The 144,179-nt window shown below is 33.1% G+C and overlaps 3 protein-coding genes across 3 annotated transcripts; 1 reads left to right on the forward strand and 2 right to left on the reverse strand.

Moving 5' to 3' along the window:
- The first annotated feature begins 1,049 nt into the window (after positions 1–1,049).
- On the forward strand, positions 1,050–23,410 carry LOC133181941 (complement C1q-like protein 3). The gene is made up of 4 exons (XM_061316598.1): positions 1,050–1,191; positions 3,241–3,330; positions 22,683–22,811; positions 22,990–23,410. Exons 1-4 carry the CDS (start codon positions 1,050–1,052, stop codon positions 23,391–23,393), a joined length of 765 nt encoding a protein of 254 aa, XP_061172582.1. The 3' UTR covers positions 23,394–23,410.
- A 13,882-nt stretch (positions 23,411–37,292) lies between these two features.
- Positions 37,293–65,094, reverse strand: LOC133181950 (deleted in malignant brain tumors 1 protein-like). Its single transcript, XM_061316611.1, has 9 exons — positions 64,788–65,094; positions 63,770–63,911; positions 54,083–54,246; positions 51,741–51,882; positions 48,885–49,054; positions 48,629–48,770; positions 38,710–38,873; positions 37,562–37,703; positions 37,293–37,443 (listed from the first exon to the last, which is right to left on the reverse strand). Exons 1-9 carry the CDS (start codon positions 65,092–65,094, stop codon positions 37,293–37,295), a joined length of 1,524 nt encoding a protein of 507 aa, XP_061172595.1.
- A 54,478-nt stretch (positions 65,095–119,572) lies between these two features.
- LOC133181958 (deleted in malignant brain tumors 1 protein-like) lies at positions 119,573–131,404 on the reverse strand. The gene is made up of 6 exons (XM_061316623.1): positions 131,059–131,404; positions 130,051–130,192; positions 126,452–126,615; positions 121,811–121,952; positions 119,838–120,007; positions 119,573–119,718 (listed from the first exon to the last, which is right to left on the reverse strand). Exons 1-6 carry the CDS (start codon positions 131,402–131,404, stop codon positions 119,573–119,575), a joined length of 1,110 nt encoding a protein of 369 aa, XP_061172607.1.
- Positions 131,405–144,179: the final 12,775 nt, after the last annotated feature.

Below are 144,179 nucleotides of genomic sequence, written 5' to 3' on the forward strand. Positions count from 1 at the left end.
AAAACTTTATCTACAAACGATATTAATGAGAAAGAAAAATACTCAAATTATGTAGTTTTTCTCTTATAACCGGAAGTTGACGTTTTTGTTTCCGGTGGGACCAACATATTTCAAAACTACAAAAGAGATGCAATAATATGATGTAAGAATTGATTTAAAAAAGGAAAGTTGAAATTTAACGATTTCTTTGATCACTTCCGTAAGCGACCGGAAGTACTGACGACGCACGAAAAGGCAATTTTGCAAATCTAGAAGTCGTGTCCTATCATCTCTAACAAGTCTCCAGTTCATATCTTTAGCCGTTCCTTAGATCCTTCGAAGACAAAATTTCATTTCAGAATCAGGAAATTGTCCATAACTTGGCACTGGAACCGAATTTACCAAAAAACGGAATTTTATATAAAATTCATATAAAGACCTTTTATCCCTGAAAATTTCAAAGAAATTCACTGAATAGTTTTCGAGAAATCGCGTGCACAAAATTTTGTCTAAAAAAAAAAGAATAATAATAATAAGAAACAATAGAATCACTATAAGGTCTTCCGTGGAGACGGAAGACCTTAACAAGAAGGTCTTCCGCTGAAGACGGAAGACCTTAAAAATAGTGGAAAAGAAACCTAAGAATAACAAGAAGGTCTTCCGCTGAAGACGGAATAGACCTTAATAATAGTAAAATTGAAATAAGCAAACGAAGAGCTTGAAGAAAACCGGATTCAAGGATTGAGACAAAAGATAACAAATGGTTATGACTTAAAAACCTGTTAAATTAGCAGGTTCGTCAGCAGCGGTGAGCTGTGGATGAATATGTCAAAAACCCTATAGCTTCAGACTCGGAGGATGAGAAAAAAAATCATCAGCGCAAACGAGGGTGGAAAGGAAGCCAAGGACAAGCGTATCAAACGGCGAAGGGATATACGGGATATACATGTATGGAGGCCCTACACGTCTATAAAAACTGAAGAAGCAAATAGGTCGTCCATTTTAATGGTCGGTGTGTGGAGATGGGGCCAGTGCTACAGGTATCATAAGAAGGGTCACTGGGGGAAAGGATGTACAGAGAAAATAAACGAAATGCTAGCAAGTTCTGCATTGAGTGTTTTGACACAAAGCAGTCATCAGAGACGAATACAGGGAAATCACCTGGTGATAGACTGAGAAAAAAATGTAGTGGCGTTCGATTGAAGCGAGCAGGTATGTGTTGAATGTTATCGAGGGGGCACATGGCGGGTGTGACCTGTCAGGAGGGGATGCTTACTCCTTCATGGCACCTGATCCCATCTCTGATGTTTTTGCTCTGCTCCTGATTTGTATTTTTCTATGGTCTTAAGAGCTTGATTAGCGTTCCTTATCTCCATATTTGATTAAAAACTGCCTTTATTTGCAATTCTAAGTCCTAATAAGCTTAAGAAATAACACATCTGCATTTATCAATGTAGATTTTGTATCGAATGAAAAAGAAAAAGAGTTACCAAAAATATGAAGTAGTTAATCCTTTGACCGTAGCAGGTATTGAACCAAAAAATGGGTTGGTTTTAGATGCAAATCACGTTAATCCACATTTCTGTAGAGACAAACACAAGTAGGAAGACGCAGGTACATCGCATTAATTGTTTAAGAGGGTGATAACATTTTTCACCATATTATAATAAATAAGTTAGGTAAGGATTATTTGGGTTTGAATTGGAAAAACAAATTTTATGTATTTAACTTCTGCAATTTTGGTATTAGTACTGCTGAATATGTTTTCACACAAGTTTTACGTGAAGTAGTCAAATTTTGGAGATAATAGGCAGGAATGGGGTAATGGTAATTGACAGTAATTAATTACAAATTTTGATGTAATTGAAAGTAATGTGTAATTGGCCAAATTTTCAATTACAAGTAATTGTAATTTAATTAATTACTTTGGAGAAAATGCACGTAATTCACAATTACTTTTCAATTACATTCAATTACACTGATGTATAATGAATGAAAAATCAATACCCCCCCCCTTCCCCAACCCACTATACACTACATTAGAAAGCTTAACTTATCTTTTGGGAAAAAATATTTTGATGGTTAATATCTTACAGGAATATTCATATTTCCTCCTTAAAATAAATTGCTGTATTATCTCATGCATTTTTTAAAGGAACTTTCAAAATTCAATACCAATATTTTGAGATAGCTTATAAAGTTAAAAAGGAAACATCTTTTAAATATATATACATACCAGAAAGCTTAAAAATAACATCAAATTTTGTAACACATTTGAATTGTGGTAAAAAACATGGATAAACATGGTATTCTTGCTAGTCAATATCTACTGTATCTATTCCTGTCACACATGCCATAGTGGAAAGTATCTTCACTGTTGAGGAAAAACCTTTCAAGTCTGATAAATGTAGGATAACGGGGGATACTGTATTTGAGATAGTTATCTGGAGACACTTTATTTGAGAAAATTTCATGAATTCTAAAGAATATGTAAATATGTAAATGTAGAAAAAAAAATGTTGTAACTGAATCTGATATGACGATAAAGGAACGCTTATGATTATTTGTTATAAATTTATAAAATGTAATTTGTAATTTAATTAATTACATTTGCAAAGTAATTGTAATTTAATTAATTACATTTCAAAATCCTTGTAATGGTAATGGTAATTTAATTGAAGGTTTTGGGCAAGTAATTGTAATTTAATTAATTACTTTCCTATGTAATTGACCCCATCCCTGATCATAGGGTCACAAAGTCGGTGTGCATTTGGATCACAGCATTGTTGGCGCTAAAACTTTACAACAAATTAGTATAGTAAGTGCAGAAATTCAAGCTGATTAAATGCATTGGGTTTTCTTGAGGCTGATGAGAATTTCTTTGTCAATACACAAAATGTAATTAAAAAAAAAAAAAAAAAAAAAAAAAAAAAATTGATAAGATCAAAGATGAGTTGACTGGATGCGATATTCATTTAAATAATAATAATAATAAAAAAAACCCCAGAAAAGTCAGCGGTAACCAGTTCAGGAAATAATTTGGTTTAAATGTTTAAAAAGGTTTTAAAAGTTTAAATATACTTCGGTAATACCAGAGTGGACATCTGAACCCTTCTTGCCAATGTTGATCTGTAAGGATGGCAATTTCAGATGGTATGTACGTTAAAAATGCTCACGTTATGTGCAGATTAGTGGAAAAACGTGATATTTGGTCATTTCATTCACAATGATATTTTTAAGAATTGAATTTTGATTTTGCAGGAATAGGATTACAGGAAAGAGTACGAAAGGTAGTATTGGACAGTGAAGATAAACCTAGCAGTTATCGGGATGAACTTTGTCCCAACATGAGTATGTTGATATTATCAAGTAAAAGTGACCACACTAACAAAATGTATATCATCCTTTTCAAAAGATTGGAGAATTTCCCCAAGTGACAGGATACAGCTCTCTTCCGGCAAAGTCCAAACGATTACATTTGAATAACCTTTTAGAAAATGGCGCATTGCAACACCTAATTAATTCGCCTGTGTACCGGATCAAGTTGGCGCATTTCTGTGTTGGTTTTCACGGATCCAAGTAAAAAATCTTTTGCTTTATCAACACAGGAGACAGCGGAGGTAGCGGGGGAGAAAAGTGTCTAAAACCGTGAAGAGAAAAGAACCGATTTCTAAAGACGTATTGATAGAAATATGTGTTATGTTCAAGGGTTCAACAGAATTGTTAATTGTTACAAACTTTATGATGATCTTATGTTTTGTTTTGTCGTTTTTTTGCTATTCGATGAGTTAAGCCACCTCTGTTTCAATGATGTGTTAATTCGTTTATTTTTTTATTGGTTGTTTGATGTCTCTTTGAGAACTTTTTACTCATATTGAGACACAGCCACTTGCCGATGGAGGGCTGTAAATCTAGACCTGTTCTCGGCTCTTACTGTCTCTGAGTAATGAGGGATCTTTTTGTTGCCACTATCTAGTGCGACACGGGACCTCGATTTATATGGTCTCATCCGAAGGACCGATCTCCTCATTGCACAGTGGATACGAAGAAATATGAGGTACTTATATCAAAGCCTGTCCGGTTAGCATGTACAAGAGCTTATTGATGTCGGTCAAAAAAAAATTCGTATTCAGACCAGTTTTTAGAGCAATTAAAAATTGATTTATCAAAATAAAAAAAAATCGTCATTCTGCTTCAAGAATAACATAATACCACTTATTAAATCTGTTGCCGGGGATGTTGATTTTGGGCTTCATTCTTTAAGGTTGGGGTAGCGACTGTGGCTGCAAATGCTAGTGGTGACGTGAGTTGTCTGAAAAGCATGGTAGGTGAAAACTGATAGTTCTAAAGAGAATACATTGTAGACCCATTTTAGAAGCGTCTCCAAGTCTCAAAGTCTCTTTGCTTTGTAATTATAGTCGTTTTGCCTATACTTTGTATTTTCTAGCGTACTCATGCCTAACATCTTGTTGCAGTTTACTCCACTTTTGCTTGCCATATACACTGGATGATAAATTGATGTTTGTTCTCTCGGTTTTATTAAAAGCTTACTACATGTCTTTAAATTACGTATTTCTTTTTATTCAAATTGTATTCAGTTGGTTTATAAGACTTACTTTTGCCCTTGTATACTGTACATGTCTTAGGTTTCCAAGATACTTTTGCTATATGTCCTATATTTGCATATACATTTGTATGTTAATTTAAAATCATTGTAACTTTAAAAATGCTCTCTCTCTCTCTCTCTCTCTCTCTCTCTCTCTCTCTCTGTGTGTGTGTGTGTGTGTGTGTGGAAAATAAAAGGGGAAAATGCAAAAGCAAAAAATCTTCCTTGAAAAAATGATACATTTGTCAAAACAATGTGGAAGCATTTCCGCATAGTGTAGATTGAAGTCGATTAATAATGTCAATTTATCATAAATCTATATCATTTTATTCGACACAATACCCCGAAGGGTCATACAAATATTGAATAAGACCAACAATTCTCAATTGAGCTCAAGTGAGCATTTTGACCATGGCCAAATTAAAATCTTGGGGGATTTACACTAGACGGTATTCAGTTTTGTTATAAATAAATTAAACATTTTTTTTGTATTTCATTGAATTTAAAGCACCTTAAAACACTTTATTTAATTTATAAATTGTTTATTCCTTCTGGAAATGTAGCATTTCAATAGAAACAAAAATCTTCTTTTTTAGAATAATATACAAAATGAAGAGCCGGAAAAGAAAAAAAGCCGATGTACATGTCGTTTCTGTACTGTATTGATGATACTTGGATTTGCTTTGATATCCATCTTTATTGCGTATGTAGTAGGAATGAAACTTCTCCCTACCGACCTTCCGGAACTATCAGAGACTCTGCCAAAGAAAGAATACTTTACCCAACAAGATAAAGGTACATCTACTATAAATTGATTTTCTTTATTGCTAAGTAAGTAGGCGTGGACTTAATATATGGGGAAAAAGTTTGAATTAAACGAAATGTTTTACAGAAATAAAGGAAATTCTGGATGCTGTTAAAGAGATATCATCGATGGGATCTGAAGGTAAATTCATAAAGAAAGTAGGTTTTACCCTAAGGCTGATGCATGAAGTTACGAGGTTTGATAATTCCAAGGCTGTAGTCTTTTTACACTAATAAGCAATAACGGAGTATAATTTAACTCAGATTTTGCTTTACATGTATGCGATAAAAAGAACGAGGGCGCTTTTGATTGACATTCGGCAGGAATCTGGGCGCCCTTGAAAAATGAAAACTTTATTTAACTGTCAAATTAAAATTTAATATTCTTTTGATGGATCATGTTCCTGTGAAATAGGAAAGGAAAATATTTTCCCTATGGCGTGTTTTGATTTCCTTAAAAATAACTTTAAAAACATTGCTGGATGAGTCATCTAGTACAAAATTTTACATTTTTAAACACGTTTTTCTAAACATTTGCTATCTCTGGGTCATCTCTCCACGATTTTAAAAAGACATTTGTGCATTTGCATTAAAAAAAAAAAAACAAACAAACATTTGTAAAAAATGGAGAGAAGACCCAGAGAATATAAAAACTAAACTTTTTTCCAAAAAAATTCGAATGTGTAAATGCGTTGCTTCTTTGTCATTTTAAATTCCATAATGTTTGTATAGCGATGATAGCTCAGTAGTATGCGTTACCGGTCCAGCGCAGAAAGGTGTCGAGAAGTTTTTGGTTCCATCCTCGCATGGAGCATTTTCTTCTCTTTTTTTGTATTTTTTATACAAATAATTAAGTTGTTTATCAGTTGAATTTTATTAACTGATTTATAAAAGTTTTAAAAGAGATAAATTTTGGTTCTGTTGCACGGGGAGCAAAAGCAATTTTTCAAACCTATTGAAACTTCATTTCATATATAATACCTTATTATCTTGTTAGGTATTTATTATTTATGTGAAGTGTTACTGTGTTATCGTAACTATTAAGACTATTAAGACAGGTGGACTGAAATATTTCAAATATGCCAGCTACATGTGTATTTCTACGATGGCCGATATCAGCCTGTCTAAAATAAAATTACACGGCCTATAATTTTGTCTTTTGTACATGTACATTTCTTACATGTACAAAAATATAAAAAGTTATAATTTCGCGAAAAGACAAAATGTACATGTACATTTCTTTAAATTTGTACATGTACAGACCAAAAAAATCTGTAGCAGGTGCATTTAGGCAACATCCATCAGACACGCCATTCAAAATTTAGAGGACCCGACACAGTGCTGCGATTTTTTTATTTCCTTTTTTATATTGACTGTATTAATTGTTATGTGACAACAATGTGTTTCGGCGGTTTGATATCGTAATGGTGTATTAAAAATATATATCACGGTTCCGCCTTCATCAGGGATCAAACCGTAATTTCTATATGGCAAAATAGCTTTTGTCAGCAAATTACCAATACTTTTATGTATAGCATATGCAATCATTAGTTTTGTTTGAAAGATTTATTTGCATGTTTCATCTTTTAAAACTAATGACCAGTATTTTGATAATTTGGATTTCAGACCTTTGATTCTTGGGTCATACTTTGTTATTGGAACATTCGGTATTTCCTTTGTTTTCTTGGTTTTATGTAGCGTTATGACTCTGTTTAAAGCCAAGGATTCATTAATAATTGGGTCAGTCTCAGTTACCTCGTATTCTCTGTTTAGAAGGTGTGATCTGAACTCAAGAAGTTCTTTTATATACCGCTATAGATTTTTTTGTCTGTACATGTACAATTTTAAAGAATTGTACATGTACATTTTGTCTTTAAGCAAAATTGTAACTTTTTATATTTTTGTACATGTACAAATTTCAAGAAATGTACATGTACAAAAGACAAAATTATAGGCCGTGTAATTTTATTTCAGACAGGCTGATATCGGCCATCGTAGTATTTCAGTGTAAATGTAACCATTTTCCTATGTGCAAACCTTTATAAAGTCTGTCCACTTCTGGTCAGCCGACCAAATCGTGGACATTTAAACCATAAATGTTTCCTACACATGATTCCTGCAGATCGCACGCAAAGTACGCCCATCTTCTTCATTGCAGTACCCAATCTACAGAATGAAGTACATGTAATACGCTTTCATGTACTCTTGCATTAAAAAGGTTGTTTTGCTTTAGCTTAGAAATTATGCTTGTAATCCATTTTCCAAGAACTTAGAGTTTACTAGTTACTTTTCAATAGAAAATTATGTTTTAAAAACTATCAAATCGTTTTTTTTCATTTGTTTACAGTGTGTGTCAGCGATTGTCAGAACAAAACAGACGGGAATTATCAGTCCTGCCGGACTTGCTACGGATTTGTGAGCTGCTCCAACAATGTACTTCGGCATTTGCCTTGCTCCGATTTTATAACTTTGAAATGGGATGATAAGTCAAAAACTTGCAATTACACCAGTACAACGTGTTTCTTGAAAGGTTAAATACTAAAGCCGAAAAAAATTAAGGCAAAGATAATGCACGTTTTATTTTTTATATGCTAAAATTATCTGAAATTTTTTTATGCCCCCGGAATTACGTGGTCGGGGCGTATACATGTAGTTTATCCCTTCTGCCCGTCTTTCCATCATACTTGATCTTTATATCTGTTGATATTGATTTCATACAGTTTCATGTCGATTGACCCATTTTTACGAGAGATATTACCATTAGACTTTAATCTTTCTATGTTTTGCTGTGCTTGTAGGTTGTTAGTATATATATTTTAATATTGATGACCTAAATTTCAAGTTTGAGTTTCTTAAGGATTGGCTATTTTGTACCAAAGTCATTACCATTACACTTGATCAATTCATATTGATTGACCCTTTAACAGTTTTTTTCTCTATTTTTTGATTTATTATTCAGTATTTCTCTCATTTTTCCAGTTCACTCATCCCCCCCCCCCCATATTTGATTTCAAATTATTAAGGTCTTCCGTTTCCAACGGAAGACCTTCTACTGATTGTGATGATTAAGATTCTTCTTTTTTTTTTTTCCTAGACGCCAACTTTGACGCTTCATATCTTCCTCATTTTTAAACAGATTTTGTTCAAATTTTCAGAGCTTTTAGACTTTACAAAACACTGTCAGAATACCGTAATACAATTCGTAAATTACCTTCTGTTCACGAGTTATTCCCCTTGATTGAATTTTGCATGCCTCCGATTTCCAGACAAAGGCTCAGAAATGGTTATAATTGGAGCACAAAACCCTTTGAAATTGAAAAGAGGAAGCATTGAAGTTGTGCACATCGGTTTTTGTTTTTTGATTTTTGCATTAAAAATGGCGCTAGAGAGGGGTCAAAAGTTAGAACGCGGAAAACAGCAAAAAATTTGACATATTTTCCTTTATATCTTGAAAACTAGAAATATTTTGTTAAGACATGTAGAACAAAAGTTGTGCATAATTGCAAGGGCTTTCATATTATACTATTTAAAAGGGGCTGGCCCCTATGATTAGGGATCTTGGGCCCTTAAAAGTTTTTGCTTTATAACTCAAAAACAGTAAATATTTCGATCTGGATCTTGGGAACAAAATTGTTCTTTTACACCTTTTTGATCTAATGAAAATGTTGCTTTGTTCGAGTATACCATGGGTATTGCGTAATACGTATTAGAAAGCTGACTAGGTAAACAGGTAACATTTTTCATTCTGCAAGGAAATCAGACCTCTTCATGTGTATAACTTAAACAGACTTGCTATCAATAATATACCCTGCGGTATTTAATGTTAATTTTCTTTTTAATAAGGTTTAAAACATGGTTTATGGTTCACTATTAAATTATTTATTACAACTAGTCTTTCTTTTCTTCTTTTTTAAATTAGATTAATAGTGTTCAAAAGCGGAGAATATTAAATCTATCTTTCTACGTTTATTATTACAACAAACTTTGTAAGTGATTTTAAACTGTATGCATTGAATAATTCACGATCATTAGCTGTATGCATATTACGGTCTCCATGTTCAGCTCGATGTTTAGTTATGTAACCCAACGCGCGAATCCCACGCCTTTGATCGAGGTCACCAGTGTACTAGCCACCTGTGGCCATTAACAAAGCTAGTATTTGTGATCGCGTATAATGTCAATTTTGTACAAAGAGCTATTAATTAATGGAAAGTTATGTTTTTAATTATATCGAATCAGTAAGATTACTTTACCGATCTTTTATAATCTTAATTCCAAACACTGGTGCACAAAAATCATTTTGAATTTTAATCGCTGTTTTTGTCTGTTCACGCAACAATACATTTACATCGAAATATTTCGAAAAAGCTGCCGTAATTAAAGTTGTTAGTTAACATCTTACTGATCTCAAGAAAACGTTATTTTGTTTGAGTCTTGTGTTCTAAATGAGTTGGAAGCATACCACAAATACAGGTAAGCGTTTTCATTCAGCAAGTGAACAAGATCTCTTCATGCGTGTAAATAAAATAAACTTACTATAAATAATAAACCTAGCTACATTAGATGCTAATATTCTTTAGAATCGGGTTCTTGAAGTGTTCTGAGCTTTATTTCTAAATTATTTACTGACAACTTTCCCTTTTATTTTGTTTGTTTTCAAATTTGGATAAACCAATCTACTTAACAGGGAAAAAAGATAACCTTTTCTTCTTATCATATAAAAACAAACAATAAAGTTAGAAAATAAAACAAAACTTTAAACATAGACCATTCACAGCCATTAAGCCTTTTACATTCACCTTGTGTGTTTACAATTATGTAACCCCTCCCTCGATAGCGCGTGGCAATGGAGGTCACCGGGGATCAATCGGCATGTGATCCAGCGACCTAAGGTCATACACAAAACAAACCATAGAATGGCCTTTCCAAATACATTTTGTAAACTAAGTGATGAGTGGATAAATATGTTGAATCTTTCAGATTATTTTATAATATCTTTGATTAAGTCGCTAGTACATTTCAATTTATATTTTATTCGCTGAATTACAAGAAAGTTGCACATTAATTTTATTTTTATAAACATTGTATTTCTCGATATCGAGATAATTGCGCTTTGTGAAAAATTACTTTAAAATCATTCAGAATCTTTCATATTATTTCGTCTTACTGTTTATCACTCGCTCGTTTTAATCAACTAGTCTTAACCGACTTCAAATTCAATGCATTTCGAATGCCGAAAAGACCATTTTGTTTGCGTATTAAAGAAACAGTTTATTTATCTCTCTAATGTTATTATTTAACGAGTTGCTATTTCTTTCATGAACATTAAACAGCATGTATATAATTATCACGATAATTGTACGTAGAGGTCACATTTTTAATTGTCAGGAAAATCGAAAACAATATTAACTACTTTTGAGTTTGTATTATTTTCTTCCTAACTTACAATTTTATTGCATACAAAATACTAGGTCGGACGCAAGTAACCTAAATATTTCACTTGTATTTGAAAATTCTATCTAGTGTCGAATGAATTTTACCCGTTAAAAAGTGTACAAAAAACCCTTCCTATGCAGTTTTCTTTGGGAATCAATTGGCTTAGATAGTCTACTCCGACATGTGTTGACAAAACTCACGCAATGAGAAGCCATACATTTCAAACTTGTGACCTCTTGGTCAGTGCATGTGAAGATTACGCACAACCATTAGTGTCTGGAAAACGAAGTATGTTTTATAAATGATTTGACAGGTTAAGATTTGTTCTCATTCCAAATTAAATACAAGTTTACACAATCCCGTTATTTCTTTGTTATTTTATACCGTCAGTTACATTAGAGTTTGTTTTAAAAATGTGTTGTTTAGGAAGATTAACCTTATGCATTTGTTTTATTTCATCTAATAAACTGAATTTTCCCATGATACGAATTACTGGTACATGCATGCGGTCTTATTTGTTTATGTGGAAGAGCGCCCAAAATAAATACACTTCGAACTCTGGAATTTCCCTATTTGACTGTTTAAATCATAGGTCCGCTCAGCTGACGAGTTGTTTTAATAACGGTTATAAATTATATTCAAAAAAGTCCTGGCCAGCGATCGTTACGCTTGGTTACATTGCAATTAAACAGGTATATACTAATAAGATATTAAGATACTATCGGTATATATATTTTCACCTAATATGTTTTCATTGAGTGTTTTCATAAAAATAAATTGCTGGAGAATATCATGTTCTCCCTGATCATATCGATAGCGCCTAGAAACAGTGGTATATGAACACACGCTTTTGTGTACAAAGCAAACGTGTAAATCAAAAGGATGGGGAAAAACGATGAAATAAAAACATTTCTCTATCAACTGAAATTATTGTCTTTAGACAGATAAAAATAAATGAATATTCGCCTGAGAACATGTGAAAATTATACCCAAATACAATGTAACGAAGGATTTTCGGTTTAATCCGAGTACACAATAACAATGTTGTGTACATGTACATGCAGAATACCTCTTTTTTATCCTTCGCCCATGTGTTCCTCCTTAACGGAAAAAATTATCAGTAAATTATATTATACCGAACAAGGTTGAAAAATGACGAACTTTATTTCTTAAAATTAACAGCAATTATCAGACTTTTCTCATATCACTGTAAAAATGCCCTAAAAACTAAAACCGTCTGGTTTGACTTTGTCAACGCGTTTTAGATCGGGTTCGAGATTTTTATTAAATATCTGGAGTATTTCGCTTATTCTGCAAGTCTTTATAACAAGATTAGCTTTTTTAAAAAAAGCTGAGAGTCAGCCACTGGAATACAGAAAGTTTCTTTCTTGGTTTGTGATGGTATATGATTTGTTTTATCCATCATGTTGTGTTCATTAAATGTCATTGTCGTCTAAGTTAAAATTTGCCCAGTCGTTTTCTTATTTGTAACATAATTCTGTACATAATAAATAATAAAGCATAGAATAAATTTTAGTTAAACTACATCGTGATCATTATGATGACCTCCAATTAATTTCTCTTGGGCGCGGACATCAGATAAAGTTCGTCTCAGAAATGAACAAAGCCACTATGATCCCAATCATTGAACGTGTAAGAATGTATACATTTTCATTTTTACTGTTAAATTCTATAAATAATATAGATTATGATGCTGAAAAGGAAGGTAGACCTTGGGTTAGATTGTGTTAATTATTATTAGAAGTTTTTTAATCGTGCAGGTTCCAGGCAATGCATGATAGGGGAAGGGGGAGGGTGCATACTGTATGTATATTTAATTCAATTTCTAAATTTAAGCATCCATTTTAGTGTTATTAGGAAAGAAAAGAATTGCTTCCAAAATAAAGTAATAAACTGGAGATTCAAAATATTTTATACACACAGTACGTATACCCTAAAATGATACTGGATTCCATCTCGCTCACTCTCTCTAATTGGGGGGGGGGGGGGCTGTCTATAAATCCGCGCAGTTTCTCTCAACTATCGCAGTTCTACTGTGGTCAGTTTCTCACCTGTGGGCGCGTTCACGTGCACAAGCGGCACTTACATGTACATGTCTATCATCGTGTAAATTATAAGAATTTACGCATCTTAAGTGATATTCTGACGTTTTCATAACTTTCATCATTAAAGTAAAGAGATTCTTTTTTTTTCACTGTCTTGGGACCTTTGTGCAGGTGGATTATTGTGTGAATTCCGACCCGTACCTGTCTTATGCAAGGTATTGATCGAGGGAGTCTTGCATCAGGCATTCAGAGGATTACACACAAATCCTTGAACTTGCAACGGCGATTGAGGGTATATATCAAGTGTTAAATGTGCTCTGCATATAAACTTCTCATCTTCTATAAGAAGCACTGAAATATTTTCATAGTATCATATTTCCCACTTAAAACAATCTCTTCTTTAATTTTTCGTCGAGAACGACGAAGAACAATGCAGTCTATAAATAGATCGAGGTCGCGTCTTTGTTTAGATGGTGTTTGTGAAGAATCACGCCCTTTGGTCAGCTCTGTTTGTTGGAGCAAATAGCACGAGTTTCTTTAGAACAAGTCGTGTACATCTTTTCCCCAGAATTCCAAATTATGCAAGCGTACTTGCAGTTTTATCCCACCGTAACTAGTCAGCCCGCGGGCTGACTAATGAAAAAAAAAACACTGGCAGATTTACAGGAGGTTCAGGGGGCCTGCAAGCCCCCTTTTTGTATCCAAAATATACACAAGATTTAATAAATCAATTTTTATGTGGCTTTGGGCCCCTACCCCGACCCAAAACTGGTCGAGCCCCCTTTTCTAGATTCCTTTATCCGCCACTGAAAAAAAGAATGTGTTGTTCTCTTGGATGTCGATATCTGAATTATATTTTAATTAAACATCCTGTCTAATATATCATGGGCGCCCATAATAGGACGATTATTTGTTTTTTAAAATAAAGTGGTTCTTACAAATGTTAAAAAAAACAACTTACAAACGGCTAAGTAATTATTTAATTCATCTAGAACAAAAGTTAGTTTAGTTATTTGCTTACATAATCTAACTTTTATGAATTAACACGAAAGTCGTGCGATCGTATACAAATACTCAGAAGCAATCTTCATATTTAATGAACGTATAGGTGAATAAATTGCCTCTCATCACTATACGTATACCCCCATCCCCGAAATAAATAGAATGTTTTCCTTCGCAGCCGGTTATGTAAGTACAAGCGAGGATGGAGCTTTACAGAAGCAGGTGATGAATTCCGAGAGAAAGGCACTGCCTATTTTATATACATGTACATTCCTAGGGACCTGGTTTTCTGAACCGATGTCACTGTTATTCAAAGACCTAGCTAGAAATTCTCTCTCTCTCTTTGAAATGCAGGCCCGTCGATCGTAAAAAAAAATGACAAAATAATTTCAATTTTTATTATTTACATTTGCAAATATTTTTCTTAGGTGAACCTATTGAAGAGAAAATATGTTCAATTCTGTACAAACTAATTAGGGGGTCAGACGTCATGGCGTGACCGTATCACACAGCGAGATGATATCTTGTCTACATATTTCTGTACCGGTGACACTGGTTTCGGAACTTCTAAGCCGTTAAAGCGATGAAAAAGATAAAATTATTGAAACATATATGTTTTTTTTTCGTTCAACAAATGATCATTAGTTCTTTCTTCGGTGTGAAGAATGTTTTTAATTAGCCTAAAATCACACTTACCTTTTTAACCCGAAATTCCTTTGAAAGTATGTAAACTGAAGACGATATCACTGCTTTTGACTTCTTATAAAGAACTCATACAATTATAGTAAGATCATTCTCAGTAGCGATCATTGTTTTGTTTTGTTTTGTTTTGTTTTTTTTTTTATTATGAATAGATATTTCCTGAACTGGACTGCTGAACAGCAATATAAGTATTCAAATGTTGGAGCGAGGCGAACTCTCAAGACCAAACCACAGGTACTTGTGGACAGGACCCCCCCCCCCCTCCAATATGCCCCACAGGTCAAAAAATATTTTTATGTATTTTTTCATAAATTATTCTTCTAGTACACATTTACAATGTATTCCTTAAGAAAAATCCAAAAAATAACGCAGAATTAACGTTTTACTAAAAAATCATACCCGCGGTATTATAAAATAGAGAAGGTAAGTCACTTCCATTTGTTTACACTGGACCCCTCTTGGATATCAGACCCGAAATATCATTTACCTAATACATGTCACCGAAATGTGTCATGATATCTTGTTTCGGTAGAAATTTTTGTCTTTAATCGTGCTATTTAATTGCCCAGGCATCCCATAATAATCCGAGTATTCATCGTCAAACGTGAAAAATGCTACAAGATTTGGAAATGTCAGAGTAGAAATTACGGAAGTGATGCAAAAACGACACCTAGCGTGTAATTCTCGAGTTCTGAGTGTTATAGAACTAAGGGAAAAGTAAGAGGTCTACGAAAAAGTTTGGGAAAATTTTGATAAAGAAGTCGAAATTGATTCATTAGAATTAAATTCTGCTTAAGATTTTCGAGATGAGCGAGGGTAGTCGTCAATATTCCCTTTAAAGAATGTTATCATTGATACCAAGTAGCGGTTTAAAAATTGCTTAAACATTACAAACTTGACATGTAAACCCCCCCCCCCCCCACTCCACCTCGGCCGCCTTCCCCATCTGCGTGGACATGGAATTTTCATTAAATTGTGTCTGCGGAAAGGTGGATATCCGTTAAATTAATGTGGTAGTAAATATAATATTTAGAATGATAAACTAGCTTTGAAAATAAGTAAAGACAGAAATGTGATTATTTAAAACTGTACAAAAAATCTCTTTGTTTCCCCATTTGTTACGAATTTGCTACATGTATTTAATCAATATTGATTAATTTGGGGACGGGGGCTGTGCAACGTCATTACAAGTTACAGTTTTGGAGAAAAACCAATTGACCGGTTGATGAATGGGTGTACAACCCATGCAATTGCTATGTAATACAAGTTGCAATTATCTAACTATGACTGTTAGAAAAGACGTACCTAAAGAACTTTTTTAAAAGTCTTTATTTTATAGAAGTTAAGCTTCCGTTTGTTCAATTAAAATAATAGCAGCTTGATATATATGTAATCAAGGCCAGAAATAAACTCAGCAGTGCGACGCGAAAGTAAAGAAGAGCATGAAAATTATTTTTAAAAAAATGGGGTTCTGATTTTCATTCTTAAGAATTAATTTTGAAAAGACTCACGTTTAAATTCCTTGGCAAATGATAATCATCGCATAAGAATATTAAAAAATAAACATAATTATTAAGCTTAATATTATCGGAATTAATTGCAAGCATGTCCATGTAGAAGGGGAAGGGGGGTTACATATCTTGTAAGTTGTAAATAAATGTTTAAGCGATTTTTAAACCGCTACTTGGTATCAATGATAACATCCTTTAAAGGGAATATTGACGACTACCCTCGCTCATCTCGAAAATCTTAAGCAGAATTTAATTCTAATGAATCAATTTCGACTTCTTTATCAAAATTTTCCCGAACTTTTTCGTAGACCTCTTACTTTTCCCTTAGTTCTATAACACTCAGAACTCGAGAGTTACACGCTAGGTGTCGTTTTTGCATCACTTCCGTAATTTCTACTCTGACATTTCCAAATCTTGTAGCATTTTTCACATTTGACGATGAACACTCGGATTATTATGGGATGCCTGGGCAATTAAATAGCACGATTAAAGACAAAAATATCTACCGAAACAAGATATCATGACACATTTCGATGACATGTATTAGGTAAATGATATTTCGGGCCTGATATCCAAGAGGGGTCCAGTGTAAACAAATGGAAGTGACTTACCTTCTCTATTTTATAATACCGCGGGTATGATTTTTTAGTAAAACGTTAATTCTGCGTTATTTTTTGGATTTTTCTTAAGGAATACATTGTAAATGTGTACTAGAAGAATAATTTATGAAAAAAATACATAAAAATATTTTTTGACCTGTGGGGCATATTGGAGGGGGGGGGGGTCCTGTCCACAAGTACCTCTATTTTATAATACCGTGGGTATGATTTTTTAGTAAAACGTTAATTCTGCGTTATTTTTTGGATTTTTTTTTAAGGAATACATTGTAAATGTGTACTAGAAGAATAATTTATGAAAAAAATACATAAAAATATTTTTTGACCTGTGGGGCATATTGGAGGGGGGGGGGGGTCCTGTCCACAAGTACCTGTGGACCAAACAGCTTCTAGGTCACTTCGCATCACAACATAGCATGAATACGGCGGGCCGTTCGTGTAATAAATGCAGTTCTTTTCAGAAAATTCGTCTCAAATGTAAATAAAAGTAATAAACAACAATGTTAAAAAGTTCTCTGGGAAATGAACTTGGTTGGTACCTGATCAAATCTGAGAAGCCCTTAGGGCTTCACAGGATTTGATCACATGACCAACCAAGTTCATTTCCTAGAGAACTTTTTAACATTGTTGTTTATTTCTTAAATAAGTATCTCATCTCCCAAGCCTAAAGGCCCAAAGTAAGCTTTTCTGTTCATAATTCTTCAGCTTTGTTTGCTTTCTTGGCGTATATAAGCGTTATCGTCGTTGTCGTTCTAAAGTTACTTGTAAAATTTTCTCATTTTTATCTTATCAAGAACCACTGGGCCATAACAACAAAAATTAACATAGAATATTTTTGGTAAAGTTTTGTTCAAATGAAGGGTCACATCCTCTTTTAACGGATACATGTAGTAAAAATTAGATGGGGTCCAGGCGCGGATCAAGGAATTTTTTTCCACGGGGGGGGGGGGGGGAGGAGATCCCAATAAAAAAATATTTCAACTCAGAAATTTCTTGACAAGCCAAAAAAAAAAGAAATTCTTTTCACAAACGTGAAAAAACCTATTTCGTGTGTGTGTTTGTGTGCGTGTGTGTGTGTGTGTGTGTGTGGGGGGGGGGGGGTTCGTTGACTTTTAAAGCTTCATACCTAAGACTTTTCATACCATTTTAACACAGATCCGCGTTATCGAGGAAGGGTCTGCGTTTTCTAGGGGGGGGGGGATGTTACTTTTACTTGCTTTAGTATATACATTTAACTGCCCCCAACCCCCTCTAGATCCGCGCATGGGGTCATTTGAAAATAGTATTCTCAAGAACCCCTGGACTAGAATGAGAAAATTTCCAACATAGCATACGTTCATTTTATTTTTCAAATCTTGATTCCAGGGAGAAGGTTTGGGCCGGAAAGAGTGTTCATATTAATTTAACATAGGAATTTATATATCCCCCCAAACGAAGTGTGTTGGTTTGGGGTGGGGGTGTTTTGAGTCTTGGAATCACACTGTCCGTCTGCCTAGCTGTCCGTCTGTACGTGATAGTTTGCCCAGGATATAACTTTGTTATGAAGAAACTGGAAGGTCATACTTGGTACAAAGATTACTAATGATTCGAGGGTGTGTCATGGTTTTGATCCAACATCATTCCGGCAAGTTCAAGGTCACTTAAAAAAAATAGCAAAGTTTTGTCCGACTCATTTATCTGTAATAGAGAGTCACCGGAAGCTCACTGGATACAGGAATTGCTTATGACAAAAAGGGTTTGCCACGACCTTCATTCAAGGTCATTCCTGTAAGTTCAAGGTCACTGACAGAAAAGTGTAAGATTACTGTATGTGCTATAATTTTGGAAGCTCATACTAGGAACAAAGATTGCTTATGATCCACCGGTTTGAGATAACATAGTACTAGATTGGCAGAAGAAGTGGCAAAACTCGTGCCTGGATTATAAATTTATAAGGGGTGGGAGGAACACAGGAAACTTTTTCTCAGATTGCTTGAGATGGGTTTGTCCTGACCTTGAATAGAGGTTTTTCTCGCAAGTTCAAGGTCACTGGCAGATAAATATTAATTTTTTTTCCATGCAACAATTTTGTAATATAAAATCACTGGAAGCTATTACTTGATACAGAGATTGCTTATGATCCAAGGATGTGTTTTGACCTTGATCCAAGGTCTTTCTGGTAAGTTCAAGGTCACTGACAGAAAAGTGCAATATTCTTTTTCAGGAATATCTTGGTCATTGAGTATCACTGGAAGCTCATAATTAGTTCAAAGGTTGTTTTTGACCTTAAAATAGGTCATTTAGGCAAGTTCAAGGTCACTGATAAAATAAGTGTAAAATTCAAAAAGGTCTAGTCGCCCACGTGGCGCAGTGGTAAGAGTGTCTCCTCTAGAGTCATGGATTAAGGAGTTGATCCTTATGTCGCAGGTTCGAATCCCACTATGGGACGCAGAGACCGATCCTTCAGATGAGACCGTATAAACTGAAGTCCCGTCTGGCCGTAGGTGCTGGCACGAAAAAGATCCTTCACTGTTCAATGGCCATGAGTGCCGAGTATAGGTCAAAATTTGCAGATCTCCATCGGCAAATATGGTGGCGTCTCCACATGATTGAAAAATTCTCGAGAGGGACGTTAAACAACATACACACAAACAAACAAACAAAAAGGTCTTTAATTTTGTAATAGAAAAAATTGCATGCATTTGCATTTCACTGAAAAGATGATAAATATATCATCCAAAGTGTGTAATGGCCTTGACTTAAATTCGATGTCACTTAGAATATGATGTTTTGGATGAATAGTCTGAAAGAATACGTGACTGTGAATTTTTTTTTGTCGATGACATACAGATGGTGTTTGCTCTTAACCAGCTGCAGAATGTGTCCTGGCTTGACGCACGATTATTTGGACAAGTTCAAGTTCACTGACAGGGGAATTTTACATTCTTTTACTGTCTTTCTACTGTTGAAACATTGGAAGTTGATGCCCCTTACAGGATTGTTTATAACCTTAAAATGTTGCATGACCTTGACTCAAGGTCGCTATGTTCTGTCCGGAGCTCCGACGGAAGACCTATTTGTTGCATTGCAACGAGCTCGGCTCTAGTTTGAAACTTGTATTTGATTTGTGACATACTGACACATCTATTTTTTTCAGGGTTTTAATACTCCTTATGAAAATTGGAACTCCATTCATGGTATTATTCATTCAGTGTCATTGGATATCCATTTTTAATGTTCTACCTAACATAGTTAGTTGAAAAATCTATTTATATAATGATTATGTTTCAGTACTTGTAATTTTTTTTATTAAAGGTTTATTTTTTCTGCATTGTTTTTTTAATTAAAAAAAATAAGAAATGGTCTCTTTGCTGACATTTTGCACTGATTTACCGTTTTATTATATAAACATATCATAAGTACATGTACCTTTTCTGAAATGGCAAAGTCCATGTCAAGATAATGAAAAAGTCATGTTGGCACGAGGAACATTACCCTTTTGATGCGACCTGGATATACACCCTCATACAGTGTAAATTTGACATTAAGATCGGATGCAAATTCCTTAAAATGGTTAATAATCTATGTTTTTGCCACTATATAGAGAATAATACTAGTCTCGCTCAATCTGACTTTGGCTGTCTCCGTAAACTCCGACGAGCAGAGAGTCTAGTAAAGACTCGTGATAGCGTTTGAACGCCAAAACGAGGCTAATCGAAATTTTGGTAAAGTTTTTGATTGGCTGAAAAAAAAAACACACCTCCACAAGTGAAACAAATACCTGATAAATTGGCATAAAAATAACTTAAAAATTAAAAAAGTTGAATGTGAACACGTTATAACAGCTAGAAAGGAATTGTTTGCGGTATTGTCAACCGGTTATGTCTGAGTTTGTTATACACCGTCTTGTCAACTTGCCAACATTATTGTCGCAAGCAAAACTGAAAGTGTACCCTTTCAGTGCAGAACATATTTCGTCAATTGTTGTTGTTATTTCACCTTTGGTATCTCTAATGAAGGATCAATTTATCAATATAAAATCACAATCCAATAGAAGAAACACATCAACACTCACCCTCACACCCACACACAAATATATATATATATATATATATATATATATATATATATATATATATATATATATATATATATATATATATATATATATATATATATATATATATATATATATATATATGTAACATAGATAGATAGACAGATAGATAGATAGATAGATCGCGGTTTAAAAAGCGCAAACTGTCCCTACCCAGTTTATACTGTATAAATTGGGTAGCTATTAAATTCACTCCTTGTCATGATCGGGAAAAACGGAAAAATCCGTAGACAATTCAGTGTGTAAATAATGGCATAACAATTGGTATGAAAAACGTCAGTCAGCATTTGACTTTATGATAGATTGTATTTGCTGACAAGGTCATTGCATCGACCATAAAACTTGCGAAATGATGACTTCAATTAAGACTGTTGATATCCTTGTTTCGTCATCTTGTTTGTAAATAGCTTGCTTCGTTGAAGAATTGCTCATACGTAGAGCATACTCTTGCGTATCGAATCAACTGGGAGACAAAAACCTCATATACAGGTAATTAGGGTATAATGCTACATTAGTAGGGGAAGTTGACAATTGAAAAATTGAAGTTATCTCGTTTATCATAAAGCTTTGTTGTTAGCTTACAATTCAAGTCCTTTTTCTAGTAAAATATTCAAGTATGAAATAGATGTGTCAGACTTTGTGGTATCTTTTATTTCAAGGGATATATCGAGTCGACATATGAATGGAAATAACTATTGTTAATTGATAATTTGTCGTGTTTGGTTGAAGTTTCATGTATAAGATTTTGAATTAATTCTGCTTCATATGAATACAAAAATAGGTTTGCTTAAGGGGGTGCAATTGTTACCCATGGGAATTCCAACAGATTATTGAAAGAACTGATCTCCAAAAACTACATAGATATTGTCAATCAGAACTCAAGCATCTTTTTAATATGAACTTCAGAGTACTTGTGTGTACAATCAGAATGCTTTTTAACGAAATAATTTTGCAAATGACTAATGACAAGGTATGTATATTTATGATTTCCATTTTTATTGAAAAAGCAGCTGTCTATTATGTCAAAAAGCCAGGACTTTAATTTATCGTGGGAATGGTTGTATAAAGTGTTGAAAAGTCGTACGTTTTGATGTTATTGATTTTGTTAAAATTTTGTAATTTGAAATTTTCTAAAGGCTCCCTTGAGTTTTTAAGTATCCACATATGATTTATACCACTTCTCGAATATACTGTTGTACAGTATTCTGAAGTTTCTCCTTCACTGCTGTAAATATTTTAGTGAGTAGTGAAGAAAGAATCTTGGTAGAAGATTTACTGGAACCGGCTATATATCTTTGTTTGTAAGGATTGTTTATGGAGTCTTGGAATCCAGTAGAGGTATGATAATTCAAATTCATTTTGATTGATGGGAATATTAAAAATATTTAAAACTGACATATGAGATATGGGTTTGAAGAATTTCCTCCTTCATTTACAAATCATTTTACAATACAACAAATGCATTCGTGTGTGATGGTAAACGAGGAAGGAAAGGAAGAATTCCGATTTATACTTTCATCTTGGAAACTGTAAAGGGTCATTAGAGCTACAATTCTAGGTGTCTATTTTATTTTTATCTATCTACTATCAAGTTCGGTATACCAATATATAAACCTATTTTCATTATTATCTAAAGTAATTTTAAGTGTAATTCGATATTAAAATGAACATATTGCGTGGAGAGAGTTTATCACAGGTGCTTGTTTTATGATAAGCTTTTATATGTATAAAAGCAATAAACGTGTTACAAGGTTTTTGTTGTGTTTTGGTGTATTAACCGATACAAGAAGATGCTGACAAATCTTAGAGGTGCTTGGACAGTCCTTCTTGTGATCTGTAATGCTTCTTGTCCTGTGTCTAAAGGGAAAATAATACAGTCAGACACACGAACAGAACTGGACTCCCTTAAGTCCTTGATCTACAGTAATGCTAAAGCTACAGTCACATTGGATTCCACAGCACTAGAGAAACTGGCCAAACTCTCGACCTCAGGTATAATTGAGAGGTTTCGATAAAGAAATATTTCTATACTTTGCATTAGGAAGAATAAAAGTTTATTTTAATTTAATTTATACCTTTTTTCCTTAAATTTCAATTTCAAAGACCTGTCTACAGTATTTCGAATACTTGCTTCAAATTGCATGCTACTTACAAGTAGTATTTATTTCAGCTTCTTCTCATCTGACACCAAGAGTAAGTTTTTCTGTCAACGTCAGATCTAGAAGGCTCACTGTTGGAAATGAACAGACCATAGAATTTGATGGAATTTTAACAAATGATGGTAACGGATATGATGACAGAACAGGGGTATTTGTGTGTCCAGTGGCGGGAACGTACATGTTTGTTTTTGACTGTCTGTGCTATTTAGAAACACAGCTTCACATATTAGTGAATAAGGAAATAGTAGCATCAGCATATAAAGATCCTAAAGGATGGAACCAAATTAGCAGAACAGTTATCGTAAAACTGAAGCAAGGTGACCATATGAAGGTAGAATTTAAACTCAGTGCAGGAAGGAACGCAAAAATACACCAGGATGAATACTCAGGATTTGTAGGAATGCTACATTACTAATATGGAGACGTTTTTGAAAAGCAATTAAGGAAAATACCACTTGTTGATTAGACACTGCCATGAAATAAAAGAAATATTTGACTAGATTTGTACTAAGTAAATGTAAAAGAAGCAAAAAAAGCTACTGTATTATTCTTTTTTTTTTTTATTTAGAATACCATGCACGAATCTCCTGATTCTTAAAATTGTAACATTACATGTATAATATATAAATGCAAGTGTGATGTAAATGAATTGCTAATGACGTAACGTAGATTTAAAAATTCCAAATATAAATTTAGGTCTATAAGCAGATTCAAGTTATCATATCACCTCAGACCAGTTTAGATAAAATTATTTCAGCTTTTTCTTCTATTTTCAAGGCGGAGGTTGTCTCAAAGACTTGTGATTTGTTTATGCTACTTACTTCATGATTGCAAGGAAACAAAGCTTTTTTTTCGTTTCACTTACATTAGCATGCCCTTACTTAAATACTTTAACCTAACCTCCCAGTTGTATAGTTATGCAATTAGTAACACTATAGAAGAAATCGTGGCTGATTTGAGTTAATGTTAAGATTTTATTTCTTAATTTGGTCAAACACCTTTTCCTGTATCTCAACGAATAGCAGATAAGCTATACTTACATTTATAATTTCTTTATTGCATAATACACCCATATGGGTCAAGCAATACAATCCAACATAAAAAAGACCCAGAAAACAATGAATGTTTATAAACAGTTTAAGTAATTTATTCAATATATGTTACACCGATGTGGACCTTTTACTTCTTAAGTGCAAACGGCCGGTATAACTTCAAGTGATCATGATGGACTAAGTATATATTCAAATTTTTATAAGGGTGATTTGAGATAGAATAAGGAACAATTATCTATCATGCTTTTCATAAGTATATTCCTTGCTTGTATATTACAATTAAATTGTAAAAAGAAATGAAATTCATCATCAACAGCATTACATGAAGTGCATAATCTTTTTTGTCGAGGTATTTTCTCATGTCTACCAGTTTTTATCAGTAGGCAGTGGTCACTTCGAAATTTAGTAAATAAAAGAATTCTGTAACGACAATTTTCGAATTTTGGTACCGTTCACGGTAAAGCGCTCGCTCCGTGATCGGGTGGTCGTGAGTTCGAATCTCGGCCGCGACTGACCTAAGTCGATAAAAAATCGGTAGCAACTGTTCCTTCGCCATGCGCTCGGCACTTTGAAGTGAAAGTTGCGGGTCCTTCGGATGAGACCTTTAAAACCGAGGCCCCGTGTCACGGTAGGCGTTGGCACGATAAAGGTCTCTCACTGCTCAAATGCCCTGAGTGCTGAGTAAAGGTCAAAATTTGAAGCCCTTCACCGGTATATGGTGACGTTTCTATATGAGTAAAAAATTCTTGAATGGGACGTTAAACAACAAACAATCAATCAATTAATCATTCGAATTTTAGTTCACATATTAAAAATTATAGACTCATTATCCCCTTTAATAAGACATAATGTTTAAACACATGTATACGTCATGTTGTGAAATACCCTGACATATCTGGGCTTTTCATATTCTGAAAAAAAGATAACGCCGTTAATTGTATTATGAAATATAAAGATGTGAAGATAACAATGTGAAAATAACAAGCCGTAATCATGTTCAAAACCTCAATAAAAAATTGTGAGCAGAGCAAACACTGACCTCTGAAAACATCTGAGGTGGGATCAGGTGCCTGTTATTTCATGGAGGACAATGCCTGCTATTTAAGCACACTTGTTTAATGATAAGGAAGTTTATAATCTTACATAAAATTGTTTAAAGATATACAAGATTTTGACGCAAAATGTCGTCTAAACATGGACATAGCTATACAAGCTATATGTAGTGTAACTTGCCAGAATTTTCATACAATCCGGATTCGACTTTAACTTTTACTATGTATAACATACTTCCATACACATGGTTTATACACATGCCTTACAGTGTTTTTGTGCCATAGAACACCATAGGAGTAAGTAGTTATTGTTATAACTATGTATGCTTTGAACGGTATCATAGTATCATCATTTTGCTTAGATATTTTCTGCATTTAACCAGTATTATCTTATATTTTGAAATGCTGAAAAGTTTGTTTCTAGGTAGGCCTATTGTAAAATATGGATTATCCTATGATTTATGTTATAATTTTAGGAATGCAACTGTTTTATGAAATATTAGCTATATAAATACAATTATGCTTTAACTTAGATACGGACAACGTAAGCTATTTAGTGTAGTAAATTTCTGCCGTGAGTAAGTAGAGTTTTTCATGTAATTTTGGAAAATGGCATAGTATAAATTATGGAATGTCAGTGTATCTGATATGTCAGCTGTTAAATGTCTGTATTTTGAATCTTTACTTTATTGTAACACATTGGTCATTTGCAAAATTATTTTGTTAAAAAACATTCTGATTGTACACACAAGTACTCTGAAGTTGACATTAAAAAGATGCTTGAGTTTCTGATTGACAATATCTATCTGGTTTTTGGAGACCAGGTCTTCCAACAATCTATTGGAATTCCCATGGGTACCAATTTTGCCCCGTTATTAGCAGACCTTTTTTGTATTCATATGAAGCAGAATTTGTCCAAAATCTTGTACGTGAAAAGAGGAAAACACTTGTTGTGGCCTTCAACTCGACATTTAGATATATCGACGACGTATTGTCAATTAACAATGGCTATTTCCATTCTTATGTCGATACGATATATCCTGGTGAACTTGAGATAAAAGATACCACAGAGTCTGACACATCTGTTTCATATTTGGAAATTTTACTTGAAAAAGACGTTAATGGTAATCTAACAACCAAGCTTTATGATAAACGTGATGACTTTAACTTTTCAATCGTCAACTTCCCTTACTTATGCAGCAATATACCTTCATCACCTGCATACGGGGTATATATATCTCTCAGTTGATTCGATACGCAAGAGCATGCTCTACGTATGTACAATTTCTAAAACGAGGTAAATTATTGACAAATAAGTTGATGAAACAAGAATATCAGCTGTCTCGTTTAAAGTCATCATTTTGTAAGTTCTATGGTCGATACAATGACCTTGTCAGCAAATACAATTTATCATTGAGTCAAATGCTGACTGACGTTTTTCATACTAATTGTTAGGCCATTATTTACACACTGAATTGTCGACGGATTTTTTCCGTTATTTCCCGATCATGACAAGGAGCACACGGCGGATGTGACTGGTGGGCAGGGGATGCTCACTCCTCCATGGCACCTGATCCCACCTCTACTGTTTGGAGGTCCGTGTTTGCTCTGCTCCTATTTTGTAATGTTTAATGGACTTTTGAGCTTGAATACTGTTCGTTATCTCCATATATTTCATTGTAATTATTTGTTACAGTTTTCACCCTCTACGAGGAGCAATAAATAAATTCTGGTCAGCCTGAGTTTGTACTTGCACACTATACATTGATAAAGTAAAAAGATTGATTGATTGTATTTTGTTTTACGTCCAATTCGAGATTTGTTCACTCATTTGGAGAAATTAAAGTGAAAAGAATATAAGCATATAAGCCTCATCGTAACAAATTCGTATCTTTTTAATAGAATACATGTTGTGATACCTAAAAAAAATGGATTTACATAACTCTTGAACAGTGACTCCATTTACAACAAATGCATTTTAGAACATCTCTCAGGCCAATGTGTTAATTACAAAATAGCAATCATCTAGCATTCTCACAACATCAGAGGTCCTGAGTCCACTCGTGGTTGTGGAACCCCTGACCAAACTTCATTCATTTAAATAACAAATCCCGATTGTTTTCTTATCTCTCGACCAATCACATTAAGTCTTTTGGTGGCATTTTAAAGAACCTGCAGCACGTGCAGTGCATTGAAGTGTCAATGCCTAACTTTCTTTTTTCAACTACATTTGATTGGTAATTCTCTATGAAAAAGCAAGACCGAAAAATGGGAATGAAGTATGGCAGCATTGCGCGATAGAGTGAACTCAGGATCCATGACGCTGTGATGCTGATACTCATTTAGTTTAATTTAAAACAACTTAATTAATAACATTGAACAAGTACATGTATCTTAAAATGTTTACCTGATTTTTTTTTTTACTATTTATAAGATACAATTTACAAACTATATCATTTGATATGCTGATATATGCTAGCATTTATTAAGTTTTTTTAAAAGTGAAATAAACTTGCTTCAATTCACTGTAGGGCATTCTGAGACAAGAAACAATGTCATTTTCGTATAATCATATGCAAGCATTATCTGAAGTTTCATGTTTTGCTGTCTGACATGTACAAAAAAGTACCTGGTCCAGTAACTAAGGCCAAATAATGCCAAGACTGCAAAGATCGGTTATTTCTTAAATTTATATTAAAAACTTATCTTCTCGGGCCTTCCAAGCTAATGTCTTATGCAAGTGTCCACCCTTTAGACAGCATTGAAATAACTGTAGGGAACCTCTTATCTATATGGAACCTGAAGCTAATATACTAATACCAGTTTACAGTATATTGTGCTATACTATATTATGCATACTATACTCATTACTATAGGTGCCCATTGCTTCTGCTAATCTTTTAAAATTATTGTATTTTCTGCTTCAATACTGAAATTACAGTGAACGACAGACTACTCATTAAAGCACAATGATGCAACTAAGACGCGAATCTCACTGGAGCTCTACCATTTTGAATTGAGACCCCAAAGTGTAACAATGTCTTCCTCTTAATATCAAATCGGTCCATTTTAATTGTTATGTTTTTAGAAAAGTATAATTCGTCCACTGTTAACAAATATGAACCAAAAATTTTTTAAAAATGCATGCAAAGTCATTTTACATAATTTAGTTTGAAAATTTGACTTTACAGCAAAATTGATGTAGAACAGACAAACAGTGGTGGAGTATTGAGACAACAGCTGTCATAAATCTCCATGGTTGTGGGAGAGGATAAACTAAACACCCCACAGTAATCGCTGCCGCATGGATTCATTCCGGAGTCGAAATTATTAACTTTATCTGTGATTCAGGGACTGGGTATCCATGTTGCACCATTGGCCCAATGCCAAACACCAGAACTCTTCAGTCCCACTAAAACTCCCTTTTTCTCCCCATCTGTAAGAAAAAGAATAAAAATTTATATCAATTTGCAGTGCTTATAAAACCATGCAAAAATTAAGAAATAGATAGCAGTGATTAGTATTCTTTTTCAAATCAGATAATATTCAAAACAGTCATCTAGTTGAAGTATCTCAAAAGCTTTAATATTTTTACACTAATATAATTGAAATGAAAAGAGGTAAAATAACCCTTTTTTCAATTGATTTAACAATGAATGTACTGTACAATTATTTTTAACAAATGGCTTTGCTAATTAGTTAAGAAAGATATTACCTCTGAGGATTACAATATGATATATATAGTACCTCTTCAATGAAGATCAAAAAAGTTTATGTTATAAGATTCTCTTCAATCTGCAGAGAATTTTATAAACTTTTTTGATCTTCATTCAAAAGATACTATAAGATTCCATGAATTCAAAGAAGGAAAATATAGAGTTTTTCTTTTTTTTTTATTCAACAACAATATCTTTGTTAGTTTCTTTGTTAGTTGGAAGACCAGGTCATCCAACAATCTGATGCAATTTCCATAGGTACTAATAGGCCCCCATTATAAGAAAACCTGTTTTGTATTCATATGAAACAAAAAAAATATTCAAACACTTCTACATGAAAAGAAGAGGTCTACATGTATTTCTTTAATAATTTGATATTTAGATATTTTGACGACGTTTTATCAATTAACAATATTCAGTTTCATTCCTCTGATGATTGAATATTTCTCACTGAAGTTGAAATAAATGACACATCTGCTAAATATTTGAATCTTTTACTAAAGAACGGTATTGAAAGCAAACTGACTTCGACTTTTCTATCGTCAACTTCTCTTATTTATGTAGCAATATACCATTATCACCTGCATATATAGTTTGTGTCTCCCAGTATATTTGATACGAAGAGTATTGTTTTACGTTTGAAAAATTTCTAAAACAAGGCAAGATATTGACAAATAAGTTCATGATACAAGAATAATCAACAATCCTGTTTAAAGTCAACATTTCGCAATGATCAATTCAATGACCTCGTTTGAAATACAATCTGTCGATAACTCGAATTTTATCTGACCTCTTTCATACAATTTATTAGGCAATGAATTTTCACACTGAATTGACTATACAGATTTTTTTTCTTTTTATCCGATCATAACAAGGAACGCAAGCAGGTTTGACCGGTCAACAGAGGATGCTTCAAGATTTCACCTCTGTTTTCAGATGTCCAGATGTCCGTGTTGACTCTGCTTATTATGTACTTGAGAATGATCACTGTTCGTTATCTTTACGTTTTATTGAAGGCCATATGTCATTGATATGATAAACATCACCGATTTTTTGTAATTTCAAGAATAAAAACGACTTGAGTGCAGATTTGAGAAGTACTTAACACCTTGTAAAAGAGTTGCATTTTAAAAACTTGTTAAGAAAGATTGCACTTCATCTGCAAATCAAACGTTTAAGAGAACTTATTCATCAAAATCACCGCTTGTAAAAAATAAACTCACATAATTTATCTTTATCTATCTTTAATTAGCAATTTTTTTCTTCTGCTTTTTACTACTCACAATATTGGAGAATATAGGTCTTCAAAAACATAATTTTCTGGTCCGTCTCTAAAGATATCAGTTCACCACCCAACTGAACACAAACTGCGCTTGCGAAGCATGATGTCCTGTTTATTGTGGATAAAATTTTAAAACATGAACCACCTTCTCTATTCAAGGCAAAATCTGATTGTGGACACCCTGAAAAGGAAACAATTTTAATCATATTATTTGTAATAAATTCAGGGTTTTTTTTTCGCGTGGGATTAATTTACGCTATGTATTATAAAGTAAATACTTCTTTATTTTCTTAGCATACAAGATATCTGCGGAATTTTTGACAGGCGGATCAAACCGAAGTTGTAATTCTACGGAATTATGACCCCGTGGAAAAAAGTTGGTTAGTGGTCTAGGAGGAATGACTTGTAAATCTTTTATGTGAAAAAATCGAATAAATGAATATTTCTAGTTGCTTTTAAATAAATAAAAAAGACAGCAAATGCGTTCTTTAACCTCAAATTGCAATGTATTTTCATTAGCATACCTGTCATTTCGTAGGCCTCTACTCCTGCTTCTTGGGCTACAGGTGTATATTCCAACAGTGGGTATCTGTAGAGAAAACATGTTTCATCTTGGGTTTTGTGTAAGAAAGTTTGACAACTCCCCTCATCTGCACACAATTTGCCACATTGTATGACACTGTACTGTCCCTCTTTGACAACTAGATCATTGGTCGGCAGAAAGTTGGTAAACAGTTTGTTTATCTTGAAGTTTCTAACTTCTTCTTGAACTCCTTTTGAAAATAAAGAGTTAATAGAGTTAAGATTATTTGCTTTTTGAAAAAAAAGTTACATCTTACATAGGCTTTTTAATTTAAATATAGTTAATGTTTCAAAGAAGTCCCTAAATTATTCAAATAATAAGTTATATATCACTTTGTAAGGACTTTTTTATTTTAAGGGCAAAATTTACACTGACAATTAAACTTGAAATGTAATGGATAAGAAACTCCTAATATAAGAGTACCAAGGAATATCTATTAAATATGGTTATTCTATGAAAAGCATTTTTCCGCACAAGAAATGTCACATATTTTTTGAATGAATGTGTAAAAAATCTGACGAGAGGTGATGGGACATGTGAAAAAAAAGAAGCGTAAAGAATTCTGAGAAGTTCTAGACAAAAATACAGAAAATGCTAATTGTAACAAAACACAGAAAGACAAGTCAATGCAGTGTTTATTTCAAGCACGTAGCAACAGGGGGAGGGGGCAGCCCCCCCCCCACTTTTTTCCAAAGACTTTTTTACTATTTGAAATGTTAATTGAAAGGCCTGTTGACCTCCCCCCCCCTTTTTTTTGTTGTAGAATAGTCAAATAAAGGTTATGTAGTAGTGTATGAATAAAATTTGGCACTGAAAGAAGTTGGATTTACCCCCCTCCCCCCCCCCCCCCCCACCCACACACACAAAATAAGATTTTCGAGTTCAGACGATTTTCAATTTTCTTTTTTCTCTTTTTTTTTTTTTGCCTGTCAAGTTTTTTTTTCAGGTAAGTTGAATTTTTTTTTCTCTGGCTGCCCCCCCCCCTTTCAAAAACGATGCTACACATGTATACATATGTTACATATGTCCCTGTATTTATGAATAGGAAAAAATCGACAACAAAAATTATACCAAATGGCGGAGTAGAAAGAAAGTTGCTTCATAACACAATGATCCATTTACAAAGACCCCATCCCCTTCCCCCACACAATTTTTTTCCCATATAGATGTCTAGGAAGATAAAAATATGATTTTTCGAGTGCCTTTCTAGATTTCTTGATTTGTGCAAAACAATGTTTTCCCTCTTTCTACCAAATCAGTTCTGGATTATTATCTAGGAGGCTTTCATTAACATTTCTGGAAAAAATAGATTGGTATAACTACTTGAGAGAATGTTTACTTAAAATAAACATGCTTATTTATCCGCACTCAAAATCGATTAATGTAATTTACACCATGTGGGAATGAAGTGTAGTTCCTATATTTTCTTAAGAATATGAAAGGGTCTTAATCTCACTACTTCGATTTGTTTTATTTTTCAATACTTTATATTAACTTGGTTTAAATACATTGGGTTTGCTTTCTTTAAATACATTGGGTTTGCTTTCTATAAATTAAAAGGAAAAGTGAAATGCTTGATTAGGAAATTGATTTTTGGTACATACAAACATATTACGTCTACGCAAACAAAACGTTTTATTGGCGCAAAAGATGCAAAAGAGAATCATTTATTTGAATAGAATTGAAGAAAATGCGAATTACGTATTTCCAGTTTTTAAAATTCATTTGTAACAATTTTTCTTTATAATAATTAAAAGCTGTGTGCATAGGGCAAATAAAGTAAAAGATCGTTCTTTTAAAATTATTTGAATTTTCACCTTAAACCATGTTTTCATCTTATAAAATGAGAAATATTTTAAGGATCATTTAAATAATATACAAAACTGTGCATTCAAAATCTATGGTGAAAAAAAGTTGAGTGAAATGCATAATGTTATTCAGGCATTAAATCACAATTCATTGGTAATGTTAAGCATGAAAATCATACCAAAATAGGTTGTCATATTTTTATCTTCATTGTAAATTACTGCACAATATCTAATTTGTAAAAAAAAAAAAAGAAGAAGAAGCAAACTCGCAATGATGATCATTATTTGTAAACCTTCAACCATTTTATGACGTACTTATTTCGTTTTGAATCTAAAAAAATAAAAGTAAACAGAAAAATCCATAATCAATTCAGTATGAATATTGATCTAAAAATGTATGAAAGTCATCAGACAGCATTCGACCTAACAAGAAATTGTATTTGCAAACAAGGTCATTTGTATATCGACCATAGAATTTGCGAAATGTTGACTTTAAACGAGAATGTAGATTCCCTTGTATTAGCAATTTATTTGTCAATAGTTTATCTCACTTTAGAAATTGCTCGTACGCGTGTGAAGAACATGCTCTTGCATATCGAATCAACTGCGAAAATAAACCCCATAAGCAGGTGATAGTAGTATATTGCTACAAAAAAATAAGGGACGTTGAAGATAGAAAAGTTGAAGTCATCACGTTTATCATAATGTCTAGTTGTTAGTTTGCCATCAATGTCTTTCTCTAGTAAAATATCAAATATGAAGATGTGTCATACTCCGTGGTGTGTTTTATTTCCATTTCAATAGGGTATGTATAGTCAACATAGAATGAAGTATTTAGTTATTAATGTGTTCTATAAATAAAAACGTGTTACGTAATATTTTGCTCCTTGATTATGATGTCACGATGTGAAAATAAGGTCAATATGTAGATGACGTGCAAAAAAAAATATGGTTGACTTAGTTGTACTCGAGTAAGGAACGGCTGTAAAGTTTCACGTACATCTTGGAAAATCCTTTGCCAGTAATATATAATGATTTGTACAAGGCTTATGGCGACAAAGGACTTGCAAAAGGTGTAATCAGTGGTTGGATTGATTATTTACGTAAAGGAAGGGAGTTGATTAATAATAATGTCCGTTCTGGATGCCCAGTGAAAGTGAACTAGGAAAGAATTGAATCCTTAATTCAGCAATTTGTAATAAAAGTTCGCCGAACCATTTACAGAAAAAGTTGATTATCTTAACAATAAAATAATTCTTAATTCCCTAAAATTTCAGCTTCTTTAGACTGTTTACAGATCAGATATGATAAAAGGAAAGCACTCATATTTGATCCACTTTGGATACACGACTCATCAAAGATTGATTGTGATGGACACAATGCTCATATTGGGAAAAGAAATCCTAATCCACTCATTCTATGACCAAGATTTGGCAATTTGGGACATATGGGCTATTCTTGTTATAAAAAAATAACCTGCGAGGTAGGAAATATAAGACCGGGGACATTTTTTTGGACTACTGTGAACAGTACACTAGGGAGCATGTCACGTAACTGTCTGGATCACATGTTTTGAGCATAGGCAGAATAGGGGCATATTTGTATTAAAACCGAAGAGGCCTGCTTTAAAAAAGAGTAAACACTGAAAACCAGTTTGTACACACACGTACTCTGAAATTGATATTAAAAGATGCTTGAGTTTCTGATTGACAATATCTATGTGGTTTTTGGAGACAAGGTCTTCCAACAATCTATTAAAATTCCCATGGGTACCAATTGCGCCTCGTTATTAGCAGACCCTTTTTGTATTCATATGAAGCAGAATTTGTTCAAAATCTTATACGTGAAAAGAAGAAAACACTTGCTGTGGCCTTCAACTCGACATTTAGATATATCGACGACGCATTGTCAATCAACAATGGTTATTTCCCTTCTTATGTCGATACGATATATCCCGGTGAGCTTGAAATAAAAGATACCACAGAGTCTGACACATCTGTTTCATATTTGGATATTTTACTAGAAAAGGACGTTGATGATAATCTAACAACCAAGCTTTATGATAAACGTGATGATTTTAACTTTTTAATCGTCAACTTCCCTTACTTATGCAGCAATATACCTTCATCACCTGCATACGGGGTCTATATCTCTTCGTTAATTCGATACGCTAGAGCATGATCTAGGGATGAACAATTTCTAAAACGAGGTAAGTTATTGACAAACAAGTTGATGAAACAAGAATATCAAAAGTCTCGTTTAAAGTCATCATTTTGTAAGTTCTATGGTCGATACAATGACCTTGTCAGCAAATACAATCTACCATCAAGTCAAATGCTGACTGACGTTTTTCATACTAATTGTTAGACCATTATTTACACACTGAATTGTCGACGGATTTTTCCGTTATTTTCCGATCATGACAAGGAGCACGTGGCAGGTATGACCGGTCGGCAGGGGATGCTCACTCCTCCATGGCACCTGATCCCACCTCTGATGTTTAGAGGTCCGTGTTTGCTCTGCTCATATTTTGTAATGTTTAATGGACTTTTGAGCTTGAATACTGTTCCTTATCTCCGCATATTTCATTTGATTTCTTTTGTGGTAGTTATTTAATTAGTTCCCTAACTTTTTGATCACCCTCGTAATTGTCGTATGGAAGGCCAGAGCAAGGTACTTCTTCTTTTCATGAAGGAGTTTCTGAATAAATTCTGGTTTACAAGAGTACAAAAAAACGGGTCTGCTAATGATGGGCACAATTAGTACCCATGGGTATTCCAACAGATTGTCGGGAAATTTGTTCTCCACACACTTCACAGATAATGTCAATGACAAATTGAAGCAATTTTAAAGGTCCGATACATAGTACTTGTGTAAACAATCAGAGTTGCTTTTAACGAAATTTGTAGATGACCAATGACAAGTTATGAAAATGTGCCTGTTCCTATTAAAGAAGCCATTTTCTATGATGTAAAAAAGCTGGTCCTTAAATTATCGTGAGGAACGCCTGTTTTTATTGTCTTTGTAAATAATTTAGCATCAACCAGATTTTATTTAATTTTACGAATAATCATGAGATAGAGAGTATTATTTGTGCGGTCTGATTGTCGCAATGCGAAAAACGTTTTGATCATGACGTACGCGTACTGTTAAAGAGCTTGGAAACAAAACTCCGTAAGTTAATAAATTAAAAAAAACTGCATTTTGTAACTAATTGATTAAATTTACTCTTTACCACCAACCATTTTTAAAACCCTATTTTAAAACACACTATGAGAAATCTTCAATTTATAGGATAATGTTCCCTCTCTAATGAAATAAAAATACATAATTCTGTACATAATTATTTATCAAAACAAAATAATGATGAGTATACCCTAACAAATATACAATAATGGTGAAATATAGTTTATTTTTTGCAAAAATGTTTCTTTCTCTGCCTTGGATAGTAACCAGAATGCACATGTGTAAAATACTTACCAAAGTGATAAAAGATCCACAACCCAATCAGCAACTGTAGGAGAGAATTTCTTTCCTTCATGATGCAAGGTATATCAACAGTCTGAACCACGATTCTGTGATTAATTCGCAGTTACAGAGGTAATTTAAACACTAAATCTGGCTATTGATTATAAGTTGGTAAAGGGAATCTAGGACAAACATTTCTTCAGAAAAGTTCCTGTAAACGGGCCTGAATATTGTAAGGCTATTTTTAAATCTTTAAAGAAAATTAAAGTTTAGGTTAAACATTTTACTAGACGAAATCGTTTGAATATTTTACAAACGCCAAATGTTCAAATTAAGTCAACGTTTGACTGAAAAAAAAAAAAAAACCCACCAACTAGATACCGTAATCAGACAGTAATACCCGCACATAAGTATTTGTCTCTAAATGTATCTTCCCTTCTACCTGGGTAATGAAGAACCCACAATAGTTATTCTATAAACTACATAAAATTTGTACACGTGAGAAAAAATGCACAGGTGAGCATGTGGCCTATGGTATCTTGTCTTAGTATTTCAATGATAATAATTCATTACCGGTCTGAATGCTATATTAAAAGTTCTCTTAAAGAAAGATTTTTTTATGGCAATTTTGATGAAATTGAAAATTTTAGATGCCAAAACGACATTTTTCGGAGAAAAAACATATTAGAATATAATGGGGGGGGGGGGGGGGAGGGGGCTTTTCCAAACCCATCTGGGTGACTATAATGACTTCGATCAAATATATACTCATCCCAAATTATCCGTGACAAGACCTTTCCAAATGAAGTATGATTTTTGACGTCCTTTCAATGGCCTTGAAGTTTGGTTTTCAAAAACTCTAAGCTTGGCCATATTTTTTGCACCAGACCATCCCAAAATAGGAAATAGTTTTAACATGATGAACAGACAAGATAGTATAGACAAAGTCAAAATATGCCATATATCATTGCACTTCAACCAAAAGGCCCCGAAAGCAGGGAATCACATGAAAATTCAAGAATGCGCATGCTTGTTTAAATTGATCCTGTTTTCAATACAACATAAAAAACAAGTGAACCATCATAATAATCCTAAGAGAAAAAAGTTCTAAAATATTTTAATCCCTTCTTCCAAATTTTGAAATCCCTACAAACGATTTTGCTTCATATTTGGTTTTTAAAAAAGACAAAGAAAAAAGGTCTGTAAAATGTACTCCATAAAAATTGATTAAACAGCTGTACATATGTATACGTATCTTAGGACAAGTCAGTTGTATACAAATTATAAGAAATGAATGAAGGGTAATAGTCTATCAGAAGAGGGTATAATGAGCCACAGGGTTCTATTACAGAATCATGAACATGTTACACCGGCATCTTCATAGTGTGTACAATCTTCTTTTCCGTAGCCTCTGTGTCTGCAGTCAAAGATGGATGCCTCTGAGCCATCACAGTTAACATTGTCTAACCAAATTCGTCCTGTCCCAGCTCCGAAATAAGCTTTTCTATAAGCGGTTGAGTTTCTATTTAATATTTAAACAAAATGCAATGAAAGCGATGCTAATGTTAATTTTTTAAAATATATCATACGTTCAAGAATACATGAATAAAGTACATATTTACCCTGAATATCCAAGACTTTTGCACACAACGGTTGCATGTGTAACCCACCACATATCATCACAAACTGTACCCCATTCCCCATTAATGAATACTTCAACACGCCCCTCATTGCTCGAAGAACCATCGACAAGTCTAATGAAGCCTTTAAATGAAAGTGGAGGGTATCAGTGATATGAAAATCCTTTAAAAATGCAAGTATAGTCATGAAAACATTCTGAATATTGAAAGGAACATTTCACAAACTGGTTTCTTATAAATTCCTGAAACAGTTCTAATTATTGAAAGAATGCAAACACCTCCATCATGTTTTAAAAATACAAACATTTCTATCAAAACTGTTTGCATTTACGAATGACAAATTATCTATCTAAATCAACTTAAATCACAAATCATTATCAAAGACAGTTTCCTTAAATATACGTTAAGTGATATGTTGTCCTAAAATAAAAATTAAAAATGTCCTTTCTCTAATGAACAATTTTATTTTTTGACCTGAATCTCGATCATACAAATATAAATGCATCTTTCTTAGATTCCGCGTATCACATTTTATTGTTAGATTTTGCTTAGGATCTGGTAAACAATTGATAAAATTGACACTTTTAGTTTTAGCTCAGTAGCGAATAAAACTATCCGTATATAATAGTATATGATATATTAGAAAAATCAACTTCTCTCTGTCAAAACATCAGTTTAATTTGCTGGATATTCATGTGAATATACAAATTAATTCAAACAATGAAACGCTTACTTTACATGTAAGTAAAGCTTTTAATGGTTTCAATATGCAGAAAAACTACACAAGTGCGAAGGTGGCCAGTTTATGTATTTTTTTTCAGTTCTTTTTCGTGTTAACGCCAACCATCAGACGGTCATCGATTTTTAAGGTCTTATCCAAAAGACCTGTGACCTTCACTTCTAGTGTCGTCCGCTTGGCGAAGAAACAGTCACTACCTTTTTTTACGTCTTATGTTTTGACGCTGTGTGGCAAATGAGAATCGACCCCCCCCCCCCTTCCGACCACAAAGCGAGATAAAGGAAAATAATTACATATTACCAGACTTTATTTGCCTTTGAATTATAAAGTGAATTGTGAAGTCTCTAAAATTAACCTAAAAGTTGAATATAAAATGTTAAAAAACACATACGTCTAACGTCAGCAGAGCATTCCAATACTAAAGGACTAGTTCCATTACAATTCCCCAGACCAAAAGCACATTCGTTTAACGATTCTTCTCTTCCAGTACATTCAACCTTAATCAAGAGTCTTGATGAACCTCTTGGCTGATCAGTAAGTGCTAAACTAGCATAACTAAAATATATATGAAAATTTACGAAAAGATTATTTTATTTAACCTACCGCAAAATGTATATTAAATTTTTTAAAGCATCTAGATAAGATCACGTTCAACATACAATAGAAACGTAAGACAATTAAATTATTATCTACTGATGTCTTGATAGAGTAAAATTTCTTAAGATGGAATATGGATATAACGAACAGTATTCAAGCCCATAGTTCATTTAAACAATACAAATTGGGAGCAGAGCAAACATGGACCTCCAAAAACATCAAGGTGGGATCAGGTGCCATGGAGGAGTAAGCATCCCCTGTCGACCGGTCACACTCGCCTTGTGTTCCTTGTAATGATCCGGTAAACCGAAAAATCCGTAGAAATTTCAGTGTGTAAATAATGGCCTAACAATTAGTATGAAAAACGTCAGTCAGTATTTGACCTAAAGATAGATATATATGCTGATAAGGTCATTGTGTCGACCATAGAACTTGCGAAAAGATGACGTCAAACGAGACTGTTGATATCGTTGTTTCATCAATTTGTCAGTTAATAGCTTGCCTAGTTTTAAAATTGATCGTACGTAGAGCATGCTCTTGCGTATGGAATCAACTGGGAGACATAAACCCCATATGCAGGTGATAAGGGTACATAAGTAAAAGAAGATAGAAAAGTTGAAGTCATCACGTTTATCATAAAGTTTTGTTGTTAGGTTACCATTAACTTCTTTTTTCTACTAAAATATCCAAATATGAAACAGATGTGTCAGACTCTGTGGTCTGAATGTATGAATAATGTTATATAATCATGTAGTAACCGGGTAGGAATGATCTCAAACACGCTATGTGACATCATGTGTAATCTCTTTGACTATTACTGCAAGGTTAATACTGGCATGAGAACAAATTGTTATACAAAGGGTAATTCATAATAAGCGGCTTCGCTGTTTATGCGAATAAAATTTGATCCAATGTTTAAGCACTGAACGCTGATAAACCATAAAAATAAGCATTTATTTCTCAATGAAACGGATTTATAATGAATAATGAGTTAACAAAAATCTCTATTGAAATAACGAAGTATTATGATATATATGCTCAGCATATAATATTAAAAAAACGTTCTTTATTAAAACTCTGTTTTTCTGTTGCATCCTATCTCTGTATCAACCTTTCTTCTGATAAAAATGCTATTTGTCTTATATCGATCATTTGATAAATAAGAACAAATATTTTCAACTCAGGTTTAGGTCTACTGCAGAAATCTTACAAGGAATTAAGATTTTCAATGCATATTAATTTGAGAAATTAGATTACCTACCCACTGTATCCAAAACTTTTGCACATAGTTTTCGCTGCTGTATCATCCAACCCGTCGGTACAAAAGCCCACCAAATTGGAATTTAAACGTATACTTGGTTTAACTATATGGACATTTTGTGCAGAAGTTGCAATTTTGTTTTCAAGTTTTACCATGTCTGAAAGCAAAATTTAAAATTTAAAAACCTTGCTTTATTTTGCTCTCTCTCTCTCTCTTTCTTTTCATACCATTTAGTGTATGGAAACATGCGACTCCCACGTTCCCGCCAGAGCTACAGCTGTTTTGTCCAATTACTGACTGGGAACATTCAGACAGGGAATTTTCATTTCCGTTACAGTTCATGCCAGTCAACCATATTTTTTCATTGCTTTCTCCAAAAATAGTTGATGGAATCGACAGCCCTCTGCAAATATATATTTGTATTACCATACAAAAATGTTAAATATAACTTTTTCATGGACATAATTCACAGGCCTATTCGAAGCAATTTCAGTTATTTTATTGACAATTTGTCAAAGGGATTGAATACAAATTCCAAAAACTAAGGTAGTCAACTCCCCCAATTTCAGTTGGGAATGGGGGACAATCAAACATTTTTCATAAATCAAACGAGTTCGAGACAATGAGGTTTGACTATATTGTGATCAATATTTAAAAACAATTAAGCTTACATTTGTAGACATTCTTATTGATGTTCATGGAGCAGCGTATATAAGAATAAGTATAATCTATCTATCTATCTATCTATCTATCTATCTATCTATCTATCTATCTATCTATCTATCTATCTTTTCTTTCTTTATCTATTTATAATTATATATTTCATTACATCATTTTTTCAATAGTAAAATACTGTAATTTCTTCATTGAATCGAAGTAATATTTTGTAATTTTTGCTCTTAATGATTTTTCACACAAAGTATAAAATGATTCTAACATTTTAATTAACTTGATTACTACCAATTTAATGAAATTATATTCTTTCGTTAAGAAGAGGGAAATTCCACACTGATTGCGAATAAAAGGGAATAAGAGGCCCAAGGATCACAACCCTCACCTGAGTACTCCTGGTCCTTCTGCTCTTCGTCAGCGGATTCTTTTTCCTATATATTCTTTTGTAAACCTTTGATAAGATATTATGGCTCCACCATACTTAAGGGGGGTCAGAATTTGAACAAACTTGAATCTTCACTACCTGAGGATACTTCTGTATCAAAATGACTAATCACGGCTTTGCTGTTCTTGAGAAGAACACTCTCTCTACATATTGCAACGCATAACTTTTATCCCCTGTTGTAGCACCGCCCTACCCCCGGGGCTATGATTTGAACAAAATTGAATCTACAGTTTGTAATGAAGCTTTCACATAATTTTCATCTTTTCTAAATTTAGTCCGGTGGACCTTGAGAAGATTTTTTTAAAAAGATGCCACCAAATTCAATTTTCAGGAACTATTAATTATTTCGCCTTGGAAGAAAGCATGGCCCTTCCTGTGAACAAACTCAAATTCCCTTTACCCAAGGATGCTTTGTGGCAAGTTTGGTTGAAATTGGCCCAGACGTTCCATAGAAAGAAGTCGGAAATGTGGAAAGTTTACAGACAACATACGACAGACAGACAGACGGACGCCGGACACTATTCGATCAGAAACGATCATTTGAGCCTTCGGCTCAGATGAGCTAAACTGGCCCTAGAGTAGAATTTCCCTCCGTGGAAAGTTTGCAGGATTCTCCCCCGGTAAAATCCTACTCTAGAGTAGAATTTCCGGGGAGATGGGGCAATCCTAAGGGAAATTCCTACTCTATAACAACTGTATTGCAATCATTTCTCATCATCATCAAGATTCTCATCTTACTGTGGCATGACACTCTGCAATATGTTGGGTGATATATCAAAAAAAAAATAACTAAAGTAAAAATAACATTTTGTTTTAAATAATCAAATCAATTTTGATAACTTTTTACCAAATTAATTTTAAAAATATCTACACTCCATCACAGAACTTAAGACAATTGCGTTTTACCTTCGAACATAGTTTTAAATAGTACACCCAGGTCATTGGCCTTTCATGCAAAGGATGAAATTACACCATTTAGTCGACGGAATGGTAGCTGAATGCCCACTGAAAGGTCACTGAAAAGTCACAGAAAGGAGTCTTTCAGTGAATTCTCCGTGATATTTTAGTTATCATTCACTGAATGGCAGGTACTTTTCTGTGGCCTTTCAGTTATCTTTCAGTTTAATCTGTTTATTATATAATCTGATTATTTTTTAACTAAGCAATTTCATTTTATCTTATCCTTTTATAATGCTGTCAAATTTTTCTATTTTCAAATAAAAAAATAGAACAAAAGTGAATCTAAGAAAACAAATTCTTGACACATCCTGGGGTCGATTCCAGTTCCTACGGCTTGATAGACTGTAGCCCTATCCATTAGGCCAAGGCGACTTAACATTATTTCCGATTAAATTTTATAAAGGTGTACAAATCGAATTGGGACACTTAGGTAACTTTTCGAGCTTGTATATACCTTTTATACATATTGTATTTTTAAGAAATAAACAAAAATGTTTAATAGTTCACTTGGAAATGAACTTGGTTGGTCTCGTGATCAAATCTTGTGAAGCCCGAAGGGTTTCTCAGTAGATTTGATCACGTACCAACCATGTTCATTTTCCAGTGAACTTGTTAACATTGTTGTTTATTTCTTGTATTACATTTGAGGCGATCAAATAGAATAAAATATTACGCTAACGGCCCTCCGTATCACTATGTTGCGACGTGCAGTGACCTAGAAGTTGTTTAGTCTTGAAAGGTTGTCGAGCTCCAAAATTTTAATACAAAAGGATGTATTCACAATTTCAAAAGAATTGACCTATAGGAGAGAACAATTTCCCGGAAAAAGTGACATTTAAAAGTCATCGTTTTTTAGTTGTTTTATACCATATATATGTCTAATTTATTTCTAAAATTTATTATTTACAACTTAAGAATAAACCTCCAAAGTTGGCCAAATCAGCATTTTGTCCGTTAAAGTGTCGATTTTTGCATGAATTTTGGGCTAGAAGTCCTTCAGGGCAGGCCTGCCCCTAAATAAAAATGTGACATTTTGATAGGTTGGGATGCAAGGAATGATTTAAGATAGCATTTTTTAAGGGGCACCCCTGCCCTAGGTTCGAAATTCACAAAAAACCTACAAAAAATAAGGAAACCTGATTTTGACAATCTGCTTCACATTTATACAAATTATTTTTATAGTCAGAATAGCTCAATTGGTATAAACGCTGACTATTCACACCGTGGGTACTTTTTTTTAAAGTCGGGGGTGCGAATCCACATGGTACCACACTTTCATAGTTTTAAATTCTCGCCTTTTCAAAGACTATTTTAGTAGGTTTGTGTATTTTCCTTCAATTATCTATCATTTATGCATGTCCATTTTTGATATAAGAAACACTATTTAAAGAGAGAGCAAATCGCAACATACCAATGTATCTAAAACACAGTCAAGCGGAACTTTACCTCAGTATAGCACACTTTCTTCGAGGACAAGAATAACTCACTTCGTGTTACTCGATACAGATATTCTCGGCTGAAATGAGCTGAGATGGATTTCAATTGTATACCTTCCATAGAATTTAATCACATAATGCTTTTATTCCGTCTGTACTACTAGTGGTTATCTGGGTTAATATGATACGTATTGCTTGAATTATTTGAGCTTAATATATTTAGAGTAACATACACGACTGTACTTTTGTACTGAGTCAATGTTCTAAACTCAGATCAGTAAGGCTACATATCAGTCACTGCACTCCCTTGTATTTCATTTATATAATTTGCATAATGGCATGTTTTTAATATATCCACGGAAACGTGTTGTAAAACAAATACACATCAAGAATAGAATTGAGACTGTAGACATTACCATTATATAGAAGGAGAAGTAAAGAAAAATATCAGTTATTACATTTCGAGATAACAAACTCAGAATGTGTTGACAATATCATGCTACATGGTCAATGTCTATGAAAGGGTTCCTCCTACCTTTACTTACTGAAATAAAGATTTATGAAAAACAAATTATTACACGCATTTAGTCTAAAGTCATTAATGGGAACGGAAATCGACACGCTTTTTGTAAGGACAAAAACCAATCCCGGCCCTATAGGTCAGATCCCCATTCATATAGAGGTGTACCTTTACATTGATGTTTAGCAAGCTAGATCAGGAGATCTCTGTTTATAATGATAGAACAATGATCGGTACAGTCGTTTGACCAGTTCCAAATTTTGATCATTTCCGATTAATTAATAATTTAAGAGCTGCTAATTAATAAATTCAAAAGTTTAAACATATATTCATACATATGGTATGAAGGCTTATCTATGAATGTAAGAATTATGTGAAGTTTTAATTTTTTGCCGTCAGTTTGTGTTCGCTATCGTAATTGAAACAGGCGACATACTTTTACAATGCAACCGCGACGCGTTTGTCTGCAGAAAAAAAAACGTCTGTAAAGACGTCAATTTTTCATATAAAACAACATTTCAACTATCAAAAGTGAGTTTTTTTTAACAAATACCAAAAGCTTGCCGAAATTAAACAATTAGACCACCGGAAGATATCGGAATATTTTCGTGTTGTCATACTAGTTCCGAATACCCATTATAAACACTATATAATACGTTAGTTTTCTGTTATTTGTTCATTGTAAATGTGACGGTTATTTCTCTTTATCCTTTGAAAATACCATTTACTTACTGGTAAGCATTTATTTTAACTTTTCCTAGGCATGTCAATTGATAATGTGTGTGACGGATATTTTTAATTTAGGGTCGAATTGCATGGGAACCACTAAGGTATTAGGAACTCGTCGGCTTATTCCGGCTTAACTAGTGAAATGAGTACCCATGTTAACTTGCTAAAATAAAATTTTTTTTGAAAGGTTGAACTTTTATGAAACTTTTAATTCCGCAAGCCATTGAACAACGTTGACAAACAAATTAGATTTTGAAATAATGCCGTCATATATTTATAGCACCGCCTTTTCGGTTCCCTATTCGCAACTGGTCAAACGACTGCACTGAGAATAATCTTGCTATTTTATTAGTTCTTTATACCTTCAAATGAAATTCGGGCTAAAAAGGTAAGCGCGATTTTAGGCGAATAACATTATTCAAAACATTCTTCACACTGAAGGAAAATATATTAATGGACACCTGTTGACTGAAAAAAATACATATGTTTTAGTGTTGTCAACGAGTACCCGGTTAACCGGTTAATCGTCGAACAATGCGAGTATCGGTTAGTAAAACTGCTATTCGGTTACTCGGATAAAAATACATTTCATATAGTAAATACGTAGAAAATAAATGTTATATTGTTTATAAATGTATAATAACACATTTACCTAAAATTATTTACCGTTAGACTTGATCTAGTGGTTCACAAATAGGATCGATTTTTTTTTTTATTAGTTTTCACATTTTATATAATTGATAGCTTTGATTGCCACGGATATAAAAAAAAAATGAAGTCCTGAGTTATAATTACCTCATTTACACCTGTGCTAGTCAAAGGAGCATAATTTAATAAGATGCCGCCACAGACATATAAAGCTTGGAAGTATTTTAAAAGAACAGCTGATTCGAGATCTGTAAAATGTAAATTATGTGAATCGGAGTTATTGTATACGAATGGGACTACAAATATGTTAAATCTCCTAAGATTAAAACATTATTCGGAAACCAGCGATTTACTGGACACTCTACAAATCAACCAGTAATTACGGGTATTTGAATTCTCCTTGATCGCTACATATAACAGGGGCTGAAAAAAAAAAAAAAAAACTTAACGAGAGCCATTGTGAAAATGGTGATTGACGACTAAATATCCGTCTTCTTCGTGTGTCGATAAAATTATTTTCTTAAACAAAAACTGTCCGTTTCAACTGCAATCTAAAATCAAAAATTCTGTGAAGATATTGTGTATGTGTTTAAGTTTGTAATTGTAAAAAGTTCCTATATACGCAGTACATTTGTTTCATTTCTAACTGTAGGTAAAGGATGAGATAAATAATAGATATGGTAACTGTGCATAACGAAAAAATCATTCGAGTAACCGGGTACTCGATCGGAAGCGAGTAACCGGTTACTAAAAATCGTCCGATTTGACAACACTAATATGTTTCAATTATTTTATCTTTTTCATCGCTATCAAGTTAGAAGTTCCAAAACCAGTTTCACTGTGACAAAAATATGTAAGCAGAATCATCTCACAGAATTAAATGTATTTTTTCTTCCATAGGTTCATCTAAGAAAAATATTTGCAAATGTAAATATTCTATGTTGATTGCGCAAAGGTTTGAATCAGACTAATTATTACATTATTCTTATTTGGATAATGACAATTATCGGCGACGGGTATCTGCTTTTTTAAAAAGAAATTATTCGAGATAAACTTTCACCTTAGAGAATATTGTAAATTCTACTTCTAGAATTTTATATATGAAATGATTTTTAAAAATGATTTTTTAATCTAAAGCATCATTTCATTTCAACAATTAAGAAACAAAATTACTTCCACAAGAGGCATAAATGATTAATTCTGTCTCTGCTTCCACTCCAAGAAGTTCCAAGAAAACTAGCCGCATAAGATGGACAAAGATTAATGCAGAGAATGTAAAAAGTGCTGAGAAAAGTATTATATCGTTCTAAAGCAATATCATCATTATTCTGAATTTGTTTTTCACGTTTGACTGATTTTTGTTCATTTTTCAATTAGATTGTATAAGCTTGTGAAAATATTAATCGCGGATTTAACGATCTTACGGAAAGAAAAGGAGCAAATTCTATGAAATTTATTAAATTCTGATGCTAATATTGGATCATTGTATTTAATCGTTTAAATAATTTTCTTTTTCTAAATCCATTTTTGTGCAACGAATTAGAACTTTAAAAATATGAGTTCACATTTGAGTTGTCATATTCAATATATTATTACATGTATAATTATATGTAGACATATACTTTATGGTTTATAATCGCAGTTTTAAATTTTAGTAAACAATATAATCATAATCAATGAACTAGCCATTATCAGTTCAATGGATAAATTTCAACTTGAATATTCCTATCACAATAAGAACACCAGAAAGACATTAAAGGATATAAATAATTAAATTAAATTGTTATAAATTGATTAATAATTATTTACCATTAAAAGCCGAAGTAAATTTCTTGAATTACGACTGAAAAATAACTGAAAGGCGACTGAAAGACGGCAAAAGGGAACGGAGATGTTACTGAAAGAAAACTGTAATGTGTCTACAGAATGATGACTGAAATGTACCTGAATTGTAGCTGAAAGGTAACTGAAAGGTCACTGAAATGTACCTGTCATTCAGTGACAGAATGGCCACTGAGAAGTCACTGAAAGCCGATCTTCAGTTTTAACTGAAAGGTCTTATTTCTTCCTGTGATGGTCTTTGAATAATATTTAATGTACATATAAGGTATTCTTTCTTATTTTTATTCATTTATTGTTACAAGTCTACCTCTCTATTAAAAACCATTAAAGAACTTTTTAGTATTATACATGAAAAATTCTTTTATTACTCTTATTCCATTTACCTATCATTTACATTATTTACAATGGTAAACTATCATAAGTTGCTAACAAACTGGAATAACTTAAAGCAAATTAAATTCCAAAATATGATTACATGTATAAAAGACCCCCCCCCCCGCCCTTAATTCCAGAACCCCTGCATCAGGGGCCATGTGTTTCACAATTTTGGAAAAAACACTATTGCTCATTGTAACAATGCACTTAGTTCCTTTGCTAATACCCAGGAGGAGAGAAGATTCTAAAAGAATCTACGATTTTCACTTTATGACCAATAGAGCCTGACCCTAACTGCAGAATTCTGAAAAGGCAGCCTTGCTCGTCATAACAATGTACTTTTTTCTCCTTAATACCCAGGAGTGGAGAAGATTTTCAAAGAAACAATGCATTTTTACCATATGAAACAATAGAGCCTACCATAACTCAAAAAATCCTTTCCCATGGGCAATAAATTTTCAAAATTTTGGATGAGGCACCTTTGCTCATCATTACAACGCACGTTTTGTCTGCTAAAAAACGAGAACAGTCAAACTCAACAAATCAAAGAGAACTAAAATTACGCCCCTCTCACTCGTGAAAATATCAACTAAAATCCAGTCCCACTCATGAAATAAATCCCCCCTCCCGAAAAAATTGACCTTCAAACTATTGGATATCCTCTGTACATGTAATTCAGCATTCTTTACTTCTATTAGCATTAGACCATAAAATACAGTGTACGTATCATAAGTGAATCGCTTCACTTATCCGATCGATTTTCACTAGTAACCAAAGCATCAGGATAATCGAGATTCCACAATACCATAACACTAGAATTCTTACCTAGAATATCCGAGAGACCGACAAGCTACTTTTGTGTCACTTTGATCCCAGTTTCTATCACAGACGGCTCCCCATTTTCTGTTAATTAACACTTCAAGAATACCTTCGTTGACAGATGTTCCCTTTGATAATCTGATATGATCTATAGTGTATAGATATTCAAGGTATTATAAGTATTTAAAGCGTTGAAACTCCTCTTAATTAACTTTCTCTCGTGGAATCAACTATATTTAAGAGTATGACTAGCTCCACTTACCACCTTGAAGTCTACATATTACACCAGCATCCTCTCTATGATTACAATTATTAGTGGAAGAAAATGTACACTCAGACAGACCGGTTTCACGTCCATTACACTGTACATCATCAAAAAGTATAGACCCAGATCCTTCTCCAAAAACTGCATTTGACACGGCCAGTCCATGCCTAATGAATGTTAAGTAGAAAATCTATTTCAGGCTGTAAAACATATACCATGGTAATGTTCTGGTACAGTAAATTACAATTAAATTTATTTATTAATACTGTGTATACTAGTATTAAAGGGATGGATTTTGTTCTTGGCGAAAAAGTAGGAAGATGCATTTGTAGGTATAAGCAGATAAGATTGCTTTTTCAGCATTTATTTTGGATCTGTATTCATATTCTTTATATTTTTTCAGTAAAAAGTATATGCAATGGGGGGTTGGCATAGAGCACAAAGCTCACCTGAGTCACTTTGGCCCTGCTTTTCTTCATCAACAGATTTTCTTTTTAAAATCCCTCTTTAATTTCATAAGAAGCTTTATTTCATATTGTGGACCAAAATCTAGTTCTAAGGGAGCTATGAATTGATCGCAATATTTGACCAACATGACCCTGCTGTTCTGGAGAAGATTTTTTCCTTACACATGCTTAATGTAAAATTTAGATTTGGATTTCTGCCCAAAGAGGCCCCTTAATTTTCATAGTTAAAAAGTTTGAATCCTACTAGAAATGTTTTGCTTATAAAAAGATTCAAGGCCGTTTAGTCTCTCTTGAAAAAAACATCCAACACTGATCCCACACTGTAGCCTTACCCGTGGGCCCTGACTTGAACAAACTTGAATGTAAACTAGCTGAGGATGCATATCAATATGAGTAGTAATAATGTTTCTATTTATAAGTAGACGAGATAAATATTTTTTTCTATATATTCCAATTTAAAACTAGAGGTATTTTAAGCATTGAGCTCACAAAATGATACCCCAGCTCCCATATGAGTATAATAGCAAAATCCATCATGTTTTGCTATCAGAAACCCAAAATATCTGTCCGATCAGAACATAAAATACATGTAGGAGGTGCACAATGGCACTATGTTCGACAGATTCTGTGAAAGTTTCATTAAGTTTTATTCAGATAAAGGAAGATATATAATAAAAGATGGGTATCCCCAAGATTTAGAAAGAATGACAGTGACCAGGTTTTGCTATGGGAAACCCCAAATATCTGTCCAATGAAAACGAAAAATAAGAGGTACACAATGGCACTACGTAGGAAAGATTCTGTAAAATTTCATTTTTTTAAAAACTTACTCAGTGGTAAAGAAGGAGTTGCAGATAAGAGATGGACACCCCTCCATGTTATAGAAAGAATGGCAGTGTCCATGTTTTGATATGACAAATCCCTAATATCTTTTCGACCAAACAGAAATATAAAAGGTGCACAATAGCGCTATTAAATAAAGATTCGGTGAAAGTCTCGTTAAATTTTATTCACTTGTACAGGACGAGTTGCGGATAAGATGGGTACCCCCACGTGATGAAAGAATGGAAGTGTCCATATTTTCCTATTGGTAACTCTATTAATCTTTCCAATCGAAAAATAACAAAGGAGGTACACATTTGCACTATGTAATAAAAATTCTGTGAAAGTGCCATCAAATTTTATATTTTGGTAGAGAACGATTGCGAATAAGAGATGGATACTCCCTATTATGGAAAGAATGGCAGTGCCAATATTTTGCTATAAGTAACCCTAATTATTTGCATTATTGAAAAATAAAAAAGAAGATGCACAGTGCCACTATGTTATAAAGATTCTGCAAAAGATAATTTTGGATAAATAAAAAGATAAATTTTAATCAGTATGGAGAAGGAGTTGCGGATAAGAGATCGGTACCCAAAGTGTAATGAACTTTACACCCCCATTTTTCAAGCGGGGGGGGGGGGAGGGTATATTTATGACCTATTATGGCCCTATTCTTCCCCAAGGGACCATCATTGGAACAAACTTAAATCCATACAAATGATGATGTTTTCATATTTATTTATATACTCAAAGCCATGCTGTTCTTGAGAACATTTTTAAAGATTTTCTCCATATACTCCTTCGTTTCCTTAGGGGCCATAATTTGAACAAATTTAAATGTACATAACCTTGGATGCTTCTATTTTAATATGACTTATAATAGTAGTGCTGTTCTTGAGAAGACTTTAAAAGATTTTATCCTAAACATTTCGTAGTAAAACTTTATCTCCTATTTCGGCCTCACCCTACCCCGGGGGTCATGATTCTAACAAACTTTAGAAAATTATTGATTTCCAATTGTGGGCCCACCTTTACCATAGGGGTCATGTTTTGAACAAACTTTAATCTATACTACCTAGAAATGATTCCATATTAATATATGATGATCAATATAATGAGTAAACGTTAAGCTTTAGTGCTCTTGTGAAGAAGATTTTCAAAGTATTTTCCTATATATTCCTTTGTAAAACGTTCATCGTCTATTGTGGCCCCATTCTATAGATTAAAATTTGTAAATATCTAATGAACTTTTCACATAAGTTTTATATTTTCTGGCCCAGTGGTTCTTGAAAGAGTTCTCAAAGATGCCACTGATTTTTTCACTTATTCTTAATTGTAAGCCCTTGAAAGAGGGTGTGTTCCTTCGAATGAATTAACCTGAATTCCATTTACACAAGGATGTAGGAAGTTTGGTTTTAATTGGACCAGCGGTACTCGAGAAGAAGTCACAAATGTGAGAAGTCAAAAATGCAAAAAGTTACAAACAGAGAAATAGGCGAACAGACCGACGCCGGACAAAATGTGATTAGAAAAACTCACTGGAACTGAATTTTATACTTACTCACTATAACCTAGACTTCTACAAATAACACCAGCATTGACATGGTCCCAATCATCATCACAAACCGTTCCCCATTCATTGTTCTTGTAAACTTCTACTCGTCCTTGAAATTCTAGTTGTCTTGAAAGTCGTATAGGTGGGGCTAAGATATTAGGGATAGAGAATCCAGGTAAATAATCCAAAAACAATAAAAAACAAAAATAATAATAATAATAAAAAACAAAGAAATTTACACAGCACAGGAAAAGAAAAAAAATATGCTGACAATTATTTCGATTCAGAGTAATGATTACTTACTTTAATCCTAATTAGAGAAGGATATTTTTTCACATTTTTCGTTTATTTTTGTGTTCTCTCCCTCTCTCTGAATTTCTGAGAAAGGAATATTGCTTTTCTGACAGATGACTATACTCATTACTGTAATAAAATTCTTGCAATGTAAACCTAACTCGACAATATCAACAATGTCGTTTAATCATTTGACTTAGTGCTTTGCAATAAGTGTTAACCGGGACTTTCCTCTTGTTGGCAAAATAAAAATTACCTGAAAGGATTTTGCCTTCATATAAGATATATAGAGAAGTTTATAAATAATTTCCCTTTGTAAAATGTCTTACCTAAATTGTATACCCTGGAGGATCAGAACTTAAGCCCAAAAAGGACGAGCTAACAACTAAATTGTATGACAAACGAGATGACTTAAGCAGCTTTTTTATTGTCAACTTTCATTATTTCTGTAATAATATTCCGCTTTCATCTGCATATGTTGTTTACGTCTCCTGACTCATTCGATAATCAAGAGTTTGCTCTGAGCATGATTATTCTTAAAGCGAGGCAGCCTACTGACAAATAAAGCGATGTTACAAGGATATCAACCATGTCGTTTAAAGTAAGCATTTCGTAAATTCTATGGTCGTTATAATGACCTTAACAAATATCACCTATTGTTGGGTCGTATTTTGGCTGATGTGTTTCATACCAATTGTTGAGCCTTTGTTTTTATACTAAATTTTACTACGGAATGTTCCCTCTAAATGATCAATACATAGGGCATACGATTGTGACTGGTTAACAGAGGTTGCTCACTCCTCCTAGGCACCTGAACCCTCTGGAATATCCGGAGTTCGGTGTTTTATGCCCTGTTCATAGATTTGTATTGCTCGTATGATTGTTCTTTTTTTAGATCGATCATGTCACTGATCGTTATGTTCAACTTTTTATCAAGTCGTAAGTTGACATGCACAATTGCAGTAGAGACGAATCCATGCAGAAATAAGTTTACAGGTTAAAAATTTGACGTTTCGTTGAATTTAAATATTTCCTATGATATTTTCAACTTATTAGTTTTAATTTCAAGATATATGGATTGCGGAGGTCTGATTTTTATGCCCTGTTCACAATTTATATTGTTTGTAGATTTATTGAGATCGATCAGTGTTTTAGCTTCATCTTTTTCATTATATGACTTGAAAGAAGTACTCTAATTGACATTAATTTCTTACATATATACTAGATAATAAAGCTCTTATTAAGTTCTGTCTTTAATAACCCAATTATAAAGCATAAGATTTCTATCAAAGAAAAAAAATGTTTCAGTTCAAACAAAATATATTAAAAAAATTATTACACATGTGAGTGAAAGGGGCAATCTTTTAGAATATATATATATATATATATATATATATATATATATATATATATATATATATATATATTATCCCTATACCAAGGAAAAATATTTTATTGAATATATATATATATATATATATATATATATATATATATATATATATATATATATATATATATATATATATATATATATATATATATATATATATATATATATATATATATATATATATATATATATATATATATATATATATATATATATATATAAAATCATCCTCTTTTCTGTAATGTACTTATTAGCTTTGTACATTATAGAGGGAACCCGAATTAATCAAATGAAAACTTATTGCTAATATAATCCAAAACTGCAGGGGAATGATCGGAACCAAAATAATCTATACAATAGTAATCCTTTACATAAGTGTAATTCTTCTTTTTGAATAAAGATTTTTTTTTAAATGGTCATTTTTTTTTTACATTTTCATTACGATTCCCCTTAGATAGGAGAAAGGCTGTTGTTTAAAAAGAATAAAGTTCCATTTACCAAAGAATGGTTTTAGGGAAATTTATATAAAATTGATCAATTGGTTCTGAAGAAGTCGAAAATAAAAAAAATATTTATATCGAACCTACAAACAAACATATTCATCCATATAGATAAATGTGTGCAAGTGAGCTTAAAATGAGAAAAAAAGTATTACAAATACCTTTTATACATACAACACCTGCATCCTCCGAGTGACCACAGTTATGACTTAGATGATCTGTATGCGTACAATGCATTAAGGAACTTTCATAACCATAGCAACCGACATCATCCATTTGAATAATACCAACTCCATGTCCAAAATGTGCATTGCTATATGGGCTTCTGTAAAAAACATAATTTTATCTATGATTTAATGTATAGTAACTTTCAAACATTTTTGTTCAAGATGCAATAATACAAAAAAGTCAAGAACAGACTGCGGTTACGAATACTTGGGGAAAAATAAAAAAAATAAATAAAATCTGAACATAAAAGAATTTCTTTAAAGAGGAATAGCGTCTTTGTTTACCCTTAATTACCATACTTTTTAGTAGATCTACATTTATGCAGTCTTTTACAACATGAATAAAAGCAGATTCAAATTCTTCTCTCATCTTTCCCTGCATGATTGGAATGATAATTATTTGAATAAAATAAGGCAACTTTATAAATGTCGAAAATGGCGATTTAGTAAAGATCAATGAACTTGATATATTTAATAGAAAGTAAACAAATCATGATGTCTGCATATTATTGGTTACCTGAGGTACAATATACTCTAATGAATTAAAAGAAAATTTAAACTAATTCTTTTTTCTGTAGAAGCATCATATGAATTTGTGTTCTTTAAATCGTTCTTTGTACAAGAAAAGAAGTTGTTTGCTTTACTTGAAAGTGTTTGTAGCTCATGCGTCATGTCTAATGACTGGCGGCATATTCAAATCGAAAATGTTCCACTTCTTAAAATTTTCACAGTTAAGAAAATATCAGTTAAACATGATTGTTTCGTAATCTTTTTTGGCCTTTGAACTCAAACTAGCAATATACTGTATAAGCTTTGCTGGAAACCAAGTGAGTTACATTTACCGATCCTTACAAAGGGAGAAATACTTTTTTTGAGAATAGAGTTATTGAGAGAGAGAGAGAGAGAGAGAGAGAGAGAGAGAGAGAGAGAGAGAGAGAGAGAGAGAGTGCTTCTTTGACAGAATGAAGAGTGCCAGAGAGGACTTGCTTATGACATGTAACTTAAACAGATCATTTAGAAAATAAATATAATACAAGTACTCTAATTTATATTCTCGGAGTCAACTTAAAGTTTTCACAATAAATAATGAAATTAGTCTTCAACAACTATAAAACTTATAATCATATTCATAACATTTAGATTTCATTTCTGCTTAAATAAAAACTATTTTAAAAAATACTGCGCAGGTGAGTTAAGGCTAGGTATAGGCATTTCTATGCAAATAAACTAATTAAAATGCTTAATGACTTTATCTATTATACAGAGAAAGTTCAAACTTATTGTCTAATACAAACTTGGTACCCATGACATGAGATAGCCAGTACACATTATGACGTCATATTATGACGTCATTGTTCTTTACTACACAAGATTATAATGGACATCAACAAAAATGCTTCGGCGCAAGGGCATGCTCTATATTATTTAACTGAAACAAGGTATATTTAGAAGCAAAATATTCCAAGGTTTGCTGGTATTGCTGCACAAATATCAACATCTCAGTTGTATAATTTCTTTTAGTAAAGTTTGAAGTTGAATAACGGTAAAAATGTACAGTCCGGTATAAGTTTCCTCAAATTCCGATCAAATGAGAGAATGTCTAGGATTTGTGCAGCAGTTTTATTAATCTATAGAATATTCTTCTTAGCATTATACAATTTTTTTGTAAAAATAAATAGGGTAATCCCTTGCGCCGAAGCTGTTTTGTTGATGTTTTTTATTACCTCCAGAAGGTAAGATCAGTGACGTCATAACATGACGTCATAATGTGTACTGTCTATAACATATCGTGGGTACTAAGTATGCATTTAAGAAATAAGGTATCATCTTTAAACATCTATCGGGATATAAATACGGGTTGGTCACGAGATCAAATTCCATAAAGCCCGAAGGGCTTTATGGTAAATTTGATCTCGTACCAACCCGTATTTATATCCGATAGATGTTTTAAAATGATACCTTATTAGTTATATTTACATTTGTGACTTATTCATATTATTTATTAGCCTGATTATAACCTTTAACGCGTGAAATGTTTTATTTTTTTCAAACTCAACGGCACAAGTTTGATCTATTGATTGCGCGTCGACCCTTTATGACGTCACTGAGAAATTACGTCGAACGTTTATGACGCGAGGAACCCGTGTTTATACGGATATAGATACAGATTGCTTTTAATAGTGTTATATAAAGGAAAACATTTGCAAATGTAAATATTTATAAATAACCTGTAAGGCAATCTTATTTATCTTGTCAGAAAATCTCAGAAAATTGACACTGAAATGCAACACTCTTGATCATTTTACATTGTCCTTTCACCAAGCGACATCAAATTAATGTCTATCCCTTCCATTATTTTTCTATGAAAGAAAATAATAAGTTCACGTTGAGATATACTTTTTTTTCCTTGTGTCACATAAAAAAGACAAATCTTGACTAAATAATCTAAATCTACTGATCTTCACCATCTATTTTTCATTTGGTAAACGTTACACAAATGTAATCCATACTAAACTCAACACAACTGAAAACTTAACTATGATCTACACAAACGAAATATTATTAACAGTCCTTTATGTTTATGTGGGAAGTATGAAGATGTTTATCATTTCTTTTTTGCATGCAGGAATTATCCAATCGCTAGGAATAATCTTTTTAACCGCCTATTTATACCTGACGAATTGGTCACTATTGACACAAATTTGTTATTATGGGGTGATGTAAATTTGCCTTTACAGAGTAATATAAATATTTTGCTGCTGTGTATAAATTTATCGATGAAACCTGTAGATTTTAATTGCTATGTTACTGAACAGAATTTTCACTTCTATCACTTGTTAAATCTATTTCTATGTACTATTAATATTTCAATTGCATGACATTGTTATATTTAAGGAGAGGAACTCGTAAGTTGTAAGAACTTGTTTCTGATCCCTTTGATTCATTTAATAAAATATGTTCAAAACAAAACTATTGATCTTCCTCCTCTTCTTACTGTTAAATTTGTATGATAAGGAAGGTTTTAGTAAAAAAAAAAAAGACCGAAATCATTGACAAGAAGGAAGTTATGTGTCTGTGTCATTGAAATTTAGATAACAAATAAAAGGCTTCCTCAAAAAATATTTGATCAACAGGAAATTTAACACCCAGTGTCAGAAAAAGGATTTGATAATAAATGAATAAAGGTCAGGATAACGGTGATCAGTCTTATGGATCTTGTAAACAATACAAACCGAGAACAGGACAAAAACATGGACCCCTGGAAACACCAGAAACAGGATAAGAAGCCTCGGAGGAGTAAGCATGTCGACCTGTGACACCATCCATGCACCCTTTCTATTAATCAGGTAAACGGAGAAATCCGTAGTCAAATTAAAATGAAAAGTGAACTATTGGAATGAATCATTTCAGTCATAATTCCACTCAGTGATAGGTTTTGTTTGTGAAAGTCATTTTAACTACATGAGATTTGCAAAATGTGAACCTTAAATGAGACTGTTGAAGCCCCCTGTACAATTAACTTTTTGTCAGTAGCCTGCCTCAGTTTAAAATGAATCGTACGTAGAACATCTCTTCTACCGAATTAAGGAATCTTAGACTCTCTATGCATGTGATAATGATATGCTGCTACATAAGTATGGAAAAAATGGGAAGCTGACGAAAGAAAAGCTAAAATCATCTCTTTTTATATTTTCCTACAGATCACTTTTCTACTGAATGTTATTTTTCAAATAGTTTTTGTTATGCCCGCAAAGCAAATCGACATTTAGGAATCATTTAGTCTGGCGTCTGCTCTGTAGGCGAGAGGTAAGTATAAGCTATTCAACATTGACGTCGCTTGTCATACAATATTTTGGATAATATCAGCGTTATAAACCATTTTACTTTGACCTTAAGATATTTTGCTCATCGAGTTTTGATATGTAGCGGACAAAAACTCAAATGTCTGCTGTTCCTTCATTGAAAAAATCGACACTTTTTCCTTCTGTGACACCGTGATCATGTCATGTGTTCATTGTGTAGTAGATACGTAAGAGCATGCTCTGAGTAAGAACAATCTTTAAACTGCGAAAGGTTAATGAGGGATATGTTGATGTTACAGGGATTTCAAAGTTCCTCGATCTTGCTTTATGTCAACATTTTGTAAATTCTATGGTCGTTATAAAGACCTTGTTTGCAAATACAGTCTATCATTGGGTCGTATTTTGACTGATACATTTTCAAACCAATTGTTGGGCTTTGTTATATATTACATTTGAATACGGATTATTCTGTCTACCTGATCAATACATTTGACTTACGGCGGATTTGACCTGTCGACAAGGGATGCTTATTCCTCCTATAGCTAGGTATCTGATCCCACCTCTGAAATTTCCGGGGGCCCGTGTTTTATGACCTGTTTACAGATTTGCATTGTTTGTCGGATTTTTTTCAGATCGATCACTATTTGTTATCATAACCTTTTCATCAAGTTGTCATTTGACAATTTCAGAAGAGACAATTCTGTGCAGAAGTAAGTTTTAAGGTTATGTTGAATTGAAAATATTGCCTATGATATTTGCAACTTATTCGCTTTGAGGGCTATGGATTCCTATTTCTATTTGATTGTCACATTTTATGATAAATACTTCTCTTATGCACTCTTACTATCCATGGATTTTTTCTTCAGTAAATGCATGAACTATATAACTAGTAAACAAATAACTAAGAAGTTGACCACGCCTTTCAGCTTTGTATATATCTTTAATATTGCAATAACAGCGGCACATGCTTTCTTTGGAACACTCTAGTTAATTTATTTTTTTATTTCGTTCTCCATTAAAAAAAATCAGTATAGTTTATAAATAGAATATGCTAGGAAGAAATGCTTGAAGAAATGACGTATCAGTTTACTTGAAAATTCCTAGACAAAGTACAATGCTTCGTGGGATAAAAAATTTCACTTTTGAGGGAGAGAACCAACATCCCCTCCCTCCCGCCGCAATTGTCCACTATATGAAAGAAAGAGTATCTGAGGTCTATGACCATCATCAGTCAAGTTTTTTACTCTCAGAATGGATAATCGAATTTTCTACTCACTATAATAAAGAATCAGGACTCCCTTCAATGAATTGTCTGTATGTGGCAGATATTAGTGTCATTTGATGGCTTTTTTTACCATTAAAATCGGACTAATATAATACAAAATACTAAAAATAATGCTTGAGCTTATACAGTAAAGCCATCACATTTCCTCTCAGAAAGGCCTCTCTTGGTCTTTGAAGAACATTTAATGTACATAGATAATTTCTCAAGTTCTCATTTTTTATTTATCTACATGTATAATTATTTATAAGTCTATCTGACCAGTGAAAACTATGAAGGTACGTTTTTGTATTATACAAAAAAACGTCTTGTACAATTGTTTTTATTCAATTGACCTATGAATTTACATTTTTTACAGTGAATTATTATCATAGTTGAACAGCAAAGGGGAATTACTTTTCTCAATAGAGTATAAATTTCCTTACAAAATCTATGGTGTCCTACCAAGCCCAAGAACACTTGTCCCAGTGGTCCAAAATTTTACAAATCTCGTAAAATCACCTTTGCTGACTACAATTTTGTACTCTATTTGCCTCGTAGTTGCCAAGAAGCATAGAATATGATTCTCAAAGAATGTATTTTCACTAAATAATCAATAGAGCCCCACCCTATTACCAGATTCCCTGATATAGGGGTTAGGAAATTCACAATTTTGTCTGCTAAGTATACAGGGGGAGTGAAGAAGATTTTCAAAGAATTTATACATTTTAATTTATGATCAAAAGAGCCCCGCCCTTACATGAGAACTCACGAGTCATGTTTCACATGTTTTTGGTTAATCGTCTAAATACTGTAAACGTTGTTATTTTGACGAGTTGAAAAATTGACGATTTTTTATTTACGAAAATTGACGAGTGTCAATTTTGACAAAATATTGAATCAAGAGTTATGTATATCTTTGATTTCACAAGATTAAAACAAAAATGAATACAAAGAACTCCCCCCCAAAAAAAACCAGTTTCAAAACTAGTACTCAGAGTAAGTTCGCCAGAAGCTAGAGGACCAAAAACGATGTTTTAAGCAATGACCGCGACTTCCTCGGGAACTCATTTACAAGCGTTCTCATCAATAAAATTTAATTTTGCTTGTAAAAACCATCTACAGTGTATAAGATTTGATTGAATTAATTGCTCTTTTGTACTAGTCTTTGTTTTCATTATGCGAGACCGATTGCCTGAGGTGACAAAGTAGGTCAAACACGGCGTGATATTTACGCAAAGTTAGAATGTTGTGACCATGGGTAATAATAGTATATGACATACTCAATGGTTTTTAAACTGTGATTATGTGTTTTCATAACTATTTACAAGAAAATTAAACAGTAATTCTAATCTAGTTTTAGTGGGGGAAGCCGAGAAAATTAAGCGGTAAAGTTGTACAACGGTCAATGTCTGTTGTGACGCTATATATATGATATGAAGTTTGACGAGTGGAAATTTTGACGAGAAAAGAAAAATCGTCAATATAGTCAAAATTAGCACGTCGTCAAAATTTCCACCTTTACAGTACCCAAGAGCAGAGAAGAAGACTTTCAAAGAAATAATGCTTTACACTATATTATCAATAGAACTCGGACTAACACCAAAACCCCTGACCCCTGGGCAATGAAATTCACAATTTTGAAAGAAACATCCTTGCTCATCATAACCATACACTAAGTATGCTAAATACCCAGGGATAGAAATTAATATTTTCAAAGAAATAATGCATTTTCACTATATGATCGATAAAGATCAGCCCTAATACCAGAACCCCTGACTCTTGAGCCATGAATAAAGAAATTCGCAATTTTGGAAAGAGGTATCCTCGCTCACCATAACCATGCAGTTTGATCAGAGAAGATTTATTAAGAATTTAATATGCTTAAATAATGTTTACTGGACCCCCATCCTTACACCAAAATCCCTGACTCAGGACCTATGAAATTCACAATTTTGAAATAGGTATCTTTCCTCATCATAATTATGCAATTAGCTTGTCTGCTAAATACTCAGGTCCAGAGAAGACTTTTATTGAATTTTTGCATTTCACTATATGATCAATAGAGCCCCAACCTTACACCAAAACCCCTGACCCAGGAGCCATAAATTTCACAATTTTGAAAGATGCATCCTTGCTTGTTATAACCATGCACTTAGTTTATCTGCTTAAAGGGGGAGGAAATAAGCTCCACCCTCAATTTTACCTGTTCTGTGAACCCCTGTCAATCAGATGAAATTAAGCCTGAGATTGGATACTGAAAATTGATTGACATTTTGTTACCTGCCGTTGTGTATATCTTGTATACCTTGGCTGGGAATCGTACCGATCATTGAATTAACATTCAGTCTTTGATGCCTACCGCATATATAACATCGTGATAAAGAAGCAGTCAGAGCTGATATTATTTTTTTTTTACTTTATGATAGAGTATATAGCCATATATAATTTATATTTAATCAGTCTGTCAAATGATTAAATAAATGAAAAAGAAAATCAGTCATATATCTATTGAAATTGTAATTAAGAAAGAGCGTTTATTTCACTATACAATCTATATTGCAGTACAGCTTGTCCAAATTTACACGTACATCGATTTTATTAAAACAGAAAATACTGAACTGCATTGGAAGCATCGTGTAATTAAATTAAATAATAATTCCTTTTTTTTAATTATGAGATAGTCATATTATCCAAGTTAAAAATTTTAAGATGTGTAATATTTCTTCGAGACATGGTGATGAAAGTTATGGTAAAATAAGCAGTTTTAAAGAGAAATAAGCAGTATTATAAAAGCTGTCATTGCATATACAAGTTATGTTTAGAATTATGGATCCCGAGGAAAAAAGTAGGATAAAGTGATTATATTCCCATTTCGTCTACCTGTCGGAGAAACAAAACGCGGATGCCATGACCATTTTTACGAAACATGCGTCATGGGTTAATCACATAGGAATTATATGAAAAATATTTATCTAATTTATCATATATTTTCTACAAAATTTAGCCTTCAAACAGGATTTCTTAGTTTTAAAGACTTATTCAGGACCGCACTTTTTTCTACTTTCGTTTTGCGAATGACTATTTCCGTCGGTGTCGCCAGCTTACAACCAAAGATTTGAAATTTATTAAAAAAAATTAAACTAAAATTGTCTCCATTATTCAAACATATTTAAAAAAAAGAATTGAACTAAAGGAATCATTCTACATAAAAAATTTAGCATGTTTTATTTCATAAATTTGACGATCAACATTTCGATTGACCAACACGCGAAGTTAAACTATTTCTTAGGAAAACATTTACAGGTAATATACAGGTAACATCCTGTGTATATATGTAGGTATACACAAGCCAGCTTGGTTCCCTCGGGGCTTCACAGCCGTTTCAATTAAGCTCCACCCCACACCAAACTTACCTGAGGAAAACCGACCGGTTGAAAACCTCGGCCTTTAATGTCCAGGAGCAGAGAATATTTTCAAAGAAATGATGCATTTTCACTATATAATCAATAGAGCTACGCGCTAACACAAGAACTCCTGACCCAAAGGCCATTAAATTCACAATTTTGCGAGAACACCCTTGCTCATCTAAACTATGCATTTACTTTGTCTGCTTAATATACAGAGGGAAAAAAGAAGATATTTTGAGGAATTTAAGCAATTTCACTATAAGATCTATAGAGCCCAGCCCTAACACCAGAACTCTGGTGCCATGAAATTCGCAATTCTGTTAGAGGGCTCAATGCTTATTTCAATCATGCTATTAGTTTGACTGCTTGATGTCCAGGATAAGAATTTTTTTTATAAATTGCATTGATTTTGGTGTCTTTAGCCCCAGTCCTCAAACCCCAGGGGGACAGGGACCATGAAATTAATAATTTTTGTTCCCCTACATTCGTAAATGCAAATTGACAAAAACGGCTGAAATTGGTTCAGTGGTTCCAGAGGAGAAGCTGAAAATGTTCAAATGTTCACGCACGACAAACGACACACTACGACCGACGAACACAGATAGCAATAAGTTACCTGAGTGACTCAAGTGACCTAATATATAATAATAATTGCCAAAGGACATTATTCTGCCGACTGAGATAAAGAATGCATCAATTAAAGAGTATTTGTTCATTTTTGGTATTTAGGAGGAGATAAAAACCTGGAAGCAATTGTTACGAAAACTATCATTGAAGCCTACATTTGTCAATTTCCACCCACAACCCCCCCCCCTTCAAAAAATACTCCTTAATTATTTTTAATTCTTTAACAAAGGTTGTTTTTATTGTTCTGCTCCACTCTTCCTACCATTTTCTTATGAAGAAAACTTATTTAAATATACCACACCCAATGATCCCATGCATTCAGTAAGAAGGGAAACTGGTACCTCAAATTTTACTTGTATGGTTTTTCCCCAAATAAAATGCACATAGTGAATAAAGATATAAGAGTCAATTCCTCTTCCCTCAATAAATTTGAACCACTAGAAAACAGAATTCTTTTAAACGACATAAAATTCAATGATGAACATTACAGTTTTTTAAAATAAAAATTTGATGACTATACCCAACTAATCCAAATAGTTGTCTACAGATCACATTGGCATCTTTGTAGTCCCAGTTGTCATCACAAACTGTCCCCCATACGCCATCTTTGTAGACTTCAACTCTGCCTTCTCTAAAAGAACTTCCATTTACGAGTCGTGCACCTTCAAAAAACACATAAATGTTTTACATATGTAGAAGATACCAAGATTTTCATAAGCAGTAGACTTTGTTACGAAGGCTTCAAAAGAAGATTTTTTTGACAAGAAAATATTTTATTGGCATTCTAATTTAAAAGGAGGCTTGTTCCTTCATTAGAACATTTTATTTTTTTTTACGTCCCTTGCTAGAATTTTTCACTCATTCAAGACGTCACCAAATACTGGAGGGTCTTCAAATTTAGACGTTTACTCGGCACTTAGGGCCATTGAGCAGTGGGTTTTTTGGACCATCGCCTACCCCAGGCATGTGATCTCATTTTTTAAGATCTCACTCGAAAGACGTTAAGTTCAAATTCCGGGCACTTGACGAAGGAACAGTCACTGTCTATGTTAAACGTCTTAGATTTGTTGTTGCGCAAGGGACTAGAATCGACCCGGACCGCCTGATCAAGGTACCAGTAGGCTACTGCGAATCCATTTGAACAGTTCAATTCAATTCATTTTCCATATCTACATCACATCAGGAACTTGTTCATTTGAATGAAATAGGGTTCTGGGAAAGAAATATTTAACCCTTACAAGATTACAGAGGAAACGAGATAGATGCAAACCGACGGGTAACGCTATCTTCAGCGACTAGGTAACACAATTTGAAAATTATTACAGGTGTAAATCAAACAATATTCTCTATTTTCTTATAATATCAATTGAAGAATTTTCATTCTTTATCACTTTAGTAACAGACTTTCTTTGATTTTGATTTTTTTGTTTAAATATATTAGCAAAAATTGACACACTTTTAGCGTGTAGTAGCATATCCTAAGCAAGATTTATTTGTTTAAATATTGCTAGAATATATTCCTGCATTTGAAAAAGTACCCTGTTTCACAGCCTCTGCCTCCACATTTTTGTGCAAATTCTTTATTAAATCTTGCTGCTCTTGAATTTTTCCTTTCAGCAATTTGATTTCCATATTGTTTTTGCCTTGATTGTCTTGCAGCATTTTCTTCAAATCATTCATATCTATCCTGTATTGAGTGAACCTAGAATCCATATTGTGTAAGTGAGACATTATAACTCTTTGGGCTGCGGAGTTGATCAGAAGTTCCACTTCCTCTATGTTAGCCAATGGGCATTTGTCCAAAAGCTTAGATCCATCAAGGACACTCTGGCCATTCACTGACATCACGATAAGTGTCATACATAGTAGATTAACAACATCCATTTTAGACACAATCTAAAAAATAGGGGGAAAAAAGATAGTATTTTTTTTCATGGAGTATATTTGCTCGTAGTTCCTTTTCTTTAGATTAAATATATTTCTGCATTGTCAAAAGTAAAATCTGCAAATTTATACTTTCATGGATGTTCAATTTTTTTTTTTTTTTTTTTTTTTTTTTTGCAATTCCATACTTTGTTAAGTATGGAATTGCATTTGTTTGTTAATACTTTGTATTACGACTGCAGCGTTTTTATCACTCTAAGGGTTAATATGTGATAAAGGCACCTGGTAATTGCCCATATTAAGTAGCCATCCCGTGAATCAATAGTTCATAGCTAGAGCAGCATGAGGCAAACATGTGTCTATTCGCACAGCAAGCGTTTGAGACACGTGCAAAACACACACACACACAGAACATTAAAAAAAAAGAAAGAAAAAATAAAGACCCCCCCCCCCCCAAAAAAAAAAAAGAAAACAAAACAGAACAAACGCAAAAAAAAAAACTACAATAACAACAAAAACAAAGGGAATTCGAACTGAAAACCTGTACACTACTCAAGCAAAATGAAATTTATGTGTTGCAGTTCCCAGAATTCCACAAACTGGATATCACAATTCCTCAGGTACATTGATAATGATAAATAAAAAACAAATCCGCCAAGATTAAGATTAAGTTCGCGCAGGGGGCTTAAAGGAAGATTAATGAATTGCATTTGCTCAATAAAAAATACATATATTAAAAGTCCATTTGTAAAAATAAGATTCACTGGACAATGAGATTTAAAAAAATAATATAATGTAATTACAATATATTATAGCTGTCTCTGAATATATCAATTTCATCGTGATAAACCTATTTACTGTTGCTAACCATTAGAGCTGCTTTCATATTGATCAAGATGACGGTCTTAAGTACTAGTGTAATTGAGGAGAAGGGATTTATCATTCGTTTTTTCCTCTTTATTTTTTTTAAAAGGTAAAGATCTAAATTTGCTGATTTCATATAAACATTATACACTATATCAAGATGCTTTATTCTGTATGTTGGTATTTAATTTAATTGAACAGTGTTACTGTGTTTACTCAGGGTAGAATAATTTATATTTTTTTTATTTTCAAATGCTTAGCCTTTTACAATTTTTCACTTTCATTGAAGAAAACCTGTTATAAATATAAACATAGCTAAAATACGTAAATATTTGTATCTTTGTACATTTGTACTGCTTTTGTTTCTGTTTTATCAGAACGATGCCTAGCCTGCTCTAATTGTCAAATATAAATAAATATTTAGATGTGTGTATTATCTCTGAGCAATTTAGGAAACTGTAATTTTTAACAGAAATATGTTTCTTTTTTAAATAACTGAAAATTTTGTTGACATATTGTTTCTACACAGGATTTGTTGTTGCTTTATTGTAAAAATGTAACATTAAACACAGTAGAGAAACATCCTCATCAGACTTTCTTTTTCTTCCTTATTTCTAAAGAACACAATTGTTGCAACCACCCATTTTTTTATAGGCAGATAATTATACCCTTTCAATGTTTTGGGATGCTTTAAAATTTTGCTTTCAGTTCAGATTATCACTTATATGTAACACTCACGTGTAAATTACTAGCGACATACATGTATTTATTCAGAATAGTATAAATAAAATTAAAACGGAAACTTTATACTCGCAATTTTTCTGCTGTACTTTCGCAGATATGAAAAAGACTTGTTTTTCACAAGGCATGTATGGGATATTAGGCAAAAGCACTTCATTATAGCAGATTTAAACATTATTTACTTTGAAACAGAAATTTGATTAGTATCTGAAAAGCCCAGAAAGTCATTAAAGACATTTTGTTAGGTTTATTTCAAGAAATGATTAGAAACTGGTACTCAGGTTTCATTTCACCTTATTTGTATTTAAAGATTTTAAGGATTTTTTTCTTTCAAATAGAGCAAAATGACGACAAGTTAACGACGTGACACATTTGGCACTGATTCAATAAAAGAAGTATTATATAAAGGAGTACATCTGAAGTTATAATATACAATAAATCCAAAGGTCTTACGGTCAGCTGAATATAATACAACACTGAAAAAGATTCATAGAAGTATTAAATAAAACAAAATAAACTGATAGATGAAGCTACATATATGATGTCCAAAAATAAGAGAAGTCTGGTGATCAGAGATCAGCAAAATGATTTGTCTATTACGCAGTAATAAATCTTAAAATGAATATATTTACAGTAAAACACGCTTAAAGTGAACACACTTATAATGAATTGACGGTTCTAGTGAATTGATTTTCATTTCCTGTGGCTTTAAAACGTAGTACGAACTTAATGGATACATAAATTACGTTTATAACAAAGCAAAATCTCAACCCTGGCACCTCGTTATAAGCGTGTTTTACTGCACGTGCCTGTACTTGCCCCCATTTGTCACTATTGCCATGCAGAGTAAACAAAACAATAGTGCTCGAACACTGTTCGTAAACCCATCTCATTCCCGCTCACATTGGCCTCTCTTAGTCTTTGTAGAACATAAATTTTTAAAGGTATTTTGTCTCATTTCAATTTATCTTTTATTTACAAGTCTACCTAACAATTAAAAACTACGAAAGTACTTTTTGTATTAAATATTTTAAAACCGGTATAATGTTCTTAATCAATTTACGTATCAATTACACTATTTACGGTGATTAATTATAATAGGTGAATAACGAAGGAGAATAGTTTCTCTCAGTAGAAAAAAAAAATTAACAGAGACCTGCCCAGCATCAGATCACCTGAACAAATGGTGCAGAAGTTAAAAATCTGGTAAAATGCTCTTGCTTAGTACAACTCTGTACTCTTTTTGCTTTCTAGAGAAGATTTTTCAAGGAAATACTGCATAATCAGATTCAACACAACCCCGTCTTAACGTTAGAACCCCTTACCCAGGGGTTATGAAATTCATTTTTTTTGTTGAAGAGGCAATCTTGTTCATCATAACTATGCACTCTATTTGTTTACTTAATACCCAGAAGCAAAGGAGATATTCAAAGAGAAAATAGATGTTCACTATATGATCAATAGAGCTCCCACCATCACCAGAACCCCTGACCCTTGGACCACAAATTACACAATTTTACTCATCATAACCATGCACTTAGTTTATATGCTAAATATACATGTACACTGGGGGAGAAGAAGGTGTTACATGTAGAAGAATTTATGCTATATAATCATTAGAACCCCGCCTTAACTCCACAGCTAATAATCCTAGGGCCGTGAATTTCACAACCTAAATAGAGAATTCAATAAATGTTACAATCATGCCAACAGTTTGACTTCTTTATGTACATGAGTTAAAAAGAAAATTTATAAAGATTGCATTCAGGGTTCAGGGTTCAAGTGAAGAAGCTGAAAATAATCAAAAGTTAACGACCAGCACACGTCGGATAAAACGTATGGCAATAGGTCACTTGAGTGACTCAGGCGATCTAATAAAAAAATGTGCAATCAAGAATAAAACTAGTTCTAATTGTAACAGGGACCATTACAGATGTTCCCCAGACGCTCCCCAAGTCCACTGTGGGCCCCATTCACTACAAGCTTCATTAAATTAGGCAAATCTTTTGTTTAATAAACCTACATTTTATTTTCAAAAGTATTTTATCAAAAAATAACGCCAGCATAGTCCTTTTAGTATTAGCCAATCAGATTTCAGCGCACGTACTTGCCCAAGTTTTCTAGATATTTTTCATGTCTTCCTCGTAAAGAGACCCACAATAAATATCTAAGTGTGAAATCTCAGATTTTCAATGACAACTATGAGAGATACAATCATATGAGTATACAGCCTATAAAGTATTAGCCAATCGGAGTTTAGTTCACGTGCATGCATGTCCTTACTTTCAATTTTGATAGTGCCATTATGTACAAACTTATTATGCCCAACAATATTCTAAATTTCATCCTGTTATGTTGAAAACTGTGGACGTTATGGCCATTAAAAGTTTCAGCCAATCAAATTGCAGCACACGTGCTTGCGCGCGTTTTCAAGAACTTCTATATAAATCATATTGTAGAACCTTATAATATATACCTATATCTTAAATTTCAAAGTATTTTGTCAAAAAAAAGAAGATATTGAGATTTTTGTTTCAGCCAATCAAAGCAAAGCGCATGTGTATGAATTCATACTTATTTGGCCATGTCATCTTGTTTACACTATTCGTACACATGTATATCTTTACATTACGAGTTTCAAAGCATTTCATCAAAAAATATAAAAGTTACAGCTATATTAAGTATATCAGTCATTTCACGCACCTACACGTGCATGCATGTGCGCGAAAACTTAGTTTCCGAGAACACTCGCGGACAAAAAAGTACTGGAGAACAAATAGGAAAAAAGAATAACTAGAAATCTTGTTGCCATGGCAACAAGAAGGTCATCCCTTACTCCTCTGTCATCAGAGAAGTTGATTCCTCACCAAACAACATTTGTTATGTTGTGCATTCCCTGTTACACATTCATGCATAAAATATAATTAAACGTTTATATTTTGAAAATATTGCAAAACTGAAACGGAAAAAATACGAGACATCATTTTAAAGGGGGGGGGGCATGCCCAAAAAGTCTTTGTGTGAAATTTTTAAAACTTGATATTTTCACACTTAATTGTACAAAATATAAAATTATGATAAATAATTATTTTTTTAAATTTAAGGACTATCTACACTTATTTTTCTCTACCTGATTTCATGCATTTGGTTATCCGCCCCTCCCCGAGTCAGCACTATACAGGTATAACAAATTGATTGACAATTCAATGATGTATTACGTGAAAGTATATTTTCACCTACTGTTTCGAGTATACAGAATTTTTTGTGTTTTATTGTCTAAATACATTACATATCATTAATTAACAATACCTTTATGCGCTAAGCCGCTTTGAGTTCTAATTCATGACGGATCTTGCTCTGAACTAAATTTCATTTAAATTTTTCCCCCTCTCATCTTAAATTGGTATTTGTTATCCAATCAAGATGAGAAAAATAATAAGCTTTTCTTTCAAAATATAATTTTGAAAATCTCCAATTTCTGATACAATTGCTTATGTACCTAGTTACATATACTAACATGTGTACCTTATTTTGTCATATCACAATTGCATGTATGCACATTAATTGGTGCAAAATTCAACTGCAAACTCTTTATGAAGGAGTAAGAAGACACTGCTATTGTGAAGTCAAACATTACTGCTCTGATGTCGAACGACATTGTCCGCTCCCTTTAAAGATAAAATCTTACATTTGAGCCCAAACAACAGTGTGAAAAAATTCTGACATTCTGGGGATTGAATCCGGGTGGCCCGCGTGAAAATTCAACACGCTATCTATTACGCTATCAAAGACCATCGCTTCAAAGTAGCAAATAATAAATATCTAGAGTACATGTTAATCAATTTTTAAACAAATTACATATTTAGCATTCTGACAGATTCTCTATTTAACCTATAAATATCATACAAAAATAATGAAAAACAAAAAAGTTTAAAAAATTACCCTCTTTAAATCACTTCCTGTGACGATCGAAAGTGGTGACGACACACGAAATGTTTTCATCACATATCAAAATACCACATTCTATCATACCTGAAAGTTTCAGATTCCTACGAGTGGGTCTTCCGTCCGATTTTTGATAAGGTGAGATATGAATTTAACTTGGATTTTTGTTCAAAGATATTGATATAAATAAATTGTTAAGATGAGCAACTTTGCTTCAGTAATGTGAAACAAAAATTGATCATAAAAGAGTTGTATGTTAAAGACTTTCGGCCCGTCTTGGCCTCTAATATGAGCAGACAGACCCTTTTCCTTAATATCATCTGAAAGCTCTTATGATTTTGAACACTTTTTGTTCAACAACTATTCAGAATTTTTTTTTGTTTCCGGGATATATGCAAAAAAATATTAAGGGGCCAGAATTTCTGAATAGTTGTTGAACAAATGTGTTCAAAATCATGCAAGCTTTTTAAAAATGGTATCAAGAAAAAGGATCTGGCGTCTCAAAATAGAGGCCGAGAGGGACCGAAAGTCTTGAATCAATAACTCTTTAATGATCAACAGTTTTTTATCAACAACTATTCAAAAATTCTTTTTCGTTTCCAAGATATTGTTAATTGTTAAAAAGTGTGAAGTTAAACTATTTTGCTTCAGTATTGTATTAAAAATATTGATCATTAAAGAGTTATTGATTAAAGACGTTCGACCCCTGTCAGCCCCTAACTTGAGAGGCTAGCCCCTTTACTTGATATCACCATGAAGCTCACATGATTTTAAATAATTCTTTTTTGTTTCCGAGATATATGAAAAAAATATTTAGGGGTCTGCCCTTCAACTTCTTCATGGGGACGTTAAGCAAAAATTGAAAGGTTGCATATTGTTCTGGATCAGTTTGCACGAACGTTAGTTTAATTTAACTGGCCATTAACTTTGCGTTAACCCGACGTTAAATTTAACGTCGAGTTAAACCGCTTGCACAAAATATATCTAAAAGTAAAAGTTAATTAATTTTCTGATTTGACTAATAGATTTAACTGAGGTTACCTAGGTACATTTAATATTTAAATAAACATTAAAATTAAAATCGCGTTATCATTTCAAAACTTGTTTGCGGGGAAGGAAGAACTTATACAGGGATTGTAGAAATGTCTGATTTGAGCAACATGCAAAATTCAATCAGGATCTCGGATATATGTTGCGATATTATCTGCAAAGAACAACAAGACAAAATCATTTCATATGAGTAGAGATGTAGGTAATCTTTTTATCCGATTATGCATACAATAAATGTCATTATATTTTATCAAAAAGATCGTCATTTTAAAAATAAATTAAACCTCAGACAAGAAGTACGTTAATCGTTCAATTCCACAAACTTCAGGCACGTTGAACGGGGAAGGGGTTTGTGTGTTCCTCTCCCACTTTTTGAGAGATTTTTTAAAATTATTATTTTCAATTTCCCTGCCCAAAAATAAATGCCTTGTGCTAGAACTTAATACAGAAAACTACATGTACATACTTTGTAACTGCAGGTAAATTTTATCCAGACTATCTTTCAATCATATTTGAAGTAACTGTCTTAAATAATATATTTAATAAATTTTACCAATATAAGATCAACATTTAAAGTAAATGACATCAGCAAATTAATATTTATGAATTAACGTCATTTTAATTATGACGTCAGAAATATTTCACCATAGGTAAGGGAAATGCACGTGTAGAACGATTTTAACAGAGAGTTAACCATGAAATATATGGAGATAACGAACAGTATTCAAGCTCAAAAGTCCATTAAACAATACAAAATAGGAGCAGAGCAAACACGGACCTCCAAACATCAGAGGTGGGATCAGGTGCCATGGAGGAATGAGCATCCCCTGCCGACCGGTCACCCCCGCCGTATAAGACATCAATTAAATGTAAGTTAGCTAATTTACTTTTAATAGACTTTCAAAAAACATTTTTTAACTGACAGTTACGTAACTCAACGTTAAAAATTTGACAGCTAGTTACGACACAAACTGGAAGTTAATTTAACTAACGTTCGTGCAACCGGATCCAGAACATTATTTTGACCATCTTTTATTCAGTATTGCTTATTAAAATATTTCCCTCTTTCGAGATAGAGAGTGCTAAAGATTTGGCATTCTGACTCCTTATGGCCCTTAATTATGCAGCATACGATGTAAATATCAAAATAATGTAGATATCAATTGTTGTGATGAACAATTTTGCTTCAGTAATGTATCACAAAATATAGATCATTAAAGAGTAAGTGAACCAAAACTCTCGGACCCTATTTTGAGGCACCAGCCCCTTTTTCTTGAATTGATGCCACCTAAAAGCTCGCATGATGTTGAACACTTTTTGTTCAACAACTATTCAGAATTTTTTGTTTGTTTCCGAGATACTTGCAAAGAGTTGCAGATTAAAGATTTTTTGACCATCTCATCCCCTAATCTGAGGGGTCAGTCCCTTTTTTCGTGATATCATATAAAAGATATTATTCTGCACAAATTTTGTTCAAGATGTTTCAACAAATTATTGATAGTTTAAAAGATAAGATACAAAATATCTCTAAAATTCACTCATGATTCGTGTCTTTAAATTCGACTCCAACCGAGCTTCTAAACTAGGCACTTCCGGAAGATTTGAGAACCCAGGTGCACAATGGCAACATGTCTTCTATCTTTGGTTAAAATTTCAGTGCTCTAGATTTAGCCTTTTTTGAGTTCCGTCACAGACAAGGAGGTCCTCTAAATTTCGATTAAAGGGCGATAACGTCCGACCGAAAGTAGATTTTCAAAAAATGAGAAAAACATATACGGTTCAGATGAAAATACATCTTTCCTGAAATTTTCAAGTCAATCAATCGAGCTAGTTCTGAGAAATCTTCTGCAAAAAAATTGTAAGAAAAAATGTATCACTAGAGCAACGAGTGGGTCTTCCGTCCGATTTTTGATAAGATGGGATAAGAATTTGACTGAGATTTTTGTTCAAATATAATGTCATCTATAAATTGTTAAGATGAACAATTTTGCTTCAGTAATGTGTAACAAAATATTGATCATAAAAGAGTTATAGATAAAAGACGTTTGGCTCTTTCAACCACTTTTTTCATGATATCAAACTAAAGCTCTCATGATTTGAACACTTTTTTGTTCAACAACTATTCAGAAATTCTTTTTCTTTTCCGAGATTAATAGGCATTTTCTCTAGACAGGCGTTCTCCTCTGCGCTACCAAAATTATAGGTATGCTCATTGTCCTACTTGAAATTAAAATTCAGTTTGCCATCGTTTTTCTTTGTTGTTTAACGTCCCTCTCGAGAATGTTTCACTCATATGCAGACGCCACCACTTGCCGGTGGAGGGCTGCAAATTTATATCTATACTCGGCACCCAGGCCATTGAGCAGATAGAGGGATTTTTTTTTCATGCCAGCACCTACTGCGACACAGGACCTCGGTTTATGCGGTCTCATCTTAAGGACCTGTCTCCACGTCCCGCAGAGGAATTCGAGTTTGCCGCCGTAATCAGATTTCTACACCATGATGAAATTACTTATTATCTCCGTATTTCTGGTCTAAGTTGTATGAAACTTGCATAAAATGAAACCAAACTAAAATTGAAAAATTACAATAAAATTTAAATTATTTTCCCACTTAATACGGGTTCATGGAAACTTAGTACGTAGTAGGAAAAGATTTTCATGATCTGATTTCGTGACAATGTCGGGTAAACTTACCATCGACTCATTGATGTACCATAGAAAAGATAAAATAAAATATTTCCGAAATATTTCTTGCTGTTATTTATCGTTAGTGTATATGTTGTGTATGAAATATATGGAGATAACGAACAGTATCCAAGCTCAAAAGTCCATTAAACAATACAAAATAGGAGCAGAGCAAACACAGAATTAGAGGTGGGATCAGGTGCCATGGAGGAGTGAGCATCCCCTGCCGACCGGTCACATCCGCCGTGTGCTCCTTGTCATGATAAGTCAATTTTCACCAAAAGTCGTTCATTAGGAAGTACGTGTAGAATAAACACAATGTCTCAATAATTTTCGAACAGCACTCTCTAGAGTTTCATGATAACGTCAAAATTACGGATTTTGAATTTTTATCACATACATGTATTCGTGGACACAAGCTATTTTGTCTTTATTATGCCACACTAGTGAGAATGCGTGATAATATTTACATATAGTACATAATAAGTAAATTTTTAAAGTTCAAAGCAATATACGATAATTTACGAGCGTCATCAGTATAAACACTACGTATACACAGGCTATACAATCCAGTTTGGCGTAAAGGTCCTAGATTTATAACAGCGTCATGAATAATGACATTTTAAATAACATTAGTTTTCCACTTCTTGTAGTGTCTCTTTACATACCCTTGAGAAATCGCAAATACCAATTTAAAATCAATGAACTAAATATTTTCCTTTTGTTTGAATAGTTAGTTCGATATCTGACGTCATTTCAACCATAATAAAGCATAATTAGGTCACCTGAGTCACTCAGGTGACCTATTGCTATCCGTTTTTGTCTGTCGTCGTGCGTCGTGCGTTAACTTTTGAACATTTTCAGCTTCTTCTCTGAAACCGCTCAACCAATTTCAACCAAATTTGGCATATAGCATCTATGGGTGAAGGGGAACAAAAATTGTGAATTTCATGGTTCCTGTCCCTCTGGGGCCTGAGGGGTGGGGCTAAAACCACCAAAATTAATGCAATCTTTAAAAATCTTCTTCTTTATTCCTGGACATCAAGCAGTCAAACTGTTGGCATCATTGTAATAAGCATTGAGCCCTTTACTAAAATTGTGAAATTCTTGGCCCCAGGGTCAGGGGTTCTGGTGCTAGGGTGGGGCTATCTAGATCACATAGTGAAAGTGCATAATTTCTTTGAAAATCTTCTTCTCTGCTCCTGGGTATCAAATAAACTAACTGAGCACATAGTTACGAAGAGCAAGAATGCCTCTTCCGAAATTGTGAATTTCATGGCCCCAGGGTCAGGGGTTCTGGTGTTAGGGCGGGGCTCTATTGATTATATAGTGAAAATGCATTAATTCTTTGAAAATCTTCTTCTCTGTTCCTGGGTATTAAAAAAACAAACCAAGTATAAAGTTATGATGAGCAAGAGTGCCTCTTCCAAAATTGTGAATTTCATGGCCCCAGGGTCAGGGGTTCTGATGTTAGGGCGGGGCTCTATTAATTATATATTGAAAATGCATTAATTCTTTTAAAATCTACTTCTCTGCTTCTGGGTATTAAATAAAGTAACAAAGTACATAGTTAAGATGAGCAAGAGTGCCTCTTCCAAAATTGTGAATTTCATGGCCCCAGGGTCAGGGGTTCTGGTGTAAGGGGGGTTGGCTCTATTGACTATATAGTGAAAATGCATTAATTCTTTGAAAATCTTCTTCTCTGCTCCTGGATATTAAAAAGACTAACTAAGAACATAGATATGATGAGCATGGCTGCCTTTTCAGAAATTGTGAATTTCATGGCCCCTGGGTCAGGGGTTCAGGTGTTGGGGGGGGGGGGCTCTATTGATTATTTGCATTAATTCTTTGAAAATCTTCTCTCTACTCCTGGGTATTAAATAAACTAACTAAGAACAAAGATATGATGAGCATGACTGCCTTTTCAGAAATTGTGAATTTCATGGCCCCTGGGTCAGGGGTTCAGGTGTTGGGGGGGGGGGGCTCTATTGATTATTTGCATTAATTCTTTGAAAATCTTCTCTACTCCTGGGTATTAAATAAACTAACTAAGAACAAAGATATGATGAGCATGACTGCCTTTTCAGAAATTGTGAATTTCATGGCCCCTGGGTCAGGGGTTCAGGTGTTGGGGGGGGGGGGCTCTATTGATTATTTGCATTAATTCTTTGAAAATCTTCTTCTCTACTCCTGGGTATTAAATAAACTAACTTAGTGCATAGTTATGATGAGCATGGTTGCCTCTTCCAAAGTTGTGAATTTCATGGCCCCTGGGTCAGGGGTTCTGGTGTCAGGGTGGGGCTCAGTTGATATATATAGTGAAAATTCATTATTTCTTTGAAAATCTTCTCTCTCCTGAATATTAAATAAACTAAGTACATAGTTATGATGAGAATGGCTGCCTCCTCAGAAATTGTGAATTTTGTGGGCCCTGGATGAAGGGTTCTGGTGTTAGGTCGGGGCTCTAATGATATATAAGGAAAATGCATAAATTCTTTCGAAATCTTCTTCTCTGCTCCTTGGTATTGTTCAAACAAAGGAAGTGCATGGTTATGATGAGAAAGAATGCCTCTTTCAAAATTGTGAAATTCATGGCCCCTGGGTCAGGGGTTCTTTTGAGGGGGGGGCTCTATTGATTTTATAGTGAAAATGCGTAATTTCTTTCAAAATATTTTTTTCTACTACTGGTAATAAAGCAAAGAAACAAGTGTATAGTTATGATGAGCAAAATGCTTCTTCCAGAATTATTAGTTCATGGCCCCTGGGTAAGATTTTCTGGTGTAAAGGGGGAGGGGGGCTTTATTTATTTAATAACATAGTGAACATGCATTTCTTTGAAAGTCTTGTATTCTTCTGGGCATATTCGAGGCAAACAGAGTAAAAGTTTTAATATGCAAGGGTATTTTTACCAGAATTTTGAACACCTGGATTATTTAGTCAAGTATTCTGGTCCTGGCCAGGGCTCTATTAACTTGTATTCTGCTGAGCAAAGTTATTCCCCTTTGCCATTCACCTTTGATAATTAATCACTGTAAATAATGTATTTGAAAGGTTAATAGAATAAGAGAATTATGCAAGAATATTTATTGTATAATACAAAAAGTACTTTCATAGTTTTAATGAGCAGGTAGACCTGGAAATAATAGATGAATAAAAGTGTGGCAAGAATAACTTATCTTTTTTAATGTTCTTCAAAGGCCAAGAGAGACCAATGTGAGAAGTAATAATATGGGGTTAAAAATAGACATTTTGTTAATAGTCTGCATGGTAATAGTGATAAATTGGGGACAGATAGATTCTATACCAATTATTTTGTTGATGCTTATCATACTATTTTTCTTGCTTTTGGGCAACAAAGCTTCATATATCAGTGTATGGATCCTCTGAATTGTTGTATTGTACTCAGGTGACCGTTAAGGCCCTTGGGCCTATTGTTTTATGATTGGACACTGTTCCATTTGAAATCCCGACGTCGATTTTTCTGTTAAATTTGGAAACATACTTCTAGTAGTTTTTTCTTAATATTTTTACTTTCAGTCCAAGAACGACATTGCAGTTATCATAAAAAAACGACAACCGCTTTACTTGAGACAAGTTTAATTTTAATTATAATTTTGGTATGTTTAATGAAAAAAGTAACTATTTTGATCCGAAAACTTTATTTCAAAGTTTATTTCAATGTTTATGACATTTTAACCCTGTTCTGAACAATATAAAGCCTTTCCATGTTTGCTAAACGTCCCCATCAAGGAGTTGAAGGGGCCATAAGGGGCCAGAATGCTTAATTTTTGACGCTTTATATCTTGAAAATGGGGAATATTTGATAAGCAATATTAAATAAAAGATGTTCAAAATGATGTTCTGAACAAAATGCAACGTTTCCGATTTTGTTTAACGTCCCAATTAAGGAGGTGAAGGTCCGGTCCCTAAATATTTACTGCTGTGCAAAATCGGTATTGCATGATGTTAGTCAAACTGTATATGACACTTCATTTAATTTTATAATGGGGTAGCAACAATAAATTTAACTAGATGCTGTCACAAGACAGTCAAATACCCGCACTTAGGTGTTTGTCTCTAAATGCATTCTCCTTCGTAATTGGGTAACCAGGGAATAATCCACAATAATTCTATAACTTAAATCAAGCATAACCAATCTGATATTAAAGAATTTAATGAAGTAAAGTCTGTTTAAGAGTGAAATTTAGAAAGAAAATTTTTGTAAAAAAAAAAGGGGGGTGGGGTGGAGTGGGAGGGGGTGGGAGGGAGATTTTTGGCTCATAATTGGAACTTGTTGAATTTATTGTAACAACAAATATTATTATTTCAGTGCATATGGTTTTTGATAAACTTTAACAATTTAGATGCCAAATGACCACTTTGGGAAATGATCGAATTGTTCATTTTTATTTCAATATATGGGTCAGAAAAATACCCTTCCCAAACCCACAACTACATGTATGTTAAAAATCAAACCCCGGTCACCCTCAATTCATCTGTTTTCCTCTCATATTTGGAATAGATAACCCAATGTTATGTAAAAAAATATATATCGTATGTAATTTTGATATGGCTTTTACTCAATACTCCTTTTTGGAAAATTTCTGCGTCTGGCGTTTGAATTACGTCAAAATACGAGCACTACTTTTACCTTTATCATAATCTAATTGCACATGGTATACATACATCATTATTACCAATAGGAATTCTCATGATTCTTAATGTGTTTTAAATGGATTATATTATGAAGTTAACAGTACTTACAACAGGCGGTATGTACGTTATGATTATATTATATTAAAGGTTTCGACATGTATAGAACGGGGTAAAATAAGCTGAAGTGCAAATGATAAGGGACCTATAGTTTTAAAAGCAAGTTATACATTGAAGCAAGTCACTAGGGTCATTTCTACTCTCTGGAACCGTGAACAATCAAGTAGCTTTCATCAAAAGCCCCTAAGCCAGGGTTCTCCACAAGGGGTTTTACCATGGCGGCCCGCCATGGTTAAATTTATGTGCGCAATGGTTAAACGAGGTTAAACCATGGTTAAAATCGGCGGCCGCCATGATTGAATTTTAATTCATTTCAGTGCTGACACTTAATTTTTAATGACCTGAGTATTTAATTGTGTTTATACTACGGCTGGCCTGCACCTTGAGAGAAAGCGGACTGTACGTGCTAAACACGGTCGTTGATTGGCGAATACCATGAAGTGTGACAATTGAAAGTCAATCAGTTGATGATTAATATCTTGAGAGTTAATTGTTAAGTACACAGTCCCCTGTAATTTCGGAAACTCCAATGTGTTCACTTTATACATGTAATAACAAATTTACAAAAGAAAACACAGCGCGCAGTAACAGAAGGATGTCTAATAATCGACAAACATTCGGATCAAGTTTCTGTGGCCAAAAAAAAATTTCCTATCCCTTGTATTTGATTTTAAAATTCCTCTTGCTCCGTTTTTAAATATTATTTTTCTGATTAAATGGACGCAAATCACAACGTCCAAGTGTTAGAGTTATCTCCCGTTTTCATGAAACGTACGTCTCGTGGCGATATTTTTAGAGTGGGGCACAAGGAGAAGTAAACAATGGAAGAAAATCGGCGAAAAACGCAGTGTAGAAAAAATAACTTTTAAAAAGAACAGAGCAGAGAAAGCAATGTTACAATTATTTCAAATTTATGCCCCTGGTTATATTAAGTTTTAATACTTATACAATCAGTAAGTTTTCAAAGACCATGCAGTTAAAAGCTCAGGCAATGTTAAGATGTCGGTGTTCGTTCGTGTGTCTGTAATTTTTTTTTTCAAAATACTACTCCTTCATTAGTTTTGGTCCTATTTAAATAAAATTTTTCATGCGACAGGCAAGATCAATTCTGTATATTAGTTTCTGAATAAAACGAACATTGTTGCAATGTTTACTATATACATGTATTAAAATTTTTTAAAAAAAATGAAATTCTTTTTAAACGATCCTATAGTTTTGGTCAAATTTTGGTACTTTTGTAAGTTAAGATATAAATCCTTTCAATTGTTTTATTTTATTTATTTTCTTTTCTTTCTTTCTTTAAATTTCTTTGGGGGTATTTCATTTTCTTGTTTTGCAATGGTTAAGTTTTTGTGAAATCAATCATTGATTATGAAGCTTAGAGAGTCTAACACGAGTTAGTGCTTCTGTTCATATTTCCCTTTCGCGCATCTTCCTCCATGGTTAAATTTTCAAATGTGGAGAACCCTGCTAAGCCATCTTAATTTGTATTAATAATCTGGCATTTCAATTCTTTCTTGACCCCCTTGGGTAAGCCTACCCTCCTAGAATCCGAAATGAAAATCATTCCGAGATCCGCCATTAAACTTTGTGTACATGCATGTACATTTTTGTATATTCACAATTTGTTTATGTCAGAACAAGGTATTGGATTTTATGTATGAATGACCCGAGGGCTAGGAAGAGGGAAATGGGGAAGGAGTTTTGTCTACATGGTACAGAATGCTGAAAACTCGTACAGTATGTGAATATTAACCCTATGTCCCACTTGTCATCTTCATTTACTGACCTCACAATATACATATTTATTCTTTAAATAGATTATGGACTTTTTGTTGTTATATGCCTAGCTCTCTCTTCAGTCAGGAATAGTGTTATAAATATTTTTAGAATAGTTAAAGGTTAACAGGTATTGCACAATCTCTTAAAATTAATTAAGCTCTGTAGTTGAATAAGCTATACCAGTAAAGCTTGATTTTGCTATTCAAAAACTTTGATTAAGTTTAATCATATTTTTTTTTCAAAAATGTGCAGTTTTATTAACATGGATAAAAGTCACATTCACATGGTACTCCTATTTTTCAAGATCATGTAGGTTCCTGACTTAAATCCATTAGAATTAAATTTCATGACAGTTCTCATGTTTTGAGTAGGCAGATATAAACTAAACTGATGAAAAGTACTCACTGTGAACAATCACCTGACTTGTTGAAGATAGATAAACATACCCCTCAGGGTATAATTATCATAAATAGGCCTGTACAAAATTGAACAGTTAGGATTTTATCATCATTATCTTAGTTAAAATAACAAGAAACGCACTACAGGTGTGATGAAATATTTAGAAAGATAAAGAGTTTTATTTCTCATGTAAAATATTCTTTCTTGTGTAAAACAATTGTTCACAAATGAAGGGTCAAACCTTCATTTAAGGGGAGATAATATTGAGTGAAAATTTAATGGTATTTCAAAAAACTTCTTCTGAAGAACCACTGGGCCTGAAAAGTTTAAAATCATGTGAAACTTCATTACTTAGTGTAGATTCAACTTTGTCCAAATGACGACCTTCAGGGGTAGGTGGGATCAAAGTTTTGTAAATATGGGAATGTACCTGGTACATTAAAATATGCTTAAAAGTAAATGCCTGGGACGGACGATTTTGCTTCATTATAAGTGTAATTAGTCATATCCATTAGGTGTACAATATATTTTAAAGTCACGGGGAATGAAAATCACGTGCACTTTGCTATAAGCGTGTTAGCTACAAGCAAGAAAAAAATCTTCTCAAGAACCACTGGGCAAGAAAAGTTGAATCTTACGTGAAAGTTTTATTACATAATGTAGAAACAATTTTTTTCTTCTTTCAAAACTCTACTTCTCCTACAGTTTTGATGCAACAAGTAGACTATATACTAGTCTGCATATTGTTTTTGTCAGTTTTCTTCTTCAATCAAATAACTTGACAACCTTTTGATATTAAGACTTCAAACTTGGAACATTGGGAGGTGGTATGGAGGTGGGGTTGAGACCATCACACTTTTTTGACCTTGACCTTTTGATAAGGTCAAGGTCAACCTTTACATAAAAAATATAGTCCAAGCTATAACCTGAGAACCCTTTGACATTAGGATTTCAAACTTATAACGTAGAAAGAAGACATTTACTCAAGATGCACTGCACCAAAATTTTGACTTTGACTCCTTTCTTCATTCCATGTCAAATTGAGAAAAGCATCTCAAACCATAATCTAAGAACCGTTTGACATTAAAACTTCAATTTTGGAACATGGAGAGGTGATATGGAGAAAACAATTTTTTTTACCTAGATCCATTTATAAAGTCAAGGTTAATATTTTACATGAAAATATAATTCAGGCATAATCTGAAAACCCTTTCACAGTATGAATCAAAATTTGGAATATAGATAGAAGACATTGAAACAAGATTTGCTGCATCAATTTTCTTTTACCTTGACCCTTTCTTCATTTAGGGTCAAATTAAGAAAAAAGACAACCACACCATAACTCATGAAATCTTTGACATTAAGACTTTAAACGTCATTGCCCCCCCCCCCCCCCGCCCATTTGACCCCGGGGTGAAAATAAAAATTCCATCTTCAGGACACCACCAATCATCTTCCAAAAGATGATTAGACTACTGCATTAAAAGTAAGAGGAGTTCTGGGTACCAGAGTCTTTTTGTATAAAAAAAACCCCGTCATTTTCGACCCCCATTTGATTCCCGGGGTGAAAATGAAAATTCCAAAACCTTATTGCACATCTACAGGACACAACCAGTCATCTTTCAATTCATATAAAAACGTCATTTTTGACCCCCATTTAACCCCGAAGGTGAAAATGGAAATTCAGAAACCTTATTGCACATCTACAAGACACCACCAATCATTTTCCAAAAGATGATTAGGCTACTGCATAAAATATAAGAGGAGTTCTGGGAATCGGGGTCATTTTGTATTAAAAGAACGTCATTTTTTGACCCCCGTTTGACCCCGAGGGGGAAATGAAAATTCCAGAAACCTTATTGCATATCTACAGGACACCACCAATCATCTTCCAAATGATGAATAGGCTACTGCATAAAATGTAAGAGGAGTTCTGGGAACCAGGGTCTTTTTGAATAAAAAAAAAACAACATTTTTCTACCCCCATTTTCCCCCAAGGGTGTAAATGAAAATTCCGAAACTTTATTGCACATCTACAGGACACCACCAACCATCTGCCAAAAGATGATTAGGCTACTGCATAAAATGTAGGTGGAGATCTGGGAAACCAGTTTTTTTTTTTTTTTTTTTTTTTTTAGAAAAAACAAACGTCATTTTTTGACTCCCATTTTGCCTCTAGGGTTAAATTGAAAATTCTAAAACCTTGTGCACTTGTACAGGACATCATCTATCATATTCCAAAAGATTAATTGAATAGGAGTAGTTAGATTAAGAAGAAAGTGTGACTGACGGACGGACGGACCAGGGTAACAACAATATACCCGAACTTTCTTTAGAAAGTGCGGGTATAATTATGTTTAAAAAATCGTTTAACAAAAGAGACAAGTTTGAGTTAGAGAATGTTATATAACTGAGAACAGAAATAGAGGAGTTAACTCTTTCCTATCGTTAAATCTACGGCTGACGTGACATTAGAATGACGTAACGATACTGTTCCAGGTCAAGGAACATAGGCAAGATTATAATTGCAAGGGTTCCTTCTAATGACCTTATTAATTAGAAATTTTGCACATACACATGTATGTTCTGATTGTTCTTCATAAAATGTTGGCGAATTTTCATGAATTTGTCTCTTTCCTAAATGGAGTAAAATTAAATGTCTCAATAATTTCCGAACAGCCAAAATCTGAGACTGTTTACACCTACATGTATAGTTTTCCTAAAATAGTGTGTATTGCTTTAAATTTTATACATTTACATATACTAAATCATGGTTTATATCAAAATAATATCGTAAACATTTGGCAGTGCTATCATTAAGAAAATTATAACATTTGTCTACGAACTTTAATAACAACCCTCGTACATATCAAAATTAATAAGAAATTTCTAATCGTGTTTTATCAGTACATCACCTATTTTTTTCAACTTACCTTGTCAACATCATTAAATACAGTCCATCTAACTTTTAAAATATATAACTTACCCAATATGAATGCACCCTATAATTATAAATTTGTTCTGTTGATTTAATAGACCTTATCAAAATTTTGTGGACTACGCATTAGTTTCTGTCTTGAGTTATTTAACAAGGAAGTAATGTTGAACAAATAGAGGTGCATTAAATGTCCAAGCCCTATTTAGTCGGCGGCGAATATGATGTTCTTCAAATGGTAATCGAAACTTGGAGACAATTGTAATAAAAGTAAACATAAAGTTATTGCATATGCTTAATACATTTTATTATTATCATTTGGTCTGCTTTTCTGATTTAGACATTCTATAACATTATTTATATTAACCTGTCAAATGTTTTTTTTTTACTTGAATTTTGAGGAGTCTGTGCAGTGAAATTTATACAATATCTTTATAAAGTGATAAGTAAAATCAAAAATCTTTTAAAAAATGATTTTTTTTTTATTCAGTGACTTTCTAAGAAGGGATGGATATACACAAATATTGAAGCTTTCCGACATTTATCAAAAAGGCCTCATTCCCAATTCTACATACGGCTTTCATGATTTGTCAGTAAGAATAACCTATGGGTAAGAAGACGACACCTCTTCTTGTCATTCGCTGTTTTATTCAAATATGAACTTCCTTATTGCAAACTATGGCTTAAAGATAAAAATGGTATGTTCACCTTGTTTTTGCGGATTTATTTTCATATTTTAATATTCACGTTATCTTATTTTTTAAAAGTGATTTTGACTTCATATACAACGAAAATGAAAAATGAAATATTCATTAGTTTTATACTAGACCAATAGAAAAGTATTTTAATTTCTAAACTGTTAGAAATTTTTTCTTTTCATACAGTAATGAAAATTGGAACCTTATTCTATTATTCCTCTTCTCTTTAAACTAAAATTAAATTTTATATTATATTGCCCATTTTATCAATATTTTGTCTTGTTTTCTATAAAGCTTTTAATCAGTTTTTTTCTTAATCGATGATAAGCAATTGCCATCCGAATTTACATTGAGATTGTGGAGACTAAGCTTATGTACATGCTTGAGGACAACCCATTGTTCCCCTTAGGTAGAAAAACTTCTTAAATTACATGAAATATACAAAACACACACACACACACACACACACACACACACACACACCGTGGTAGGTATCTTCGCGACACGTATTCCCACCTGTGGCACGTGTGGAGAGGTGCCCGCGACCACAAGGATCAGCACAATGATAGAATTTCATCTTATCAGTTTACTTTGCAATTGATATTTATAAAAAAAAATTCACTTTTCTACTCAAGTTTATGCATTTGAGAGTAAAATGTGAAATTTAATTTACAATTTATTGGAGTCTATGGCCACATAATCAATTTTCTTATGCAGAATTACACTGACAGTTCTATTAAAGGTAAATCACAGTCAAATAAAAAAATTTGTAAAGGTGTCCAAATTAAATGTCTGTCATTGGGGAAAAAAGTGGAAACCACAACTTACACGTTTCCTAAAATGGAAACTGGGTGGAAGTTAGTAATGTATATTTTCAAAGTATTCCCATCTGTGAAACATGGTTGAAACCAGAGGTTGACTGTTTCCTTTCGGGGAATATATAAGGAAACCTTTGAAGCATGTTTCCAAAGTTTTCCATTTTGGGAAACTTGGGGAAAACCACAGGTTGATTGTTTCCATGTCGGGAGTCTTCGAGGAAACCACTTAGTGGTTTCCGTAAAAAGGAAACTAAAAGGAAACTACTGATGTCACGATTCCCATATGTTTCCGATTGACAGGTTTCCAAATTTGGGAAACCTGGCTTTTCATCCTGTGTTAAAAATAATTAAAAAGATGCGAGTTAAAAATTTAAAAAAATGTTATAACATGCGAGCATGCAAAATTTAAACAAAATAAACCTGAAACAATTATCCATGTTTGAATGGAAACAGACAAACATAAACTAGCAAGCAGGTAGAGAGTAATGTGCGATTCAATAGCACATTCTTTAAAGACAGTAAGTACTACATACACAATTATCAGTGTTTAAAATTACGTGATATCAAATGGGAACATAACTCCAAATTTTATGTTTGAAACAGTATGAAAAGCAAGAATTAAAGATTTGTCTCAAAGATCATTGTCATTTGACGATGAAATATTTAAATCATGTTCGGGGAATAATTCTTGAATAATAAAATTGGAATTTTATCATGTTCTTGCCTATTACTTATATCCCTGTCTAGGATTGATTTTATATGATTTGTGAAAAATAACATTTTCTGGGCAATGTTTTTCAAAATATTGTCGATGACTTTGAATACTTATGGAAAATTTGTTCAAATTATTGTTTGTTGTTTCAGAAATTGGGAATTAAAAATGAATATACAATCAAACCTCGTTATCTCGAACTCAATCGGACCGAGAAAATATTTTGACTCCATATTGTACACCAAAATCTAGACCCAAATGAGTCAATATTCATAAACAAAATCATGGTTATTCAGTATCTACGCATTCGACATGGTCCTGCTGTTTTGGAGAGAATTTTTTTCTTGTACACGTGCATTAGATGTAAAATTTGGATCTCTGATTTCGGCTCAACTCTAACTCTAACTCTAACTCTAACACAAGGGTTAATAATTTAAAAAAAATATTCTCTTGTCTTATATGCCTCCGCCCTAGCCCAAGGTGTCTTGATTAGAATAAACTTAAATCTACACTAAGTAAGATGCTTTCATAAGAATATGACTAATCCTGGCTTTGATGTTCTTGAAAAGATTTTTGACGATTTTTCTATTTATAACTATATTTAATTAAGATTTTTGTTAGTTATAATGACGTTTTAAGCAAAGAAAACCTATCATTGGGTCGTATTTTGGCTGACGTGTTTTATACTAATTGTTAGGACTTTTGTATACTAAATTTGACTACGAATATTCCGTCTACTTGATCCATACATAGGGCTAACGGTGGGTGTGACCGATCGACAGGGGATGCTTACTCCTCTTAGACACCTGATCCCACCTCTAGAATTTCTGGGTGTCAGTGTTCTATGCCCTATTCACAGATTTGTTTTGTTCGTATTTTTTTTTATATCAATCACTGTTTGTTATCTTCACCTTTTTCTTTTCATGTAAGTTTCATCCATTCTGGTCCAGTGGTTCTTGAGAAGACTAAAAATGCCAATAAATTTTTACTTATACTTAATAATCTCCCCTTGAAAGAGGGCATATCCATTCATTTGAATAAATTTGAATTCCATTTACCCAATGATGCTTTATGGAAAGTGTGGTTGAAATTAGCTTAGTTGTACTTGAGAAAAAGTCGAAAATGTAAAAATTTCACTGACGACACAACGGACGCCAAACACCTTTAGATCAGGAAAGATCACTTGAGCCTTTGTTTCAGTGAGATAGAATGTTTTCGATTGTTATAATTTATATTCTTTCAACCATCAATAAAACACTTCCTTGAGTCATTTGGTATATTTTTAGACACATATAAATCATTATTGGCCATTCATCATCATTAGAGACTCATTTGCATGTTTGGAGTACGATGAATTTCTAAATCGAGGCAGCCTACTAGCAAATAATTTAATTTTACAAGAGTATGAACAATCTAGTTTTAAGACAATATATCGTATTCTATGGTCGTAATAATTACCTTGTTTGTATTATTAAGACTGACTTTTTTAATGCACATTCTGATTTGCCTACGGATTACTCCATTTACCCGATCAAAACATTGCTTGTGGTAGGTGAGAGCAGTCGACAAGGGGCGCATACTGCATGACACCTGATCCTATTTCTGATGTTTCCAGAGGGCCGTGTCTGCTCTGCTTACACTTTGTAATGTTTAAAGACATATGATACTTACAAGCAAAAAATGCCTGGATTGATATATATTTTTGGACCTATAAATATTTGGTTGTAAATGATGCAAATATCAAATTTATCAAAAATTAGAAAATTGTGAACTTTATATGATGTTCATATGATGTTCTACCTTCCTGCAATTAAACTTATAAATATATACAATTTTTTACCCCTTAAAACTTGGTTACAAAGAATCCCTGGGGGCATGTTTCAACCCCACCTTTTTTTTTTTTTACTTATTTTTTATTTCTAATACACGTAAAGAGAAGATCCCTATATGAAAAAAAATCTGAAATCACACATTTGTTGAAATTTTCGTAGAAAAGTCCCTAAGCCTAACGAATAAAATTCACTTTTTAAATTATTTCGTTTCTCTTTCCTTGTATTCATTGCAGACTTTTCTTAATCAAACATAAAAAACTCAAGTGAACTTTTTTGATCACATTTTTTCTGTCGTCCATCTGTAAACTTTTCACATTTTCATGCAGCTTTCATTTTCAAGAACTACCGGTCATTTTCAACCAAATTTGCCACAAAGTATCCGGGGATAGTTAAGGTTCAAATGTTCAAATGAAAGGCAATATCCTCTCTCAAGGGAAGTAGTTAAGAATTAGTGAAAATTTAGGGATATTTCTTAAAAATCCTCTCAAGAACCACTGGGTCAGAAAAGTTGAAATTTATGTGAAAGCTTCATTATGAAGTGTAGAATCAGTTTTTTTCAGATCATGTACCTAGGGGGAAGAGCGGGCCTACAATAGGTGATCAAAGTTTTCATAGAAAATATAGGGAAAATTCTTTCAAAAGTATCTTCTCGAGAACTATAGGGTCAGAAGAGATGATACTTACCTGAAAGCTTCCTTAGATAGTGTACGTTCAATTTTGTTGGTGCTGGCACGAAAAAGATCCCTCACTGCTCAATGGCCCTGACTGCCGAGTATACAGGCAAGTGGTGTTGTCTCCATAGGAGTGAAAAATGCTCGAGAGGGACGTTAAACAACAAAGAAACAAACAAAAAATAAAATCAATTTCAACCAAATCATGATGGGCCACAATGGGTTATCAAAGTTTTATACAGGAATATATACAGAAAATCTTAAAAATCTTCTCAAGAACAAAAGGCGAATCAAGTACCGGCGCATACCCCCCCCCCCCAACCCCCGTTTGATGTCTTTCTTTTTTTGGGGGGGGGGGCTTTTGTAAATTCTGATTGTTTTACTTATATATACTCTTAATTTAATTCACGGAAAAAATTTCATAATTAAATAATTTACTTCATATATACGGTAACACACCTTCACACACATATGACTTTTTTGTAGGCCCGTGATTAGTGATGTTTTTATAGAAACATCCTCAGTTAGTGTAGATTCAAGTATCTTCAAATCATGATCCCCAGAACTAGGGTGGGGCCACAATGGGCGATCAAGGTTTTAAATAGGAATATATAGGAATTTTTTTTTTAAAGAAATCTTCTTCTCAAAAACAGCAAAGCAAATGATTAGTCATATTTATATGGAATCATCGCCATGCATTGTCATGCGACATGTACTTTTGGACGACTATATGCGCAGTGAGGATAGATTCACATTGTTGCCGGTGACAAAATGTACCGTCACAATCACGCTGCATGAAATAAAATGTAGCATACGAGACACATCAGTGTAATTAAAACACCAATTACAGTCAAAACAATTACAAAAAACAAGAAAAAATTATTAAAGCATCAATATCTGTGAAGCGACAATATGTGCAGTGAGGGTAATGCACATAATATCGCCAGCGATAATATGTACAAAACGACAATATGTACCGTCACACGTGTGTAACTTTTCAGCCGGCGACAATATGTACCGATGGACGACAATGTATGCAGTGATGGTAGGTACATATTGTCGCCGACGACGATAGGTACAAAACAACAATATGTACCGTCACACGCCTTCTCAACATGCAGTCATTTATGTCAGTTTATGATATCTGTAGATTTACTGAATGGGTTAGGGGGCGACATGCGTTTTACTTAAACTTCCAAATTAGCTATAAAGATGGCAAAACTTAGTTATACACAAAGATTGTACGTAATTGTGAGTGAAATATATCTATTTTAACAAGATTAGGGTACATTACAAGGAATTTGTGCCAGCCATTAGCTTGGGTTTCCTACATAATCAAACTGGAAATCACCTGAATTGCCAATATCACATTTTTGATGACTGTGTTTTTTAGTCATTTTGAAAACATTTAAGAAAACACAAGATAATAAAAATTATAAATAGTTTTGGTACACACTGTGTTACGAAGAGAAACAAAGAAGATATTGAAATTATTGTTAAAATCAGACCTTTCATGTTGACTGACCCATTTTCTCACCTGATCATGAGTCCTGAATCTTAAACTTTCTGGTTTCTGGATATTGTTTTATTTTTTTCACAAATTTTATTTGTACAAAACGTTGAACGATCAGTCTTGAAACGCTTATAAAGTCGTCAAAATTTCGTAATTGGATAGTTTTGCTTTTGTTTATTTGTTTGTTTAACGTCCCTTTGAGAAATTTTCACTCATATTAAGACGCACCACTTGTCGGTGGAGGCTGCAAATTTAGACCTGTACTCGGCGCTGTTTGAATTCCACCGCAAACAATTTTTACTATTATGCATGGATCATTTATGACAGTGCATATAAATGATAGATCAATATGGATTTCATCTTTTTAGCACGTATGCATTACTCTCCAATCGCTGTTTAGTTTTTAACATTATGAATCATTTTACATCTTTTTATTAGGTGTTGGAATGGGGAGGGGAAATGCGGGGTCTACCCCTTCCTTTTACTTGCAAATGGTACATATATATATATTTAACAATTAAGCCCCCATCCCACTTTTTTCACAAAAAGTACATTAATCATACGAAGTTAACCCCTCCCCCACTTCTAATTTTGCTTGTATAGATCTTTGTTTTCTTTTCGTTTTAACTCTTCTTTTTGTGTTTCTTTTCTTTTCGTAGATAACAGGTACCCCATGTAATTTAACAAGAAAAACGACATAGACAGAGAGGGGTATCAAACAAAAGTGAAACTGTACTTGCTACAGAAGGTGACATAGAACAATCACTCATATATATGTGTGGAAATATTTGTATTTAAAAGATACAAAGGCATACCTAAAACAAAGAGACAAAACTAGGATACGAAACAATATGATCACAAAATTTATGCGTCTTATTTTAATAGAATCACCTTCTTCTGTATAAAACTCTTCCAATTAAAATGTTTTAGTGTCTGAATACATTTAGACAGGCAGTCAAACAGAAAAAGCAATATTATCTTAAAATTTATTGGTTTCTTTCTTTCATACTTGTGTACTTGTGTACTGAATTTCAAAATGTTACATTGAAAATTGTTTCAGTTCGTCATAACAAAAGTGTGATGGATATACATATACATTTAAACATACATCTATAAGTGTCTTGCTCTCACTTGTAAAGTACTTATGTTCAATATTTGAATTACGTTGAGTTATCGCGTTATGAGCTGATTAGCGTCACAACAAAAGTGCCGTTCATAATTATGCATTCAAACAGAAATACGGACAGACACACAAAGTGATATGACCTCGAAATCTCTAGGTGTCTTGCAAATTGTAGTAAAGAACGCATATACAAAATTTGAAGACTTTTTGTTTATAACTGTACCAGTTATTGCGTCGCAAGAAAAGTGTTGACAACACACAGTTAGACGGATGGACAGACGGACAATGTGATTCCTATAGGGCTCTCGCATTTCATGCAGGGTCCTAATAATTTTTTTTACCTGTTAACAGAGGACTATTCAGTGAAAACTTTTACTCATACTCTAGCCTTATATTATTGTGTGTGCGTGTGCTATTTCATCTGCGCATCATCTGGAAGTGGTAAAAAACTAAAACAAAAATGGTTTAAATACATTTTGGCATTATGAGAAATTTTGAGAAAGGGGTCGAAGATCAATATCAAGGTCTCGAAGACAGTAACCCTAGTATTATACCAAAGTGTAATGAAATTGAATAATCATAGTAGATTGAAAGGCGCCTGGAATCATCCAATCGAATCATTTTATATTTAGCCAATCAATGTTTACATTTCAGCCAATCAGAGTTTTCCAATTATTAATCAATTAGTAGTAATTAGGCATAGGGTAAAAGGTATAAATACGGAGACCCATCCAGTTTTCGTTTACTTGGTCGTTACTCATTGATTGAGTAACACTTTTTAAGGCTAGGTTCTTGGGATGTGTCGGGAAACAACAGAATCGTTAGTTAGACCACTCAGCTTAGGGATCTAGTTCCTTAGTGTCTCAGTGACTAGTGTCTTGGTGACTTTAGATTGTGTCTTGGTGACTTTAACATAATAAAGGTGTCTCAGTGACTTTTTAGGGTGTGTTTTTAGGTAGTTGCAGACTGTGATAAGGAAAACATTGTTGAAGATAAAAGCCAAATTCTATTGGCCAGGATTGCAGAAAGATGTTAAATTGTACATTGCAGATTGTGAAAAAATTCCAAAGGCGAAAATCACCTAATGCTACAAAACGTGCTCCGATGCAAGTTGTCACTTGCGGTGCACCAATGGAATGTATTGCTACAGACATATTAGGCGAACTTCCAATGTCTAATAATGGTAACTGATATATATATATATATATAAGTCGTGTCGGATTACTTTACTAAATGGACTGGAAGTTTTCCTATGGCAAATATTGAAGCCGCAACAGTAGCTAAGGTGATAGTGGAAGAAGTTATAACCCGAATTGGAGTTCCTGGAACTATTCACTCCGATCAAGGAGTTCAGTTTGAAAGCAATCTTTTTACAGAAATGTTTCGGCTTTTGAATATAAAAGAAACACACACCACCCCGTACAACCCCCAATCGGACGGGATGGTTGAAAAATTAAACAAAACACTAGCTACCATGTTGTCAGCATGTGTCAATGAGCACCATACGGATTGGGACGAACATCTCCCATACGTAATGATGGCATACAGAGCAGCAGTCCACGAATCAACTGGTGCAACTCCGGACAAAATGAAGTTAGATAGAGAGGTCGCTACACCTCTGGATATTGTCTATGAGGTCCATTCTGATATTAAGAGAATACCACAGAATAGATGGGTTTGGGATTTACAAGAAAAATTAGAAAAAGCCCATGCAGTTGTCAGGGAAATGACAAAGAAGAGTATACAACGACAGAAGGTGGTACTATGATAGAAAATTAACCTGGCAGTCATTTAAGCCAGGTGATAGAGTTTATGTTTACTCCCCAAAATGTAAGACTGGTACACCTCCCAAATTCTCATCATATTGGCAAGGACCATTTAAGATTATTAAGAAATGTTCAACTGTTACTTATAAAGTAAAATGTGGACATACGGGAGCAAATCAAGTCATTCATACTGACAAAATAAGGCCAATAAAAGACCAAATCCTAGCATCAGAACAATTGCAAGGGAGAGATAATGCAGACAATGCAGTTTCAGATTCTAACAATGACAAGACAGAAGACACTGAGACTAAAATTAAGAATGACTGCTATCAGACAGATAGCAAACGACAGAGAAGCCGACCAGCTTATCTAAGTGATTACGTCTCTTTCTCAATATGTAAATAAGAAATTTTAAATCCTGGTTTGCTAGGAAATACCTTCCGCATTTTATGAATGTCAGTGTCTTTAACCTTATAGTATTATTATTTACCTATGCGATGACGCATATTAGTTTCGAAGGCGTGGGTAATGTAATGAAATTGAATAATCATAGTGGATTGAAAGGCGCCTGGAATCATCCAATCGAATCATTTTATATTTAGCCAATCAATGATTACATTTCAGCCAATCAGAGTTTTCCAATTATTAACCAATCGGTAGTAATTAGGCATATGATAAAAGGTATAAATACGGAGACCCATCTAGTTTTCATTTACTTGGTCGTTATTCATTGCTTGAGTAACACTTCTTAAGGCTAGGTTCTTGGGATGTGTCGGGAAACAACAGAATCGTTAGTTAGACCACTCAGCTCAGGGATCTAGTTCCTAAGTGTCTCGGTGACTAGTGTCTTGGTGACTTTAGATTGTGTCTTGATGACTTTAACATAATAAAGGTGTCTCAGTGACTTTTTAGGGTGTGTTTAAGTTAGTTGCAGATTGTGTAGGGAAACAACAGAATTGTTAGTTAAACCACTCAGTCTGCAGGTACAGAGATAAGGTTTTAGATTTAATCATTGATTTGATTATAAGTGATTCTCTTGTTTTAGTTCGTTTTTGTTCAGTTACCAATCATTATCCAGATAGGACCTAGAAAAAGTATATATAGTGTCATTAATATTATTGAGGTTTGTTTTGATTTTACATTGTAAGCGTGATTCTTAGGAAGGAAACCTAATTATTAATCATTTGTAAATAGTAAAAACGTTACAAAACCTTTTACAGTTCTGAATTACATGCATCAGGTGTGACAAGCGTTCGGACAAAAAGACAGACGCAAAACCAAGTTATCCCTGGTATTTCACAATAGAAATTTAGGATACGCATGACAAAATGGAAACATAGAGAATACAAATTCAGAGATGATTTCTATATAGAGCTAAACTGTATGCTTAAGCTATTCCAACATCGACTTTCTTAGTAAAAATGATTTATTAAATTCTTCATTCAAAAATGGTAGATTATACAGTTTATATTAATCCATTCATTTACATTATCGTGTCACACATACAACAAAAACATTTGTATCTGGTGGCAAATGAAAATGATATCAAGTTTTATTTTCAGGAAACCATAAAGACTTATCAGAATTACAGTATCTAGAGTTTGTTTTTGTATGCAAAAACTATCAAGTTCGGTGTACCAAGATATGTTATACCAAGATGTATAAAACTTTCATAACTGCAAATCGTTATATGTGTAATTCGATATTATAATGAACATATTGCGTGGTGAGATTTCTGTAAATTTTTTTTATAATTAAGTATAACTAAAATATATATATATATTTGCAAAAAATTGTACTTGTCATAAACGTGTTGTTCAAAGGCTTCAATTGTGGTTGTTGGTGTCATATTCAAAATAAGGAAATGCTGATAAATCTTAGAGGTGTTATGACGGTGCTTTTTAGCTCACCTGAGCTGAAAGCTCAAGTGAGCTTTTCTGATCACCCGTTGTCCGTCGTCCGTCCGTCTGTCCGTCTGTCCGTCCGTCTGTCCGTCCGTCTGTTCGTCCGTCTGTAAACTTTTCACATTTTCAACTTCTTCTCAAGAACCACTGGGCCAATTTTAACCAAACTTGGTACAAAGTATCCTTGGGGGAAGGGGAGTTTAAATTGTCAAAATAAAGGGCCAAGTCCTCTTACAAGGGGAGATAATCAAGAAAAGACAAAAATAGGGTGGGGTCATAAAAAAATCTTCTTCTCAAGAACCACTGGGCCAGAAAAGCTGAAACTTATATGGAAGCATCCTGGGATAGTGTAGATTCTAAATTGTTAAAATCATGACCCCCGGGGGTAGGGCGGGGCCACAATAGGGAATCCAAGTTTTACATTGAAATATATAGGAAAAATCTTTAAAAATCTTCTTCTCAAGAACCACTGGGCCAGAAAAGCTGAAACTTATGTGGAAGTATCCTGGGGTAGTGTAGATTCTAAATTGTTAAAATCATGACCCCCGGGGGTAGGGCGGGGCCACAATAGGAAATACAAGTTTTGCATTGAAATATGTAGGAAAAATCTTTAAAAATCTTCTTCTCAAGAACCACTGGGCCAGAAAAGCTGAAACTTATGTGGAAGCATCCTGGGGTAGTGTAGATTCTAAATTGTTCAAATCATGACCCCCGGGGGTAGGGCGAGGCCACAATAGGGAATCCAAATTTTACATTGAAATATATAGGAAAAATCTTTAATAATCTTCTTCTCAAGAACCATTGAGCCAGAAAAGCTGAAACTTATGTGGAAGCATCCTGTGGTAATGTAGATTCTAAATTGTTCAAATCATGACCCCCGGGGGTAGGGCGGGGCCACAATAGGGAATCCAAGTTTTACATTGAAATGTATAGGAGAAATCTTTAAAAATCTTCTTCTCAAGAACCACTGGGCCAGAAAAACTGAAACTTATGTGGAAGCATCCTGGGGTAGTGTAGATTCTAAATTGTTAAAATCATTACCCCCGGGGGTAGGGCGAGGCCACAATAGGGAATCCAAGTCTTACATTGAAATATGTAGGAGAAATCTTTAAAAATCTTCTTCTCAAGAACCACTGGGCCAGAAAAGCTGAAACTTATGTGGAAGTATCCTGGGGTAATGTAGATTCTAAATTGTTAAAATCATGACCCCCGGGGGTAGGGCGGGGCCACAATAGGGAATCCAAGTTTTACATTGAAATATATAGGAAAAATCTTTAAAAATCTTCTTCTCAAGAACCACTGGGCCAGAAAAGCTGAAACTTATATGGAAGTATCCTGGGATAGTGTAGATTCTAAATTGTTAAAATCATGACCCCCGGGGGTAGGGCGGGGCCACAATAGGAAATACAAGTTTTGCATTGAAATATGTAGGAAAAAATCTTTAAAAATCTTCTTCTCAAGAACCACTGGGCCAGAAAAGCTGAAACTTATGTGGAAGCATCCTGGGGTAGTGTAGATTCTAAATTGTTAAAATCATGACCCCCGGGGGTAGGGCGGGGCCACAATAGGGAATCCAAATTTTACATTGAAATATATAGGAAAAATCTTTAAAAATCTTCTTCTCAAGAACCACTGGGCCAGAAAAGCTGAAACTTATGTGGAAGCATCCTGGGGTAGTGTAGATGCTAAATTGTTAAAATCATTACCCCCGGGGGTAGGGCGAGGCCACAATAGGGAATCCAAGTTTTACATTGAAATATATAGGAAAAATCTTTAAAAATCTTCTTCTCAAGAACCATTGAGCCAGAAAAGCTGAAACTTATGTGGAAGCATCCTGGGGTAATGTAGATTCTAAATTGTTCAAATCATGACCCCCGGGGGTAGGGCGGGGCCACAATAGGGAATCCAAGTTTTACATTGAAATGTATAGGAGAAATCTTTAAAAATCTTCTTCTCAAGAACCACTGGGCCAGAAAAACTGAAACTTATGTGGAAGCATCCTGGGGTAGTGTAGATTCTAAATTGTTAAAATCATTACCCCCGGGGGTAGGGCGAGGCCACAATAGGGAATCCAAGTCTTACATTGAAATATGTAGGAGAAATCTTTAAAAATCTTCTTCTCAAGAACCACTGGGCCAGAAAAGCTGAAACTTATGTGGAAGTATCCTGGGGTAATGTAGATTCTAAATTGTTAAAATCATGACCCCCGGGGGTAGGGCGGGGCCACAATAGGGAATCCAAGTTTTACATTGAAATATATAGGAAAAATCTTTAAAAATCTTCTTTTCAAGAACCACTGAGCCAGAAAAGCTGAAACTTATGTGGAAACATCCTCAAGTAGTGTACACTCTAAATTGTTCAAATCATGACCCCGGGGATGGGGGGGGGGGCACAATAGGGAATCCCAAGTTTTACATTGAAATATATAGGAAAAATCTTTAAAAATCTTCTCAAGAACCACTGGACCAGAAAAACTGAAACTTATGTGGAAGCATCCTGGGGTAGTGTAGATTCTAAATTGTTCAAATCATGGCCCCTGGGGGTAGGGCGGGGCCACAATAGGTCAATAGGTATTACAAGGGGGGAAGTCTGGTAATGAACAGCATGGCCAAAGTTACTTAGGTGAGCGATGTGGCCCATGGGCCTCTTGTTGTGTTCTGTTATGTCTGCTATCCTGCGTCTGGAGGGAAATTAATACAGTCAAACACTCAAGTGAAATTTGAATCCCTTAAGTCCTTGATCTACAACAATGCAAAGGCTACAGTTACACTGGACTCCACAGCATTGAAGGAATTGTTCAAACTCTCAACTTCAGGTATATTGAAAATTAGTTTGATATAGAGATATAAAAATAACAATATCATGTTCATGGTATAAATATGCACTTGGATAAGGTAATTATTCTTATCCATGAAACGTAACACGTGTATGTTCAAATTGTAAATATTTAATATTGTTATATTATATAAATCCAAGCTGTTTCTTGATAAGAACAAATATTTACATTCAGTGTATTTTTTAAATGATGTTTTCCCCGAAATCAACAACATGTAACACCCCCCCCCCCCCCGGTAAAAAAAGACGAAGCATTGTCACTGCGCGGTAGAATACAATAGGAACTAGATAGAATTTTAATATGTATTTTGCTTTGGTTCCATTGAATAATTAAAAAAAAACTGCCCTTTTGAATTCTTGTAAAAAAACAATTGTACGTTTAAAATTAATTCGTAATTTTTTTTCTCGCATTATTCAGTTGTGTTATTTAACTTTCCACTTCAAAACGGCTCTTACGTCTATTAACCATACCACTTCTGAAAGGCACTAAATTGATAATAAAGATGAAGGAAATTTACACTCATGATGAGAAAAAGATAAAGTTTATATAAGCATTGAATTCTTATTTTAATTAGATGTCGTTAATCGCATAACCGCACCTGTCTGTGCCAACAAATTATCACACTGAGCTAACGGCTTCCAAAAATAAAGATTCAATTCTTAAATAGATAGAAGAAGAGGAAACTCGAGCTAAGCATGTGTGGTCTTTATTATGCATTTCTTGAACACTAAAACTGAGATTAAAGATAGGGAAATGTATTAAAGGTTTTTACATCAGTAATAGTCACATACATTGTATTTTTAAGAAAAAACTATCACGGTTCTAATTTTCTCTGACTTCACTGAACCATTAAAATGCGGAAATAAATATTTTCATAAACAAAATCCATACAAGGAGTACCTCCATTTAACCTTAAACTAGCAATGAAGAGAGCAATACCTACAAAATTGTTGAACATATCAATGCCTTTTTCTTTACCTCGAATTTTGAAAATCACTACAATTTTTTTTTTGTAAAAAAAAATCTTTTAAGCTTTATTTTATTTATTTCTTTCAAAATAACATGACGAACATGGTAATGATAAATGATTTTTGAATGCATTTTTTTTTAATTTTCATTTTATGTTCTGTTCACTGGAATCATTAGACTTACATTGACTTTAGTGAGAATTTAATCGGAAATAAACCTTACACTTCATCAGAGAAAACTTAAAATCCTTTACACATCTGATATTTTCAGGGTTTACCTCCCAAAATTCAATTATTTAAAGTTAGTAAATGTTTCAGCGTCTTCGAGTCCGCCTAGGGGAGTCAGTTTTTCTGTCTACGTCAAGACCACTTGGCTGACCGCTGGAGCTGGACAGACCATAAAATATAATGGAATTTTGACGAATAATGGAAACGGATATGACGATAGAACAGGAGTGTTCGTGTGTCCAATGGCGGGAACATATATGTTTGTCGTTGACTGTCTGTGCCATTTAGAATCATTGCTTCACATAAAAGTAAATAAACAAACTGTAGCATCAGCCTACAGAATCCCCAACAACAGTTGGGACCAAATAAGCAGAACAGCTGTAGTAAAATTGAATAGAGGTGACCATGTTAAGGTGGAACACGGTGGCAATGAAAGTCGCAAAGACAATATACGCGGATCTGGATACTCAGGGTTTGCAGGAATACTACTGTACTGATATAAGTGTTGTTTTCAAAGTTTTTAAAACAAAACAAACAATGCTACTAGTCTTTATGGTCGTTGCAATGAAAAAAGTGTAATAAATTTCTTTTTTTTTTATGTAAATGTATGTATTGGTTGTTTGGTTATTTGTTTGTTTTACATCCCTTCGAAAATGCTTCATTCATCTTTGAACGCCACCAGCTGCTGGCAAAGTGCTGCGCATTTGTAGACTTTACTCGGCACTTATGACCATTGAGCAGTGACGAGTCCAATATCATTTGTAACAAGGGATATCAGTTTATATCAGTCTCATACGAAGGATATGTCTCTACGTGCCGCAGTGGGATTTAAACTCGCGATCTACATCAACCTTGACGAAACCCTCTAAGCCTCAGTTTGCTAACAATTGTTCCAGTTGCATCATTTTGTTTGACAATGTTATATTTTTTTCACTGCATAAATGTGCTTTCACAAGATAAGCATCTGTGAAGCAAACTCTTTGCATGACGTTACTAACTTTTCAATGTTTTTGATAGGATTTTAACAGATAATCCGTTTTCTCACAGATCACCATCGTCTAAACAGAGTAGTCTATCATTCAAATACCGCTTGTACCATGTACACACACATGCATGGCTCGCTTTTGACATATTTCTCACTTCCTCCGGCATTTTCAGAGTTTTTTTTCTGGAGATTTCCAGAGAACAACACAAAATTGTATGGTTAACTGCTGCTCCGTGACGTTCTACGACGTCATATTTTTTGCCTTTTTCAATGAGGACTACCTATCTTCATAAACTCATTTCTCTTCAACGAAGCAGAATATTGAGTCATAATTTGGAATCAAAATCGATGAAACAATTCTTAATTTGAACTTGTAGAATTTTTACGTTTTTATGTCATTTTACAAAAGATATGACTTCAGACATTATTTATTGTCTTGATTGTAAATTACAAAATTTAACCCGCTCCGTGATCCGATTTTCGCATTTTTCAAGTCTATGTGTAAGTTTGAAATAAAACACCATATCTTAAAAAGATTTAATACACATCATTTGATTTTACTGTTGAAATATTTCTTCCAAATTTGGATATAATATGACGTTAAGTAAAAAAATTTATGACGGTAGTCCACGAACTTTCCGAACAGCCCTCGTTTAATGTAAAAGTATCTGATAAATGTTTACCAAATCTTGCGTCAACATTTAAAAAGAAAATAAATAGTCGGAGTGTCTTTTCAAGCGACTATATCGAGCATTCTGATAAAGACAAAACTTTATAAGACATGTATGATTATTTTTGTTTGTATGTCTGCTGTTTAACATATCTTCGAGAATTTTTCACTCATATTGACGGTGGAGGGTTGCAAATTTAGACCTGTACTCGGCACTTACGGCCATTGAGCAGTGAGAGGTCTTTTTTCGTGCCAGCATCTACTGCGACACAGGACCTCGGTTTATACGGTCTCATTCGCAGAAGAATCAGTCTTCTCTATAAAATGTTTATTTCTTATTGAAGATTTAATAAATTTCAACATTAATATTATTATTATTATTTTCAATTTAAGATAGTTATAAATGAAACAGATCTAATTTATTACTTTTTGAGATGTTTTTGAGAACGTTAGGCATTTCAATTCCTTCCAAAAGTATTGAAAAAAAAGTTGAGACAGGGAAATTTTCAAAAATTCAAATTTTCACCTAAGACGTTAGGTAACACATGTCTTCATTTAAGTTTTAAGTCAAAACGACCGATGTAGAACAGACAAACAGTGGTGGAGTATTGAGACAGCAGCTGTCATAAATCTCCATGGTTGCGGGAGAGGATAAACTAAACACCCCACAGTAATCGCCGCCGCATGGATTCATTCCGGAGTCGAAATTATTAACTTTATCTGTGATTAAGGGACTGGGTATCCATGCTGCACCATTGGCCCAATCCCACACACCAGAACTGTTCAGTCCCACTAAAACGCCCTTTTTCTCCCCATCTGTAAGAAAAAGAATAAAAATTGATACTAATATATGTTTTAATGTATTTGATAATCTTGGGTATAATGCATATTAATTTTGATCAATTCATAAATGTTAGATTAATTCCTTTAGATTGGTTTTGCTTGAAACACATATTAAAAATGTGCAATGCCTCAAAACCATGCTAAAATTAAAGGAACAGATTGCAGTGATTAGTATTTCTCAAATCAGATAATATTAAATACAGTCATCTAATTGAAGTTACTTCACTAGTTTTAATAATTTTACAAATAAAATAAATAAAAAGAAGAGAGGATTTTTTTTTTCTAGTGGATTTCACAATAAATGTCACTGCATATTTTTTTTTTTCACAAATGTTTTTGTTGTTTTATTTAATTAGAAAATGATATTACGTATCACGTTCGAGGATAATATTATTTATTATTTAGCTAATAAATATTCTATGATAAAATACTACTAAAAATCTAGAGAATTTAAATGTTTAATATCTTGGCGTTTTATTGAATGCTGAGTTTGTATTACGTATATGAGTATGCCCGAAACATTCCGAATACAAGCGTTCAATATCAAACTCCCCGTTGTAAACAAAAAAAAAAAAACCGTCTGCATGGTCAACATCTCAAAGGTAAATTTATGATAGGTAGTGACAGCTAGGTAAGATGTGTTTATTTTCACGCAAAATGGAAATTATCAATTAATAATTTAGTACTTATTAGCCCCAAGAAAACATCAATAAGCAAATCATAACGCTTGGTAGGGTCGATATTGAACACTTACAGGACGGACGTTAATTTCAAATATCGATACCGAAAATTCTTAATATTTGATTTATTTAATTGAAATAATTAACATAAATCAATGAGAGATGTTTTAGCTATATAATAAAGGAGTTATTGAACTTATACATGTATAAGTGATAACTTATACATGTATTAGTGAATGTTGGCACTCATTAGCTGTACAAATGTACTCGCAAGCTCATGCATTTATACAGCCAATGAGTGCCAATATTCACCAATATAAGTTCAACAACCTTTTAATATAGTATCTCTTGAATGAAGATTAAAAATTCTCTTAATTGTGCAAAAGATTTCATAAATTCAAAATGAAAAAAAATAGATTTTTTTCCTTTATTCATCAACAAAAGTTTTTTGTAAGTTGGAAGACCAGGTCTTCCAACAATCTGATGCAATATTCCCATGGGTACTAATTGTTTCCCATTATTAGTAAACCTGTTTTTAAATTCATATGAAGCAGAGTTTGTTCAAAAACTCCTACATGAAAATAGGTTTCCTGTTGTCACCTTTAATTCGACATTTAGATATATCGACGACATTTTATCAATTAACAATATTCAGTTGCATTCCTCCGATGATTCGATATATCCCTTTGAGCTTGAAATAAATGACACATTTGCTTAATATTTGGATGTTTTTACTAGGGAAAGATATTGGAGGCAAACTGACTTCAACTATTCTATCGTCAACTTCTCTAATTTGTGTAGCAATATACCATTATCAGCTGCATGATGGAGTGTATCTCCTCCAGTTGATTTCAATACGAATAGTATGTTCTACATGTACGCAAGAGCAATTTCTAAATAAGGCAAGATATTGACAAATAAGTTCATGATAGAAGGATATCAACATCCTTGTTTTAAGGAGACTCATTACACCACTTTTTGATGACGTGCTACACAGAAAAATAAACCTTTATTGTCCTGGGGACGAATTGTACAGGTTCGCTTTGCTGACGCTCTAAAAATAGACTACATGCGATGTTGAGAACAAGGTAACGGATTTATTATAAATCGCAAACGAAGATGGGTTATTTTTAAGTAGAGACAAAGAGAATGACAGTCAAATCTTTGCTACCCAAGTAATGTACAATGTCATTGCGAAAGCAGCAAGTTCTACCACTGACAAAAATTTCGTATAGAGGAAATTCGAGTTGAAATCTACAACCTCGTTGAAATAAATTATAATTGACTTGCACTTTTAGAGTATTGTACTCTTGTTGGTTTGTGTGCTTGTCTTTATTTCTTTGAAAAATGTATATTTATTCTAGGAATTATGGCTTATTCTGAATCTGATATGTTCAACCGTTCCTGAGTGTTTTGGGTCAGGGGGATTTAGGAAAGATAACTTTTGCAAGTGTACTTTTTATTCCAATTATTTTTTAAATTGGAATTTTCATTTCCTTAAAAAAAATTTTCATTCAATTTGTCACTTGTTATTCATTAATATATATTCCTTGTCTTTTATAACTGATTTTCCAAATTATTCATGCAAAGATTAAGAAGAAAATCATATTAATTCTTTTTTGGGAGCAAATTATTTTTTCTAATAAAAATAATATTGAATATTATGAAGTGTTATTATATTGCTTACATATCTGAAGATGATATCCATCACTTGACACTGAGATTCCTGAATACTATCAATCAGAAACTTGAAATGAAACATTTAACCAAAATCAGAAAAAAGATTAAAAAATCTTTTAAAAATATTTATCGTATCATAACCTCCATTTAAATATTTGAAATCTTCATAATGAGTGGTGTCGTAATGAAATCTAAAATAAACTGTGGGTGTAATGAACCTCCTTAAGTCAACATTACGCTAATTCCATGATCAATTCAATGAAAATGTTTGAAATACAATCTCTCGATAACTCGAATGTTCACTGAACTTTTTATACAAATTGCTAGGCAGTTATTTTCTACAGATTTTGTCCGTTTTTCCGATCAAGACATCACAGTGGGTGTGACTGGTCGACAGGGGATGCTTCCTGATTTCATCTCTGTTTTCTGATGTCCATGTTGGCTCTGCTCATGAGTTCTTTAAATGTACTTGAGAACGATCACTGTTGTTTATCTTCACATTTCATTGAGGGTCATATCGTGGATATGGTAAATATCACCGATTATTTGTAATTTCACATATAAAAACGACTTGAATGCAGATTTGAAAAGTGTACAAGAGTTGCATTTTAAAAACTTGTTAAGAAAGATTGCTCCTCATCTACAAATTAAAACTTTAAGAAAACTAAATTAAAATATTGATCAAAGTCTGTCATCGCTTGTAACAAATAAATTGACATAATTTATCTTTATCTATCTTTAATTTGCAATTTTGTGATTCTTCTGCTTTTTACTACTCACAATATTGGAGAATATAGGTTTTCAAAAACGTAATTTTCTGGTCCGTCTCTAAAGATATCAGTTCTCCCCCCAACTGAACACAAACTGCGCTTGCGAAGAATGATGTCCTGTTTATTGTGCATAAAATTTTAAAACACGAGCCACCTTCTCTATTTAAAGCAAAATCTGATTGCGGACACCCTGAAAAGGAAACAATTTAAAATAGATCAAATTATTTGTAATAAATTCTGCTTTTTCCGCGCGGGACTAATTTATACTAAGTACATATAAATACTTCTTTATTTTCTTAGCATACAAGATATCTGTGGAATTTTTACAAGCGTTTCAAACAGAAAAAGTACGTTAGTAGTATAGCAGGAATGACCTCTAAATCTTTTATGTGAAAAAATAGAATAAATGAATATATCTATTTGCTTTCGAATAAATAACAAATACAGAAAATGTATGCTTCAACCTCAAATTGCAATGTTCTTTTCATAATCATGCCTGTCATTTCGTAGACTTCTACTCCTGCTTCTGGAGCTACAGGTGTATATTCCAACAGTGGGTATCTGTAGAGAAACATATTTCGTCTTGGGTTTTGTATAAGAACGTTTGGCAACTCCTCTCATCTGCACACAGTTTGCCACATTGTATGAAACGGTACTGTCCCTCCTTGACATCTAGATCATTGATCGGCAGAAAGTTGGTAAACAGTTTGTTTATCTTGAAGTTTCTCTCTTCATCTTGAACTCTTTTGAAAATAAAGAGTTAACAGAGTTCAGATTATTTGCTTTTTGTAAGAAAAAAATTGCTACATCTTGCATAGGCTTTTTAATTTAAATATAGTTTGTTTCAAAGAAGTCCCTAAATCATCCAAGTAATTACTATAGGATTAAACGTTCTTTTTGAAAATTTTATCGATGTGTAAACTCTTGACATTTTACTCATAAACTAAATAAAAGTGCGAAGCAAAATATTACGTAACACTTAATATCGATAAAATTTTAATAAGAACGTTTAATTCTTATAATTCCAATTACGAAGTTTTAAAATTATTTCTCTTTGAAGCCTCCACACAATCCGTTATTTCTGTATACAGCGTAGGAATACTTTATGTCGCGATGTGGAAATGAAACGTAATCGAAATGAACATCGATAAAGTTTAACTAAAATTGTCAAAACATTCAATAAAACAAACTTATAAAAACTCTTCGGATATTGTTTAAGTCAATGAATATCGTAAATACAAGTAGACTTCAGAAGAATTCGTCCTTGACCATGTTGACATTAACGACAAACGCTCTAAAATGAAAATAGCATACCGACGGTACCGTTGATTTGCTCTGGTTTGTTTAATGATGAGACAGAATAAAGGATGTAGAAATATGAACTTGATGCTAATAAGGCAAAGGTCTGAGGTAAGTTTCTCTTTCCTATCAGCTACCGAGAACTCAGTTGATTTGCTTAGCATTAAGAACGACGATAATATCCTATGAGAGATTTAACTCGTGATCTGACAGTGACATAAACATAACAATCCCGTCTGTCAGTCCTGTATGTCGTCAGTATATTGTTTTTATTTAATTAAAGTTTCTGTAATCGTTTAGCTAAAACAGACTAGAAGTAACGATTTGTTTCATTTTTTTACAATAAAAGCTACAAGTAGCCCAAGAAAGTCGTTCTGGTTGAGAGATTTATCGACGTGTAAACTTTTTCTTGAATTCTCCTCTAATCAAAATACAGGAAATCAATAAATAAAATTAAGATTGGAATTATTGTTATATATCGCTTTGTTAGGACTTTTCTTAAGGGCAAACTAATAACTAATACCTAAACTAAACTTTAAATATAATAGATAAAGAACTCCTAATATAAGAGTAACTTTGAATGATTTTACTAGTACCACGGAATATCTATTAAAGGTGGTAATTCTATGAAAGGTATTTTTCCACACAAGCATTGTCACATATTTTGTGAATGAATTTTTAAGAAGTCTGAGGGCGGGGCATTGTGGAAAACGAAGAATAAATATTTTTTAGAAGTTTTAGACAAAAATAAGATAATGCTAACTGTAACAAAACATGGAAAGACAAGTCAATGCAATATTTATTTATGAATAAGAAAAAATCAACAACAAAAATTATACCAGATGGAGGAGTAGACAGACAGTTGCTTTCTAACACAATGATCCATTTTCATTCAATGACCCCAACCCCCCACTCACTTTTTCCCAATATACATGTATAGGGAGATTTATGATATTTGAGTGCTTTTTGAATATCTAGATTTGTACAAAACAATATCTCCCCTCTTTCTACCACATCAGTTCTGAATTATATGTAGATTTTTTTCATTTTCATTTTTGGAAAAAAACATGGTTATAAATACTTGCAGAGGTACGGACAAATATAAATCATGTGATAAAGCAGGTAGTTAACTTATGATGAGTGTAAATCACTCTGCTATTTGTACGTCTTTTATAATAATTTGCTTGTCACCTTTTACTGAACGAGAAATTCACGTCCGAATTTAAATTTAACTGACTTAATAAGCAAGTAGCTAGGCTAAATATTACATCAGTAAAAAATATTAATTTATTTATGAAATTCAAGAAGGCCATATTATAACTGAAAATTCTATTTAAAAAAAAAATTATATTTAAATCATACTTGAGAGTCATGGTATTTTTGTGAGTGTGTTTTTAATTTACCTTTCCTTTGGGGTTTTTTTTTTTTTTGTTATTGTTTTCGTTTAATTTTCTCGTTTTTGTATTTTGTTTGCTTCTGTTTTTTGTTATGGTTAAAAAGCGATTATATTTAACTTTCTAAAATTTATTTTATTTCGATATGAAAATGAGAGAGAGAGAGAGAGAGAGAGAGAGAGAGAGAGAGAGAGAGAGAGAGAGAATGTTTACTTAAAATTAACATGCTTATGTATCCGCACTCAAAATCGATTAATGTAATTGTCACCATGTTGGAGTGAAGTCTAATTCCTATATTTTCTTGAAGAATATGAAAGGGTCTTAATCTCACTACTTCGATTTTTTTATTTTCAATACTTTATATTAACTTGGTTGAAATACATTGGGTTTGCTTTCGATTATTTAAAAGAAAAAGTGAACTGCTTGATTAGGATATTGATATTTTGGTACATACAAACATATTACGTCTACGCAAACAAAACACTTTATTGGCGCAAAAGATGTGAAAGAGGACCATTTATCTAAATAGAATTGAAGAAAAGGCGAATTACGTATTTCCAGTCTTTAAAATTCATTTGTAACATTTTTTTCTTTATAATAATTAAAGCTGTGTGTATAGGGCGAATAAAGTATAAGATCGTTCTTTTAAAATTATTTGAATTTTCACCTTAAACCATGTTTTCATCTTATAAAATGAAAAATATTTTAAGAATCATTTTGAATAATAATCAAACCCGTACATTAAAAAATCTATGGTGAAAAAAGTTCAGTGAAATGCACAATATTATTCAGGCATTAATTCACAATTCATTGGTAATGTTAAGTATGCAAAAAACTAATTGGTCATATTTTTATCCTCATTGGAGATAACTGCACAATATCTAATTTGTAAAAAAAAAAATGCAAACTCTCAATGATGATCGTTGTTTATAAACTTTCAACTATTTTATGACGTACTTATTTCGTTTTGAATCTAAAAAAATAAATGTAAACAGAAAAATCTGTAGTCAATTCAGTATGAATATTGGTCTTAAAATTGTATGAAAGTCATCCGACAGCATTCGACCTAACAAGACATTGTATTTGCTGTAAACAAGGTCATTTGTATATCGACCGTAGAATTTGCGAAATGTTGACTTTAAACGAGAATGTAGATTCCCTTGTATTAGCAGTTCATTTGTCAATAGTTTACCCCATTTTAGAAATTGTCCGTGTGAAGAACATGCTCTTGCATATCGAATCAACTGGGTGAACAAACCCCATAAGCAGGTGATAGTAGCATATTGCTACATAAATAAGGGACGTTGAAGATAGAAAAGTTGAAGTCATCACGTTTTTCATAACGTCTAGTTATTTGTTTGCCATCAATGTCTTTCTTTAGTAAAATATCAAATGTGAAGCAGACGTGTCAGACTCCATGGTGTCTTTTATTTCCATTTCAACTGGGTATGTATAGTCAACATAGAATGAAACTTGGTCTAACTACTATTAATTGATTAAAGATCATCGATATATCCACGAAGGTAGATCAAAAAGTTCGCGAGCTATCTCCATATCTACATAACCACAACTTAGAACAGAATGAAATTCAACATACACATAGTTATTAATGTGTTCTATAAATAACACGTGTTACGTAATATTTTGCTCCCTGATTATGATGTCACGATATGAAAATGAGGTCAATATGTAGAGGACATGTGCAAAAAAAAAGGTTGACTCAGTTGTACTCGAGTAAGGATTCATGTATATCTTGGAAAATCCTTTGCCAGTTATATATAATAATTTGAACAAGGCTTATGGCAACAAAGGACTTGCCAAAAGTTTAGTTAGTAGTTGGATTTATTATCTAAGTAAAAGAAGGGAGATGATTAAAAATAAAGTCCGTTCTGGATGCCCAGTGAAAGTGAGCTAGGAAAGAGATGAATCCTTAATTCAGCAATTTGTAACAAAAGATCGCCGAACCACAGTTACAGAAAAAGTTGAATATCCTAACAATAAAATAATTCTTAATTCCCTAAAATTTCAGTTTCTTTAGACTGTTTACAGGTCAGATACATGTATGATAAAAGGAAAGCACTCATATTTGATCCACATTGGATACACGACTCATCAAAGACAAAGGAGTCTGATTTTGATGGACACAATGGTCATATTGGGAAAAGAAATCCTAATCCACCCATTCTATGACCAAAATTTGGCAATTTAAGACATATGGGCTATTCTAGTTATAAAAAAATAACCTGCGTGGTAGGAAATATAAGACAGGGGAAATTTTTTGGACTGCTGTGAACAGTACGGTAGGGAGCATGGCACGTGACTGTCTGGATCACGTGTTTTGAGCATTGGCAGAACAGTGGCATATGTGTATTAAAACTAGAGAGGCCTGCTTAAAAAAAAAGAGTAAACATTGAAACCCAGTTTGATTTCCTTTATGGTAGTTATTCAATTAGTTCCCGAACTTTTGATCACCCCTCGTAAATGTCGTATTGAAAGCCAGAGCAGGATACTTCTTCCTTTCATGTAAAAGTTTCTGAATGAATTCTGGTTCACAAGAGTACAAAAAAATCAGGTCTGCTAATGATGGGCACAATTAGTACCCATGGGAATTCCAAAAGATTGTCGGGAAACTTGTTCTCCACACACTTCATAGATAATGTCAATGACAAATGAAACAATTTTTAAGGTCAAATTCATATTACTAGTGTGAACAATCAGAATTGCTTTTAACGAAATTTGTAGATGACCAGTGACAAGTTATGAAAATGTGCCTGTTCTGTTCTTATTAAAGAAGCCATTTTCTATGATGTAAAATAGCTGGTCTATAAATTATCGTGAGGGACGCCTGTTTTTAATGTCTTTCTAAATAATTTAGGATTACCCGAATTTTATTTTATAAGCGTATTATGATATTCTACGAGACGTATATCAGAGATGTGAGCTCTTTCCTGTTTTACGTGGAATACTTGTTATCGATAAAAATATTATTTTCGAAATGTGCAAATGAATAAAAATAAAAAAAAATAAAAAAAAAAAATAGAAAGAAGTTAAACCTTTTTAAAGAAAACAGAGCGAAAATTGGATATCTAGTCGAATTTGTTACGCATTCAATTTTTAACGTTTTCGTGCTTAGTCAACGTAACGTCAAAAATAGTTTTACTTGCAAACTTGCCATTTTTAAGGGAAATATAGATCTGTCATCAGCAGAATAAAATATTAATTAGTAAAAAAAGAGAAAAAAAGAGAATGAAAGAAGACAAGATAATCCAAAAAAAAAGAAAGATTCTCGTAAGAAAAAGTCAGCATTTCTGATTGGGATGTTTCAGTACTTTCACTTGGACGTAAACTTTAAGCGTTTTAATGACGCTAATTTGACGTTACAAAATGGGCCCCAATTCTGTGCGCGACGTCAAAATGTTTCTTTCTCTGCCTTAGATAGTAATCAGAATGCACATGTGTAAAATACTTACCAAAGTGATAAAACATCCACAACCCAATCAGCACCTGTAGAAGAGAATTTCTTTCCTTCATGATGCAAGGAATATCAACAGTCTGAACCACGACGATTCTGTGATTAATTCGCAGTTACAGAGGTAATTTAAACACTAAATCTGGCTATTGATTATAAGTAGGTAAAGGTAATCTGGGACTAATATTTCTTCAGAAAAGTTCCTGTAAATGGGCCTGAATATTGTAAGGCTATTTTTAAAAACTTTAAAGAAAATTAAAGTTTAGGTTAAACATTTTACTAGAAGAAATCGTTTGAATATTTTACAAACGCTAAATATTCAAATTAAGTCGACATTTGATTGGAACCCCCCCCCCCCCCAAAAAAAAAAAAAAAAAACTAGATACCGTCATCAGACACTAAGTATTTGACTCTAAATGTATCCTCCTTCTACCTGGGTAATGAAGAATTCTATAATCTACATAAAATTTATACATGTGAGAAAAAATGCACAGGTGAGCAAGTAGCCTATGGTATCTTGTCTTAGTATTTTAATAATAATAATTCATTACCTGTCTGAATGCTTTATTAAGAGTTCTCCTAAAGAAAGATTTTTTGTGTGGAAATTTTGATGAAATTGAAAATTTTAAATGTCAAAACGACATTTTTCGAAAAAAAAAAACATATCAGAATATAATGGGGGGGGGGGGGAGGGGGGCTTTCCAAACCCATCTGGGTGACCACGATGACTTCGCCCAAATATACACTCATCCCAAATTACCTGAGACAAGACCTTTCCAAATGAAGTATGATTTTTGACGTCCTTTCCCTGACCAGAACATATCAATCCCAAAATAGGAAATAGTTTTAACATGATGAACAGATAAGATAGTACTAGCAAGTCAGTCAAAATATGCCATATATCATTACATCTCAACCAAAAGGCCCCGAAAGCAGGGAATCACAGGAAAATTTAAGAATGCACGCGCTTGTTTAAATTCATCCCATCTCAATACAACATAAAACATACTAGGGGCATTTGAAAAGTTCTGAGAACTGCTTGCTAAAATATTAACCGTTTCATGGAAGTTAATAAGTTTGGTACCATTGAAAAGAGCTGGAAAATTTGCACTTATATTCACGTAATTTTCTTACATTTATGACGTAATAACTCCAAAAATGACGTCAGAATCTCGAATGTTTGGCATACTGAAAAGTCGCGTTTTTTGTCTACATGAGAGGATTGAAAAAGTGCTGTCAAAGGCTTATTTGAAAAGATATTTCAAAGAAAATTTGCATGGAGGTCGAGTAAGACTGTTAAAATGGGATGGGAAATCAGCAATTCCATATTTTATTTTTTTTGCTTGATTAATAAGCACCGTAATGTTATCATAGGCGTTCATAAAAGATTTTTACATATATGACATAGCTGGATTTTCAGTCAATTATTTAGCTCTCCACTGTATTAAATAAAAGATATTCTATATAAAACTGATGGGTAACAATGCTGTTTTCCACAAATGTATCTTGAGTATCAGGACCCTTACCGTTTACGAATAAGACGTACAAAAGTCTTCCTCCGGACTTGTTTCCGTGCGTATTTTTTCATATCATTTCAACTTCGGCGATCCAGAACTCACTATTCTTTTTTACTTTCGACTAAAAAAAATAGTTCTGAGTTCCATTACCATGTACAATCTTATTTATTTTCTATGATTTAAAAAGTTACCGAGTTACAGTGGGGTCAGAACTACACCGGCGCCATTTTGGTTTTTACGAGAAAATATAGGACACCCTAAGCTTAACCTCTCTTGAGCTTTAATCGTTCCCGCAAAATTGGTTAAAACACCTGACGAATTTATGCCAGCAAACTCTGTAACACCATCCATTATTCTCCTGTGATTGTTAACTTTGTGATTTTCTCACAGCAACGTCTTTTCTACCCAATATTTTGCGCGAGATTCAACAATAACATGCTATGTTTGACACACTCTGAAACCATCTCAGAACTATAGGAGCCCCTGAATATAACTTCATATGATAGACTGTAGTCTATGTAAACATTTTTCCAACTGGCAGTTGTGTCCGTTAGCGTGCATCCGAGTAATGAACAAAACTGGACTTTAAAATTTTACTTCACTGAAATTGTGTCTCTTGTTACGCCATTTTTATGGTCAGTATGCTAGACATTCGAGATTCTGACGTCATTTTCGGAGTTATTACGTAATAAAAATTACAAAGTGACGTCACAATATGTGTATATTTTTGTGATCTGTCCAATGATATCAAATTCATTAATTTCCGTTTAATGGTTAATATTTTATCAACCAGTTCTCAGAACTTTTCAACTCCCCTCGTACAAAACAAGTGAACCATCATAATAATCCTGAGAGAAAAAACATTCTAATATATTCTTATCCCTTGTCCCAAATTTTAAAATCCTTTCAAACGATTTTGCTTCATAAACATATGGTAAAAAAAAGACAAAGAAAAAAAGGTCTGTAAAATTGTATTCCATAAAAATTGATTAAACAGCTGTACATGTATATACGTATCTTAGGACAAGTCAGCTGTATACACATTATACCGGTAAGAAATGAACAAAGTATAATGGCCTATCAGAAGAGGGTATAAGGAGCCACAGGGTTCTATTACAGAATCATGAGCATGTTACACCGGCATCTTCATGGTGTCCACAATTTTCTTTTCCGTAGCCTCTGTGACTGCAGTCAAAGATGGATGCCTCTGAACCATCACAGTTAACATTGTCTAACCAAATACGTCCTGTCCCAGCTCCGAAATAGGATTTTGTATAAGCAGTCGAGCTTCTATTGAATATTTAAACAAAATCAAATGATAGCAATGCTTATGTTAATTTTTTGAAATATATTTTACTTTCAAGAATACTTGAATAAAGTACATATTTACCCTGAATATCCAAGACTTTTGCACACAACGGTTGCATCTGTAACCCCCCAATCATCATCACAAACCGTACCCCATTCCCCATTAATAAAAACTTCAACACGCCCCTCATTGCTTGAAGTACCATTGACAAGTCTAATGAAGCCTGTAAATGGAAGTGGAGGGTATCAGTGATGTGAACATTCTTTAAAACTGCAATTTAAGTATAGTCATAAAAACATTCTGAATATTGAAAGGAAAATTTCACAAACTGGTTTCTTATACATTTGTTCTTAACACAGTTCTAATTAGAATGCAAACACCTCCATCATGTTTTAAAAAATCCTTAACATTTCTACAAAAACAGTTTGCATTATACGAATTACAAATTAACTATCTAAATCAACTTAAATCACAAATCGTTATCAAAGACAGTTTCCTTAAATATACGCTAAGTGATATATTGTCCTAAAATAAAAAAGTAAATATCTTTTCTGTTATGCACGTAAGATGTTTATCATTTCTCTAAAGCACAATTTTCTTTTTTGACCTGAATCTCGATCATACAATTATAAATCCCTCTTTCTTATATCACGTGTACCACATTTTATTTTTACATTTTGCTTAGGATCTGGAAAACAATTGATAAAATTGACACACGTTTAGTTGAAGCTCAGTAGCGAATAGAACTATCCTTTTATGATATCGGTAATATATGATATAATATAAAAAAGCAATTTATCTCTGTCAACACATCAGTTTAATTTGCTGGATATTCACGTTAATACACAAATCAATTCAAACAGTGAAATGCTTTTCTAACTTGTAAGTACAGGTTTTAAAGGTTTCGATATGCAGACAAACTACGCAAGTGCAAAGGTGACCGGTTTATGCATTTTTATGCCTCCGTATCGAAGATTTCGTCCGTCCGTCTGTCTGTCTAGCTGTCTCTATTTGTCCGCAAAAACTTTAACATTGCCCATAACTTTTGATTGGTTGAAGCTATGTCTTTCATATTTCACATGTGTATTTCTTGTGACAAGACCTTTCTTTGGGTACCACCATAATTGACCTTTTGACCTTTACCTTGGAGTTTGACCCAGTTTTGCAAAAATTTACCCAACTTTAACCTTGGCCATAACTTTTGAACAATTGGTGCTAGGGCTTTCATACTTCACATGGGTTATCCTTGTGACAAGACCTTCCTTTGGATACCAACAACTTTGAACCTTTAACCTTGACCTTGGAGTTTGACCTACTTTTGAAAAACTTTAATATTGGCCATAACTTTTAAACGGTTGGTGCTAAGGCTTTCATACTTCACAAATGTAATCTTTGTGACAAGACCTTCCTTTGGATACCTACGATTTTCACCCTTTGACCTTGACCTTTGAGTTTGACCTACTTTTGGAAAACTTTATCCTTGGACACAACTTTTGAAAAGTTGGTGCTAGGGCTTTCATATTTAACATGTTTTTTCCTTGTGACAAGACCTTCCTTTGGATTCCAACAATTGTAATCCTACTGGCCTATTAGTTTTTGACGCGGTGTGGCGAATGAGAATCGACACCCCTCTCCCCAATTACGAAGCGAGATAAAGCAATAGAATTACATACTTGCAGACTTTATTTGTATTTGAATTGTGAAGTCTCTAAAATTGAACAAGTTGAACATAGAATGTTAAAAAAAACATACGTCTAACGTCAGAAGAACATTCCAGTACTAAAGGACCAGTTCTATTACAATTCCCAAAATCTCGGAATTCACATTCGGTTAAGATTTCTTCTTTCCCAGTACATTCAACCTTAATCAAGGGTCCTGATGAACGTCTTAGATGATCAGTAAGTATTAAACTAGCATAACTAAAATATATAAAAATGATGAAATGATTGTTTCTATGTAACCTACCACATAATTGAATAAATATTTGAAGCATCTGGATAAGATCACGTTCAACATACATTTGAAATGTAAGACAATTAAAATATTATCATCAACTGTTCTCAAGACAGAGAAAAATTATTCAGATCTAAATGTATGAATTATAAGTTACACAGGCATGTAGTAACCTGGTAGGAGATGTCTCAAACACGCTATGTGACTTCACATATAATCTCTGACTATTATTGCGAGGTTTATACTGGTTTGAGAAAAATTTGTTACACACATGGTAATTCATAGTAAGTGGTATCGCCGTTAATGCAAATAAAAATGTGATCCAATATTTAAGCACTGTACCCTCATAAACCATAAAGATAAGCAGTTATTTCTCAATGAAACTGTTTTATAATGAGTTATATAAGAAAAGGTATTGAAACAACGATGATTTACGATCTATATGCTCAGCATATAATATCATAAAAACTGTCATTATTAGAACTTTATTTTCCTGTTGCATCCTATCTCTGGATTAACCTTTCTGATGAAAAAAAAGCTTCACGTCTAATTTCGATCATTTGACAAAATAAGAACAAATATTTTCAATTCACGTTTAGGTCTACTGCAGAAATCTTACTAGGAATTAAAATGTTCAATGTATATTTATTTTAGAGAGTAGGTGACCTACCCACTGTATCCAAAAATTTTGCACATAGCTTTCGCTGCTGTATCATCCAACTCGTCTGTACAAAAGCCCACCAAATTGGAATTTAAACGTATATTTGGTTTAACTATATGGACATTTCGTGCAGAAGTTGCATTTTTGTATTGAAGTTTTACGATTTCTGAAAGCAAAAATTAAAATTTAAGAACCTTGCTTAATTTTTGCTCTCTTTCTCTCTCTCTCTCTCTCTCCATACCATTTAGTGTGTTGAAACATGCGACTCCCACGCTTCCACCAGAGCCACAGCTGTTTTGTCCAATTACTGACTGGGAACATTCAAACAGGGAATTTTCATTTCCGTTACAGTTCATACCAGTTAGCAATATTTTTTCATTGGTTTCTCCAAAAGTAGTTGATGGAATCGACAGCCCTCTGCAAATATTAATTTGTACTATCATCCAAAAGTTAAATCCATTGTGTCATGGTGACTTATAACATTATTTCCGATTAAATATTTCTGAATGTCTACAAATCGAATGGACACTTAAGTTACCTATCGTAGAGCTTGGCGATTTGTATCTATACCTTTTATACATCTTGTATATTCTGTGTTAATTGCGCAGATTTGTGGAGCAGACTAATTATTACATGCCTCATCTCAGGATAATGACAATTATTGGGCCTTCGCTTTTTTAAAGCAACAATTCGAGATAAATCTTAAATTTTGCTGCTAAAAATATATTAAATGATTTTTTTAAATGATTTTTTTTTTATCTAAAGCATCATTTGATTACAACAATAACTTCTACAAGAGGCATAATAAACTACATATGTAATTCTGTCTCTGCTTCCATTCCAAGAAATTCCATGAAAAGTAACCGCATTAGATGTAAAGAATAATGCAGAAAATGTAACTAGAGCTGAAAAACGTTTTGTTTGTTTATTGTTTAACGTCCCTCTTGAGAATTTTTCACTCAGATGGAGACGCCACCACTTGCCTGCGGAGAGCTGCAAATTTTGAACTATACTCGGCTCTCAGGACCATTGAGCAGTGAGGGATCTTTTTCGTGCCAGCATCATGGGACCTCGGTTTATACGATCTCATCCGAAACACCGGTCTCCACTTCCCACGAGGGGATTCGAACCCGCGACGTAAGGATCAACTCCTTACTCCTCTACTCTAGAGCGAACGCTCTAACCACTGCGCCACGCAGGAGCTGAAAATGGTATTTTATTGTCTAAAAGCAATATCACCGATATGCTGAATTTTTTTCACGTTTGACTGATTGTTTATTCATTTAAAAACTAGTAAGATTGAATAAGCTTGCAAAAATACTAATCGCGGACTTAGCGATTTAACGAAAAGAAAGAGAGCTTTGACAATTTATTAAATTCTGATACGAATATTGGATCATTATAATTAATCGTTTAAATAATTTTCATTTTCTAAATCTATTTTAGTGCAACAAATTAGGAATTCTAGAATAATTTAAATCCACAGCTGAATTGTGACATTCAACATATTTTAATATTTAGACATATATTTTATGGTTTATAATCGCAGTTTAAAATTTTAGTAAACAATATAATCATAACTAAGCATCTACCCATTATCAGTTCAACGGATAAATTTCAACCTGAATATTCTTACAACAATAATAATAACAGAAAGACATTAAAGAATAGAAATAATTTATCAAATTTTTATAATATGATTAATAATTTCACCAATGAAAAGCTAAACAACTGAAAAATAACTGAAAGGACAATGAAAGGCGACTGAAAGACGACAGAAAGGGCAAGGAAAAATATCTGAAAGATAACTGTAATGTGTTCACAGAATGATGGCTCAAATGTGCCTGAATTATGGCTAAAATGTAACTAAAAGGTCACTGAAATGTACAAATGTACCTGTCATTCAGTGACTGAATGGCCACGGAAAAGTCACTGAAAACCGCTCTTCAATTTTAACTGAAATGTCTTATTTCTCCCTGTGATGGTCTTTGAATAATATTTAATGTACATATGTAAGGTATTCTTGTCTTATTTTTATTCATGTATTTATTATTACAGTTCTACCTGCCTATTAAATACTAAAAAATTGTATTTTACATGAAAAAAAATCTTTTATTTCTCTTTTATGTAATTTACCTTTCATTTACATTATTTACAGTGTTAAATTATCATAAGTTAATAACAAATGGGAATAATTTAAAGCAGAGTAAAATTCCAATACATGGGTATAAAATGTCCCCCGCTTTTAATTCCAGAACGCCTGTCTCAGGGGCCATGAATTTCACAATTTGGGAAGAAGCACTATTGCTCATCATAAGCATGCACTTAATTTCTATACTTAATACCCAGGAGAAGGGGGAAATACTAAAAGAATATGCATTTTCACAATATGACCATTAGATCTCGACCCTAACTGCATAATTTTGAAAAGGTACCCTTGCTCTTCATAACAATGTACTTTTTTCTCCTTCATACCGAGGAACGGAGAAGATTTTCAAAGAATCTAGTATGCATTTTCACTATATGAACCAATAGAGCCCCACCATAACTCCAAAACTTCTGTCCCAGGGGCCATGAATTTCACAGTTTTGGAAGAAGCACCCTTGCTTATCATGACAACGCACTTAGTTTGTCTGCTAAAAAAACGAAAACAGTCAAACTCAACAAATCAAAGATAATTAAAAATACGCCTCTCTCGTGAATATATCAACAAAAATCCAGTCCCACTCATGAAATAAATGCCCCCCCCCCCCCCTTCGAAAAAATCAAACTACACAACATTGAACCTCTATATATGTAATTCAGCATTCTTTACTGCTATTGGCATCAGACCATAAAATGCAGTGTACGTATCATAGGTTAATCAAGGCAATTCAGATATCGCTTCACTAATTCGAACAATTTTCACTGGGAACCAAAGCATCCGAATAACCGAGATTCCACTATACTAGAACACGAGAATTCTTACCCAGAATATCCCAGAGACCGACAAGCTACTTTTGTGTCCTTTTGATCCCAGCTACTATCACAGATGGCTCCCCATTTACCGTTGATTAACACATCAAGAATACCTTCGTTAACAGATGTTCCGTTTGATAATCTAATAAAATCTGTAAAATATAGATATTCAAATATTGTAAGTATTTAAGGCTTTGTATCTCCTCTTAATTAATTGTCTTTTTTTTTTTTGGAATTAACTATATTTAAAAGTATGACTAGCTCCACTTACCACCTTGAAGTCTACATACTACACCAGCATCCTCTCTATGATTACAATTATTAGTGGAAGAAAATGTACACTCAGACAGACCGGTTTCACTTCCAGTACACTGTACATCATCAAAGAGTATAGACCCAGTTCCTTCTCCAAAAACTGCATTTGAAACGGCCAGTCCATGTCTAATGAATTTTACGTAAAAATTCTATTTTTATGTTGTACGACGTATACCCTGGTAATGTTTTAGTACAATAAGTGACACTAAAGTTGATTTTTTATTACTATTGACATTAAGGTATCCGACCCATATTAGGACCCAATTTTCTAACCTTAAATATCCACCCTGTATTAAATACTCTGATATTACTTCAAAGCATTTCAGAGTAGTAAAGAATTTACCAAGAGAAATTTTCAAAAATATAATTACCTAAGCAGTAATTATTTAATGAAGATTGCATTGATGTCTATGGGGACAAGAACATTTTTGAAAATAAAAATTTAAATACTAAGAATATCAAAAAAAATGCTGCGGTGGACAGATGTATTTAATTATAAAGAATAGAAAAGCAATTAAAAACTTAAGTTTTACCAGATAGATTTTTTTTAGAATTGATTTTTATTGATTAAAAGCAAAGGGCGGTAACTCTTGAAGGACAGGACAAGGTAAAAAATTAGGTCAAATTCCGCTCTTACATATTGATACTAACATGAAGATTATGTCTACATATACTGAGTATTCAGCCAATATATATCTGTTATACATTTAGATTCACTGAATCTGAGGCTATTATTGGTCGGATACCTTAAATGAATCGTTTATTATCATGCTTGTCAGAAAAGTAGAAAGATTCATTTTTATGAGGTATGAAATAACAGAAATCAATATTTTTTCAGCATTTTTCGAGATCTGTGTTTTTATGACATATATATTCAGAAACATACATGTATAAAAAGCCGCATAGACCACAACACTCACCTGAATCACTTTAGCCCTACTAGTCTTCAGATAGTCAAAACAGATTTTAAAAAAAGTCCTTTTTTGAATTTAAGAAGAATATGACCCAGAACAACTGGAGAAAATTTATTTCCGTACACATGATTAATGTAAAATTTTGATCTGTGATTTCGGTCCAACCCTAACCTCAAGTTTTATAGTTAATAAACTGAATCCAACGTAGGAATGTTCAGCTTATTAATAAGATTTAAAATAATTCTTTGTAAAACACTGATCCCATATTGTAGCCTAACGAGGGTCCTGATCTGAACAATCTAACCTATCTGAGGAAGCATATGTATGTCAGATTAATAAATTTTCTTTTTCAGAAGAGTAATCTAAAAGATTTTTCCAATATATTCCAGTAAATTTATTATCTATTGTGGCCCAATCCTACCCCAAGGCCATGACTGGACGAAGCTTAAATTAACACAAACTGAGAATGCTTACATATCTATAAACAATATCTAAATAAATAGTTATCTAATTATGACTTTGCTGCTCCTTAGAAGATTTCCAAAAAAAAAAAACAACAAACAAACAAACAAACAAACAAACAAAAACAAAAAAAACAAAAACAAAAAACAAAAAAAAAACAAAAACAAAACAAAAAAATACCCATATTCTCATGTAAACTTTGATCTCCTATTGTGGCTCCATTGTGGATCCCAATTTGAACAATATGTAATGAAGCTTCTACAAAAGTTATATATTTCCTGGCCCAGTGGTTATTGATAAATGAATTCTTAAAGATGCCATTAAATTCACATTTCCTCTTGAAAAAGGGCGTGTTTCTTCAATTGAATGAACTTCAATTCCCTTTACACAATGAAGCTTTGTGGCAAGTTTGGTTGAAAAGTTTGGCCCAGTGGTCAAAAATGTAAAAAGCTACAAACGAACAGACAGGCAGATAGACGGACAGATAGACAGATGCCGGACAAAATGCGATCTGAAGAGCTCACTAGAACTGAATGTAGAATTTCATACTTACTCACTATAACCTAGACTTCTACAAATAACACCGGCATCCAGATGGTCCCAATCATCATCACAAACCGTTCCCCATTCATTGTTCTTGTAAACTTCTACTCGTCCTTGAAATTCTAATTGTCTTGAAAGTCGTATAAGTGGGGCTAAGATATTTGAGATAGAAAATCAAGATAAAGAAATCCTAGAAATCAATCCAACAAAAACCAACGAGTAAGACATTAACAAAACTTAATAAAAAGGAAAGAGGCGATTAAGAAAAATGATTACTTATTTAAATCATAACTAGAGAAAAGTGTTATTTTATATTTTTCGCTTCTTTTTTGAGCTCTCTCTCTCTCTCTCTCTCTTCTCTCTCTCTCTCTCTGACAGATGACTATATTCATTAGTCGCCCGCGTGGAGCAGTGGTTAGAGCGTCTGCTCTAGAGTCGCGAAGTAAGGAGTTGATCCTTACGTCGCGGGTTCGAATCCCACTGTGGGACGTGGAGACCGGTCCTTCGGATGAGACCGTATAAACCGAGGTCCCGTGTCGCAGCAGGTGCTGGCACGAAAAAGATCCCTCACTGCTCAATGGCCGTAAGTGCCGAACATAGGACAAAATTTGCAGCTCTCCACCGGCAAGTGGTGGCGTCTCCATATGAGTGAAAAATTCTCGAGAGGGACGTTAAACAACATACAAACAAAAACTATATTCATTACTGTAATTAAATTTCTGAAATTTAATCCTGATTAATTCAATACTGAACCTATGTCAATAATTTTAACAATCTTGCATAATCATTTGACCAATTGCTTTGAAACAATTGTTTTGCAAGACATTCCTTTTGCTGGCAATGTCTTTTACAAAATAAAACTGACGTGGAAAAATTTTGCTTGCATATAAGATATATAGAGAAGTTTAAATACTATTTCCCTAGATGTAAAAAAGAATCATAGTGGAGAGGTATATATATCCTTCATAGTATAGCTAAGTAATATTTCAAGCAAACAATATCCCAAAATTCAAATTCTAGTAAGGATATACGTGATATATACCACAAAAAATTATATCTCACATACAGAAGAGTTAATTTGCTTTTTTTTCAATATTTCGTTTAACGGAAATCCATTTTGGAAATAAGTAACAATAGACTCTTAAAATTGTTCTCAGAAGTGTACAGTAACAAAACTTCATATATTTATTAAAAAAAAATTCAAAGGAGTTATTTGATTATAAAGTTACATTTTCACACTTTTCATCAAATCATGTGGCTCGGTCAAAAATGAATTTGTTAAACTAAACTAAACAGATGTCACTTCTTTAATGAGAGAGGCACCTATCTAAGCAAAGATTTTTGAATGGCAGAAAAACATTACGTATAAATTGATATCCATTAAAAATGTCTTGAATACATACTACATAATAAAGCTCTTAATGAAGTTTTGTCTTTAATAACCCAATAATAAAACAAGATTTTTTTTTCAAAGAAAAATTTCAAGTTGTAGTTGTTTAAACGAAACATAATAAAGAATTTAATATAAATAAGAACGATAGTGGAAAATCTTTCTGAATTAAATATTTACTGCAAGATAAAAGAAATGGAGATTTCAATTATAAATTAATAAAAAAAAAAATAATAATAATATACTATAAAATAATTATTTGGTAAGCAAGATGCATAAGTAGGGAGGTAATATAAATGACTCTCAGGTGTGATATACATGTACATACCTTTCTTACTAGAATTTATGAAATATTTTTTAACGATACTGTGAAGGATAAACCTCTCCACTAGAATTCTTTATATGTATATATCTGTGTTGTAAGAAAGCCGGATTGGCTCATTTTTGAGATTGAACAATTATATGACTCGTATCTCGTTAAAACGAGTTACATGTAGAATCTCGTTATAACTAGTTGGTCATGACGTCATAACGAGTAAGTAATCTCGTTATAGAGAAATAGTTTTGTCGTTATAATCAGTTAGTTATCTCGTTATAACAATTAAATTATCTCGTTATATCGATTTAGTTAATTCGTTATAACGACAAAATAATTAATTGAAGAGTTGAGATCTCTAAGTAAAGAATGCCAGCTTCGAGTCGATAACATTAATTTATAGTGAGCATGATAAAGAGTTTAAGGATGTGGTTTACTCAAAGTGAAATGGAATTTTATAAAAAAAAAAAAAAAAAAAAAGTACATTATGTTAAGTCAAAAGATGTTCTAATTTAGAAAATATTATTTTATTAATTGAAGAAAATATGCAAGAACAAAAATAAATTTTTTGGTGATGCAGAGGAAATTTGGACTAAATTTTTAAAGGTTTTTTTTTCTTCATTTTTCCCACATTTTTTTTATTTGCAACATTATTCATAAAGTCAAAATTCTATGTGTTTTTAACACCATTTTGCAAGCAGTGTATGTTAAGACTCGTGTATTATTTCAAATAACTGAACAGCATGCAATAAAGAATTTCAAAAATATTAACAAAAACCATTCCAGACAATTTATCCCAAGAATTTGATCATTGATCTAATTTAATCTTAATGCCAGCAAAATGAGGGGAACAAAAGTAAACCTAGGCTTTAAATCAGGGATGGGGTATCTGAAAAAAAGTAATTGTAATTGACCATAATTAATTACATTTTTTGAAGTAATTGGATGTAATTTGTTATTGAACATTTAATGTAATTGTAATCTAATAAATGACACTGAAAAAATTCCATATAATTTCAATTACTTTTTCAATTACATTCAATTACTTTATACAATACACATTCATGATATATATTCACCACTACCTCCCCATTTTACTGTCTTTATTTTACTGCAAAACATATTCTCAATCCTTCAATTATACAAAATCTTAAGTTCATGTTTACGAGCAAATAAATGATGGACTTCATAATTATAATCTAGTTTCTTTCTAATCATTATGTAAAATTGAATTTTTTATTTTATGTCTATCAAAATTTTGTACCACCCTTCTTAGGCCAACTTTTCAGTCATGAAACACACATTCATTATATTTCAATCTTTGTTGTTGGTCAATAATAAAAAAAAAAAAGATTGTGTGTGTCATTAATTAAGTTCTCTCTTGTTGGAAAGAGATATAATTGCCCTCCAAATCACAGCTGTAAATTGCAATCAAAACAAATCAACCCCTCTAAAGAGGAATTCATTCCATGCTTTAGAAGACAAAGCCAATAGAGATAATTATTTCAATTAAAAATTCCCTGCTAGCTTTAGAAAAGAAAATCTTTCAATTTGACAATTATTCTAACATCTAAAGAGATTTTTAATGAATAAATTTTGTATCTGAAAAAGTTATGTTTTGTACTATTATTATTTTTGAAGTAAAAATGTTCACTAAAATAGCTATTTAGGATGTTCAGGTTACTTTCAAAAGAAATATCTAATTAGAGAGATTACAGTTGCGACTCATTTTACTCTATTAAAATATCCACTTTTAATCAAATATCATAAGCCATGCAATTTATGTACATGTAGGTTTTGCGCATCAAACTGATCTTAGATAGTTCTTTAACGTTTAGTAAATAAAAATTATATATTAAACCACAAAATACACAATGCCTATATAGCTTATTATTTCTTGTATTGTTTGTGCAGAGGCTGAGCTTATATACAGATATGCATACCAACAACTTTGACCTTTTGACCTTGACCTTGGAGTTTGACCTACTTTTGAAAAACTTTAACCTTGACCATAACTTTTGAACAGTTGGTGGTTAGGCTTTCAAACTTCACATGTGTATTTCTTGTGACAAGACCTTCCTCTGGATATCAACCACTTTGACCCTTTGACCTTGACCTAGGAGTTTGACCTACTTTTGAAAAACTTTAACCTTGGCCATAACTTTTGAATGGTTGATGCTAGGGCTTTCATACTTCACATATGTAATCCTTGTGACAAGATCTTCCTTTGGATACCAACCACTTTGACCTTGACCTTGACGTTTGACTTCTATTTAAAAAACTTTAACCTTCACCATAACTTTTGAACAGTTGTATCTAGGTCTTTCAAATTTCACAAGACCTTTCTTAGGGTATCAACATTTTTTTTTTTATCTTTTGGCTTGGATTTTGACTTGCATTTGAAGAAACTTTAACCTTCGCCATAAGCTGCCATACGGGGGCATCAGTGTTTCACAAACACATCTTGTTGTAATATAAGATTAACAATAGGTAAAAATTAGCTCAAATTCCGATTGTTTATTTACGTTTAGTAAAACTATTCTATTTCTATTATATTTCCTTATCTAATTATCTAAAGAGTTTTGTTACTTGTTTATATACTTTGTGAATAAAGATAATATTGGTCTTAGTGTAAAAAATAGATATTTTCCGAGAAATACTCAGGAACCGCTAGCATGAAAATTAGGTCTTTGACCTAGTTATATAACACTACAATCATACGTAGGTCTACAATCTACAATAGATGGTTTTTCATTCTTATCAGTGGAACTTTTTTGTCATCTGAGTAAACTTCATTCTTAGGGAAAAACTTACTATTTAATTGTCTTATGGATTTGATTATTGTTCTTTATTGAAAAGACCGAAGACAAAAATGCTTGCTCACGAATAGTGTTTTCTACACAGTGTTAATGTGAGCTACAATGAATTTGTTATATTACAAATACCTTTCATACACATAACGCCTGCATCCTCCCCATGATTACAGTTATGGTTAAGATGATTTGTATGCGTACAATGCAGTAGGGAACTTTCAGTCCCATAACAATTGACGTCATCCATATGAATAACACCAACTCCACGTCCAAAACGTGCACCGCTATATGGGCTTCTGTAAAAACATAATTTTATCCATGGTAAAAAAAATACTTACTTTTAAAAATGTAATATTCACGATTCATTTAAACGAATAAGTCAAAAACAATTGGCAGTTTGGATACTTGGGAAAAAGAGAAGAAAAAAATATACATTGTTACAGAATTTCTTTACAGAAGGAGAGGTGTCTTTGTTTACCCTTAATTACTATACTTCTCACTTTTTCTACATTCATGCAGTTTTCTACAACATAAATGAAGACAGGTTCAAATTCCTTTCTCATCTGCCACTGCATCGTTGGAATGATAATAATGTAAATAAAAAAGGCTAATTTATAAATGTCGAAATCGTTTCGTTATGTACGAAAATGACATAAAATGCGTTTCAATAGAGATGAATAAACATGATCAATGAAATATATGAAGATAAAGAACAGTATTCAGGCTCAAAATTCCATCAAACAATACAAAATAGAGCAAACACGGAACTCCAAACATCAGAGGTTGGATCAGGTGCCATGGAGGAGTGAGCATCCCCTGCCGACCGGTCACACCCGCCGTGTGCTCCTTGTCATGATCGGGAAATAACGGAAAAATCCGTAGACAATTCAGTGTGTAAATAATGGCCTAATAATTTGTATGAAAAACGTCAGTCAGCATTTGACTCAATGATAAGTTGTATTTGCTGACAAGGTCATTGTATCAACCATAGAACTTACGAAATGATATCTTTAAACGAGACAGCTGATATTCTTGTTTCATCAACTTGTTTGTCAATAATTTACCTCGTTTTAGAAATTGTACATACGTAGAGCATGCTCTTGCGTATCGAATCAAATGAGAGATATATACCCCGTATGCAGTTGATGAAGGTATATTGCTGCATAAGTAAGGGAAGTTGACGATTGAAAAGTTAAAGTCATCATGTTTATCATAAAGCTTGGTTGTTAGATTACCATTAACGTCTTTTTCTAGTAAAATATCCAAATATGAAACAGATGTATCAGACTCTGTGGTATCTTTTATCTCAAGCTCACAAGGATATATCGTATCGACATAAGAATGGAAATAGCCATTGTTAATTGACAATACGTCGTCGATATATCTTAATGTCGAGTTGAAGGTCACAGCAAGTGTTTTTTTCTTTTCATGTACAAGATTTTGGACAAATTCTGCTTTATATGAAAACAAAAAAAGGTCTGCTAATAACGGGGCGCAATTAGTACCCATGGGAATTCCAACAGATTGTTGGAAGACCTGGTCTCCAAAAACCACATAGATATGGTCAATCAGAAACTCAAGCATGTTCATTTAAACGAATAAGTCAAAAACAATTGGCAGTTATGGATACTTGGGAAAAAGAGAAGAAAAAATATACATTGTAACAGAATTTCTTTACAGAAGGAGAGGTGTCTTTGTTTACCCTTAATTACTTTTCACTTTTTCTACATTCATGCAGTTTTCTACAACATAAATGAAGACAGGTTCAAATTCCTATCTCATCTGCCACTGCATCATTGGAATAATAATAATGTAAATAAAAAAAGGCTGATTTATAAATGTCAAAAATGACATAAAATGCGTTTCAATAGAGATGAATAAACATGATCAAGACTGCAAAAGCAAATTAAAAATAAAACAACAGAAGGGTAAAAGAATACACCATTTATTTATATATAGATATTTTTTTATATCACTTTTACTTTAAATTGTTATAACCATCTGTAGTTGAATTACATTTCACTATTATTTAAGCACTTACCGATTAAACACGGACCTCCGGAAATTCCAGAGGTGGATCAACTGCCTAGTGCATAGGGCTCATGGCGGGTCTGACCAGTCGACAGGGGATGCTTCCTCCTCCTAGACATCTGATCTTACCTCTGGAATTTCCAGGGGTTCATGCTTCATGCCATGTTTACAGATTTGTTTTGTTTGTAGGTTTTTTTTTTTAAATCGATCAATATTCGATATCTTCACCTTTTTCATCAAGTAAAGTTTTCAGTTGACAATTGTAGTAAATACGAACTGTGAAGAAGTAAGTTTTTTGGCTATGAATTTGACGTATTTTTGAATTGGACAAATCGCTTCTGATAATTTCAAAATATTTATTTTAGCTTAGAGGGCTTTAGAATCCTATTTCCATTTGATTGTCATTTTATGAAAAATACCTCTTATGCAATATTACTATCCATGGAATATTTTTCCCCTCAGGCAAGTACATGAATACAAATAAATAAAAAGTTGACCACATCTTAGCTTTATTTATATCTTTAATACTGCTATTGCAACGACACATGCGTTCGTTGGAACACTCTACTTAATAAAAATTTATTTCTCGCTCTATTCAAAAATCGGTATAGTTTAGGAAACAATATATTTTAGGAATCTTTCATGAAATCAGTCAACGTATTAAATTACTTGAATTTCCAAGCCAAAGCACACTGCTTCTTGGGATAAAGAATATGTTTAAGGGAGAGAACCCCCCAATACTATCCATCTATGAGAGAAAGAATACTTCAGGTCTATGACCATCATCAGTTTTTCCTTTTTTTCAGAATGGACATTCGAATTCTCTACTCAATAACAACATAATAAGGAACCAGGACTCCCATCCATGGATATTGTCTCTATATGGCAGATGTCAGTGATGTCACCGCACCTTCTATGCCTTTTTACCATTAAATTCAGACATTAAATAACCTCTGTTTACATGGTATTTGGACCTGGATCGTTTCACATTCTATTTGTTGGTTGTTAATTTGTAGGTATATCAATTCTTCCATACACATCAATGTTGGTGAGAGAATGATATTCAAATTCTTACGTACAAAGTTATAAATTAAATTATACATATCATTTGTATAAAATGTTCAACAATTTTTAAAAGATAGCGCACTATTAATATTACTATCATTATGATAATAATACTAATAATTGTCAAAGGATTTAATTCTGTCCACTGAGATAAAGAATGCATCAACTGAAGACTATATGTTTATTTGGGGGTTTACGAGGTGATACAAAGCCAGAAACAATTGATTTGAAAACTATCATGAGCGCCAAGATTTGTCATTTTCCATCCACCAATTAACACCAAAAAATAAGACGTTCCTAATATTTACATTTTTTCATTGTAAAGTTTATTTTTTATTGTTCCTTTCCGTTCTGCTTTCCATTTTCTAATAAAGAAAACTCAATGTGCCACACCAAATGACCCCATGCAATTTCATTAAGAAGGTATATGCATACTGATACTTCATAATTTTATTTGTATGTTATTTTCAAATAAATGCACATAATTTAATTGACCATACCAAAGTGTAAATTCCTTTACCGTCAATTACTTTGAAACCACAGCTTTTCCCTCAATAACTTTGAAACCGCTATAAAATAGAACAGCCTAAAACGAAATATTTTTTTTTGGTGAAATGGAAATCTGAAAATAATACCCAGTTAGTCCAAAAAGTTGTTTACAGATAACATTTGCATCTTTGTAGTCCCAGCTATCGTCACAAACTGTTCCCCATACGCCATCCTTGTAGACTTCAACTCTGCCCTCTCTAAAAGAACTTCCATTTACGAGTCGTGCACCTTAAAAAAAAAAAAAAATGTTTTACATATATATAAGATAAAGATTTTATTAAGAAGCAGACTTTGATACTAAGGCTTCAAAAGAAAATGTTTTTGACAGGAGTATATTTTTATTTTTTTAGAAGGAGGGTTTTCTCTTTATTTATACTTATACATCCCTTGCGAGAATTTTTCACTCATTTGAGAATTCACCAAATACAGCCAAAAGGCTTCAAAGATAGACCTTTACTCGACACTCAGGGCCATTGTGCAGTGAGTTTTTTTTTTATTATGCCAACCTCTACTGTGAAATGGACTTCGGTTTTAAGGTCTCATCCGAAAAATCCATGACTTTCACTTCTAATTTCGGGTGCTTGGCGAAGAAGCAGTCACTACCTATGTTTAACGTCTTAAATTTGTTGCGGCGCAAGGAACGAGAATCTAAGCCGGACCTCCTGATTACGAAGAAGCGTCTTACGACTAGGCTACTGCGACGTCATTTGAACATTTTAATTCATTTTCCATATCTTCTTGCTATCAGGTACAAGTTCATTTGGATGAAATAGGGTTCAGGGAAAGAAGTAATTAACCCTTTCAAGATTACAGAGGAAACGGGATAGATGCACACTGACAGGTAACACTATTTTCAGTGACTAAGTAAACATAATTTGAAATTATTACAGATGTAATTCAGACAATATTCTATATCCGTACATTTTCAATGAAATTTCATTCTTTATCACTCGGTAAGAAGGACTTTGTTTTTGACAGTTATGTTTAAATAAACTTACAAAAAACGACAAATTTGCAGCATGAAGTAGCATACCCTAAGCAAGATTTATTTGTTTAAATTTTATTAGAATTTACTCTTGAATTTGAAAAGCTACCCTGTTTCACTGCCTCTGCCTCCACGTTGTTGTGCAAATTCTTAATCAAATCTTCTTGCTCTTGAATTTTTTCTTTCAACAATTTGATTTCCATATTGTTTTTCTCAACTCTCTCTTCCAACATGTTCTTAAAATCATTCATTTCAATCCTGTATTGTTTTAACCGAGATTCCATATTGTTTAAGTACGACATTATAACTTTTTGGGCTGCGGAGTTGATCAGAAGTTCCACCTCCTCTATCTTAGCCAATGGGCAATGGTCCAAAAGGCTAGATCCATCTAGTACACTCTGGCCATTCACTGACATCAGGATAAGTGTCATACACAGTAGATTAACTATATCCATTTTAGACGCAAACTAAACAAAAATAAAAAAAAATAATATATTTTTCACTGAGTATAATTGCCATTTTACTTTTGATTAAACATATTTATATATTGTCAAAAGTAAATCTGTAAATTTATATATGTAGTTTCATGGATGTTCAGATTTTATTCAATTTTATATGTTCCAATTCAAAGAATTCAACAAACTACATATTTCCTTAGGGGTATAGTCAAGTGACGGTACATATTGTCCTTCTGTACATATTGTCGTCGGCGACAGTATGTACCAACCCTTACTGCACATATTACTACTTAAATTTTCAGCCAAAATCTTGATATTTTTCCTATTAAGTCAATAGCCTAAAGGTATTTTCTGATTCAAAAAGAACAATTATTAAACATACAAAATAAATAAATAAAAACGTTTTATTTGTTTTATTCACATTTCTTGTCATAAATATATACATATAAAAGCTGTAAGTTTATAAGAGAGTCTCAGGCCAAATATACTTAATAACGAAATATTGTCAATTCCAGATCTATAAGGACTTCAGTTCTAAGTAACTATAAATGAAACAAAACCGGAAAATTCTTAAAATGGATTTTTCCCCCTCGAAAAGGCAATTTCTCCGAAACTTAAGCGCGACGGTCACCTTAAACATAGGCTTTATGAAGAGATAAAGATATTTTTCTATTACTGTATAATATTTGTTTCTTGTCGAAAGAATGCAATTTAAAATGAACAGGCTGATTAATACCTCTTAACCCCTTCCATTTTTGAAATGCAGAAATACATGTATGTACGACATTATAGAAAAATCAAGTGAAGTTGTTTTAAATAATAATTTTTCCCAGTATTTTAGTATTTTCCTTTAATTTATACGCTCGTACTTTGTAATATTATTTGATAATTGCTTAGTGATTCATCAAAGATTTCCAAACATCGATCGACCAATTGACATGATTGATTCTTAAATAGACAATGAACATGCCTGTTATACGCAGGGGAAAGGGGATTGGGGGGGGGGGGAGGGAGTGCCTCCACTTTTTTCTACTTTCAATACCTTTTTTTCTGAGAATAGTATTTTTGCTTAAAAAAGACTCCCACCCCCTTCGACACACACTGTTTGTTGCTGTAAGGTCGAACTCGGGTAGATTCCCGTTTTTGAAAAGAACAAAAAATCAGGAAACGTAGAGAACCCCCATCTCCGCTCCGAAGAAATAGAATTTCTCAAAACGTTGCTATAGCTGTGGGTCTGATGAAGAATTTGTAGCAAACCAGCACGTGGAGCGATGGATACCCTGCTTATTGTTTACACGCGCCAGGTATAGGTTTAATTATGTACTTGCGTCTTCGTAAACAATAGCTTTCACACTCTGCCGCTCCAATGACCACAGATTGCCGTTATTCTTGCCGCTCCATTGACGACAAATATTGCCGTTACAAGTTTTGAAATTCTATATTTCTCTCTCTTTTTTTTTTATTATTATTTTTTTTTTATTTTATTTTATTTTATTTATTTATTTATTTTTTGGATGTTCTTTTTTTGAAAAATTATTGGGGCGGCGATCGCCACCCCTGCCGCCCCTTTGCCGACGCCCTTGTAGTGACGGTACATATTGTCCTTCTGTACATATTGTCGTCGGCGACAGTATGTACCAACCCTAACTGCACATATTGTCATCCATCGGTACATATTCTTGCCGGCTGAAAAGTTACACATGGATATATTGTCCCTGCGACATTATGTTCAATACTGTCACTGCACATATTGTCGACCCACTTATATTGTTGTTTATATTTTTTGTAGTTTTGTGAATGTAATTGGTGTATAAATCACACTGACGTTTCTCGTATGGTTTTTCAGGCAGTGCGATTGTACATATACGGTATATTTATTAAAGGTACATTTTGTCGTCCTGTTCATATTGTCGCTAGCGACAATATATACTGTACCTACTGTTAAGGTAGGTCATATTGTCGTCCATCGGTACATGTCGCCTGACAATACCTGGCGATGCTTCCATATAAATACATGTATTACTAATCATTGCTTTGCTGTTTTTGAGAAGATTTTAAGAAATATTGACATTAGAATATAAGAAGAATATATCTATATATTCTAATGTACAAATTTGATCGCCCATTGTGACCCCACCCTAGCCCCGGGGTCATGATTTGAACAAATTTGAATCAACACTACCTTAAGATGATTCTATATACGAGTATGAGTAATTATGGACTTGCTGTTCTTGAGAAGAAAATTTCTAAATTTTTCTCTATATATTCCTATGTAAACTTTGTGGCCCCATCCTACCCCTGGGGATCATGATTTGAATAACGTTAACCTTGAATGTACACTATGCAATGAAGCTTTCAAATGTATCAACTCTTCTGGTCCAGTACTTCTTGTGAAGAAAATTTCAAAAGATTTACCCCTTTATATACCTACGTAAAATTTGATCACCTTTTGTAGCCCCACCCTTCCCCCGGGGATCATGATATGAACAAAACGGAATCTACCCTTTATAATGAAGCTTTCATATAGGTTTCAATTTTCTGGCAAAAGTGGTTCTTGAGATAAAGGTTTTTACAAATGTTAATCAATTTTCACTAGGTCTATTATCTCCCCTTGAAACAGGACATGGTCCTTCATTTGAGCAAAATTGAATTCCCTTTATCCATCGCTGCTTCGTGCCATGTTTGGTTGAGATTAGCCAAGTATTTCTTGAGAAGAAGCCGAAAATGTGAAAGGTAAATAGACGGATGGACGAAGATGACAGACAAAATTTGTAAAAACTTCCCTTGCAGAAATGTCAGAGAACGAATCAAAATTCATTTTGCCGTCGTAAACTTCAGTTTACAAAACCTTATTTAAGTTTATCTGTCTGAAATGATGTTTGCAATAGATTTTGATAATAAACATACACCGTAGATTCTCATTTGAAAACTATAATTTACATTCGGTACCCATAGTTAAAAATTGTTAATGATAGTTTCACAAATCTATATTTATTTAAACTATATTTATCAGATAAATAATGTTTTATATGTGTTATTTATATATTCCAGTAGTAAATTATGATAAACTGTCAGTTTTACTCATAAACTAACTTTCACAGACATAAATTACGATTAATAATCGTAAACTATAGTTTTGAAAGATTAACTATGATTAACATTTGTCAGTATACGAGTATACTTTATCGCCATAAACTATATTTTGTTAACTATAGTAAAGAGTTGCTAAATAAAGTTTATGAATCTAAACACCTGTAAATTATTAAGTATTGTTTTCAATTCAAGTTCTTTATGAATTACTTTAAAGAGTTATTAAGAACTGTAATTTTTAATAGAAAATGATATTTTTTTTTTCTTCAAATAACTGAAAATTTTATTGATATTTTGTTTCTTTCTGATTTTACAGAGGATTTGTTGTCGCTTTGTTGTGAAATTTAAACCTAGAAATGTAACAAGCTCACATAGAATTTCTCTTTTCGCCATTTGGATGTTAAAATCAGATGAGATACATTCTATTTTCTTCCTTATTTTTAAAGAACACATTTGTTTCAACCATTCAGTATTTTAATAGGCAGTTTTATATATATATATATATATATATATATATATATATATATATATATATATATATATATATATATATATATATATATATATATATATATATATATATATATATATATATATATATATATATATATATATATATATATATATATATATATATATATATATATATATATAACACGATTATGAGCTCATAACACTGTACTTTCAAACTGTATGTTATACATTTACCACTCAAATTAAACTTCAATTACACTACGAAAACACGGCGGATATGACCGTTCGACAGGGGGTGCTTACTTTTCCATTTCACCTGATTCCACCTCTTATGTTTTAGAGGTCCGTTTTTGCTTTGCTCCTAATTTGTATTGTTTCAATGGAATTTTAAGCTTGATTACTGTTCGAAAAGAGAACTTCGCCTCCACACCCCCCTCCCATCCACCCCCAGCCCATTCCATGAACACAAAGAAATTAAACTTAGTCGAATACTCATCACATATTTGTATAACTCAGAGTTCTAAAACTGATAAAACTAAATCATAAATCCCGATCGTAAATCACGCAAGAAACTGACATTGTATTCATTTACTGACATTCCATTTGAATCCAATTTCCCTTCTCCATCAATATTCCTACTAAATAAATCGTTCCATTTCTCCCTTAAGAAATTTTTAATCATCATTTTTTCCCGGTATATCAACCATTTTTTCAACTTACCTTGTCAACACTATTAAATAAAGTCCATATCAATTTTGATATACATAACTTACCCAATGTGAATTCACCTTTGTAATTATTTTAATATCTGTTTTGCTGATTTAATAGACCTTATGCACATTTTGTGGAACTATGCATTTGTTTCTGCTTTGAGTTATTTAACAAGGAAGTAATGTTGAACAAATAGAGGTGCATTAAATGTCCATGCCCTATTTAGTCGCCGGAGAATATGTTTTTCAAATGGTAATCGCATCTTGGCATTGTCAGCTCGAAACAATGATGTTTGATCTCATGATAAAGGTAAACATAAAGTTATTGCATTTTAAGTATCATCATATCTAACCTGTCTAAAAGTTGTTCGACTAGAATTGTGAGGAATTTATGCAGTATAATATTGCACAATATTTCTATCAAGTGGGAAGATAAAGTAACAGTCTTTTGAAAAGTAATCTTAGTTTTATTTGGTGACTTCCTCAATTCATTAGGAAGGGAAGGATATCCATAAATATTGATGCAATTTTCTGACCTCTATCACATAGGCCCCATTCCTAAATCTAGATACGAATTTTATGATTTGCCAGTAAGAATAACACATGGTTACGATGACGACACGTCTTGTTATTTGCTGCTTTTATTCAAATATGAACTTCCTTATTGCAAACTATGGCATAAAGATGAAAATAATATCTTCATCCTTCTTTCAGATACCTGGTATAGTATTTTTGACTTGAAAAAAAAAAAGATTTTAAAAATTATTTACCCTTGTAGATTTCAATCAAATACATTTAGGGCACTAAAATATTATACGTTGATCTTTAGAGTGTTTGCCCTCTGAATAAGTTTTAAAATTGCAGTCTTAGAGAAAGTTTCATGGTTGAAATATTTGAAAAAGAAGGATTAATAGGTGATCTGCTTTTCATGTCGACGGAGAGGCGATGAAGAAAGTGATAGAATCTGTGTAATATGTGTAAACATCACCGCGCAATTAAAACAGTCATGAAGTTCCTTAAAGCTTAAGGAGAAATAATTAGGATTTATTTTCATGATTTTGAACGATATCGCACCCCTTTCAACTGACCCTGACGTGTATTTTTCACATAGTTTTGACTTGTCTCTTGAAACATGAACATTTCAAGTTGCTTAATAAGATGGGATAAATTTACTTATAAACTAAACTTTTTTTCCATTTGAACTTTTACGTTACATCACTTATTTAAAGAGAAATACCTTAAAATAGTTAAAAGATACGGGTCAAAATATGCTATAACACGCGAGCCCAAAACAATTATTTATTGCTTGAATGGAGACAGACAAACAAAAACTAGCAAGCAGGTAATGTGCAATTCAATGACATATTCTTCAATGAACAGTAAGCACAGCATACACAAGTATCACTGTTCAAATTTGCGTGTTATCAGATGGAAACACAACTCCGCGATTAATGTTTGAAAGTGTATGAAAAAGTAAGAATTTAACATTTATTTCAAAGATCCTTGACATTTGGTGATGAAATATATTTAAATCCTGTTCGGGGATTTTTTTTTAATCATACAATTAGAATGGATTCAAATTTTAGTCTGTTCTTGCAAATAACCAATATCCCTGTCCAGATTTGATTCAATTTGATTTGTGAAAATCACATTCTCTTTGCAAAATATTACCAATGACCTTGAATACCCGAGGTAAATTTATTCAAATTACTGTTTGTTGATTTATAAATTAAGAATTAAAAATGAATATCTTTTAATAACAAGAGGCCCATGAGCGCAAACGAATCTCTTTGGCAAAGTAATTTTTTTAATTTTCCCCTTTAATTATAAATAATTGTTGACCAAAATATAGGCCTAAAGGGTTACAATTTAAACACAACATCGGGGTGCTTCAATATCAATACATTCAATGTGGTCCTGCTGTTTTGGAGAAGATATTTTCCCCTGTACACATACATAATGTAAAATTTGGATCTCTGATTCCGGCTCAATTCTAACCCAAGAGCTCATAATTACTGTACATGAAAAAAAAATCTTCTCTACACATCTTCCTATGAAAATTTTTTATCGACTTTTGTAGCCTTCCCCTGGGATATTGATTTGAACAAAGTTGAATCTACAGTACCTGATGATGCCTCCATATTAGTATGGCAAAATGTGGCTTTGTTGTTTTTGTTGAAAATTTCTGGAGATTTTTTTTCCTTATAAATTCCTAGGTAAAATTTTGATGTCGTATTGAAATCCTTCCCTAGGGCAAGGGGTCCTGATTTGAACAAACTTGAATCTACACTTTCTGTAGATTCTTCTATTAAATATAACTAATGATGACTTGCCTGTTCATTTTAAAAGAAGATTTTTCTAATATATTCCTAGGTAAAATTTTGATGTCATATTGAGGTCCTTCCTTAGCCCCAGGGGTCATAATTTGAACAAATTTGAATCTACACTACCTGAGGATGCTTTCACACAAATATAAATAATACTGGCCTTGCTGTTCTTGTGAGATTTTTGAAAATTTTTCCTCTATACAGTCATATTTAATTAAGCTTTCATAAGTTTCATTTTAACTGGTCCAGTGGTTCTTGAGAAAAAGTCGAAAATGTGATATGTTTACATACAACACTACAGGCGTCCGACGGACGACCTTCAATCAGAAAAGCTCACTTAAAGGCTCAAGTAAGCTAAAAATGCTTTCGATTGTTACATTTTATATTCTTTCAACCATCAATAAAATACTTCCATGAGCCATTTGGTAAATGTATAGAACCATACACCATTCGCCGCTGATTCCAAATTTCAGCTGAAAGCAAATTTTATCTTACGTAACTTGAGGATTATATCCTTCTTTAATTCTCACTCAGTGTCTTGCTAAGTAATATGACAACTTTCAGGATATTTCCGACTATATTTACCACTAAACTCGAAATAAAAGACACTATTGAGTCTATCTCTACTGTATTTGAATGTTTTACTCAAGAGAAATAATGAAGGCAAACTAACAAATAAACTTCTGATAATCTTAGTGATTCAACTTTTTTTATCGTTAACTTCCCATATTTATGCAGCAATATATCACTATTACCAGCATGTGGTGTTTATGTCTACCAGAGGATTCGAGAAGCATGAGCATGTTTTGCGTACTAAGATGACTTTCTAAATCAAGGCAGTCTACTGACAAATAATTTGATATTACGAGAGTATCAATAATCTTGTATTCAGACAATATTTTGCAAATTCTATGGTTAATAATGGACTTGTTTGTATATAAAACAAGTCGTTAGGTAGAATTTCTACTGAAGTTTATAATGCAAATTATAGGCCTTTATTTTCATACTGATTTGTCTTTGGATTACTCAATTTACCTGATCAAAACATGCTTATGATCGGTGTGACCGGTCGATAGGGGGTGCTTACTCCTTAGAACATCCGCTTGCGTATCGAATCAATTGAGAGACATAAAACCCATTTGCAGGTGATAAGGTTATAATGCTGCATAAGTAAAGACATAAGTAAGGGCATGACATGGATCTCTAAACATCAGAGGTGGGATCAGGTGCCATGGAGGAGTGAGTATCCCCTGCCGACCGGTCACACCCGCCATGTGCTCCTTGTGATGATCGGAATATAACGGAAAAATCCGTCGACAATTCAGTGTGTAAATAATGGTCTAACAATCAGAATGAAAAACGTCAGTCAGCATTTGACTCAATGATAAATTGTATTTGCTAACAAGGTCATTGTATCGACCATAGAAGTTGCAAAATGATGACTCTAAACGAGACAGCTGATATTCTTGTTTCATCAACTTGTTTGTCAATAATTTACCTCGCTTTAGAATATTATATATTAAGAAAGAAATTGGGGAAAAATTATGTGTTTGATTAAGAAGAGGCTGTAATGAATACAAGGCAAGTGCAGCAAAATAATGTAAACAATGTATTGTATTCGTTAGCCTTAAGGGATTTTCTACAAAAATGCCATCAAATGTGTGATTTTAGAAATAAAATGAAGCAAACATTTTCTTTTCCATTTTTCCTTTAACACTTACAAGTTCTCAGGTGAAGTTTTATTCAAATAGCAACAGTTGTTAACACAGTGAATTATTAATTCATTTCTGTATCAACGCTTTTAAAGATATTTTTTTTAAAATTCATACAGCGAACTTCCTTACACGGGTATTAGAAATTTTGGATATAAATAAGTTAAAAAAAGATTTTTGAACATGGCCCCAGGAGTTCTTAACAACCAAGTTTTACTTTAATTTAAAGCAGAGCAGACCCCCTGGATAATCAGAAGTGGGATTAGGTGCCAAGGAGTAATAGCATTATAACCTTATCACCTGCAAATGGGTTTTATGTCTCTCAATTGATTCGATACGCAAGCGGATGTTCTATGTACAAAGAATTTCTAAAACGTGGTAAGCTATTGACAAATAAGTTGATGAATCAAGAGTATCAATAGTCTCGTGTGAAGTCATCTTTTTCGCAAGTTCTATGGTCAATACAATTACTTTGTCAGCGAATACAATCCATCATTAAGTCAAATATTGACTGACGTTTTTCATATTAATTGTTAGGCCATTTTTTACACACTGAATTGTCTACGGATTTTTCCGTTTTTTCCCGATTATGACAAGGAGCACACGGCGGGTGTGACCGGTCGGCAGGGGATGCTCACTCCTCCATGGCACCTGATCCCACCTCTGATGTTTTGGAGGTCCGTGTTTGCTCTGCTCCTATTTTGTATTGTTTAATGGACTTTTGAGCTTGAGAGATGAGATGTTAGATAATAAATGTACAAACAAAATATATGTATCCAGTTTCTAGTTTACTTATATGGAACATAAATGGTGTTGTATTCTAGATAAGTATGTAAAAAAAGCATTTGCTGACTAATATACAACTATGTTTTAGATGTGATGAGTTTTAGTCAATTATTTTAAAAAATGATTTTCTGTTCATTTAGGCTCGTTTTGAACAATTCTAAGATTATCATAAAACAGTCTACATATTCCTGTATAAAAGGTAACAAAGGTACATGTAACTATATTTGGGTCGAACTTAAAATGAGCAGGGGATTTCGACGGCTTGAACAATCTAGAATCTATCCTATGCTGGCAAGATTTTATACCAATTTGACAGTGCTAGTCTTCAAAAATAGATTTTTAAAGTACTTGTCAATAACTTCCTTTTTGTTGCACTGAAAATTTAATGAGTTAAACTTATTTAAATATACATTACATAGAAATACTAATTTGTATATTAGAATTATCGTCAGTGTAATGATATATTTTTGGATTTTTCACAAAATTTTATATACACTGCCATGAAAAACTCTAATGGTGTACACTAGCCAAATTATTCAAAACAATACTAGTATTCATCGAAATTTGAATAAAAAATTTACGCAATTGTATCATGTCGTTATTGGAGGATTGGGGGAAGTAATAAGCAATCGCAAATATCGTAAAAACATTGTTTAAAAATTACTTTCTTTATTTTTATAACTTTTTGGTATCAAATCTGGTGTATAAAATTTTAAACTTCGATATATATGTATGCAATTAGAAATAATCAATCAATTTTAGGAACAACTAACAACAAATTGGTTTTAAAATTACTCCTCTGTTAACAAGATAAGAAACATTTAGTAACAACGGGGCGGAGAGATGACAAAGTGATAGAAAATTATGAAAAATAAAAGAAAAATGATTAGAAGAATTTCGCATAATCTATTTTCATTCTGAATTTTCCATTATATTTATTTTTTCATTAAATTTTATTACTTAATGATATTCAACGTTACTTGAATTTGGTGCTTATTCATTATCTTGTGTTCAGCACAATTTGGTGCTTATTCATTATCTTGTGTTCAGAATACAATATAATATTACTTCCTGTAGACAAATGCCCGACATTTAGAAATATCAATTTTAAACCCATATTTAAATTCTCAGATTTTTTCATAAGTATATAAATGAACAGATGTACGGCTAAAAGTTTCTGCAAAAAGACAGAAGCAAAATAACGCCAGTGAAATTGTGTCCGACACTATGGATTATTACTTGAACTTGTTTTGACAAAGCAAATGTACAGATATTATCGATTATACATTTTGAAACTGTAATCGATTCACAATTGTTTGTGCTATATACACTTCTAAGAGATTCATGAGCATGTGACACCAGCATCTTCATAATGTTTAAAGTTTTCCTTTCCATAGACAATGTGTTTGCAGTCAAAGATGGATGTCTCTGAGCCATTACAGGTAACATCATCTAACCAAATACGCCCTGTTCCATGTCCAAAATAGGCGCGACTGTGAGCAGTCGAGTTTCTAATGAGAAAATTGTAAAACTATTTTATGATAATTCTTTAGTCTATTTTTATGGTAGAGATACAATGAATTTTAAATGAAGTAAAAATTTATCCTGTATACCCAAGACTTCTGCACACAACATTTGCCTCTGTAACTCTCCAGTTATCATCACAAACAGTTCCCCATTCCCCGTTAATAAACACTTCAACACGCCCTTCTTCTTGAATTGCCATTGGCTAGCCTTATAAACTCTGTAAATGAATTAAAATGAAAGCGAATCCGTTCAGCAACTTTCCTTATTATCAAAACACAAACAACAAATCAACACTAGCTTTTTTGCATTTATGTTCACGTTACTTAAAACTTCCCAGGTACTTATAGCCCTGTAAGCGTAAACATAGGACCCTAAAATAAAACAAAAACACAATAATAACTTCCTCTGTAAATGAATTTGGTAGAAAAAGTCAAAGAGTTTTCAAGCATGCAAAAAAGCAAACAAAGGTGTCAATTAATGTCTAGAAGCATGGTACGCTGATGTCAGAGAATACCCTTGGAAGAAATGCTATATATTTAGTAAACCTTCTCACATGAGGTAAGATTTACTATATAGTATTTCCTCCGCATACCTTCCAACCTAACGGTACACTGTTGTGATTTTACGTATTCTATGAGGAATAATTGTAATATATCCTTTAACATGAAATATAGAATATCAAATAAATAAATAACCTTTAAATGAGAAAAGGTAGGCCTTTAATTTTTCACATATGTATATGGGGGTGGGGGTGGGGGTGTAAACTAATAGGAGTATGGAATGACATACTCCTGTAAAGATTCTTGAAACATTCATTGCACAGTGGTGGAGTGAGTTATAGTGGAATCATAATTATATCCCATTCTATGTGAAAAGGCTTTCCCACAAATTGTCTAATGTACAAATCTATGAATGGTAATCAGAGAATGAAATCTTCAGTTCCAAGTGCAAAGGTCTTTTTTGTAAATATATTGCAAATATATAAGTCTGGTCTGATCCACCATGGAACAATGATCTGATTAGAATAATCGAGAAAACTCTAGACCAATAAAGAAAACCAATCAAATATGACCTTTCAAATCAATGACCAATAAAGACCAAAATAACAATGTCCACTTCAAAACACGTGACCAATGCCCTTAGGTATATATATATATATATATATATATATATATATATATATATATATATATATATATATATATATATATATATATATATATATATATATATATATATATGTACAGATAAGGGAGAACTAAGGGGTGGATATAGGTTATGAATAACAAATTTATATAAAAGTTAAAATAATTATATATTCTGGCAAGTTCTAAAACTTTATTTTATACAAATCCAACACGATCCGGATAAAACCAGAAGTGTTTCGAGATGAAACGCGAGGAAAATGGATTGCTGATGGTGAATAGTTCCATGACTATTTCATCATGGGCAAATGGCTCAAAAACTATTCCACGCTTTGGGCTGTTTAGAAAACTAGCACATTTATTCATCGTATATTTTTATAAACAAAAAACGTGCAGAGATATTGATAAATATTATACACCCATTTACTGGCTATGAGAACAATAGCAAGTTTATCGTTCCCCAAGACAGCAACTATTTCCCGAGGAGCAGCCGAGGGAAATAGTTGCTGTCGAGGGGGACGATAAACTTGCTATTGTCCGAATAGTCAGTAAATAGGTGTTTTATTATACCGAAGCAGTCTTTACTTGTGCTACGTCACAATCTGGATAAAACCAGAAGAGTTCCGAGATAAAAAGCGAGGGAAACAGAATGCTGCCGGTGAATAGTTTAATGACTATTTCACCATGAACAAATAGCACAAAAACTATTCTACGGTAGGGGCTGTTTGGCGAAAATAGCATGTTTATTCGTCATGTTTTTATATAGAAAAAATTCACAGAGGTATGATAAATACATGTATTTCCTCGCATAAAAATGTTGCGCATTCATTGGTTTAAACGCAACACGTGACTGCCACCTATATTTCAATGTCTTAAGAATCAATATCTGGCAATATGGCGGACGCGTTGCGTTTACATTTCGATATTAGAAGTTTATTACGGAAACCACTTTCCATAATGTTTTAGTTCAAAAATAGAGAAGCTGCTCTTTTGAAAAAAAA

Source organism: Saccostrea echinata, unplaced genomic scaffold, assembly GCF_033153115.1.
Source record: "Saccostrea echinata isolate AGI-Se365-2 ecotype Australia unplaced genomic scaffold, CSIRO_AGI_Sech_v1 ptg000001l, whole genome shotgun sequence".
Lineage (NCBI taxonomy): Eukaryota > Metazoa > Mollusca > Bivalvia > Ostreida > Ostreidae > Saccostrea > Saccostrea echinata.

Bases quoted from the DNA above. Each gene is read 5' to 3' on its own strand.
- LOC133181958 (XM_061316623.1), bottom strand. From the start codon at position 131,404: ATGGATATAGTTAATCTACTGTGTATGACACTTATCCTGATGTCAGTG. The intron at 130,193-131,058 runs GTAGCTTTTCAA...TTTTTTTTTAAG, and splicing joins GGCAGAGGCAGTGAAACAGG to GTGCACGACTCGTAAATGGA. The intron at 119,719-119,837 runs GTAAGTGGAGCT...TATATTTTACAG, and splicing joins AGTATGTAGACTTCAAGGTG to ATTTTATTAGATTATCAAAC.
- LOC133181941 (XM_061316598.1), top strand. From the start codon at position 1,050: ATGTACAGAGAAAATAAACGAAATGCTAGCAAGTTCTGCATTGAGTGT. The intron at 3,331-22,682 runs GTATGTTGATAT...CTGTGTCTAAAG, and splicing joins TGAACTTTGTCCCAACATGA to GGAAAATAATACAGTCAGAC. The intron at 22,812-22,989 runs GTATAATTGAGA...TATTTATTTCAG, and splicing joins GGCCAAACTCTCGACCTCAG to CTTCTTCTCATCTGACACCA.
- LOC133181950 (XM_061316611.1), bottom strand. From the start codon at position 65,094: ATGTCAGTGAATGGCCAGAGTGTCCTTGATGGATCTAAGCTTTTGGAC. The intron at 63,912-64,787 runs GTACTTTTTCAA...TGTTTTTTGAAG, and splicing joins GGCAGAGGCTGTGAAACAGG to GTGCACGACTCGTAAATGGA. The intron at 38,874-48,628 runs GTAAGAATTCTA...TATATATTTTAG, and splicing joins CGGTCTCTCGGATATTCTAG to TTATGCTAGTTTAGCACTTA.